The sequence below is a fragment of the Moschus berezovskii genome, chromosome 20 (genome assembly GCF_049115385.1).
Source record: "Moschus berezovskii isolate FMDL1 chromosome 20, NW_MosBer_1.0, whole genome shotgun sequence".
Lineage (NCBI taxonomy): Eukaryota > Metazoa > Chordata > Mammalia > Artiodactyla > Moschidae > Moschus > Moschus berezovskii.
This window is the reverse complement of record NC_142479.1, coordinates 59,480,063-59,583,390: the sequence shown is the minus strand read 5'-3', so window position 1 is coordinate 59,583,390 and position 103,328 is coordinate 59,480,063. Positions and strand designations below refer to the sequence as shown.

Genomic DNA, 103,328 nt, shown 5'->3' with positions numbered 1-103,328 from the left:
ACTCTCCAAATTCTCCATTTGGGCTCAGATGCCCTTCTCTGTGTGTTCACATAATCTTTCATATATGACTGTACCTTAACATTTACTTTTTAGGTTTTTCTTTTTTGAATTTTTTATTTTGTATTGAGGTATAGCCAATTAATAATGTAATAGTTGCAGATGTACAGCGAAGGGACTGAGTCATACATATACATGTATCCATTCTCCCCCAAATCCTTCTCCCATCCAGGCTGATACCTAACATTGGGCAGAGTTCCAGTGTGCTCTATGATAGGTTGGTTATCCATGTTAAATACAGCAGTGTGTACATGACCATCCCAAATTCCCTAACCATCCCTTCCCTCCAGCAACTGCAAATTTTTTTGATGTTCAGATCAATTCAGTTCAGTCGCTCAGTCGTGTCCGACTCTCCGCAACCCCATGAATCACAGCACGCCAGGCCTCCCTGTCCATCACCAACTCCCGGAGTTCACTCAAACTCATGTCCACAGAGTCGGTGATGCCATCCAGCCATCTCATTCTCTGTCGTCCCCTTCTCCTCCCGCCCCCAACCTTTCCCAGCATCAGAGTCTTTTCCAGTGAGTCAACTTGTCGCATGAGGTGTCCAAAGTATTGCAGTTTCAGCTTTTGATGTAGACAGTTTTTAAAGTCTTTTTGAATTTGCTACAATATTGCTTCTGGTTCATGTTTTGGAATTTTTGGCCAAAAGGCATGCGGGATCTTAGCTCCCCGACTAGGGACTGAACCCACGTCCTCTGCATTGGGAGGTGAGGTCTTAACCACTGGACTGAGGGAGAAATCTACCCTCTCTAGATCTGTACATGGATGTTCTCTCTGCCTTAAATGCCTTTCTCTATACCCAGAAAACTCCAACTCAGTCTTCAAAACCCAGTTCAAGCAACTTTGTCTCATGAAGTTTTTCCTCATCCCCTGTGACTCCAACCCAGGCCCAGGTGATCCTCTCCTCTGCAGGGCCACCAGGAAACCTGAACCTGAATCACTGCATGGGACATGGCCAGTATTTGTTTATACGGATGTCTCTTCTGGTCCCCTTCAAGCAACCTGAAGGTCATGGGTCCCTGGTAGGCAGTAGGCACTCTGTGTTTTGTTACAGGTGATAAGTTAGGCCATCAGACAGTGTGATGGGCTGAGGTAGAGTCTAATCCCCTGGCCAGTGTCTCTGGAACATGACCACCACGGCAGAATGGGAAGAACTAAATTTATCACAAGAAGAAATTCAGTCAATCTATACATGTTCAAGTTTTATTACAAAGTATGATGGGCAGAAAATACGGTACTTCTTATACAGGAGGCTGAAACAGAATGAAAGGGTGAAAATTAGGTTTAATATACTTAGGAAGCAAGAAATAAAGTCATAGATATAACACTCCACTTTCAGGTGCCTTTGAAGTAGCCTTCAATGGAGATTTACCATCGTGGTTTCACAGCACAGTGTTAAAAATTTTTTTACAAGCCCTGTGTATAATCAGTCCTGTGAAAATAATGTTTCTTTAAAAAATGGTTACAGTACAGTTCTGTAAGGGGCAACTGGGCAGCTTCCTCTCCACCTGACTGTGGGATGCCACAAAACCTATGATACAAAGTAAAAGTTTAAATACATAGCGAGAAATTAAGTTCAGACACACTAGGCTAAAAGGGACAGAAACTGACTGGCTAGAGCTTAACACTTCAGAGAACAAGAAACCTCCATTTTCTACAGAGAGATTTGTACAATCATGCTACAAATTCACGCTTGGGGAGGAAGGCTGGAAGGTCACTGACAGGGGTCATCACATACACAGGAACCACATCAAATGATCCATCTTCGACTCCAGCAAGTCCAAGCTTTAGCTCCACAAGTTTCATAACACACTGCATTATCAACCCAAGGTGAGAACATTCTTTTAAAGAGCAGTGATCCCGAGTTCTGATCCCCTGGGTTGTCCTAAAGGCCGACGTGGACGTTTTCCAGCTGTTACACAGACTGCTGACATCCCTCCTCTTGAGTTCATACTCTGATTATCTTATCTGTTTCTGGTTGGAGACACCAGTCCAAGCCTCTCGGGAAGGCACCTGCATGTTTCCATTCTTTAAAAAAAATCACATCCACAAAGGAGCCTGAGAGGACCTGGTCCATTCCATGTGGCCATATATTTGACTTTGACCATTAGCAGCAATGACATGGTGGGAAGAGAGGGCAGGGCTCTGCAACACTGAGTAGTTGGCCCAGCCAGTGCAGAGATGACCCTTCCCTCCAGAGCCTGGCCCAGGGGTCACAGTTGACTGCTTGGCTCAGCTCTCCTCCCAGGGAAAACCGAACTGAAGTGACTAGCATGAGCTTCCTTGCTTATCCCGGAGCACAGACAGGAAAGGGCAGAGTCTGCTCTGGGGCTTCTGCTTTAATGGTCTCCCTTCCCCGAAGTCGGGCAGTCAAAGGAGCTGGGGAAGGTGGAGGGAAGATACTAGGCGGGCCTCCCATAGCTGGCAGACTGTGCAGCTCCTATATATGTCACAGGCTGGGAATCCAAGGCCCAGGCTGCAGCAGGAAGAGAGCTCTACAGGGGCAAGGGGTGGGGAGGTAAGAGGAAGAGAAAGAACAGCGGGGTGGGGAGTCGGTATGACTCTGCAACCTCCGCTTCTGCTGTCTACAAACCTACGACCAAGAAGAGCCATGGTCTGGAAGGACCAAGGGGCTCTCAATTCCTGCAGATTTCTGCCACCAAACAACAGCAGGGCTGAAATGCAGCAGGAAGGGGGCCCTCTGTCACCCTGTCCCCAGCATCAGAGACACCGCTGAATGGTCCTGGGAAGTTGACACAGCCCGAGAACAGTCTCACCCCACAGCCACATGACAGTCTGCCCTCTTCCTCACCTCAGACCTGTACCGCCCTCGAATATTTTCTTCATCATCACTGATTTCCTCCCCCATCCTCAATATCCTCCTAAAATTTCAGCCACAGATGTCATCAAAAACTTGCTGGAATTTCAGGTTTTTTTCTGTTTCTTCTCAAATCTTAACTAGTTCTCTGAGAGCCGATCCTGGTTCTGATAAGAGATTCTCCCCTGATCATCAAACATCTTCTCTCTTCAAGTCCTCATCATGCGCCTAGTTCCTTCCTGGAAAGAAAGGCTTCCGACTCTCCTGGGTGTAAACATTCAAGCTTTCGAAGGACTTGGACCGACTGGCCAGCTCTCTCTGACGGGGAGCCTGAAGCCTGACATATTCAGCACCTGCCTGCCCTCAGGGAGTACAAGGAAAACGAAGGTGGCTGTGGCTCAGGGGTCCAAGACCACGTCAAAGGGCGACAGCTGGGAGAGCCAGAGCCCAGAGGCACCAGCGCAGCCTTCCCAGGGCTCCTCACGCTCAAGGAGGACAGAGGCAGCACCTCCCGCCTCTTCTCTCCAGCTGGCAATCTGAGAACCTAAACTAATTAAACCAACACTTGCTTTTGAAACTACAGCAGATCTCTGCTTCCCGGAGTGTGGCTAAGAGGCTTTCTAAATCCTGAGACTACAGAAATCCCCTACTCAGCCCTGAGGCCATCTGGTTCAGGGCATGAAGGGAGGGAGAGGGAGCCTTCAAAATTCTAGCATCCCAGCTACTGTGTGTGTGCGTGCATGCATGCGTGTATGCATGCATGCGTGTGTGTGTGTGTGTGTCTCTCCCCCCAGGTGAGCTACAGAGTCTCACCTGGGTCCAGGTGGGATGTTGGGAGGAAGAGGACCACACCTCAGGGCCTAAGGAGGCTGACAGGGAGTCCACAAGGCAAAGGAAAAAAAAGTCAAAAGTTGTTGGTTTCCACAGTAAATAGCAACTTTGTCCAAAATATCCTCATTCCTAGTAACTAACTTCTCTCTCCAGGGTGCTTTCAAGTTCCAGGTGACAAATCTCCTCACCACTCAGACCACAAAAGTGCAGATCAGGGAAGGGATCTTAACTCAGAACTCAGTGGAGTTAAGCCCTGTCCCCAGAACAACCTCTCCTACTAGACTCCATTTCAAGACCCTTTCCACAGGAAGGAACTGACGGCCTCCCAGAGCCAGCGACATTCGACTTAGCCTTGCTACCCTTGAGGGAAGGACCCTGGAACCATCAAACACAATAACAAGCAGAGGAGGATTCTGCCAAGAACTGGCTTATGTCACATGTCCAAAAATGATGCAGGGCAAAGCTGGTGGTAAACGCAGGAGGGTTGGCCAAGTGGACGGCCAGATGGAGAGCCCCAAAATCAGAAGCAAGAATAAAGGTAAAAGGGGCAATACCCTGACTGAAAAGAAAAAAGAGGCTTTTTCTTTGGGACCAGCCCCATGTATGAAAGCAAAGAGCTATGACTCTGAGGATACCAATCCATCGGCTTCTGAAAAGGGAGACTCAACCAAGAGACTTTAAGGGCCCAGAAACACAAAGCTAGCTGCTTTGTTTCTCAAGAGCAGATGAGAGCCCCAGTGGACAAGCTCATCGGCATCAAGGTCTGCTTCTCTCTACTCCCAGCTGGAGAGGGTCTCAAAAACCTTCAGGCACTTGGCAGAGTGCAGCAAACCAAACTCCCCCCAGACTCTGGGCATGTCCCAAACTCTGCCTGCCCAAGGACTCGCCTACCACCAGAGTCACACGTAAGACCTCTCCCTGGAACTCATTTATCTAATGGAAACGGACACCCGCCACCTCCATGTCCAATACTGTTCAGAACTGAAACTCGGGGCAGGGTGGCTGATGGGTTCATGGGGCTCTGAACTGGCTGGCCCTGGGTCTCTGAAGCTTATCCTGCTCTCTGTTTAACTGATGGCCTGGGATCACCCCAGCCTGAGTCCATCCTCTGCAAGAGCTGACCGTCTCCCACACGCTAGAGGAGATCTTGTTTGGGATGGACACTCTGACTGGGCGCCTGCCAAGGAGGGCTTTCTCTCCTCTCTAGCGGGAGAGTGGCCAACGTACCACCAGTCACAGTGAACTAAACAGACAGAGATATTGAAGTTCAGCTGATACATCATTCCTGCCTATCGTTCAAGATATGAAAGAGAATGGTCGGGGGCTTATATGTGGAGAGAAAAACAGACTCTTAAACTGTGGACCGGAAACATGCTCTAAGCTCAGCTTTCCTGCCACTGTCCCCTGGGAGTCAGGAACCCCCATCAGCCTGGCTAGCTCAGTAGGTCCTGGGGGAGTAAGAGCAGGGGTCACGCGTCTATTCTGGAGCTCAGAATGCCCTTGACAAGAGCCAGGTCAAAGAAAGGCGTGAGCTGGCCGACATCAGAGCACCGAGGAGGTTTGGGACTCCCAGTCAGGTATGTTCTGCCCAGGCAGTGATTCAAGAAGGCAAACTGCTCGGAGGGTCAGGAACCTGGGGCCAGATCCAGGCAGGGAGGGAAGAGAGGAAGGTGTCAACAGGGAGGGCGATAAAACCAAGGAAGAAGCAAGGGAGTAAAATTCTTTTCGTTAAAAAATTAGCCTGATAGATTAAAAAATATACAAAGTCGAAATTTGTTAAGAGACATGGATAACATGAAGAAAGACAGTTTCAAACTGGTGTTTGTTCCCAGGAAGTGCTCACATGGACAAGGGCCCAGACTGCTGTCTTGGGCAGACAGAGACATCTGCGACAGACGAATACAGACATAGCCGCTGCCCATAGAGCTCATTAACATGACGGCTGACAAACAGATATACAGAAATTTTTAATAGCAGGACCAAAGGAGATGAGGAAAGGAGACAGAAATCTAAAAACTCAGCCCTGGGCTGAGGAGGCGCCACGCGGCACTGAGTCCGGCACAGCGAGCGGTGGGGTGACTGGCCAGGGACTTTGGAGCAGTTTCTGCTAACAGTGGTGCAAAGCAATGACAGACATACTGGCCACCGGAAACGCGCGTCTTCTTACTTTGGGGGTGGGGCAGAGGCGGGAGACACACGAGCCCCTGCCTTGTGGGCACAGCGCCACTGACACTACACTCTGAGTATCTCCAGGCAGTTGTTGTAGCAGATGGCAATCCAGTCAGGCTGGGTTGACGCCCACTGCACATTGTTGATCTCCCCCTCGGCTGTGTAGGCCAGGATTGGGTCCTCGATGGCCCGGGGCATCTGCTGGATATCCCAGATGAGGGCCTGATGGTCATCCGCTAGGGACAAAGAGAGCCAGCAGGCAAGGTCACCACTCAGGCAGTGAGGATCATAAGCCCTGCATCAGGGCAGGGGGCACACTTTACAAAGCACTCACTCACCCAAACCCCACGGAGGGAGGTTTTAATGATGAGGAAATGTTAAGGCAGGTGCCCTACACCACAGAGCTCCATACCAGTGAATGGCAGAGCGGGGATGGCAGAGGGATTCAGACTGATACCTCATCTCCTCTGAGGCGGGGAAGAAAGCTGGGATGCGATCCCACACATGGCATCTTCAGCCACTTAAAGTACCTGAGTCATTAAAGATCCCTCTCTGATGATTCAATTATGTAATGGGATTTTCCCCCATCCTATGGACATGCATACATCAACGAGGGCCACAGTGAAGAACGTAGGCCATAACCTGAGGCTCAGAGGAAGTGGGTGGGCCTGGGTCTCTGGCTGTTCCTCAGCAACATGGACAGGCATGAGCAGAGGCCCCCAACAGGAAAAGCGTCATGCTTTCAGATTCACGCTAAATTGGCCCCAAACCACCAAACTACATTGCTAAGGTGGAAACGGGAAAGGAAGGAGGGAAGATGACTCTCACCCTCCTGTTTCATACACCTCTGCATTGTCTCAGTGCTGTTTAATTTTTAATACCAGACATTATTTCTACGATAAAAGAACTCTGACGGCCAGCACATTTTTAAGGGGTACTCTTTGGGGTCTGGCAAATGGTGAAATGGGCACTACACATCACATGCTGCAGATCCAGCCAGGTTCTGCAGGGCCCTTCAGTGCACCCAGAGCTCAGTGCAGGGGCAGGGGGCGGTTACAGCCAAGGAGACTGCCCCTCTTCCCATATGCCTGGATGCACCTCCTGTGCAAGCCAGGACTCTGGGGCACAGAATGGGCAACACAAGCCTGTAACTGTACACGATGCAGACAGTATACAGATTCTCTGATATCACTGAGGGCACAAGATCATCTGGGAGTTCAGACTGTTCCGGCTGCGCTACTGTAGGGAGGTTCTCAGTGGCATCACTCCGTGTAAATTTCTCAAACCTTCCTTGGGACAGAGTGAGGATTACGATGCTAAGGACCAGAGGAAAACCTCCCCTCCCCTCCCTTCCCATCACGCGCCTCCAGTAATCTGTCCCATCACCCCCCTCCAGTAATTACCTGCAGTACAGATGTGGCAGGATGAGTGTGGGGCCCACGCAATGCCATTGACGCATGCTCGGTGGTTGTTTAACCTGGCGACAGGCGTGCAGGGAACTCGGACGTCCAGAATCACTACCTGCAGAAAAAACAAGAAACCCCGGTGGGTGACAGGAAAAAAAACAAAACAAGATACTACACAAGGGGAACAAAAAAGTGTACATATAAGTTGTTCGTCTGTAGACTTAAAAGACTCTTAAGAGACAGAGGGGTCCCCAAAATAACTATAAGATGGGGCTTCTAGGCTGCAGGGGAGGAGGAGGGGCGGGTAACACAAAAGTGAATAATCCACCACGCGCCATCAGGTGCATGTCCTCAGAGTTCTGTGCCGGCTCAGCTGGGCAGATGAGAGCCCTCTCCCGTGAACCCCAAAGCGAAATCTGAAAGCTACTGGCTTCCTCAAAACACAGTTCATCACGGCATCATGAGCACCCACAACTGACTGCTTCCATGAAACAACAGGCTACACGGCTGCCATTTCCCCGTCTACTCACTAAGGCTGGAAGACTCTGCCCAGACGACAGAGGGAAAACCGCCTGTTTGTTTACTGGGCACCAGAAGCATGAATGATTTGGGCGACTTTTTAGATACTGCTTTTCTTGGCTCTGAGTCCAGCTCTCTGTGTAACAAGTTCTTAACACACAGTGCTTATTCTACATCAGGTTTTCTCGGTTTCCGCACTGCTGACGTTGGGGTGGGATAACGCTGTGTTGTGTGTTGTGGGGAGTGGTCCTGGGCACCAGAGCACGTGCAGCAAGCAGCATCTCTGGCCCCCAACTCCCAGACACTAGGAGCACCACCCCTTCCTGCACCCCCAACCCCCTCCGAAGTTGGGACAATCCAAAATGTCTCCAGGTGGATCCAAAAATCCTCTGGGGAGAAAACTGCCATCAGCTGAGAACCACCCTCCTGGATCCACTAAGCAGGGCCGGAGTGGAGTGGCAGGGCCTAGGTTAGCCTGAAGTGGGGTCCTCACCTCCATTCCATCCATGGCCATGGTGGCCAGGTAGTTGGGGTCCTGCTTGTTCCAGCAGAGGCGCAGCAGTGGGTGGTGCTGTGGGTCTTCGTAAATGATGGTGCTGTGTTCCAGGTGACGGAGGTCAAACATCCGCACCGAGCCATCGGCACCCACGGAGGCGAACATGTCCCTGCCGCCCCCCGCCCGGCTAAATGCAATGTCGTAGACCTGTTGGTGAGTAAGAAGCAACAGTCAGATTCAGGTCAGTTACCTCCTTTCCACGTCACAGGGAAACCTACTGTCCCCTGGTTCATCTAAACCCCTGCTCATGACCTGGAAGGAGATAAACAAAGCCACACGGTGCCTGTGAGGACTGGAAACCGAGAGTGCTAACACCAATGATTACCCAAAGAGTGACGATCATCCTGCGGTGGAAGCTGCTAGGCTTCCTCTCACTTGCTGCCTTCCAAGTATTCTTCCTCCACCTCCCACGGTTAACACAGCACATACCCTGCTGACCAACAGAGCACAAATAATTCAGCAAGTATTCTATCCGGTCGGCTTGGACAGGCTCAGTGAGGCCAGAACCAGTGGCTATCTCCTAACACCCTGTTACGAGACTGAGGCATTTATTTCCTGGCCCTCGTGGCTTTCATCTATGTATGATCAGAGCAGATCCATGACTACATCAAGGCTGAGGTCATTGATTGGAGAGGCGGAAGTGGCCCTCCTCTGACCACAGTTCTGCTGTGAAACCTGGACCTGAGACCCATGTGCAAGAAAGAGGTAAGAGCCACTCTGAAACATGGGAGGCTCGGGTATTCCTCTATTTACAAAGAGGGTTAATATTGCTCTCCTAGGAAATGCTGTTTCTTCTCCTAGTTGGTTTGTGTTCGTAAGTGTATCAACTTAGGTTTTGAATTATTGTCTTCTGCATTTATTACCTGCTGCAAACGTTGTACTGCACTAATGTCTATGAGAAAACAGGGAGAGAGCAACAGAGGGCTTCAGAGAAAGAAAGGGACAGAGAGAGACTGACAAACCAGAGCCAGACAAGCGGAGAGAAAAAGAAAAACAAAATGCAAACAAAGAAAAACAAAAATGCCAAACAAAACTCATCTCCTGGGGTCAAGGACCGTAAGAGCTGACTTCTGGGGGGACATGAGTGGAACCTCTCCCTCACACTGTGACTCCAGCCTTCCTGAGGTTCTACCTTCCGGAGGACACTGACAAACAATCAACATCACAAATTGCCCTTCCTCTGGCTGACAATGAAGAAACTGCACTTCTCTCTCTATGGTGGGAACGAGGAGTGGTTCAACAGGAAACTAGGCTGGCCATTCCAAGACCTGACAGACCTAGGCACTGGCCAGCACGGGCCAGCTGCATCAGGGCTAGGGCATGTTTATCCACACGTGCACCCACAGCTGGCGCTCCGACCGTGGACAGGGACACCACGGCAGCATCACTAAGCAATAAGGTGCCCAAAGGCAGTACAGCCAAGCGCGTAAAGCCACTCTGACTGCTCCTTCCTCCGTGTTCCACCCACGTATTTCATGAGAAGCCAAGAGAGGGTGACAACTCCCAGACACACGCTACCCTCCTCTGCACCAACCCACCAACAGCAACGAGAACCTCCGAGCAAGTCTTAACTCCAACAGAGATGCGGAAGGAGAAAAATCAAAGGTGCTGGGAGGTATCATATTTCTCTCCAGACAACCACCCTGAGTTTCATTTCTTTGAGGCCAGGGTGCTGGTTCAGGGCCTGCTGGCTGTTAAACTCGCTGTTTCTCTTGTCCAGACAACCTCACTGCAGCCAGAGTGGCTCCTCAGCTTTACCATCATCTGTGTGAGCCATCCCCTCATTAAATCCCCTCAGGTTAAACATGCGGAGTAGTTCTAGTTTTCTGGGTTAGACCCTGACAGAGAACGACAGGCTAAGTGTCACAGAACCAAAATGCAGCAACTTGTTCCACTGGGTGCCAGAACACCCTTAGTGGTGTTCTCGGCAGGTCAAGCTCTTCCTCTGCCCCTTGGTTTATGGTGACCGAGTCAAGCAGATTTTAACAGATCTCGGCGTTGGGAGCACAGAAAGCTGAAGAACGACCTCTCACTAAGAATGATAACCTGGTCACCAACTTCTGTGGACAACCTCACAGTTCTCACCTGATGCCTAGGCATCCTTTTAATCTATACAGACATTAAGACTCCTCGTTGTGCAGGAGTTGGATAGAAAAGGAAACACTACCCACAGGAGACATCCTGTGATTTCCCTGGGAGAGGACCAGCACGTGGTGGCTCTGGGAATTAAAAGATTTATGACCATTTTACAAAATCACTCAGAAGAAGGCTCTGTAAATACAATTAGAGGTCGCTCCCTTTGGCTCTTCCAATACACATAGGAGAAACATCACCATCAAAGTTAACCTTATTCAATTCCAAATAGTATTACACATATAAGTATTAAGTGAACATGCTGCTGCTGCTGCTAAGTCACTTCAGTCGTGTCCAACTCTGTGACCCCATAGACGGAAGCCCACCAGGCTCCCCCGTCCCTGGGATTCTCCAGGCAAGAACACTGGAGTGGGTTGCCATTTCCTTCTCCAATGTGTGAAAGTGAAAAGTGAAAGTGAAGTCGCTCAGTCGTGTCCGACCCCTAGCGACCCCATGGACTGCAGCCCACCAGGCTCCTCCATCCATGGGATTTTCCAGGCAAGAGTACTGGAGTGGCTTGCCATTGCCTTCTCCGAGTGAACATACTAGAAATTCATAAAACAAGTTCACAAAAGAGTTAATCAATTAGTTTTGTCTGCCAGGAAATTTCCCCTCTTTTTGCCTTCCTGCTCCCAAAAAAGTAAATATATTTCAAGGTAAGTGTTACTCTAAAATTATAAGATTATTTTTTAATCACATCAGGTCCAAGGCTGCCTCGAAGAGATTCTGTTATTAAAAACCAGCAATCTTTGGCACAAAAAGAAAAACAACAGGCTACAGAATAAGTTGTTTATATGAGTCAAAGAAAATGCACTCACGTCATACTGTTTTCCACTGTTTTGACATATTACTGTTTTCAATTTAGATGAGAAGACATCAGCATTATATAATGATCTTCCACATCACTTGCAAAAAAAGAAGACAACGGCCTGACCTCACACTAAGGCAGAGAAAGCACCTGCAGAGCAGCATCAGTACCTCTTTGTCATGGGCGATGAGCTGGGTCTTCACGTGGCCAGACACGAGATTCACTCGCCCCAACACCTGCCCGGTCTCCAGCCCCCAGATGGTACACGTTGTGTCAATGCTAGAGGTACCTGCAAACAACCAGTCAGTCAGCGGCTGACAGGGCTGAGGTCCCACACCAGCCTCTCTCCTTGTGCCTGTTCATCTGTTGAGCCCAGGGGACATGCTGCAAGCACTTCCTGAATACAGGGAGGGAACCAGGAGAACCCAAGCGTCATGTACTCAATCCTCACCCCAGGGCCTTAGCCTCTGCCTGGAGAGATGAGACTTGCACATGTGGGAAGCTCGACTCCATGGGAGGAATTAATAACCACATTCCTTATTTAGCCTCTTTCCCACTCAGCCCCGTTTTAGGAAGCTGCGCGTACCTCAAGGCCCAGTGTGACAGCTGAGAACACGTATCTCTGCTTCTTCACACCAGGATACCCCCTCCCTGGCTCCTTACCTAAAAGATAAGGATCCACCTCATTCCAGTCAAAGGAAGTCAGAGGAGCACAGAAATCCGAGTTCTTGTTATTGTTCAGCAAACATTCCAACCTGGTCTCTGTTTCACCAACCTGAAGAAACAATAGTTTTTACAAACTCAGCCAGTCTCAGCGTCACAAAAAATCTTCCAAGCGTCTTTTAGATGATATCTTAGTAAAGACATGTGAAGACAGTTTTATCATGAAGAATAATACAACCCAGAGGAATGACTTGAATGCTACTTCTTTGCAAGCTTTCTCCTCCACCCAGCTGTTTTCCAAATTTTCACCCCCAAATCCTTCTAAGACAAGAGGTCTTCTCATCCTGCCCAAATCAGTGTCTGTACCCGCCTGGCCGGGTGCTACACCTCCAGCTACAGGAGAGGCTGCGGTGACAGCTCAGCTGACAGGAGGCGAGGCCCACCGTCCACTCCCACACTGCAACAGAACCAGTGGCCTGGGATTTGGTTCAATGTACTCAAAAATATCCTGGCTGTGAGCAGAGTAAGAGGCCGCTGGTGTACCCACCCCAACAGAAGGCTCTCGTCCTTCTATCCTGTTCACTGAGCCCTGAGTTTCCAGGGCTGACTGAGCCAGACTTCAAGGAATCTGGGCCAGACTGACCAGGACATCTGCTGAGTCCAACAAGCTCAGTCCACACCCGCTACCACTTGCTTCTCCTGGCTGCAGTGACCCGGCCTCCAGCCCTGGCCTGCTCTCGGTGAGTCCACAGCTGCCACCCGAGGCCAGTCAAGCACCCACTCACCCTCCACACGCGGAGATAGTCGCCGCTCGTCGCCAGCAGATCTGGATACACGCCTTTCGTGTCAGGGATCCACATGAGCTTGGTGGTGGGGTACGGGTGGTCGAAGGTGTTCCGGCAGATAAACTCGGAACTCTCTTCATCTAAACCCACAAGCTGAACCTGTAACACCAGAAAATGGAGCCATGTAAACTTGGTTTCTCAGTTACCAAGTACCCCAGAGCCCATCAGCAGTCCTAACACTGTACCACCCCCTTCACTGCAGAGTCAAGAACCACTGGGCGGGTGGGCATCTAGTCCAGCCGACCCGCTGCTCAGATGAGGAAACCCAGCCTCAGAGGGGCCGAGGCACACTAAAGACTGCAGGGCTAGTAAGGGGCAGAGACCAAATTTGAAGACAGGCTTCCTGAATCCAACTCTCTGCACTCTTGATTCAACCACAGAGCTGCCATTATCTGCCCAACTGCTTACATTTTTTCTCCTGCAACCCAAGGCCCTTGACAACGTGCAGCCATGGTTTTCATGACTTCATGACTAGAAGTGCGGTGGGTATTTAGTGCCATCCGACAAAGTAACATCTCACCTAAAATAAGGCAATCAAGGGACTTCCCTGGACATTGTCCAGTGGTTAAGAATCCACCTGGCAATGCAGGGATGCAGGTTTGATTCCTGGTCCGGCTAAAAGATCCCACACGACGTGCCACAACTACTGAGCCTCAGGTCTCAACTAGAGAGAACCCCCCATGCCGCAACGAAAAGATCCCGCGTGCCGCAACCAAGACCCAGCATGGACAAAAGTAAGCAAATATTTTTAAAAGGGCAATCATACACGAACTGCCTCCTCCTCTAACCACCCCTGCCTTTGCCCCCATTGGCTAGCAACATGTTTACACAGAACAGTGTGCCAAATGAGCATCTGAGAACCCAAACCATTGTAATGGGCAAAAAAGGGGGTGCTGTTGATGAGAAAGTCCCACCTGGTTCTGACTACCTTTTCTTTGAGTCAGTTCTGGACCAATATTAACTTCCAAACTTTGCTGTCAAACTTGATCTGGCCCAGTTGGAAATGCCACTTGCTATCCATTTGTTCATGAACTTCCACCTGGTGGAAGATGGAACGGACTGGTAGGGAAGGTAAACAAGAGGGATAAGCGCTAACCATACAGAAGAAAAACAGAATTCCTTCCACTCTTGTCTTTCTGACTTTTGTCTCAAGATACCAGTATCTTCCTTTTTGTTTTTAAATGATATCATTTAGGTTCAATTGCATACAATAAAATTTACTCACTTTAAGTGTACACTTCCATGAGCTGGTATGTATACATTTGCAAATGTATAGAGCTGTATAACCTCCCATAACAATTAAGATATAAAATATTTTGGGAATTTCCTGGCAGTTTAGTGGTTGGAACTCTGAGCTTTCACTGCTGAGGGCCTGGGTTCGATCCTTGACTAGAAAACTAGGATCTCACAAGCCATGCAGCAGGGCCAAAAAAAAAAAAAAACAGAAAAACACAGAATATTTCCATCCTCCCCAAAAGTTTTCCTGGGGTCCTCTGCAGTCAGTCTGCACCCTGTGAGCCACACTGGCTATGGTTCTGCCTATTCTGTAACATCACATAGATGGATTCGTGGTGCTGAGTCTTTTGGGTCTGGCTACCTTCTGCAGGATGCTCTTGAGATTCAGCCATGTTTTTATCACTGAATAATACTGCAGTATATGGATTTTGTTTATCCACATTTATCCATTTACCAGATGATGAACTCTTGGGTTACTTGCAGTTTAAGGCCATTAGAAATACTGCTGCTTTGAACATTTATGTGTAAAAAAAAAATTTTTAATGCTCTTTTGGCCCCACTATGTGGCATGCGGGAATTCTGTTTCCCAACCAGGGATTGAACCTGTGCGCCCTGCACTGAGGCACACAGTCTTAACCCCTGGACTGCCAGCCATTGCCCTGTTTTTGTTTTATTGACAAGCCTTCCTTTTTCTTGGTTAAACAACTAAGAGTGAAATTCTGGGGTCATATTGTAAGCATATGTTTAACTCTATTTTGAAAAAATAATAAATAGCCAGTGTCTAAATTGGCAGTGTCATTTTGTATTCTCACTAACAATGTATGACTTTCACATAAATTTGTCAGCCTTGGTATTGCCAGCTTTTTAAAAGTCATTCTAATAGGCATGAAGTAATATTTTAATTTGCATTGATCTAATAACTAGCCAAGAGGAGCTACCCCACGCCTGAGGTCAGGGGCGGCGGCCAAGAGGAGCTACCCCACATCCGAGATAAGGAGAAGTGGCTACGCTTTACTGGAGCAGCCGTGAAGAGAGACCCCACGTCCAAGGTAAGTGAAACCCGGTCCAAGGTAAGAGAAACCCAGGTAAGACGGTAGGCACTGAGAGAGGGGATCAGAGGGCAGACAGACTGAAACTACAATCACAGACAACGAGCCAATCTGATCACATGGACCACAGCCTTGTCTGACTCAATGAAACTAAGCCATGCCGTGTGGGGCCACCCAAGACAGATGGGTCATGGTGGAGAGGTCTGACAGAATGTGGAACACTGGAGAAGGGAATGGCAAACCACTTCAGTATTCTTGCCTTGAGAACCCCATGAACAGTATGAAAAGGCAAAAAGATAGGACACTGAAAAATGAACTCCCCAGGTCGGTCGGTGTCCAATATGCTACTGGAGATCAGTGGAGAAATTACTCCAGAAAGAATGAAGGGATGGAGCCAAAGCAAAAACAACACCCAGTTGTGAATGGGACTGGTGATAGAAGCAAGGTCTGATGCTGTAAAGAGAAATATTGCATAGGAACCTGGAATGTCAGGTCCATGAATCAAGGCAAATTGGAAGTGGTCAAACAGGAGATGACAAAAGTGAACATCGACATTCTAGCAATCAGTGAACTAAGATGGACTGGAATGAGTGAATTTAACTCAGATGACCATTTTATCTACTACTGTGGGCAGGAATCCCTTAGAAGAAATGGAGTAGCCATCCTGGTCAACAAAAAAGTCCGAAATGCAGTACTTGGATACAATCTCAAAAACAACAGAATGATCTCTGTTCGTTTCCAAGGCAAACCATTTAAATATCACGGTAATCCAAGTCTATGCCCCAACCAGTAATGCTGAAGAAGCTGAAGTTGAACAGTTCTATGAAGACTTACAAGACCTTCTAGAACTAACACCCAAAAAAGATGTCCTTTTCCTTATAGGGGACTAGAATGCAAAAGTAGGAAGTCAAGAAACACCTGTAGTAACAGGCAAATTTGGCCTTGGAGTACAGATTGAAGCAGAGCAAAAGCTAATAGAGTTCTGCCAAGAGAATGCACTGCTCATAGCAAATACCCTCTTCCAACAACACAAGCGAAGACTCTACACATGAACATCACCAGATGGTCGACACCAAAATTATATTCCTTGCAGCCAAAGATGGAGAAGCTCTAAACAGTCAGCAAAAACAAGACCGGGAGCTGACTGTGGCTCAGATCATGAACTCCTCATTGCCAAATTCAGACTTAAATTGAAGAAAGTGGAGAAAACCACTAGACCATTCGGGTATGACCTTAATCAAATCCCTTATGATTATACAGTGGAAGTGAGAAACAGATTTAAGGGACTAGATCTGATAGATATACTGCCTGATGAACTCTGGACGGAGGTTCGTGACACTGTACAGGAGACAGTAATCAAGACCATCCCCAAGAAAAAGAAATGCAAAAAAGCAAAATGGCTGTTCGAGGAGGCCTTACAAATAGCTATGAAAAGAAGGGAAGTGAAAAGCAAAGGAGAAAAGGAAAGATATACCCATTTGAATGCAGAGTTCCAAAGAATAGCAAGGAGAGATAAGAAAGCCTTCCTCAGCGATCAATGCAAAGAAATGGAGGAAAACAACAGAATGAGAAAGACTAGAGATCTCTTCATGAAAATTAGAGATTCCAAGGGAACATTTCATGCAAAGATGGGCTCAATAAAGGACAGAAATGGTAGGGACCTAATAGAAGCAGAAGATATTAAGAAGAGGTGGCAAGAATACACAGAAGAACTGTACAAAAGATCTTCACAACCCAGATAATCACGATGGTGTGATCACTCACCTAGAGCCAGACATCCTGGAATGTGAAGTCAAGTGGGCCTTAGGAAGCATCACTACGAACAAAGCTGGTGGAGGTGATGGAATTTCAGTTGAACTATTTCAAATCCTGAAAGATGATGCTGTGAAAGTGCTGCACTCAATATGCCAGCAAATTTGGAAAACTCAGCAGTGGCCACAGAACTGGAAAAGGTCAGTTTTCATTCCAATCCCAAAGAAAGGCAATGCCAAAGAATGCTCAAACTACTGCACAATTGCACTCATCTCACACGCTAGTAAAGTCATGCTCAAAATTCTCCAAGCCAGGCTTCAGAATATGTGAACCATGAACTTCCAGATGTTCAAGATGGTTTTAGAAAAGGCAGAGGAACCAGAGATCAAATTGCCAACATCTGCTGGATCATCAAAAAAGCAAAAGAGTTCCAGAAAAACATCTATTTCTGCTTTATTGACTATGCCAAAGCCTTTGAATATGTGGATCACAACAAACTGTGGCAAATTCTGAAACAGATGGGAATACTAGACCACCTGACCTGCCTCTTGAGAAACCTGTATGCAGGTCAGGAAACAACAGTTAGAACTGGACATGGAACGACAGACTGGTTCCAAATAGGAAAAGGAGTACGTCAAGGCTATATATTGTCACCCTGCTTATTTAACTTATATGCAGAGTACATCATGAGAAACAGTGGGCTGGAGGAAACACAAGCTGGAATCAAGACTGCCGGGAGAAATATCAATAACCTCAGATATGCAGATAACACCACCCTTATGGCAGAAAGGGAAGAACTAAAGAGCCTCTTGATGAAAGTGAAAGAGGAGAGTGAAAAAGTTGGCTTAAAGTTCAACATTCAGAAAACAAAGATCATGGCAACTGGTCCCATCACTTCATGGCAAATAGATGGGCAAACAGTGGACACAGTGTCTGATTATATTTTAGGGGGGCTTCAAAATCACTGTGGATGGTGACAGCAGCCATGAAATTAAAAGACGCTTGCTCCTTGGAAGGAAAGTTATGACCAACCTAGACAGAATATTAAAAAGCAGAGACGTTACTTTGCCAACTGAGGTCCGTCTAATCAAGGCTATGGTTTTTCCAGTAGTCATGTATGGATGTGAGAGTTGCACTATAAAGAAAGCTGAGCGCCGAAGAATTGATGCTTCTGAACTGTGGTGTTGGAGAAGACTCTTGAGGGTGCCTTGGACTGCAAGGAGATCCAACCAGTCCATCCTAAAGGAGATAAGTCCTGGGTGTTCATTGGAAGGACTGATGCTGAAGCTGAAACTCCAATACTGTGGCCACCTGATGTGAAGAGCTGACTCATTTGAAAAGACCCTGATGCTGGGAAAGATTGAGGGCAGGAGGAGAAGGGGACAACAGAGGATGAGATGGTTGGATGGCATCACTGACTCGATGGACATGGGTTTGGGTGGACTCTGGGAGTTGGTGATGGACAGGGAGGCCTGGCGTGCTGCGGTTCATGGGGTCGCAAAGAGTCAGACACGACTGAGCAACTGAACTGAACAACTAATGATACTGAGATCTTTTCATGTACTTGTTTGCCATGCACATTTATTCTCTCTTTTCAAATTTTCTGTCCTTTCAAAAAAACATTTTTTTTTTTTGGCCCTGCCACATGCAGGATCTTATTACCCTGGCCAGGGATCAAACTTGTGCCATCTGTACTGGAAACTCAGGGTCTTAACCACTGGACCACCAGGAAGTCCCCTCCAAAACTTTGTAATTTTAGATTCACAGAAAAACTGGGCAGAAAGTAGAGTTCTCATATACATTCAAGTTCACTCTTTGTGTTGTACAACTTCTAGTTTTGACAAATGTAAAATGACATGTAGCCACACTGTACAGTATCATATAGAATAGTTTCTTTCACTTCATTTTTTACTAGGTTGTTTTGTTTACTGAGCTTGGGGAGTTCTTCGTATGGTCTGGATACAAGTCCCTGGTTTTATATTTTGCAATTATCTTCTCATAGTCTATGGCTGTTCCATCATTTTCTTTCAGTGTTTATTGAAGAATAGAAATGTTAAATTTTGACATTAGTTTATCATTTCTCTTCTTTTACAGGTCATGCTAGTGTCTAAGAAATTTTTGCCCAACTCCTGCTCATAAAAATTATTCCTGTGTTTTCTTCTTCCTTTATCCTGTGAATTACCTTGGTCTCCTTGTTGAGAATCCACTGCCCTTATATTTAAGTATCTATCTCTGGACTCAATTCAGTCCCACTGATGTATATGCCTGCCCACTGACCAGGACCACAGCATCTTGGCCACACACCAGCTTCCTAGTGAAGCCCTGAAATCAGACAGTGTCAGTTCTCCAATTTTGCAGTTCTTTTTCAAAACAGCCGTTCTACATGTCTGCTTTTCTGTGTAAATTTTAGAAGTAGCTTGTAAAATACTATGCATATATATATATAAAAAGTCGAGATTCTGATTGGGATTGTGTTGAATCTATAATCAGTTTTGAAAAACTACTGTCTTAACAGTATTGGGTCTTCTAACTCACAAACAGAATCTATTCTCCACTTGTTTAGGTTTTCTTTAATTTCTCTTACCAAAGTTTTGAAGTATTCAATATACAAGTCTTCCATTTCTTTTATTAACTTTATTCCTAAGCATTTTTATATTCTTATAAATGGAATGGCTTTTAAAATTAAATTTCCAATTGCTTATTGCTACTCCATGAAAATACTACTGATATTTGCCTATTAATCTTGGGTCCTGTAACTCTGCCAAATTAGTTATCAGTTTTAGTAGTTTTGTAGATTCCTAAGCATATTTCTATGTATATTGATAGATCAAGCCATCCATGTCTGACTTTTAAAAATCTATATGACAACTAACACTAAATATTCATTTTTATAGAGTACCTACAGACTTCCAAAAGTCATATAATGTGCCAGGGAAGATAATGTATGAAGACGTAAAAGGAGAAGAAAACCCACTGCCGGAAAACACAACCCTGCCAAGGTTGTCTTAGGACAATACACGTGATGTCACAGGTAATATACGATTAGCTGCTTATTCACAGCACAGATATAAACAGACGCTTAGAGGAAATAGTAATAATTCAGAGCAGGCAAGTGAGGAGAAGCTGGGATCTGAGCAGTCTACAAAGCTCTGTGGAACAGTTCTGAGGAGGCAGAGAAACGGAAGACAACACTGGCAGATGGGGCAAAGGAACTAACTGAGTGACCCACTGGGGCCGGGGGGCAGCAAGAGGAACCACCTGACACAGCCGTGCTGAGGACGCTAGGAGACACGCCCTGAGCGGGCTGGGGAGCCCTGAGGGCCAACTGAGGGCAGGGGTGGGCTCTCCCTAGTGCAAGTGCCTGAAAGGCCAGACTATCAGGCCATGGAGGTATGAGTATGGGGCCTGGCAATGCCGGGCAGGACTGACCAGATCCAGGAAGAGGCTGGAGGTGGGGAGCTCAGCCCAGAGACCCACAGGGGAACAGGTGGGCAAGTTAAAGGCCTATGGTGACTGGCAGTGAGAATGGCAAGGGATAACCAGAGATGGAAGCAAGAGTGAATTTAGCAGAATGAACAGTTCTTAAAGGAATTAAAAAGCTGACATTGTAACCTTTGCAGAGAACAAAACATAAAGGATGATGGGACAGGGAAAACTGGCATCAGCCTTGGTGGGGGAGGGAGCTCTAAAATTTAGCTTTAGAGGAGAAGCTAAATTTTGCGGCTCATTGGGCAGAATAAAGAACAAGCCTCTCATGCAGATTCTGAGCCAGATACTGCATTCAAGTATTTATTCAAATATTTACCAAGTGACTGTCAGGTGCCAGGCCCTGTTCTAACTGTGGCACAAAAGGGAAAAAACCTCTCTCTTAAGCATGCAGGTAATACTGTAAGGCTAAATTAGAAGAGAAAAATGCTACTTCTAAAAGGTGCTTTTCAAGCCACTGGAGATTTCTCTGCAAACCTCAAAATATCAGGTCCTGGGAACATGTACCACTTAGGATCCACTTACCCAGCTGTTCAAGGCTTTGACCAGCCTACCTGATCTTCACTCTCACGGATCCAGTCAGTGCTTCCCATTCCTCCCTCTCCTTACACTGCCCTCATGCTCTAAGACCCTCATACGTCCTCCTCTCGATCCAAGTCTGCCCAGTATTAATAAAGTGCAGGGGCGTCAGGCTTTCAGGGCTCCCTATTCACCACTTGCTGGCCATGGAACCTTGGACATGTTACTTAACTTTGCCAAACCTATTTCCATGTAAAGTGAGGATATTCCCATTACCCATACCTCACAGAGTTGTATGTAACACCTTTCGTATGTAAGCTGCTCAGCATGGTGCCTTCTTCAGTGTATGAGCTTTTAATATAATTACATCTCACCGCCTTCATAAATCATCTGCAGTCTTCCTAACACAGTGGTCTCTCAGGCGTGCTCACTCAGTCCTGTCTGACTCTCTTGCAACCCCATGGACTGTAGTCTGCCAGGCTCCTCTGTCCATAGGGTTTCCCAGGCAAGAATGCTAGAGTGGGTTGCCATTTCCTCCTCCAGGGGATCTTCCTGACCCAGGGATCGAACCCACATATCCTGCATCTCCTGCCTGGCAGCCAGATTCTTTACCACTGAGCCACCTGCGAAGCCCTTGGTACTCATCTATTCCATCCGTTTGATGACTCATCCCACACTGCCTCATGAAAGCCCTTACATGACTGTCTTATACTATTTCACTTAGTAAATGACTGTCTTACACTATTTCACTTAGTAAATGCCATAAAAACAGGGCCTATGTCTGACTCCTGCTTGTACTGCCAATAGCAATGCTTTCCAAATCTGGTGATCAGATTTACTTAAGAGTGCTTTACAAGGCCGGGCTCCCCACCGCTAGCCAAGATTCTGATTCAATAAGTGTCAACTGGGGCCTGTGAGTCTAGATTCTTAAGAACCTCCCCAGTGATCTGACTCACCTAGGTTTGACAACCTCTGCACAACTGTCCCTAAGCCAGGGAAGAAGTCAGGAAATGGTTGGGATTTAATGTTTCCTGATCTTCCCAGAGACTTCATGTGTTTGCACAGACTCGTGTTTCATCCACAGCCTAACTTGTTTCAGCTCCTCTGCTCCGCGTTGCCAACTACGCACTGACAGGAATAATAATTTGCTTTCACTGTTATTCAGTCAGCTCCTACCAATGGTCATGTTTTGCAAATATTTTTCCTTGGCCTATCATTAAAAACTTAATGGAAGAGACTGTTCAGTTCATATAATACAGAGTGACACAGTGAAGTCTCCATTAACTTCACCCTCAATTCTACTTACTCTCAACCCAGTCTGACATGAACTACTTTCCAAATGATTCTCTCTGCATCTGTATATGTGTGTATATGGTGGGTTAAAACAACCACGCACAGATAGGCCTGGACCATAAAATACACTCCGCGAGTTGCTCTTAACACCATATTGGGAGATCTCCTGTCAGTACAAATAGTTCTGCCTCATTCTTCCACAGCCAGCTGTGGTGAGCACACCATCATTTAACTATTCATAGCTCCTGTGGTTATAGCCCACTGTTTTGCTATTATAAACAATACTTTGTACACTATGTGCAAATGCTGCCATTGGAACAGACTGCTAGAAGTGTAACTGTTGCATCTCATTTCAGATATTAATACCACAGAAACTACAAGATAACAAATGTGTTTACACTTTCATTTAGCAGTGTACGAGTGCCAATTTCCCCATATCTTTGAAAACACTGAAAATAATCTTTAACGCTTTGCTACTCTGATAGATGAAAAATGGCATTTTACTACTGAAACTGAGCATACTTGTTTATTACTTTTACTTCTGAGGAACATTTTTAATATTCGAGTGCTTATAATGGTCCAAGTATAGGCAATATGCTTAAGGCGTCACATTCCTCATTTAATCCTCTCAACAAATCCGTAAATCCGTAAGGTAGGTGCTATTATCCTCTCTACTTTCATTAAGACACTGAGTAAAAGAGATGTTGAGCATCTTGCCCAGGATCACGAAGGTGATCACTTCCCTATACTTCAGCAATACTAGAAGAAGAAACTTAATTTTTATAGATGTGAAAAGGAGAAAAAACATCACAGGGTCATTTCCCTTAACTACCTGAGGTTGAGTATCTTTTCCTATTTAATGATCACTTGCATTTTCTCTACTATGTACTGGCTATTTATATGCTTTGTTCATTTTGCTATCACAGTAAGCAAATTAGCTCCTACCAGCTGTCAGGTTTTGAAAGTATCTTTCCTTGGCCTACCATCTGTCTTTTGATTTTTTTCCACATCTTTTCACAAAAAATGTTTTATCTGTATGTACAACTGACTCATGAACAACACAAGGCGGGGGGTGGTTAATCTGTGTATATTTTAGTATCTAAGTCCTATGCATCCTTGGATTCAACCAACCATGGGCCTTGTATAGTTCTTATCATTGAAATATGTCCATTTATGTGGACCTGTGCAGCTCAAACCTGCACTGTTCAAGGGTCAACTGTACTATAACCTGTCCATCTTTGCCTTAGTTGACCCTGGATTTAATGACGGGCTTAAAGTCTGCCTTCTCCTCTTCTCCCCACTGCCCCAGAACAAGTTTCCTACTCAGTTTTTTTCTACTATGTTTGTGGGACTTTTCTTTACATTTAAATACTTGATCTAGAATTGATTTTCATGTATGACATGTGGTGTTGAACTGTGGTGTTGGACAAGACTCTTGAGAGTCCCTTGAGCAAGGAGACCAAACCAGTCAATCCTAAAGGAAATCAACCCTGAATATTCATTGGAAGAACTGATGCTGAAATTGAAGCTCCAATACTTTGGCCACCTGATGTGAAGAGCCAACTCATTAGAAAAGACCCTAATGCTGGGAAAGACTGAAGGCAGGAGGAGAAGGGGACGACAGAGGACAAGATGACTGAATGGCATCACTGACCCAATGGACATGAGTTTGAGCAAGCTCCAGGAGATGGTGAAGGACAGAGAAGCCCGGCGTGCTGCAGTCCACAGGGTTGCAAAGTTCACAACTGAACAATGACAACAAATATGACATGTAATAGAGGACTCTAAATTGTTCTGCCAGGTAGACAGCTAATTATGCCATGTGTGCTAACTTGCTTCTGTCATTTCCCACTCTGTGCGACCCCATGGACCGTAGCCCGCCAGGCCCCTCCGACCACGGGATTCTCCAGGAAAGAATAGAGTGGGTTGCCATGCCCTCCTCCAGGGGATCTTCCCAACTCAGGGATCAAACCAGAGTCTCTTACATCTCCTGCATTGGCAGCCAGGATCTTTACCACCAGTGCCACCTGGGAAGCCAATTACGCCACAGAATGTATTAATTTTTTCCTCAGTGAATTTTATCACTAACTACTTTTCTATAGATACTTAAATTTGCTTTGGAACATTCGGTGTGACTGCATCAACTGTATGTGGTATTTATTGGCTATATCAGTTGCAACATGTTTACTCTGATCTGCTAAGGCAAGTGTTCCTCTGTTTCCAAAACATTCTTTTTTGTTCCCCCCAATCTTTTTTTTTTTTTTTTGACATCAGTACCTAGTCAAGACTCTGGAGACAGACTACTCCAGCTCTGGCCCTGCTATTACCTTCCATGTTGCTTTGGGGAGTTACTTAGCATATCTGGGCCTGAAATTCTTCAACATCCCATAAGTTTGAGGTTTTTTAAAAAAAATATTTATTATTTGACTGTGCTGGGTCTTAGTTGTGGCATGTGGGATCTGGTTCCCTGATCAGGAATCAAACTGGGCCCCCTGCATTAGGAGGGCGGAGTCTTAACCACTGGACCACCAGGGAAATCCCATCCCATACGTTTTGGTATGTATTATCTTTTACCAATCAGCTGATTTCTCTTAACTTAAAAAATGTTTTCTTAATACATGGTCAATTTTTATAAATTATCTATTTAAAAAGTATATTCCTTTCCCCATATAATCATATACTCGTAAGTAATGACAGTGACAGATTTGTACAAACTGCTCCAGGCCTTCTGTCGTCAACTGTGGCTAGCCTAATTTCTCCTTCTCCCCTCACAAATGAAGAGATCAGTTTGCCTGGATGTCTAAAAGATTCTTTCTTCACCCTTAAAATGTAGATATTTTCCTAAGAAAGTTTTCAGTGCCAAGTGTTCTGTGTCCATTTTTCTTGAGATATACAGTTGGAAGGCATTACTTCATACCTTTATTCTATAGTCTAACTACATATTTGAGATTTTGTGCTTCATTTCTTTGGTCTTCTTCAGAAACACCAATTATACCGAAGTTAGGTATTCTTTATTTTCTGCATCTATTATAGTCTTCCTAATTGTTCATTTCCACTTCATTTTCTCAACCTGTCTTCCCTAATCTTCACTGTTTTCAGTAGTTTGTATTCGTTTTTATTCTCTTTCCAGTGTGGCTTTTAGTTCTGTGGTAATTTTTGTTTTCTCTGCCACTGTTTTCCTGGACTCTATCTGCTGGTGGTTCCACTCTCTCCTGTCACCATGTCTCATTTCACCTGATCTCCTGTACCTCTGCTTGGAGTTCTCTAAGTTCTCTGAATTCATGGCGGGAGGACTGGCCATCAATGTTCAATTAAGGTGAAAACAGTTTCTAGTGTGGATACTTTACCTTACTTGTGTTTCCCATTTTTTCCTCTTTCTTATAGTATCTCGCTGTTTCCTTTTGAATGAGGCAAGTTCCTTCTAGATGATCTCAAGGAAGTTCTTATGGGAAAGAGGCCAGGACTCTGTTCCAAGTTAGCATAAACACATGAACTTTCTGCATCTTCCCAGGCAACAGAGATGAGCAACTGCCATGCTGCTCACAATTCAGTCTCTTCCAACCTGCCTGAGCCAGTGCTCTTAGAGACGACGGCATGTCTCTGTCTCCTTGTGCAGCTAAGCTCTCCTCTTACCCAAGGCTGTCAAGGGGGGAGCTGGAGAAGCTCCTGCTGCCAGCCACGCACCCTCTTCCACTGCCCCAAACCAAGGAGCATTGATGTTGCCCATCAAAATCCTATTCTGGAGAACTGTGCTCTTCTGAGTTTGAATCCTGTCTTGGCCTCTTCCTGTACCATACCCATCTGATCTTCACTACACTCCCTTATTGTGGGAGCATAACCAAAAAGCACAATCATCCTGTCAACATTTCGGTTATTACCCCTCTGCCCTTTCTTTCCTCCAGTCTTCTCTGTCCTCCTGCTAAACTTCTCCTAGCTTCCACACCCACTACCCTTCTGCAACTATTTGCTTCACAACACTTTACCCCAGCATGTGAAACAAATGCCCTTAAAAATAAACCCTGTGAAACAAGATCATTTTTACTTGTTTTTAAACTGTGGAGATTACTATGTCAGATATCTCCTAAGAACCAGGTATAAAACATTATGTATTTATTCCTCGGAGGCATGACCATGTCTTCACTTTCAATTACTTTCATGAATAACAACATAAATTACTACTTACATTACTCATACCTTATATTTTTAAAAAATTTAAAAAGTTGCTGTGTCTATCTTGATGGAGGAAACTGTGTATTCCTCTTTAATTACATACAGAGTTAGTACTAGAACACAAAGGTGAATGCGTGTGTGTGTGTGTGTGTGTTTAGTTTAAAAAAAAAGTGATCTAAATCAATAATACCACCTCTCATCAGTGGCACATTTCCCCACAATTGTTAGTACAACCAAAATCAGCTAAAGGCAAAATTCTGACAATAAACCAGCTTTTCTTGCTCTTTTCCGTTTGTCCTCCCTTCAAGCCTGTACCTGACTGATTATTGTTGATCAATGTCTGCAGAGAGGTTCTGCCTTGGCACAGCACCTCTTCTGCTCCTGACTCTGAGTCTAACCAGTGAGCTCTGGCCCCACAGCCTCAGGCGGGACAGACTACCTACAGAACACAGATTCACTCCTTGTTCACATCACAGCATCTGTAGGAAGTCTGTGTGAGGCAGGTCAGGGCAGAAAGCAATAAAGCAGCAGCAGTTTTATCTAGTGGTCTCATGGAGGAATCAGTGCTCTCACTGTCTAGAAAAAAGAAAGGAGGAAATTAAAACCAGAGAGTTTGATATTTTAAATTCTCCTGCTGGCTTGTGTGTTTTAGCATCACAAGCATCAGTCTTGCCAGAGAAGGATGGAGCACTGCAAAATTCTAAGTAGCTATCAAAAACACTTATGTGTACCAAAACACTTTCTCTTTATTGCTGCCAATTTCACATCTGCTAAAAAGGATACAGAAGGTTACCAAGTATCATCACTGTGCCTGAAACACAATACATACTTATGGAATTAATGAACAAATGAATGGGAATCCTGAAAGGCTGCCAGAAATACTGAGAAATGAAAACTTGTATGCCAGGGTCAAAATCATTATGTGTCAAGTAAAGTAACTCAGCATTAAAGATATCATAGGGATCAACACAGGCTGACAAGGCAAGCACTCATCCCATGTGAATTTGAAGCACACGGTAGTCTTACTCAGATTCACTTACTGATAGTCTTCAAAAAGCAGGAGGAATACCTACGGGGTTCTCCTCAGAATCTCAAAAATGATTTCTAGATGCTATATATTAAAGCACAAATGGTCAGCTAGTTACTATTAGTGCAAAATAAATCCCAATCACACTGCCAGTTCTAGTCAAAATCAACCCTGAAATATATAACTAAGTGGAATAGAAGCCCAGGAACTGTTAGTCATCTTTCTCCATAAAACAAGGGAAATACCACTTGTCTAAAGACCACAGATACTGTCAAGACTCAGGAGAAATGCCAGAGTTCTTCCAGCAGTCACTTGTCTAAGCCAGGTAGAAGAGAAAATGGGCTTCAGCTAGCACATTATGGTACTCTGTGTCCAACAAGAAGCTTCCAGACCACAAAATAGGTTTGGTTCAAAGGAACCAAGGGATCTGTTTCCCCCAGGTCTTTAAAAGTCAAAGAATGAACACAATGACCTTTCGTTGTACCTTTCTGACCTAAGGTCCTGATTTCTCTCTGGAAAATACAGAAGTCAAATTTACCGAACACTCATATAATTCTCCTAGATGATATTTCAGTTAGAGGTACAGTAGTGATGTGATCGCTATGTGCCAGGCAGAGTTCCTAAACCCATCACATTTAAAACTCTTTTCATCTTCCTCACTACCTTCATTTTACAGATGAGAAAACTGAGGCACAGGCTTTCACTTGGCGAAGGTCATGCAAAACTGGGAAGCGGCAAGACTGAGATCTCAACCCAAGCCCCTTCAAAGAGGCTATCTGGTGATTGAACTTTTCATGGGATGGAAGAGCAGAATCAATATTTAGGCACATGCAGATACAAAAAATGATTCCCGCCTCTGGTCAGGAAATGGAAAGATAACTCCAGGGAAATGGTCTTGCAGCGCCACCTGGACCACCTGTGTCTGAATCACCTGGGTGTCTTTTAAGTTCAGGAGTGAAGCCCAGGAAGGTACAAGTCCCTCAGAGGAGTCACACATACTCTGAACTTTAGAAAACCATTCTCCAACACCAGTGCTGCTCTGTCCCCCAGCAGAGACCACACACACACACACACAAAGAACATAAAACATAATCATCAATAATGGGACTCTTTAATCCAGATGTAGATGACAGAATTTAGTTACCCTGCAGCCAATTCCCAAATTTATTCAGGTGATGGAACACCTAAAAGTCAAGTTGTCCTTGAAACACCAACAGATTTAATTCTATCAAACAACAAATAATTTTACTACAGGAAAGTATGATGACATTAACACAAAAATTTTTTTAAATTATGATCATGTTTTCTTAGTGTCTCAGAGTAGAAAAAAAAAAGACCCTTTCTCGGCTTTTTTATCGATGTTAATTTGCTGAGTCAATTTATTTTGTCCTCTACTGGCAATCACTATTGACAGCAAACAGGAATCAACAGTCTGAGAATTTCAACCAATAATTTTTAAGCTCCTCTAAAATATCAAGTCTGGCACCTCCATGGCCAGGTTTTTCCAAAACTGAGCCTGATAATCACTGTGTGGTAGCTAGATTTACTGCCCACCAGCCCCGAGGAACAGGGTTTCTTACCCTGAGGTCCATGAACTTGAGCTGAAGAATCACACTCACATTTTCACAAACTTTGAGCTGAAATTTACCATTTCGTTCCATTATAAATGGAGGCAGCTACTCAACATGGCATTAATATCTGTGATTATTGCTTTGTTTTCATATCACACCACAGCGAACATCCTGAAATGCTGTTAATTCAAAATTAATGGATGATGTCATCTAATGAGTTAATTTTAAAGTACATAGAAGGGAAAGGCTCCCACTCCAGTATTCTGGCCTGGAGAATGCCATGGACTGTATAGTCCATGGGGTCGCAAAGAGTCAGACACAACTGAGTGACTTTCACTTTCACCACTTTTTAAAAAGTATTTTTAATAATTATAGCTCAATATAATGGTTTCCTTTGTAACCCTATGTATTTCATGCATTTGAAAACATAATTATGAACAGACGTCTGTGGGCTTCAAAGTGCCAAAGGTGTCCATCACACATACACACACACACACGTTAAGAACGTTAACCTAGATAAGTGGGGACACAAACACAGAAGGCAAGATGCTGCATTGCCTACACTGTGCAAGTGAGTTAAGACGGAGGTAACTGCTTACCTGTTACTCCTTGGATTAGCAGTTCGCATCTCCCTAAGACTGCACTGCCTGTGTGCCTGGCACAAAGAAGGAGCTCCATACAGTTACTAAATGGAAGGATAAACTTTGGGGTGCAGTTCCTGCAACCTAGGTTTGACATCAATTACTCCACTGATTCCACAGCAGCCTAACAGTGTAGCTCAGTTTCTCCCCTCTTGGAAATGGGGCTACTAGATTGCGAGGCCACTCTCACCTTCTGAGATGGCCCACACTCTGTCTGTGGAGTGTGTTTCTCTCTAAATAAATCCACTTCTTACCTTTCACTTTGTCTCTCATGAATTCTTTGTCTCTCACTGAACTCTTCCTGAGATAAGACATCCAGAACCTGGGGCTCAATACTGAAACCCCACCAGGTGGATGAAGCTGCCTGTATGCCCTCACAAGCATGCAGAGCCCAGAGCAGCTGGAACCAGAAGGCTGATGATGCCGACTCCCACTTACCTCACCACCCACCAATCACGACACATCGGAAGAATGCCCACGAGCTGATCACCCTTTCTTTGAACCAGGTCTATAAAACTTCTCATTGCTCCCTCCAGGTTAGAACACAGTTATGAGGGCATTAGCCCACTGTGGCCCCCTTTGCCTTGACAAAGCAATAAAGATATTCTTTTCTAGTTCGCTCCCCTCCCCGCCCCTCAAAATATGACCCTGCAAGAACTTGCAAGGCAAAAAAATCTGTGTGAAAGACTCAAGCCCTTTGAAAGATACGTTTTACTTTTTTTTTCTTCCCAATATATATTGTTAAAACAACAGTTCTATTCCACTTCACACATCAGTACCTCGAATTCTATTCCCCACTCTGCTATGCACTACCCCGCCATTAGGAAGAAAGAGGCACCCGAGAAAAGAAAAGAAAGCTATGTCTTTTAAAGCTAAGTCTTGTCAGGACTCTCTGTTTTCTGTGGGCAATGGATGGGCCCCAAGATCAGTGCATATTCCCTGGGATTTGTTTGTAAATTATGTATATATGATGTCTGGGAAATGAGAGTCCATTGCTTTCATCAATTTCTTAAAGGGGATTCCAGAAAGGTTAAGACTTAACTCCAGAGAAACAGATGCGCTCCTGAAAATCTGTAAACAAAGTTACAATGTTCAAATGTTTTTTACAGGACCTTTATAAAGTCTAAAAAATAACTTGCCTGCAACAAACTGTGGGTGAGAAATAAAACTGACCTGTGCAGTGCCCCACTGCCAGTCAGTGGACTAGACAGGGCATCCAACACTAGAGTACCTGCCTTTCTTCCCTGCACCATGCCTGTAACCATCCACATAGGCTATTCTTCCTAAGTCACAGTGTTCATGGTGTCAAGCAGGTGTACAGGCTTTAAACACCGCTAAGCACGGCTCTCAGTCGCTCTGATTACAATCAATCACCACGTTTACTCTAATACAAAATTGAAGAGATCTAAAGAGCAAAGGAAAGAAAATTCTTCTCACTAACTTATTCAACAACTTTCAAAAACAAATTTATACTGCACTACCAGCTTAAAGTTTCCTCCTAGTACCTTCTATGAAGTATTCTCAAATTCCGGATGTCCAGAAAGACTTACTACTCAAGGCTACATATTTGTATTAGCAAGAAAGATGCCAAGAAAAGATACAGCAAGTTAACATCCTTCTCTATTTGGAAAACAAGGGCGGGATCACTGGTCAAGATTTCCAAAAGGAGATCGCGGTGAAAAGGAGGGACACGAGGCCGCACAGCGATGGTAATCCCGACAAATCCATCAATAATAGTACCTGCGGGTGAGTGTAGGGGGCGGGAAAGCCTGCGCAATAACCAGGCCTAACAGAAATCTAGTGTGGCCAGGAGTGAATGACCATCGTAAGCGCATTTTCTTCACAGCCATCATTCCCTCATCCTTCTTCTGCCCCCTAATTGAAGCAGTGCAGCAGGAGGGGAGCGGATACTAGTGATAAATGGCATAGCTCTGGGGTGTAAACTTGGGTTTGAGACCTGTTTCCGTCACGAAATAACTGACCCGGGGAAGCTGCAACACGGTGCCTCAGTTTACCCATCAGTAAAATGGGGTAACTACACTCCTGACTACCCAGGAATGTTTCAAGGATTAAATGCGATAAAGAGAGCGAAACTCTCTGCACAGGACCCGACACAGAGGAACCGCTCCGTGGCGCTAAGGCAAGTCCGCAGGAGGGTGCTGGGGCCGGCCCAGAAAGGGCGCTCCCGGGGCCCGCTCCCCGCCAGCCGGGTTCCGAGCCCCTGCCCGGCCCACCTTGTTGTTGTACTCCTCCACGAAGCTGCCCAGCGCCAGGCGAAAGCGCTTGTCGGGCCGCACGCTCCAGTTCATGGCGTAGACGGTCCAGGGCGCTTCATACTTGTAGATCTCCTTCCGTTTGCCGTGCAGTGACATGGTGGAGGCGAAGGGGCCGCGGTGAGGACCGGGACAGGAGCGGGCTGTTGCGAGCCGGGCGCAAATCGGGCAGGGAGCCTGGCCTGGGACCCAGGGGTCCGAGGGGAGGCGGGGCGGGGGCGGGCAGGGACGGCCTAGCCCGGAAGCGGGGCGGTGGCAACAGACAACGACTGCCGGGCCCGACCCCCAGTTTCAAACCAGCTTTGGCTCGGACAACCACCTTCCGTTTGAGACACTGCCCCGCCCACTCGGAACGGAAGCCACGCGACCCCCGCAGCGCCGCTGGCCGTTGGCTGTCTGACACGTCCTTTCGAACGGCTCCTTCCCCTCATTGGCTATTGTGCCCTTAGCTTTTGAAATCCCCTTGCTATTGGCCTAAGTGTTTGTCATTCCAGCTACTTGCCCTGCCCAACTCCGGAGGCGGGGCAGGCGCTTACACAATCCCAAAGATCATTGGCTGACAAAGATGTCAGTCAGAGAGATAACGGCGCAGTGCGGGTGCATGGGGGCGTGGATGGCCAAGTGGCTGGCGAGCCCGGCAGCAGGGCTCCGAGTTCTAGGCCAAGTGTCTGAGAGTGAGACCTCTTGTGTGACCTGCTCTCATTTCCCCACTGCAGCTGCTATTTGCAGCGGCTACTCCACGCTGTCGAGTGAAAATGAAAATTCTACCTTACCGGAGGACCTGCTGTTATTTCAGGGCTCTGAGCTCGGTGGCCTGGCTGCCTGGCCTGTGCCTGAACGGGAACCTCTTTAATTTCCCCGCTCGTGCCAACGTCGCAGTTAAGCCATAATGTTGTTCCCCAGCCCCCCCAAGGGCAGGCCGCGAACACACCGTTTTCACATGGACACACCGATGTGTACTCGGGTCCAGGCCCAGCTACAGTCCGGCTTTCGTGCGCTCTCCTTGTCATCGTAAAAATGCTCGGAATTCTAGGGTCGGTCCTCAGCAGGCGGCAGCCACACCAGCGTGGCTCTCCGTGTTTATTCCTCCCCATTTCATCCTTCCCGCTAGGGTACCAAGGCAATTGCTAATCCAGCCCTAAATGCTGTATCTGTGTCTTCAGTTTAAAATGGAGAAAGGTCCGATTCTAGGTAACATCTGTTTATAATTTAAATGGTTTCCAATGGTTTGCTTTCAACACAACTAAAGAATTGTCATGAATTGTTAGGTGATAACATTAAGTATGGGCTTCCCAAGTGACGCTAGTGGTACAAAGAACCCGCCTGTTAATGCAGGAGACGCAGGTTCGATCCCTGGGTGGGGAAGATCTGGAGGCGGAAATGGCAACCCAGCCCAGTATTCTTGCCTAGAAAACCCCATCGACAGCAGAGCCTAGCGGGCTACAGTCCAATGGGGTTGCAAAGAGTCAGACACGACTGAAGTGACTTAACACATCATTAAGTATAGCTTTTAATGATGTGATTGTTAACACAACTCAGAATTCAAAGAACTGAGTGCCACTGTTATATATATAACAACCCCCTTAAAGTACCATCTGCTTCCTTATGTGAACAAGTTTCTCTGGGCTTATGTTTTACTATAACAAAAAAATATTTATCCACTCACATGAACTAACTGAGAAAAAAATTCCCTCTTTTAAGAGGTGTATGTCAATAAAATTTTAGTTTCTATAAAAATTCAAATAGAAGTATTTATGTTGTTTTGAAAAACCCAGTACTAAATAAGTGTAACCCTTAAAGCCTTAGTAAGATTAGAAACAATTACTTTTAAAAATTATATGTGTGTGTGTGTCACAAACATATGATAAGGTTATCAATAATATACTTTCAAGCATGGTAATAAATTACATGTTGGGTAAACTCTGAATGGAATAGAGTGAAATTATGAGCAGAGAAAGCGCTTCCCTGGTTGCTTAGACTATAGAGTCTTCCTGCAATGTGGGAGACTTGGGTTCGATCCCTGGGTTGGGAAGATCCCCTGGGGGAAGGCATGGCAACCAACTCCAGTATTCTTGCCTGGAGAATCCCCACGGACAGAGGAGACTGGAGAGTACAATCCATGGGGTCGCAAAGAGTCAGACACGACTAAGCAGCAAAGCACAGCACACACATGAGCAGAGGAAAAGACACAGTATTAAAGAAGAGCTTGTTCTCCTGTTTTTAAAATGAATGATACAGACTTCTTTTATGGGGGGCAGAGCAGAGCATGTGGGAATCTTAATTCCCCAACCAGGGATTGAACCCTCACCCCCTCCTTGGAAGTGCAGAGTCTTAACTACTGGACTGCCAGGGAAGTCCCAATATTGGCTTCTGAATCACTGCTATTTGGATCTAAATGGACCAATATAAATGCAACAGCTTATAAAGTGTCAGTATTTACAACACATTGGAAATTATGTCCTTTGCAACTATTTAGTTATCATGGAATACTTCAGATGTCAACTAAAAATATACATTTTCAAAATTCTTTTAGGGAAAAAGGACAGGACCTGTGACTTTTTGAACAACAGCCCATTGCAGTGGAGTAGTTGCCTGCACATGTTCTCAAACCAGACCATCTGGGTTGAAATTATGTCCTCCTTTTGATATATTTTTGGGAAATACTATTTTTCTTAAAATCAAAGTATAATTTGCACATAGAAGTACACATATTCTTACAATCTGAAACACACTCATACAATCAGCACTTAGATCAGGAAACAGAAGAGAACCAGCACCCCAAAAGTTCCCCTCTTGCTTGGGTAAATTTCTTAGTGATTCTCTACTTCTGATCCCTCTGTCTCAAATGAGGATAATAATACTGACCCCGTAGGCTTGTTGCAAAGAGTCGACAATATCTGCAGGCAGCCAGCACGATATCCCCTTACACAGAAGAGTGCTTTGGAAGTGTTAGCTCTTGTCAAGATTCCCTGTGGCCACCATGCCAGTGTCTCTCTGCTTCCCTTCACCCCAGCCTGGCTAAGAGCCCCTTACTCTGGGGGCTCCAAGACCCGGTGGAGTCACCTTCAGGTCCCTAACACACAGCTCCTTGGAAGAAGATCACAACTGTCAGGATTACAGCCCCATCGAGGATCTGATGACCCTCAGACAAACTACACACCCAGCCCAACATGAAGTGTGCAGACTTTATTAGCTCTGAGACCCTGCACTGCCCACTAGGTCCCAAAGGTCATCACAGAACCATCAAGGGCAGGGTGGCTGAGGGCTGGAGTTCTGGGCCCTGGTGTATCCACTGCAGAGGACACTCCCGCCTCCAGCTGGTTCACAGGCTCTCAGCAGGAGGTCTTGACCAACCCTGGGGGCTTGGCTGCACGGCTGGGGAGAGTTCTGAGCTGGGAGGTGACTGGACTCTGCAGAAAGCCAGGCTCTCACACAGAAAAGATCAGAAACGTCTCCTTTCTTCCCTGAGCCCTCTGTCCTGGCAGCTTCCTTCACCCCTGAGGATCATCCACCCTCCACCAGCCCTGCTGTCTAAAGAGAGCCCCGGAGGAGGCTGGGGGAAGTCATGAGCCTCTTCACCTGCACCGTCTGGGGCCACCTGGATTGGCAGTTTGTAGCTATTCTAGTTGAAGGGCTAGTTCCCCCACATCCTTAACTATCACCTTACCCACTTTCAGTTCCTTCATAGTGCTTTTTTTTTTTTTTAATCTTGGGGCACAGTGGCTCTAGCTCCTTGCAAACCCAGGATCTGAGCCATGTCTCTGGAACTCCAACTGCTTGGGCACAGAGCTGAGGTGTTCAGGGAGGGAGGGGAAGCGGGGACCAAAGACAAGTCCCTGTACCTCCAAGGGACACAGAGGGGAGGCCAGGGGTGACAGAAGCCCCTCGGGCTGCTTCTGTTCCGAGGACAGTGTCAGAGTTCTGTCCATTTCCATGGCAGAGGGGGGCATCCTAGAGGAAGAGTTCCTGAGCTCCGGCCTCCAATCATCCGTGTCACCGTAGCTGGGCATCTGGAGGGGGGGCAAGAAAAAGAGGGGCAAGCAGGGTGGGGAGCCTCCCCAGGCCACCCTGAGTTCAGGGTTGGGAACCGGCAGGAGTGTATCCTGCTGCCCCTGCCCCCCGATGTGGAGTCCGTGGTCACAGTCTGGGCTCTGCTACCACCTGTCCAGGCTGCCTGTTGTGACTCAGACCAAAAGGAAGGACAGCAGAAGTCACAGCTGCTCTCAGGCCACGAAGGTCCTGGGCCGGACGACCACTGAGACCAAGGTAAGGGTCAGGGAAGACATGCAGCCGCCGTCAGGCAAGCCCCTGGGGGTCCCCTTCACTGCTCACCTGTGCCGGGGGTGGGTCACCCTGGGGCAGCTGAGTTCCTGGACTCTGAGTTGCTGAGTTTGCAGGGAACAAGGCCAGGTCATTGGAGGCGGAGGCTCCCAACATGTAGCCAGTGTGGTCCTGGGGAAGGGGCTGTCGAAGGAGCTTCAGGATGCGGCTGAGGTCTGAAGACATGCGGGACTCCAGCCTGCCAGGAAGAACCCCACAGTCAGGGTCAGGGTCAGGGTTGGCAAGAGCAGTTTAGGTCCTGAGGGCAGCCCTCAGTTTTGTAGGCTGCAGGCTGTCCCTGCTGGATGAAGCTATTTCCCCGCTATAATCTACATGAGTGTTATGTCGCTTCAGTCACATCCAACTCTTTGCGACCCCATGGACTGTAGCCTGCCAGGCTCCTCCATCCCTGGGATTTCCAGGCAAGAATACTGGAGTGGGTTGCCATTTCCTTCTCCAGGGGAATCTTCCCTACCCAGGGATTGAACCCGGGTCTCCTGCATTGCAGGCAGACCAAACTCTTTAATGTCTGAGCCACCAGGGAATCCCCTACAATCTACAGCCTCCGCCCGAATTCCCCTTACTACATCCCTGACTCTGATAATCACAGTGATCAGGCAGCTGCACACATCATTTAGTCCTCACAGTGAAGTTTTTTTAGGGGGGAGGGTGGGTACCAAATTACTTAATTTGAAAGAATGGTACTAAGGAAAGAACTTAAGTAGATGTTTCAGTACAACTTACAGAATAGGTGAAAGTAACCCAAACACACCTGTACTGCCTTGGTGACCAGAGAAGTCACCCACACACACACCCCCCCCCCCAGCTACAAGAAACCAGCCTAATGCTTAGCTCTCCTTATCACTGTTTCCCAGAGGGTGCTTGAGAAAGAGACATTCTGCCCTCATCATGAAGCTTCAACACAGATATTCTGGTTACCCCCATTTCACAAAAGGGTAAACCAAGGCTCAGAGTGGTTGTTACTCATACAGAGTATTGCTGGTAAGTTACCAAGCCAGAATTTGAACCTAGGACTGTGCTGCCCCTAAGCCCTCACTCTGCCACACAGCTCTGACATCCACAGGTCACACCCTCCTTCCAAGGGCTCATGGTATTTTTTTTTAATATTTAAATATTTATTTATTTGGCTGCACCGAGTCTTGGTTGTGGCATGCAGGATCTTTAGATGCAGCATGAGAACTCTTAGTTGCAGCACGTGGGATCTAGTTTCCTGACCAGGGATTGAACCGAGGGCCCCCACATTGAGAGCATGGAGTCTTAGCCCCGGACCACCAGGGAAGTCCTGGACCACAGAATTTGTTTCAGCATGAAGTTACACACCTCTCCCCCCTTGGCATGTTCCAGGTTTGCTGGGACAAGCCATCCAAGGAACTGTCCTCAGTGAGAGGGCTGGGGAGGTCCACAGCTAAAAGGGGCTGGCCATTCTCAAATCACTGGGCTTCCCTTGTGGCTCAGCTGGTAAAGAATCCACCTGCAATGCGGGAGACCTGGGTTCAATCCCTGGGTTGGAAAGATCCCCTGGAAAAGGGAAAGAACACCCACTCCAGTATTCTTGCAGGGTCGCGAAGAGTCGGACACAACAGAGTGACTCACTTTCAGGTTTTCGCTTTCATTCCCAAACCCACGGGACACCCAGCGATGTCCCCGAGGCACCAGGAGGGGGCGCCCGTGCCTAGCCTGCCACAGGCCTGCCCTCCATGGCTGCCCCATCCCTGCCCACAGGTCACCCACCTGTTCATCTGGGCCTGGAGCTGCTCTAGCCTAGAGCCTAGCTCCCGAGGCCAGCAGTCTGAGTCTCCCTGAGGGTTTTGGGGGCTCTGACTTGGCCTGGGGGGCACTTGCTGCAGCAACTCAGGCCAGAGGCCAGATGCGTCTGAGATGCTCAGGGAAGGGGCTGCACCTGCAGGATGGGGAGAGGGAAGCTTGAGCCAAGGTCCAGCTGGTTCTGCAGGTTGGGCCTTCTCGAGCAGAGCCCGGGCCCCGTTCCCTACCTGCTGTGGGAACATGGGTTGGGAGGAGCGGATCTCCTTTCCTGGGTGTCCTGCCCCCATAGAGGCCTGGCTTCTGGGACCCAGAAGGCTGTAGCCCTGGGAGCAGGGGTGGGGCCCCAGCCTGGGGGAACTGGCCGGGTGGGGATGTCCAGCCTAGGCCTCACTGTACCAGGCCTGTGGTACCCTGATGTGCAGCCCCAGGGGGTGGGCCGGTATCCACCCCTGGGGGCAGCCCTCACTCAGGCTCCGAGGACAGAGTGGGAGGAGGGGTACAGGGGCCTCCGATGCTGAGCCTGAGGAGGCCTCTCCTAGGAGAGGCAGGATGGGGAGGACCTGCCAAGGGCCAGGAGGCTGGGCAGGGCCTTCAGGCCCAGGAGGGGCAGACTCTGGTGGGGGCTGATTTTGCTCACCTGACTGGTTGTCACTGAGGAAGAAGCCCTGGTGGTCTTGACTGCCTGGAGCCTGTTGGGGTGATGACTGGAGACCACCGCCTGCCTTGTGGGGAACAAGAGCGTAAAGTAACGGGGCCCACAGCCGGGACCGGGCCTCTCTCCCCTCCCCCACCCCCGTGGCAACTAGGTGAGGGTGGTTGCAGGCGGCTGGGCACCCCCAGCGTGCTCCCGGCAGCTCCTCTCCTGCGTGGACTGGCAGGGGATGCCCAGGAGCTTGGAGCCGGGCAGACCCCAGGGAGTCCTGCGAGAGGCTGCCTTGAGCAGCAACGTGGGGGTGGGGGAGCTGTTCTCCTTCCTTTTCCTCAGGGCTCTGGGACCCCCGCCCTCAGCCTGGGCCGATGTGACAATTCCCCCCGAGGGGTGGAAGTCTGGAGTCCCAATCCATTCGAGGGTGCCCTCATCCATGCCCTTGGCAGCCCACCCCCCTGGTAATAGGACTTGGGGGCCCCCGGGGGCTGCAGATGTCCCAGGCCAGGGACACCACAGCCCTCTTGCTTGAATGTCCAGTCACTGGGCACTTGGGCCACCTGATGCCTTCTGGCAGCTGGGCACTCCCTGCCCCCCGCCCCCCACCAAGGCAGAGGCCTCACAAGAGGCCTCCTAGACAGGCCAGGCGGGAAGGGGAGAGCCTGGGGAGGGGAGGACAGCAGAGGGCAGGGTGGGGAGGGCCGTCCGGAGCAGGTAAACCTGCCTCAGCTCCACCTCCAGATGCGGAACCCTCCGCCTGAGGCCGGGGGTGGGGGCTCAGTGCCCAAGCCTCGGCCACTGTGGCCCCTGCCAGACGCGCCTGCCCCCTCCTCCCCGCTAGCTGGTTCCTGACCCTGCCCTGCACACAGACCCTTCTGGGCACTTCTATTCTGTACTGGCTGTCCCACGCCTTGGCCACCCTGAGCTCCACAGATATTTCGTCTCACTGCACACCCTTGAGACTCTTCACTATGGAGCTCTGGGGAGTTCCCTGGTGGCCTAATGGTTAGGATTCTGGGCTGCTACAGCCCAGGTTCAATCCCTGATTGGGGAACCGAAATCCCACAAGCTTCTTGGTGAGGTCAAAAAAAAAAAAGAAAATTATTTAGCTTTCTATTTTTTTTCTTTCTTCCTCTTGAGTTATTATAATCTTCTCCACTGGGTGATACATTTGAGAGGAGAGATTGCTCTATCCCTGCTTACACCTCTGGGACCTGGACCATGAGCTTGTGGATGGCAGACACTGCTGCCCACCCCCACCGCCCCCCTTGCAGCTTGGAAGGACGTGGGGGGAAAAGCCTGGGCTATGGAGATGCACAAACTGGAGTCCCATTTTGGCTGCACCACTGACTATATGATTTACTGTGTGACTGTGTGGCTTTAGTCATTTGTCTGCTAGGACCCTCAGTTTCCCATCTGGAAAATGGGGATAATAACACCACCTGCAGGAAGACTAAATGAGATCATGTAGAAGGAGCCCAGCGCTTACCACATAGTTGGCGCTCCGTAACTGGCAGCTATCCTCATACTTAGCATTATGTTGGCCATGGGAGGCATAGAAGTGATTATGACAAAGGATGAAGAACGGGGGTTGAAAAGAAGGGAAGCGGTCAGACGGGTCGTCTCCAGCCAAGCAGGCCAAGCGCTCGCAGGCTGACTGGCCATGGCCCATTACAGGCTGGCCGAGGGCCACCCCCGACCCAGCCCACCCATCCCAGACTCACGTCCCGCAGGTTGAAGGTGACTTCCAGCTTACTCCAGAAGCTGTCTGCGAAGGCAGGGTACATGTCCAGCACCTCCAGTAGGTCTGCCCGCTGGATCTTGTGCAGGTCACAGTAGGTCAGGGCCCGTACATCTGCGCTGGACTTGCCCGGCCGGGCATGGAGGCTAACGGGCTCTCCAAAGATGTCATTCTTTCCTGCCAGCCAGAGGGGCGGGGGAATTTCCAGGGCCTGGCTCCCTGCTCTCTTCTGAGGCGCCTCCCTGAGGACCTCTTAAATTTGACCTCGCCCAGCTTCAGGGATCCTGCCAGGCGGGGGCCTGGAACAAGGCTGGATGTGCTGGCTGAGGGCAGGGAGTATGCAGAGATCCCTGCCACCCCAGCCTGTGGGTCCCCTCACTATCTCCAGGATCCTCGGGACCACCTTCTACCAGAATCTCCTTCCTGTTTCCCATTTGCTTGGGAACTGCCCCTACCACCCCTACCCAGGGAACAGCAGGCAAAAGAGACACCAAAGGCTCCTTGCCCAACGGGCTCTTCCTCTCTGGCTGGCCACGGAGCTGCAGAGTGGCAGGGACCAGGGGTCAGGACCACCCAGCTCCCTGGGACAGCACCTCAGGCTTCTCTCTCTTCGGTTCCCACTCCCACTGTGGGGCCAAGTGACCGGCATGGCCCTCTCTGCACCCTGGTGTCCCCATCTCTAAAATGGCTATAACCACATCTGCCCTGGCCACCCCCCTGGGTGGTCCAGAGGAGCAAAGGTGATGCTGGAGGAAGTGCCTTGAAGAGCAAGAGGCACCAGACAGGTAGATGCAAGGTGTTAGGATGGACGATGTCACAGGGTGACAGGGCTGGATACAGGGACAGGTGGTGAGGGTGCTGGGCCGTTCCGGTGCCAGGCACTGTGCTAGCTACAGGATAAAAACATGACTAGGGTTCTGTCCCACCCACAAGGAGCCCCCCAAATCCCCAACAGACAGATTACAGAATGATCTCTAGAGCCTCAGAACAAGTAGGAGCCAAGAGCAATAGGACTTCAGAAGAGGGAGGAGTTCGTTCCACCAGGAGGGGCTGGAGGTGGGGAGGGGTCTTACAGAGCTACCGGAGTGGAGCCTGGGCTGCGAGAATCTAGGAGGGCTGGTCCTCCAGGAGAAAGGCAATCGGGTGGAGGAAGCAGGCTGTGGTCTGTGCAGCACAGTCAGGGTTCAGGGCAGAGAACCCAGGGCCAGACCATGATTATGATGGCCACTTCCCACAGCAAAGTCCAGCCCCCCAGCCTGGCCATTCTGCACAAAGGGTGCTAAGTGTTTGCTCAATGATGGATGGAGGCCAGGACATGCGCCCCCAGGAGAACAGGATAAAAGGTCTCTTACAGAGGAGGGGACTGAGGAGGCTCAGAGAAGGGAGGGACTCTCCAGGGTCACATATGAAACCCAGAAGCTAGAAATCTGGGCAACATTATAAAGTGATGGTTTTCCAGTAGATGAAGGATTATGACCTAATGTCCATTTCTACTCAGGACAAAATGAGAGTTCATGTCTCTAACTGAAACTTAAATTGGACTGGCTTCTTAATTATTAATAATAATTATATCTCTCCCACCTGGATGGCACTTCTAAACTTGGCTGGGAATGAGGGACGGGCTCATAGAGGAGCTGAGCTTGAGCTCAGCACTGAAGGATGCCTGGGGTCCACCAGGCACAGGTGTGAGGCAGGTACTCTGAATTGAGTGGCAGCATGTGCAGAGGCACAGGGGTGGGACAGATGGGCAGGTGTAGAGAACTGAGCAGTCTGATGGCTGGAGCATGAGCCACCAGAGGGAGGGTGGCCAGAATGTGGAGGGATGTACACAGGGGTTGACATTTTTCCCATGGGTCATGGGGAACCATGAAAGGATTCTGAGCAGAAGACTATGCACAGATGTGAATTTCAGGTCACTGGCAGGTGGAAGATGGAGTCTGGGGTACACCAGATTCAGGGCTGCAGGAAAGGAGCTCCTGACACCTGCCCAGGAAGGAAATAGTGAGGACTGGGCCTAGGCAGGGACAAGGAAACAGGTATGGGACAGAGAGATCTCAATGCAGGGAACAGAGAGGGTTCTGTGGCTGCCTGGGTGGTGAGGGTGGCCCAGGAAAGGAGGAGGGTACTTCCCTGGCTGACTCCCAGGTCTCTGACCCGGGCAGTGAGAGGTTCACAGTGACAGGGATGCCCATGGAGCTGTCTTTGAGGGAAGATGATGATTTCAGATTAAGATAAGCTGTTTGGTCTGCCTGTGGAATATAAGGATGACCATGTCTGGAGATGAAAGAGAGACTGGGGCCAGGACAGAGCTCTGAGGGTCCATGTGGCACAGGTGAGGCTGAGGTCATGAGAGCAAGGAGCTGGCCAAGGTGAGGATGTAGCGAGGGCAGGCCGGAGGGAGAGGACAGGGCGGAGGGGTGGAGGAAAGCCTGGCCAGGGGGATCAGGGGATGGGGAGGCTGACGGCCTGGTCAGGGATTGGGGTGGGCTGAAGGCAGGGGGAAAGTGTGGAAGATGAGAACCACCTCAGACACGGAAAGTGACCTGCCCAAGGTGAGTGACCTGCCCCAGGTGAGCCTCCAATCTCTCCCCTGTCCAGAGTTCTTTATCCTTCCTCCAAAGTCCAGCTGTCCCTGCAGCTGCAGTGACCACCGCCCCCACCACCCCATCCAAGCCCTTGCCTTCTCACCTCGAGCTTCCTAAGAGCAGGAGAAAGTCGCAGCCTGCCTGGACTTCCCCAGCCCTGGAATCCCTGTCTGTCCACCTACCGGACCCCTCTGAGCCTCAACTTCCCTATCAGGAAAATGGGGCCTGTGGCCGGGGTTGGTGTGAAGGATTCCGTGAGCTGGGTGTCAAGCTCCCCCGTGGCACATGCTCAGCACGTGGCAGGTGCCATCGGTGACCCTGGGAACGACCTGGTCCAGGCAGGACACCTCTCCCACCCCACCTACCCCCAGCCCGGCCCTCCCCGCCCGACCCACCGAGGATGGCCACCACCACGTCGTCACGCAGGATCTCGATGGAGCCGCGGGAGATGAAGTAGAGCGTGGAGAGCACGTCGCCGAGGTGCACCAGCGTGTCCCCGGGCGGCGCATGCGTCGTCTTGAACTTGACGGCGAGTGCGCGCAGGCAGCCCTTGCTGGCACCGTGGAAGGCGGGGCAGTGCTGCAGCAGCGCTCGGTGCAGGTGCAGGCAGATGTCGGCCTGCAGGCACTCGGGGAAGCCCTTCAGCACCTGCGGGGCGGCGGGGGCGTCCAGCGGGGTGCCGCCGGGGCGGGGGCTGGGGGAGCGGGAGGTAAGGAGGGTTCCGGGGACGCCCAGTACCGGCGGGACCTTGGCCTCCCCCCACCGCCCTGCCCCGGGGGCTTTCGCGGGAGCTGGGACTTGAGCGAGGTGGCCCGCCCCACCGGGGCCGAGCGGCAGGGGCTCACCGCGTTCATGTCGATGCCGTTGGTGTAGGACCAGGCGTGCTGGAAGTACTCCTCCAGGCGCTGCCGCAGCGGGTTGGGAATTTGGTGGAAGCGGATGAACTCCTTGACCCGCAGCATCTGCGTGTGGTAGCGAGCCGTGCCCGAGTACAGGCGCTGGATGATGGCCGACACGTTGCCGAAGATGCTGGCGTACATGAGGGCTGGGGCAGGGCGGTGGGATGCGGGGGGCTGAGCTCCAGAGCATCTCCACCAGGCCTGCTCCAGCCTCCCCCACCCTGGGATCCCCCAGCCAGGGACCCCTCTGTCCAGGGCGAGGTCAGAAGTGTCCAGGACGGTGCCAAGGTGTCTGGGGGAGACAAAGACCCCCGGGCTTTCTGCCCTCCTCCTTCCACCCTGTGCCTCTTGGCAGCTTCTGGGGCCCCATAGGCCAAAATCCCGAGAAGAAAGAACTAGGGCAATGGGGTTTTTTAGTTCAGATCTGTTTTCTCTTTCAAGTTGTAAAAATATCATAAAGGGAAAACTCTTGGTCTCTTGTTTTCACCCCTTTTTCCCCCCTTGTTTTTGTTTTTCTGGGCTTTCACATCTCTAAATACTCTGAACATGACAACTTAATCTACGTGTAACATTCCACACTGCCTCTCCTGTTCCTAGGCCACCTGTCTTGAAAGGCAGGAAGCACAGTGTGGGGCCTGAGAGTACACAGCCCTGGGAGCTGGTTCTCTGGGAGTTGGCCCCCTGGGCTGGAATCGGGTCTCTCTGTAACCCCTGGCAAGTGAGGATGTTCAGTTTCTTGGTCTGTAAACAGCTCATACTATGGCTGTCATGGAGTAGTGATGGGAACAAAACATGGACCTCTGATAAGGACTTAGAAAAGTGCCTGGTAGGGACTTCCCTGGTGGTCCAGTGGCTAAGACTCCATGCTCCTAAAGCAGGGGTCCCTGGTTCAATCCCTGGTCAGGGAACTAGATCCCACATACTGCAACTAAGAGTTCACATGCCTCAACTAAAGACCCTGCATGCTTCAACTAAGACCCGGCACAGCCAAATAAACACATATTGAAAAGAAAAGTGCCTGGCAAGCACATTTCATAGATGTGGGCCTGTGCTAAGAAGGGCCCTCCCTGGGTTTTGGTTTAGTGCTCTGCTCTCACTGTCTTGAACTAGTTAATAATATTTTAAACAAAGGGCTCCACATTTTCATTTTGCAAGAGGCCCTGAAAATGAAGCAGTTGGCCCTGATCCCTGGTATATATCGAGGGCTATAGATTCTGTATATAGTTAGTGTGAAAGTGTTAGTCACTCAGTCATATCCAACTCTCTGTAACCCCATAGACTGTAGCTCCCCTGGCTCCTCTGTCCATAGGATTCTCCAGGCAAGAATACTGGAGTGGGTTGCCATTTCCTTCTCCATTTTCTTCTGCCCGATCCAGGGATCGAACCTGGGTCTCCTGCGTTGTGGGCAGATTCCGTCTGAGCCACCAGGGAAGCCCACAGTTAGTGTACACACATGCAAATATTCATTGTGCTACAAACTTAGGACCTGCCAGTCACAAAAACTGTTGCTGTGTTATATCTCATTACAAAACTAAACCTGGAATTCGTGGGTAAGGCCCCAGACACTCACAGCCAATGAGCATTACGCAGATGGAGAAGACCTTTTCGGAGTTGGTGTTGGGGGAGACGTTGCCAAAGCCCACGCTGGTGAGGCTGCTGAAGGTGAAGTACAGGGCGGTGACGTACTTGTCCTGCACTGAGGGGCCCGAGGCTGGGTCGCTGCCGTTGTAGCGTTTGCCGAGCTGCGCGCCCAGGCTGTCCAACCAGCCAATCTTGGGCTCCAGGTAGGGCCGCTCCACGTTGCCGATGGCGTACCAGATGCAGGCCAGCCAGTGCGCTATGAGCGCAAAGGTGCACATGAGCAGGAAGAGCACGGCCGCCCCGTACTCAGAGTAGCGGTCTAGCTTCCGAGCCACACGCACGAGCCGCAGCAGCCGCGCTGTCTTCAGCAGTCCAATCAAGGTTGTGGTCTGGAGAGGTAGGGAGGGGGCCCCAGGGCTGGGGTCAGCCCTTGAGAGTCTGTGACCTTGAGGTCCCTTAGGGCTGGTATGGTCACATAGTCATTCAATAAACACTTACGGAAAGCCTGCTTTAGGCCAGGCTCTCGGCAGCGGGACACCATGTAGGACCTTAAGGAGCTCTGAGCCTAAAGCTCAAGATAGCTTTATGGTTGTCAGGACAGAAGTCTAAGGGGAGCACAGAGGAGGGGGAGGAAAAGTCTGCAGTGACAGGGCAGGGAAGGCTTCCTAGAGGAGGTGACACATGAGCTGAGTCTTGAAAGATGAAGCTGGGTCTCCAGACAGGAGGGAGAGGGAAAGGGCATTCCAGGCACAGGGAGCAAGCAATATGAGCAAAGGCATGGATGTGTGAAATGACACGGTCCACCTGGGGAACCAAAGGTGGTGCTGCAGCTGGGAGCACAGAGCAGAAGACGGTAGAGTGGTGAGCAATGAGCCTGGGAGATGGGCAGGGGCGGCTGCTGTGGCTACAGGCTCCTCAAAGAGCTTGGCTTTTATTCCAAGCCACCGGGGAGCCATTGAAAGTTCTGAAGCCTGGATTGAATGAGGGTCAGGGTCAGATAAGTGATCTGAAACTTGCTCTGGCTCCTGTGTGCAGGGGGTAAGGCTGGCAGGTGTGAGGCTGGGACAAAGGCGGTAAGAAGCCCACTCCGTGTCCAGGCAGGGGCAGTGCAGGTGGAAAGGGTGGGGAGAGGACTTGGGGATAGATTTGCTGGAAGTGGGTGAGTGGACATGGGAGCACGCAGTCACAATGGACACTCCGTGCTGGACAGGCTAGGTGATTGGGGTGTGACTGGAACACAGGAGGCAAGCTACTTGAGTGGAAAGCTGATTCCAAGGGACTTCCCTGGCAGTCCTGTGGTTAAGAATCCACCGTGCAATTCAGGGAACATGGGTTCCATCCCTGGTCAGAGAACTCAGGTCCCACATGTTGCGGAAAAACTAAGCCTTCAAGCCACAACTCTTATGCCCAAGAGCCACAACGAGAGAGTCGGTGAGAGTCCACGCCCCACAGCGAAAGATCTCGCATGATGCAATGATGATCCCGCAGGCAGCAATTAAGACCCGACAGCCAAATAAATAAATGAATGAGTGAATGAATAAATAAATAAATATTAAAGCAGCAACAACAAAAAAGCTGATCCCAAGGAGATGGAGCAAAAGGACAGAGTGGGACTAGAAGCTACGAGAACAGCATGAAAATGCCCTCACGTCAGCTGTGAGAGGCGGAGTGGGCAGAGTGGAGGGGCTGGGGCTGAAGAGGCAGCCAGGCTGCCCTGAGAGGCAGTCTGTGTATTTCCAGGGTAACTGTGGTTTAGAAGGCAGCAGGATGGGCAAGCCGCATAGGAGTGCCCATCCCGGAAGGGGCAGGGTTCGGGAGCACAGAGAGGGCACCCAGGCCTAGGGGAAGCCCCAGCTACTCCTTCTCCAGGGCTGGGAGGTGACAGATGTCTGAGGTCCCTCCTTCCCACCACCACTTGCTTTGGCAAAGGTGTCCCATGCCAGGTACTCCCTGTACCCAGGGTGCAGGGGACGGCCGCGGGGGGCCAGCCTGAACGGGGCTCGCTCACCTCATCAGAGCCGGTGCGGAAGATGAGCAGGTCAAAGGGGATGGCGGCCACCATGTCGATGAGGAACCAGCCCTTGAAGTAATGGACGGCGATGCGGCGGGGGTGGCTGACCACCTCGTCGTTGGTGTTGACGTAGGTGGTGCGGAAGTTGATGACGATGTCCACCACGAACATGATGTCCACGATGAGGTCCACCACGGTGAGCGGGCTGCAGGTGTAGCCACAGTCCCCGCGCTGAGACTCGTCCTGGTCGCTGAGCAGGAAGGCGGCCGAGTAGGGCGTGAAGACGGCCGTGTAGATGACCAGCAGCAGGATGAGCCAGTCCCACACGGCCTTGAAGGGGCTGTAGTGCAGGAGGGTCCCCCGGTGGATGCGAGGGGCCTGCAGCTTGTACTCCGGCAGCACGTCCGCTCCCAGGGACAGGACCTGGGGGTGGGGATCAGGCGGAGGTCAGCCGGGTGGCCCTTGCTGGGGAGATGGCTCTGAAAGGGGTGGAGATGCAGGGGTGAGGCCGAGGAGGGGAAACGTGGGAGAGGGTGGGTGGCAGGGCAGTGCAGGGGAGAGGGGATGAGGCAAGATGGGGGTGTGGCCCATAGGACAGGGACAGTTCCTAAGGGGACAGGAGTGCTACGAGGATGTGCCGAGAGGAGGTGGGGTCCGGAGGAGTGGGGCAGCTCTGTCTCATGGTGACCCCAGGTTTGAACTCCCTCATAAACAGGCCAGCCTGGAGTGGGTGAAGTCAGGACTCGGGGAGGGGAGAGGGGAGGGCCAGGTTCAGGCAGACAGAGGGGGTGATGGGGGTGACTAGTCTGTCTGGTGGGTTTGGGAAGTTTCATGTGGTCAGGTTCCCCATGGGAACAAGTCACCCCCAAAGTAGCCTCTTCATTCCCGAGGGCCCTCTGGAGCATGGACCAGTGAGGGCCCACCCTGGGGCCAACTCTCAGAGCCTTCCGCAGAAGGAATCAAATTTGGGGGGTGCAGAGTTAACCTGGACCCTTGATGGGTCTGGCTACTGGCGGCCTTGACTACTTCGCACATGTCCAAGGTGGGGTTGATTGTTGCATTCTGAACCCCCTCTGCTCTGCCCCTCCAACCCCCACCTCTGAGACTTCGGCCAACATACGATCACCAGGGCCCAGCCTAACATGCCCAGGCTCTGCCCAGCTGCCCAACACAAGAAACAGTTGGGAGCAGAAGGCGTGCCTTTTGTAGCCAGACCTCCCAGGCTGACCTGGGGTCTGACATTGCTGTCTGTTTGTCTTGGGGCAGGTTTTGTAACTTCTATGAGTCAGTTCCCTCACTGGCAGAAGGGAACAACAAAGGACAACAAACTCCACAGGGCTGTTGGCTGTACTAAGTAAATGAGCTGGTGCATCTTTTTTTTTTTTTTGGTAGTGCCATGCGGCATGTGGGATCTCAGTTCCCTGACCAGGGATGGAACCCGTGTCCCCTGCCTTGGAAGCTTGGAGTCTTAACCACTGGACTGCCAAGGAAGTCCCAAGTTAGTACATCTTATGACACAGGCCATTACACTCGATAATCACTCCTCTCTGCTCATCCGATGTCAGACACTGCCCTGACAAGGATGGGGCCTGAGAGGTGTCCCATGGATCATCACCACACACACACCCCCACACAGGATAGGGCCCTGCAGATGGTTCTGTTTAAGAAAATCTGCAACATAAAGTTCTGGCCCTGCAAGCCAGATCCATTAGCAGATGGGATCACAGTGAGGAAGATCCACCCAAAGCCTGGTTTCAACCACATGGTCCCCTGTCTGCCATCCAAACCCCTTGGAGGGGCCACAGTGTCCTCACCCTGCAGGGACCTCCTGCTCAGCCTTGGCCTCAGCTCCTGTTTGACCTCCGTGGGAGGTTTCCTCTGAGCCTGCACAGACCTGACCCATGTTTTTTGATTTTCTCCCAGCTCCTTGTAAACCTCCTGACAGCACAGTTATCTCCACTGACTTACAGCGGCAGCTCCCTCGTCCCACATGCCCCTCTCTTAGTCCACATGGGGGCTCAACTAAAGGGAACTGAATGAGCACGGAGAGCTTGGGTCATCATGGCCATGTCCACCCCTGGCTGCTCAAGACCAACCAGGAAGAAACAGCAGAGCACACGGAGAGGGAGGGCGGGGTCAGAAGCAGTGTCCCCATCCTAGGGGCTTCTAGTTGGGGTGCCACCTCCTCCACCACAGATCTCCGGAGTCTCCCACCGCCTCCAGGGCCAGCACGAGGGGCCTCCCCAGTGACCCCGGCGCTGCAGGGCTGTCAGCATATAGGCGCCCAGGTGTGGGCTCATAGCCCTCTAGGCCCTTTGGGTTCTGGTTCCGGTGTGACTTCCCTGCTCTGGGCCATGCCAGCCCCTCCCCTGAGCTCTGGCAGGCTCCTCCCCTCCTTAGGGGCAACTTGGGGTGGGTTAGTAAAGCCAAGAGGGGCTGGGGCTGGGGGCAGGACTAGTTGGTGGGGGCAGGAACCATGCACAACTCTCCAGCCCGACAGCCCCCATCACCCCGTCACCAGCCTGAGAGTCCCAGGTGCGCAGCTACATGGGCTTCCCAGGTCACTGGCCCCCCCGCGCCCCGCCCGATGTCCAAGGGCCTGGCCCTACAGCCTGGGGTCTTTTCTGCCCCAGGGCTCCTGCACTTGGTGAGTGGCTAGGTCACAAGGAGCTTCCAGCCCACCTGCTCCAGCACAGAGGGTACTTCAGGTGAAAGGGGGCGGGAGGCAAAGAGCTGCTTCATCCACTCAGGGAGCAAAGTCCAGGGGAGCTGGAGGAGGCCCCTGACCTTGCCCTGCACCCCGTTGCTCAGCCCTGGCCTAGGCACCTCCCCGTGCCTCCTAGGCCAGCACCCTCAATGTCAAATGAGTCCTCAGAGACCATGTGGTCCAAGTCATTCCTCCAGATGGGACCCTGGGGCCCAGACAAGGCAGAAGTCTCTCGCCCAAGGTCACACAGTAGGCAGTGGCAGGGCCCCTGAACCTTGGGCAGTGATCTCTGCACTTCCCTCTGGAGAGGTCAGCTGGGGACTGGGGCATCAGGCCCCAGGAGCAGGGACAGTGTGGTCAGCTGGAACAGAGGACGCAGGGCAGTTTGCCCTGGGCTGGCCAAGGAGGGGCTGATGCCTTCCTGACTGTTCCCCAGGGACCCGTGCCAAGGGAACTGAAGATGCCAGGTTGCCTCCCCGCTGCCTGGACTGTGGACGCATCTTGTCCTAGGGGCTGGCTCTCACCTCAAAGGCCAGGGGCAGGAGCAGGGCTGGGGTTCCCCACCCTCTTCTCAGTATGGCCTTGACACCTACTCTCTCTGCTTCTCCTTCTCTGGGACTGGCAGAGCCTTGGGCAGGCCCCAAGGTGTCCTGCCAGGTCCCCCTCCCAGCTTCTCCAGGCCTAGGATGTGGCACTGCTGACCCACCCTCCCCTGGCTCCAGGAGCTAGGAGTCAGGGTGGGAGTCTCAAGGTGGGCCTTTACGTCTAAAGTATCAGACTCTAGCAGGACAAGAGGCCTGGAGCTCAGACCAGACACCAGGGAGCTGGGCAGGCCGGCTCCCTCTGTTCACCCAGCCCCGGAGGAGTCCAGAGCCCCGGCCTGAGAAGGGACTGTAGGGCCCAGCATAGCCACACCCACCCTGGCCCGCAGGCCGCACCTGGGTGACCTTCTCGGTGACGTTCTGGGTCCGCTCCACCACCTTGTGGGGTGCAATGATCTCAATCTCTGTGGTGGAGCCTGAGCGGTGCTTCTCCAGGTTGAACTCCACAAAGTTGAGTGTGAACTGAGGGATCTGGCTGATGGTCCTGTACTTGACCCTGCCCGCGCCAGGTCCCTGTGACCCCGGCCTGCCATGAGAGCCATCTGAAACCAAGGCCCGTGTCAGAGCAGTCAGGGCTGGGAACCTGATGTGGCACCCGATGCTGCCCCCCAAACGCCACCTGCCCCCGTCCCCCGCCCCGCCCCTGCCCCTCCCCCTCCCATGACCCCTCTTCCCGCCCCCTCCATCTGCCCCGCCCCCCTCCTCACCCGAGCCCAGGAAGCTCTGGCGCAGCAGGCGCTGGGACAGGCTGCGGCTCCCCCTCTTGGCCAGGAGCTGCGCCAGGTCCTCGAAGTTGAGGATGAACATGATGACCGCCCCATCCTCATTCTTCACGGGCACCACATCCACCAGGCAGCGGAAGCAGGAGGCTGCAAACATCGTGGGAAGGGAGGGTGTGTCACCGGAGGGGTCCTCTCCTGCAGGAACCTGGCCTGGGGAAGCTAGGCAGGGGTCTGGGTTAAGGTCAAGTTGAGAGCAGCCGTGGGTGGGGGAGGAGGCCCGCAGAGTGACCAGAGCTGTTGGTGACACTGCCCAGCAGGGCACACCCACAGAGCAGAGGTGGAGAAAGCTGCTAAGCTCCTCATTAGGAGATAATGCAGCCTCGGGCCCAAGTCCACACTCGGCCCTCAGCTCGGGGCTTAACCTTGAGGTTTGCTTCTGCAGTAATTAAAGCTGAGCAGATGGGGGTGGATTAAATGGGGAGGTGAGGTTGGGTCTCCTACCCCCATGTAGCTCTGGCTGGCCCTGGGTTCAGCTCCTGTACTCCGTTCCCCAAAGATGTCCTGCTCTCCTGATGCTGGAGGGAACTCACTGAGAACACACCAAGTGCTGGGCACCGAGCCCGCTGGCACTTTAGGTCTCAAGCTCCATGGTAGCGCACGGTGGAGCCCTGGAGGGCATACTCAGACCCCTATTCTGCAGAGCCTGGGCTTCTGAGAAACTGACCTGCCAGGACTGGCTGGGCCATGCATCAGGGAGGGCTGGGGCCATGGAGCAGGGAGCCCTGCGCTCTCACACACAAAAGTTTGGAGAGGGATGGGGACTTGTCTGGGCTGAGGACATTGGAGTGAGGGCCAGGCTGTGGCTCCAGACCAGGAAGGGGCCCGTCATCTCAAGGGCAGAGGTGCTGGGACTAGGGGTGAGGCAGGTGGGGCAGTGGCCTGGCGGCTGCAGAGGGAGAAGGAGATAGATGGCAGGGTGGGGGCAGAACAGGCTCTCCTGCCACTTGCGCAGCCATCACAGGCAGCCCAGACCCAGCCATTGCATTGGTTCTTTTGTTCCTCTTTCTCTGCGCCAGGGTCTTGCTCCCTCTCCCATAGGTGAGTGGAACAAAACAAGCTGAAACTGCCATGTTCCCTAGAGCCCAGGCTGCAGGCTGGGGGGATGCCCTGTGAGCCCCACTCCACGGGACCCGGTCATCCCATGTCCCTCAGTTCAATGTTGATGGGTGTCAGGTCCAAGGACGCTAAGGGCAGGGGACTTGGGTAAACCTGACTAGCAGAAGGCAGATTTGTCTGCCTTGTTTGCTGGAGGCCAGGACCTGTCCCAGGTGTTGTTAGCTGAGTGAATGAAAGAATGAGTGTAAATGTGAGTGGCTGGGAGGCTATTACCACTTTGGGGTCCATTAGAATCCCTCTTCCCCAGATCACCCTCTGGTGCTCCCTTCCCTTGGTGCCTTCACCCCCTCAGTGCTGGGGTACAGCCGAGCTGTCTAACTCCTCCCTCCCACCTTCCTCCCTGGAGCAAGAATCTCCCGGATCAGATTCCCGGACTCCCAAGCACCAGGCAGCCATCTGCCAGCTGCCGCGCTGGCCCCGGGGGAGACATCCACACCAAGGAGAGGCCGCCCGCTCGCCTCTGAGACCCACTCCTGGGCTCGCAGGGCTGTAGTCCTGCTTCCCAGACCAGAGCCTGGCACTCTCGTCAGCCCAGGGCATGGCACGGCCTGGGTGCTGGGACCCACCCAGGAAGCCTCCTTGGCCAGAGGCCTGAAACACCACCCGCAAGGCCATTCTCTCTCCTCACTCTCTCTGGCACTGCGGAAATCTGGCCTGGCGGGGAGCTGGCAGAGCTGGGCAGGGCTTCCAGGCTCTATGCTTCTAGGGGCTGCCAAGCCCCAGCCCTGATGAGCTAGCCCTCAGAGCAGTGAGGGCTGGAGGGCAGCTTCACGTAACACCCCCTGCCGGACCTTCACACTCGCTGCCTGTGGGCTGATGGAGACAGAAGGATTTAGACAAGATCAGAGCATTCTTTTCCTGATCCCTAAGCTGTCTTGGGCTTCCCTGGTGGCTCAGATGGTAAAGAATCTGCCTGTGATGTGGGAGACCTAGGTGTGATCCTGGGCTGGGAAGATCCCCTGGAGGAGTGCATGGCAACCTACTCCAGTAATCTTGCCTGGAGAATCCTCATGGACAGAGGAGCCTGGCAGGCTACAGTCCATGGGGTCTCAAACAGTTGAACATGACTGAGCGACTAAGCACAGCACAAGCCGTCCTTGCTCAAGAGTGAGTGTGGGTGACCAGAAGTGGGTGAGTGTGTCACCCTAAGGGGTGCCCGGGAGTGGTAGTGTTCCTGTGCCCTCGCCCTCCCTGATCCTGGAGGGTGGTTGACAGGCTCTGCTCACCCTCTCTTGCAGGGTTTCCTCTCGGGGCCCACCTCTCTGACCCTGGACAGTGGGCTCGTCTCTCCCCTCGGACAGCACGCTGCTCTCGGCTCTTCTCTGCCTTTAGATGCACCCCTTCCTTTGGTTTCTTATAGTCCCTGCCCTCCCCTTGGAGGCTCTCTTGTTGTCTATTGTCCCCATCTCTTTATACCCTGCATCCGGCATGTGATGAGCCCTCAGGGAGGAGTTGGTGCCACAAAGGCCGCCACTAAGAGCGCGGCTTCTCCACCCTGCCCCCACCCCCCGCTGGGTGACTCTGGCATTAGTCACCCATGAATGCCAGAGTACACAAGACACTGGGACCCCAGACCTCTGCCCTTGTCCCTGACCTGGAGCTGAAGCCTGGAGGAGCCCAAGGCTTCCTCAAGTTTGGCTTGGTGATTAGGGGACTCCCTGGTTTGGAGTCATTAGAGAAGATGATCCAGCCAAGGCAGGCAGGTGGGGCTGGGCCCCTCTGGTAGGTCCCCAGTGGGGGCAGTGGTAGGACTGTTCTCCAGGCCTCCCTCCAGACTCTCATTGGCTCAAGTCTTGTGGCCATCCCCATGCTTCCTAGCTGTCAAGTTCTTAACTTTTCCTAGTGAAGGTGGATGGCAGCAGAGCCAGTTTCTCAGGGGTCTCTGAGCCCTGTCTCATGGGGTAATTTTTGTCAAATGCCCTGGCCTCTTTGAGCACAGCTTTACACAGATGCACAATGTGGAGGTATATGGCCACAGACTCTCTACTTGAACTGGAAGAACTATCAGTGGTTTACCCCTTTAAAGGAAAAGAAGATTATAAATCAGCTAGAATTCTGTAGGGGATGGAGGGGTGACTCCTCCTCTAATCAATGGAAGATGGGGGAGAGGAGGTATTGACCTGAGGAAGGAAAAAATCACCATTAGGATGCCCTTCAGCAGGACTATAAGAGCCATGTGAATATGATAAAAACAAAACAAAAAAATCACGTGGTCAGAGTGGACCAGAAGTTGTACATAAGTTATCTGAGTGTCACATCCTTCTCTTAGGGGAATGCTGGCCAGAAGATTCCCTTTTCTGGGTTTCACACCAAGTCCAAGCAGGTCCAAGGTGCTCAAGGTCTTGGACTATAATAGGTCAAGATGGGCTTCCCTGGTGGCTCAGATGGTAAAGAATCTGCCTGCAATGTGGGAGACAGAGAAGCCTGGCAGGCTATAGTCTATGGGGTTGCAAAGAGTTGGACACGACTGAGTGACTAAGCACAACGCACAGGTATGTGGGTAACTTTTCATTTTCATCCATAGAAAACCTCTAAGACTAGGTCTCTAGGGCTCCTTCCGACTGCTAGAAGATGCCAGCAGGGTTCTGAAGACCTGAGGCTCTCAGAGGGTCAAGGCTTGACCTTGACCTTGGCCCCTGGCCCAGGCACAGCTAGGGTGCTAAGGAGACCCTAAGAGCCCTGAGCTGACGTCACTAGGAGTCTCTGATCAGCTCTTACCCCACTCAGGCCCAGGTAGGGCTCTGAGGTCAAGGAGAGGGACAGAGGGACCTGTTGTCCTCCATCATTTCCTGCTGTCCCATCCTGTTCCCCTGGGACCCTTCTCACTCCTTTGACTGTCACCTCCTCTCTGCAATGATGTGAGGAGGTGAGGTCACAGCTTTTAAAAATATTCTGACTTCATTAACCCTGTGAGTGCTCCCAAACTAAGCCAGGTTCTTCCTAGTCCCCTAATCACTACCTAATCATTCACATGGGTGGAGGCAGTGGGGGACAGGCAGAGGAACAGCCAGGATCTGCCCAAGAAGCACCTCAAACACCTTAAACAGACACACACATGCTCAGGTTTACACTTACATTCATGCTCCACACACACACCAGGCCCCTGCAACCGGGACTGTCAGCACCTTTCAGCCCCAGTCCAAAGGTGCCTGCCTTTTACCTGCACTCCAGTGGCCCTCATGCTTTCTTCCCCAGGGAGGGCCCTCTTCTTGGGCTTCCTTCCCCAAAAGTTCCTCCTCGGAACACAGAGGCTGTTGGGTTCCTTTCACCCCTCTTGGGATTATTCGGACCAGCTATATCTGAGGGAAGAATCCAGAGACTTGGGGTCCAGTCCCAGCTGGGACCCACGTAGTAGAATCCTGGCCAAGTTCTTTCTTTTTCTTGGGACTCGGTTTTTTCATCCATAAAATGAGGGATTAATCTAAGCCAGTGGTTCCTAAACCTGACAGAAGATCTAAACTGCCAGAGAGATTTTTCCAAATACACCTGTTTGGGCCTCATTTCACACCTCTGAGTCAGCCCCTCTCTAGGGAAGGTGTATTTTGGAAAACAAGTTCCAGGTAATTCTGATGTAGAAGCAGGCTAAGGGGGCCACTGATCCAGGTGATTTCAAAGGGACTTTTGGGACCCTAATTCCCACCCATCTCCTTCCTCTCCCCACAGACCCAGTGGAGACACTGAAGTACTGATGGGAGGGCCTTGAAGAGCTCCAGAATTTCTTATCCTCGGCCCCCGCCCTATGCTTCTGTTCTGTCTGCAGTAGCTTGGGCTGGCAGTAATATCATAAACTGGACAAGCCTCCAGGGCCAGCACAAACTCCAGACCCTGTCTTCCCAAGGAGCTGGGGTCCATGAGCCACACCCAGCCCTCTTTTCAAGCCAACCGCCCCCATGCCTTGCCTGGCCCCAGAGGCCTTGAGGGGGTGACTCCTCCCCTAATCCCCAGAGCAGACGGAGATGAGGAAAGGTTAATTTCCGTCCCAGCTGCCTGACAGCTGGGGCTGACAGTGACAGAGTGGACAGCCAGGAGACCGGGGACATGGGGGAGGGACGATGGTGTGGGAGGCCCTGCATGGGGCCAGGACCAGTTGGTGGCTCAGCCTCGTCCCTGGCCCCTGAAAAAGACCTCGGAAGGCATTGCACCCAGGGTCCAGCACTTTCTCCATACAGCTGAGGAAACAGAGGCCCAGAGAGGAGACAAGATTCTTTCAGGCCCTTTGGTCCCCGGGGTCGGTGCCCTTCCCATGACCACTCTGCCTGGACGAGAGAGGGGCCGAGCCTGCCTTGCAGAATCTGTGGCCTGAGGGAGCCTCACCATCCTTGCGGTAGTAGAGGATGTCCACCTTGCACTCCTCGGCCCCCAGCAGGGCCTGTGCCAGGCGGGACATGGCACTGCGCGGGGTGTTGGGGCCTGTGAGGAAGTCACAGGTGCACGGTCTCTGCATCACTTCCACTCGGGAGTAGCCGAAGAGTTCGCAGAAGCCGTCGTTGCAGTAAATGATGGCACAGTTTTCCATCTGAGCGTTAGCGATCAGGAACTTACGACCTGGGGCGGGAGGTGGGAGCCCATGGCAACCAGGACCAGGCAGTAGGGAGGGATCATAGGGACTTGTGGGAGCAGTTGGTGTGTGTGTGTGTGCTTGGTGGGGGATTGGATCTAGATGCAGAGCAGAGCCGTGATCAAAATGAAGGAAGGGGGAGGTCAGGTCTGGGGAGGGTGGGAAGACCAAGATGGCCAGAGTCATGGGGGAAGGCCATGGGGCTCCTGGGAGTAATGAGGAGATGGTCAGGAGGGGGATGCAGGATGATGACCAGAGAAGTGGGGGAAGGGGAGTCAGGCCTGGGAATTGTGGGAAGACCAGGGCAGTAATGGGGTCAGTGAAGTGGGAGAGAGGCCCAAGGCTTCCTGGAGCAGGGAAAGGGATAGGCAAGAGGGAGCAGGGGTGTGACCAGATGTGGGCCCGGCTTGGGTGAGCTCCTAGAAAGACCAGAGTGGCTTGGTCAGGAGGTGAAAAGGAGGGCGAAAAGGAAACCTCCGGAGGAAGTTGGGGGCAGGGTGGGGGAGTCAGGAGGGAAGCATGGCAGGGATACAAGGTGAGGTCAGGGCTTAGAACGGGCAAGAAAACAACTCAGGGGTGAAGCGGGGAGGTCCACTCTGCCCAACGTGTAGCGGAAGGGAGGGTGGCGTTGGAGGTAAAAGTAGGGGTTCGCTGGAGGAAAAGGTGTTTCCCGGACATTGAAGGGAAGGATATGCCTTTGGCATCAGACACCCCCCACCCTACTCCATTCGAAGTTAGTAAAGGGTCCGGCCACTCCTGCCACCGAGCCAGGGCTCCAGATCATGCCCCAACCCACCGCACACACTCACTCTGGCCCTCGAACTTGCGGATGATGGTGTCCAGGTAAGTGTTTTGGGGCGCGACGTGGCCCCTGCGAACCGGCATCTTTCGGCCGCGGCCTCTGCCCCGAGTCAGCAGCGCCCCGGCTCCCTGCTTCTCCGCCTGTCCTCTGGCTCAGCGGCGTCCTGCTCCGGTGGGCGCCGCCCCCGGGGAGGGCCGCAGGGCTTCGAGCCCCGCCCGCCCGCCTGCGTCTACCCCTCTGCTGCCCTCCCCGGCCGGCCGCTCGCCGCGCGTCCTTCCCTCCTTGGCCGCCCGGGAGCTGTCCGCGCCGCGGTGCTGAAAGGAGCCGCGCGGCAGCGGTGGCGGGGCGGGGTTCGCGGGGCGGGGGCAACTTTTCCGGGACTTAACGGGGCAGGGGCGGGGCCCTGACTATTCGGGGGCGGAGCTGGGCGGGAGTCGGGCGCCAGGAATCAATCGGGTAGGGCCTCTTTGAGGAGCTTCTGCTCTGTCCCAGTGGACTGTGCCCTCGGCCCTCTCAGACCCGCTTCAGGTACCAGGGGGCCAGTCTGGACATTGCCAGGCCGTCTCTCTCAAGCAGGGGAGGAGAGGAGGAGCCGAAGGGGTTGTTAGAGGCCTCAAATGGTCTTCTGCTGAAGGTTTCTTTCCCGAACTGACCATTGGACTGGACTCAGGCAATGGTATGGATAGATCTTTTGCCCATCCTTACCAAGTGCCCTCCAACTGAATGCCAGTGCCCATGCAGAACTCCTAGTGGCAAGCTCATCCAGGACCTGGTACTGGCAGTGTAATGCACAAGGAATATGCAATGAGGTGCTTTCTTTAGAGGCCTGAGAGCTCTTGGCATATAGATACTGCTTGGGAGAAGAACAGATTTAAAAACCACATATTAGCAAGTGACCACTGATAAAAGTATCTGAGTACTGGTTGAAAATGAATACAATAGAATAAGCTGATGGGGATGGGGTGAGGTTTACTGAAAGAGCCTTCTTGGAGAGGAGTGGGAGAAGGAGACCACTGTTCACTGAGCATCTTGGTGAGCTTGAAGCTTTGCAGAGGGTCCAACAGCCAGTTTAGAGCCATCCTTGGAGGGCAAGCATTCAATAGGGCGTGCACTTTAGGCAAAGGCCGATGATGGAATCAGTGCAAGGGGCTGAGCTGGGAGGTGGGAGAAAAAGGGAATGATAAAGACCCTCAGATGCCATTTTGAACATCTAGATTTAACTGATGGACAACCAAGTTGTTAAACAGTTAGACATGAAGGAAATATTCCAGTGAAAGAAACTTTACAGTGGAGGTCCAAAGAAAGAAACTTTACAATGAGGGGGGAGGGAGGACGGACAAGGAGGTTCAGTGAGAGTTTTGCTGGAGTCCAGGTGAGAGGCTTGGAGTCCTGGGCTGGGTGTGCCTTTGCCATGCAGAGCCACAATGCCTGATGGGGATCTTGTTGGCCACTGTGGCTGGGGGATGGGAGGGCTGCAAGTCTGGCCTCCTTGGGGGGCAGAGTTGTCCTGGCTGGCCCCATGTCGGGGGGGATAGGCTGGCTGTGGAGGAAAGGTGGGGCTGTTTCTCATGGGCTCAGGGCATGAGGTGCTGAGCTCTGAGGAGGAATTTGGGCAGTGGGACACTCATTCACTTACTTACTCACTCACTCAAACATTTTCCAAATCCCCACTGTGTGCCATGGCCTGTGCTGGCTACAGATGTTTCACTATGTCCTGACCTTACAGAGCTGACAGCTAGTAATGGGGACAAATAAGGACATTACAACAAGGCAAAGTAACAACAGTGACGGAGACATCAAATGAGGGTGCTCTGGAGCCTGCAGTCAGAACAGAAAGTGCTCGGACTCTGCCAGAACTCAAGAAGACCTCTTGAAACCTGGACAGAGGTAGGCTCCATGGACATCTCAGCCCAGTCCTTCTGTACCCTGAGCCCTGACTTCTGGGCTCAGATCCTTAATCTAGAGAGAGCCAGTCCCATCTCTTGGCCATCTTCCCGCTTGCTCAACTGCAGCCCTGATGCCTCCTCTGTGGTTTCTGGCTGTGATGTTACTTCCTCTCAAGGTTCCCCTAATTTCCGACAGACATTGATTTTCAGTCTCCCTGGGGGCTCCTGGGGCCTCAGTCCAAACTCAGTAAGTTCCCATACACCGGGTGTGGCACCCTGTGTTATACCCAGGCTGGAAAGAAAGGGCGAAGAGGGTCAGGAGCAGAGGCCTTCCCTTTCTCTTCCTAGGCTTGTCCCTAGAGCACTCATTCCCCAATGTCCTCCTTAAAACTCTCCCTCCCCATTCTCCCCTCCTCCACTGAGCCTGGAAAGGTGCTGTTTGCCCTGTGCTCAATCCCCAGGGCAACAGGCCAGGCAGCAGGTGTGTGTGTGTGTTGAACAAGGCCATCTCTGGAGTGGAGTGGCTGGAGATGAGCTTTGTTTAAATATTAAAGAAGTCAATCATTAATCAAGCCTGGCTGGGTGCCCAGCTACCCACTGTCTGCATTCGGGAGGGCCTGGTTTGGGGCAGGGATGGGCCACGGGGCAGTTTATAAGGTTACTTGCATCTCAGACACCTGACAGGCAGCTTCTGGGGGCTGGTTTATGCAGCCCAACACAGTGCCAGCCAGTATACAGAGTTCAGTACTCATGAACTGAGCACTGATGTACAGGAGTGTCTGGTTCTACTTGTGTGCATTTTATAAAGGCACTGAAGCAGTGTCCTGTTTCTAACCATGGCAGATACTCCTTGGGTATTGCAGCCCCTGTCCAGCCCCACAGTAGAATCTCTGAAGAAAACATCATGTGAAGAACCAGTTTTGGTGTGAGGGGCTGATTTGGAGGGACACAGCCCTTGGGTCACTAAAACTATGGATCCTGAACCCCAGGAGAAGGAAGCTGGTCTGGAACCCAGGGCAGACATGGAATCACACAGTCACCCATGCACATGGCCTCACATACATGAGTTCACAAATGCACAACTGCCCATGTACCCAGATCCGCCATGGTTGCACCCAATAGCAGTTGGGTGCTGTGCATGCAAGCAGTCCCCTCCCCACCCCCTCTCCATTTGGCCACCCTCCTCCTGCCCCCAAACCTCACCAGTTGCACTGGTGTCTAGTCCCAGCTCCCCCATTCATCTCGCATCCACGGAGGCTTCCTGTTGTGCTGTATGAAAATCCGAATGATGAGGCCAATGGAGCACAGCATCAGGAGAAGGCAGAGGCCCAGCAGCATCCACTGTCTCTTAACAACTTGGTGGGGCTCCATGGCTATGCCCAGGAAGTAGGTTTTGGATGCTGGCTTGATGGCACTGGCGTCCTGTGACCTGCGGCTCTGTGACTGGGTGCCCTGTGACCGGGTGCCTTGTGTACTGGTGTCCTGGGTCAGTGAGCTTTTTTCCAGGGTGTACAGCCTGCGGCCCAGCAGCAGGACTGCCAGAAACATGACAAAGCTCAGGGCCAGCAACGTCCACTGCCCGGATTTGATCTGGTCAGGGTTCAGCTCCATCCCCAGGAATGCTGCCCTGTCTGTTTCTCTTTCTGTGGAAGACACGGGAAACACATAGAGCAGGTGAAGCTGGGGAGGGTGCATCGTGGTGACCAGAGGGGATCTGATGGCTGTGGGCCTTCTCCCCCAGCCTCTGGCACTTGCCTTCCAAAGGGGAGGGCCTTGCCCTGGAAGGAGGGTAAAAAAGAGGAGCAGGAGGAGGAGGAGCAGATGGCACAGGTAGGGCCATATACCCCATGGAGCCCAGCAGTGGCTCTATGCAGGGTCAAGAGGTAAGATGCCTACCCTGTGCTCAGATCCACCCTGCGGTCTAGCCAGACAGTGGGCAAGGAAGCCTCCGAGCCAGTGGCTGGGGCATGGGCTGTGGTCTTGGCCAAGGCTGCATCAGGTGCAGACAGGGTCACACTGCAAGGTCCTTGATGGACGAGGGGGGAAGGCTGGGCTGTGTTAGGGGCTGGCCCAGAGCAGGCTAGGGTCAGGCCTGGAGCTGGAACAGAGGTGGGATAAGAGTCAGATCATCAAACCTTCAAAGGAACAGCTGAAGTCTGGCCAGCCCAGTATCTCCCCCTGCCGCACGTTCTCAGTGACCAGCCAGTTCAGCAGGGGTTTGAAGTAGGTCATGAGAGCCTTTGTAGACACCTTGGTCTCCCCAGTCATCTTCTCCAGGACCTCTGGCCAGGGCTTGCTCGAGCCCAGCTTCAGGACATCCCTGGGAGGGTAAATATGGCTGTGAGGCTGTGTGGGGGCATTGGCTGATGCTGCTGGGACCCCTTTTTATACCCAACCCCACCTTTAGAGCCTGACTTTGCTAGCCAGACTCTCCCAACAGATGTTCAGCATAATGGATAAAATCACAAGCTCTGTATGGAAGAGGCCAACACAATACTGTAAAACAATTATCCTCCAGTTAAAAAAAAAGAAAAAGAAATCTCAAACTTTGAAATAATACTAACCTGTGTTTGAATCCTGACTCTGTGACTCAGCTGTGGGACCTTGGGCAAGTACTTAACCTTTCTGAATCTCAATTTCCATATCCATAAAATGGAGAAAATAACAGTACCTACCTCTTAGGGTGGTTGTGTTGACCAAATAGATACAATTCTGGGAGCATAATTAGGTAGGCAATAAATGTCTGATTACTTTACTAGTACTACCACCGTGAGGATTATTATTATCCTGGACTCAAATAAGCCTAAAGTCATGAAACATTCTTTCCCATGAGGTGCTCAGTGTCAGTAGAGAGACTGCTTTTCAGTCCCTTCTGGTCTCTCAGGGAGTGTTTGGGAGGGTTAGCGAGATTGCAAGCGTGGGATGTGTTCTGCGCACTGCCTGCAGCACCACAGAAATATCAGCTGCTTTGAGGCTCACCCGGTGCTCGGTGGCAGGGGTTCTAGCCTTAGGCTTGGCCCATGCACTCAGGTCAGGGGACAGCGTGCGCTGCAGCCAGGGCTCCAGGCTCCTTCACCCCAGTGTCCCCCACAGAGGCAGCAGGTGGTGGATGTTGATACTTCTCAACCTGCTTCCCCGATCTGACCCGGAGAGAGGTGGGGCTGAGAGGCCCAGAGGCCTAGAGCATGAAATCTAGGCCATCAAGACTCAGGTTCAAGACCCAGAAGTACTAGTTATGGGCTGCGCGGCCACAGACGATCAACTTAACCTCTCTCAGCCTCAGCTTCTTCATCAGTAAAACCGGCCCCCATTAATACCTGCATTTCACTGCTGCATTATGAAGACGCATAATGGCAGCAAAGAGGGTTTTGTAGTTTGCAAAGTCTTATATACAATGCTTAATAAACAACTGGGAAAGAATAAGGTGGGGAAACCAAAGGTCAGCGGATCCATGGCAGAGACCACTGGATCCTAGAGAAATGGAGGAGAAAAGTCATCAAGATAGAAAGGAAAAAACCAAACGAAACCCCATAACTACTTTTAGGTAAGGGGATTTTATCATTTGGCCAGTACTGTGAAAATGGAAGGATCTGGTGGGGGACAGTCTCAACCATTGAGAGTCTGCCCGCTCAGGAATAGTTCTTCAGGCTGGGTGGGACAAGAGGTTTGACGCGGGCAGCATGTGAGGGTTGCGAAGGTGACATCTGGGCACTGCCTGGAGTCCTCAGCTCCAGGGCGGCAGAAACGGGCCCGTGGACAGGATCAGGTCCTCATGGCAGGCTGGGTGAGGCAAGGGAACTTGGGAACTTGGACCAAGTCCTCTTCTATCTTCCATTCCCAGTGGCACCAAACTAGAGGCTGCCCCAGGGCGACCACACTTAGGAAGATGAGTCAAAAGTAGCAAAATCAAGTTTTAAACTCTATTAGGGAAAAGAGCAGCCAAGAATCTTGCCCTTCCCCTTCTCACCCGCAAGCCCTTGCCTGCCCCCATCCTTCCACAAAAGGCCTAGAGATGACTGGCAAGTCCTTGGCGTGCTTTGGTACCAAGTCAGACTCTGGGAGCCTTATATGTCCTAGGTGGAGAGGGGTAGGATATTAATGATATTATGATATTAAAGACTGAGGTCAAATGTCTCACTGACATTTGGGATAAAGGCTCAGTCAAAAGTGAGTTGATGCTGGACTGCCCTCATGGCTCAGTGGTAAAGAATCTGCCTGCCAGTACAAGAGACACGGGTTTGATCCCTGATCCGGGAAGATCCCTCACGCTATGGAGCAACGAAGCCTGTGGGTCACAACTACTGAGCCTGTGCTCTAGGACACAAGAGCCACAACTGAGTCCACGTCACTTCTACTGAAGCCTGAGCACCTGGAGCCCAGGCTCTGCTACAAGAGAAACCATGGCGACGAGAAGCCCAGTCTCCACAACTGGAGAAATAGCCTGAGCAGCAACGAAGACTCAGCACGGCCAAAAACATAAAATTATTAAAACCAACAAACAAGAGTACTCTTGAAAATATCCAATGAATATGAAAGTGTATTTTTAAAAAAGAGTTGATGTATAGAAAACGGAAGTCTGCTATTTCTTGTACTCCTGCATTGAGGGGCAGAGTTCCCTCCTTGGTCCCCTGGCAAGACCTCCTTACCCTCTTTGCGTGTTCACCAAATCCCTTTCCTGAGGCACCAGCTCCTTTCTTGGCCTAAGGTTATTGATTTTTCCTGTGGCCCGTTGCCCCCTGCTGGACGCAGGGCAGGCTGTTTGGCACCCACACAGGTAAATGTTTGCTGAGTGAAGAAATGACGGGCAGCCAGAGACATGGACGCAGGGAGCCGAGAGGCCCCTTCTGTTCCACACGTTCTGAGAAGCTCAAACCTGGGCAGTCGGCTAGAATAAGTCCCAGGAGTATGAACAGATGAAATAACAAATAGACCAGGGAGACAAGAAGGCATGTCAAGTGCCGCAAAGGGAGCAGAGGCAAGGATCAGTCTTGCAACTCTGGGTACTGACAAGCTGCATGGTGGAATCACGAACGTGCTCATTACATTTGCAAAGGATGCTAAATTATTGGGGATAATTATTAGGATACTAAATAGTGGCTTTGTTCATCCCCTGGGAAACCAGGAATAAAACTCAACATGACCTTGACCGATTATGGTAATGGACCTACTGAAATTGGTTGAAATGCAATGAGAAAAAGATTACGTCAGTGGGGCGGGCTCCATATCCCAGAGACTGGAGTGCTGATCTTGGGACCAGAGGACCCAGGTCTAGCTTCACCAGAACAGCATCCTTTATAACTGATGGCAGCAACAGGGTGGAAGATAATGTGTTCTGGAATCACTCTGGGGCTCAAAGCATGATTCTGCCGCTTCCTAGATCAGCAGCATGCAATTATACCTCTCTGAGCTTCAGTTTCATCATTTATGAAATGTGGATAATAAAATCCACTTTGCAAGTTATGAACTGCTAACGTGAAACACTGTAAGAGCGCTTGATAGAGAGCCAGCCTGTGGCAGTAAAGGCTTCCAGCCCAGGTCAGCCTCTCACCCGACTCCAGGTTTCCTGCGCTACAGAGGCAGGGATGGAAAGCATGGGCTAGACACCAAGTGCGGGGAAAAAAGACTGTGGGTAGGGGGTCAAAGCAGACCACAAGCTGATCAGAGTGGGCCAAGAGGCTGGTGCAAAAGCAACCCGCATCAGCCTGGGAACTGGGTTCAGGCACCTCCGAGAAAAGACAGGCAAAGCAGACTGCACCCCAGGATGCATCAAGTGCTGCTGAGAAGCTAGGCAGGCACCTTGTGAGGGAAGAATAAGGGGATTCAGATGGAAGATAGAGGCAGAGGCGAGACCCCAACACTGGCTTCCCATCTCGGACAGTTCAATTTATTGACAACGAGAGCAAGTGCATGCATGCATACATGTGTGTGCGCATGTTAGCAGGAGGGGTTAAACCGTCTCTCTGACCACAGGGGCTACATAAGAGGAAATGGGCTTTGATTAACATAGCAAAGACTGTAGTCTCTCTAGTCTGACAGAGGGAAGAACTTCCACTAGAACATAAGCTCTGTGCAGGGGACCTAGGGTGGAGCCAGGTGAGGAGAGAGGCCCGGGGCAAGCTTCCAGCGAGGTGGGGGAAGGACAAGGGAAGGGGGAGGGCACTCACTCCAGGAGCTTCCCAGCCTCCTTGGAGTTATAGATGTCGCAGTGGTGCAGTGGCCCCATGTGGCCCGAGGCCTTGCAGAGTGCTTCATGGAACTGGAATTGGAGCAAGAGGCTGAGAAAGTACCTGGGGAGAGAAGGCGAGGCCGGCTGAGGGCGTGGCAGGGGTGGACTCGGGTCAGTGGTCACCGTCAGGTAGGCTGGCCCAGGGATGCTGCAGGGTCTCTCCTTCCTCCCTCCTGCGCGCCCTCCCCACTCCTGCCCACCTCTCAGGACAGCAGACACGCTTTCCCATCACTGCCCTCTGCAGGGGAGCTGATGTGAAAGCTTAGTGTGCTTAGGACAAGGCCCTCAGGAGCTTGTGCCGTCTGATGGGAGGAGGTGGGGAGGTGTGCAGGGGGAGGACATTTGGGTCTGGGGCCTTCCTGAAAATCCCCCTCCTGGGTCCTGTGTCCCCCAACCCCCATCCCCCAGGCCGGTTCTGCTTGAGTGGCCCAGACCTTACCGTATGTAGGGCAAGCTGGCAGAGATGTGGAACTTGGCACCTGGATCAAAGTCCTCCTCTGTCCGAGGGATGGGAGGGCACAGGCCCTGGTACTTCAACCTGGGGGAGTGTTAATCGGGGGCTTGAAAGTGCCACCTGGTAAGATTTCCAGAGCCCTTTTCCTTCTGAAGCTTTTGCACAGCTATCAAAGTGACTTGGCATGAGGAGGACACTTAATGCATTTTATTGATTAAATAAATGAGTTGAAAACACATGGGATTGGGAATCAGAGAATTAAACAATTACAGGAGTTAACATTGAGCACGTCCTCTCTGCAGGAACCATGCCGAGTTCTCCACACCAGCTCCCTCAACACTATCCTGACACTGGGGACATGGGAGGGAACGGGCTAGGCAGGGTCCCTGCTTTCATCCTAATGATGAGGGACGGCCACGGACCAACCAACCAAGTGGTTTCATCTGGTGAGAAGTGCTTAGAAGAAAACAGCACCATCCCTGTGGTATGGAGGAAAACCGAGGCTTAGAAATCAGGGAGTTGGGTAGCAAGACATGGCAGAGTCGCGGGCATGGTAACTGCTCTCTTTGCCCCTCAGTGCTGTGTGACTGTGGGAAAGTTGCTTGTTACCGAGCCTGGTTGTAAAGTGTTGTCTGTGAGATGGGCATAACGTGAGCCATCTTTGGGGTGGACGAAGTCTATGAAAAGGCTCATCGTTTCACGTCGGCCCCCTGGAGCCCTGAGCAGTCCTCACCGGGAAGCTCCTCTCTCATCCACGAGGTTCTGTTCAAGGACCAGGGAGTCGCCCCCTCCCTCAGCCTCTGGTTTCCATCACTCAGGGGTGGTGGGCGTGGCTGAGAGAGGGGGCAACCTCCCTCAGTCCAGATGGCTGGTGGGGGTGCCCTTGGAGGGGGCACAAGGTCAAGACTCTGCCAGTCCCCCCAGTGAGGTCCGGTCCTGAATTTGGGGTGGGAGTTGGACGGTGAGAGGACAAAGGGAGGGGCAGCCCGCTCTGCCATCCCTGGGCGGCTGTGTGACCGCAGGCTGGGCACCTGTTCTTCCTCTGGGAGTGCCCGTGGGTCGTTGTAAAGGTTCATGTCAGCCTAGGGCCTGATGCAGAACTGGTGGGCCCTTCAGGAGCGCCTGTGGCCGGCAGACCTGAGCTGGAGTGTCTGAGGCCTGCTGGAGGAGGGAAAGCCTTGCCCGTGGGCAATTATTATCCAATCTAACAGCCAGGGGTCGGTGAAGGGATGGACACGGGTGCCCCTCACTCAAGACTGGTGCTGCCTGACTGCTGGGAGTGCCTTCACTGCCAGTCCTGCCCACAGACAGGCCTGGGGATACACAGTCAGAGACAGGTGTGCGTGTGTGTGTGTCAGGATAATAGGAAGGGGGCAGTGGGCTTGCCCTTGTCATATAAGGACTCTCCACCAGAAGGAAAGAGCTCATACCCCAAGTACCCCCTCTGCTGGCCCCACTGGGAGGCAGAGAAGGAGGGGGAGGAGCAGGAAGGCCTGCCTGGTGGTCAGCATTCCATTCTTGGAGGGCCCAAGTGCAACCACCGTGCGAGCTTGCCGGCCTCCAGGGATCCCCCGATGGGCTATGAGCCTGCTGAGTGCTGGTGCCAGATTCGACACAATCCCCCAAGACTCACGCTCCGGCCCTACCCACTTTAGCAGGAACGCTTTTGTCTGGTGACAACAGACAGCCAATGCCATCCCAGGGCTTCCCCGTGGCTGCAGATTAGCAGCTTCACACGGAGGCAAGACGGTGGTGCCCTTTGGTAGCAGGCGGTCCCCTTGAGGCTGCCCCAAAAGCCCACCCTAGTCCAGGTGTGGCTAGAGGGGCCCGAATGGCGGTCCTCCCCACCTGAGATTCCACCACTCCTGGTTGTACACGTCCTTCTCGATGGTGCCGTCAAAAACTTTCCAGCGAAACAGGTCCATCAAGTAGGCAAAGGGGATGAAGGCGATCTTCTCCAGGGCAACGCTCATCAGGAAATTGACCTCCTCCTCTGGGGAAAGCAGGGGTCAGTCAGGAGGCGGCTCTGGTCCCGCCTCCCTTAGGCCTTGCCTGGGGCACCAGGCCTGGGGTCCTCCTGGTCCCCATCACCTTTGTCCTGGTGCTGTTGGCTGAGCAGGCCTCTGTTGAGCAGGTGCTTGTGGGAGGAGGCTGAGAGGGTGACCACCGACCCCACAGCCTCCTCGAAGGCTGGGTTGGCGCCTGCGCGGAAGATCACTGAGAGGTTCTTGTATTGCAGGAAGTACTGGATGTGGCCCATCTGGTGGAAGATGGACAGCAGGTCTTCTATGGTCACTTCGGTGCACTTCTTTATCCTAGGGTTAAAGGGCAGGGGTCAAGGAGCATGGGGATGCCCTGGGAGAAGAAGACATTTCCCTCTTCAGGTTCTGTAAAGGGATTGGGTGGTTGGGCTGGAGACCAGCAGGGCCTTGGGCTCTTGGTACTCCAGGTGCCACATCCGAGCAGCGGCCAGGCCCTTGGCTTTCACACTCATCTCCCCCAGGTGGCCGGCTCAACCCCCCACCCCCGACCGCCACCCAGCTGAGACAGGCAGACAGGTGGAGAGCAGAAGGAGCAGAGGGAGGGGCTGATACCGGCCGCAGGGAGAGCACCTGAAGTCCTGCCCATTGTAGAAGTCCCAGGCGGACGCGTGGCACTCCACCTCCCGCCCATCAGTTGGCCTTTCCATCATGGAGTTTTTCCAGAACTCAGGAGGGGTGGAAAGCAGCCCCATGGAGGTGAAGAATTTTTCAGCCTCTTGAAACATTTTCTCAGGCTTCCAGTGCTATGGGGAAGAGGAAGTGTGTGGGGCCCCGCCCAGGGACTGTGGGGTGGGCAGGGCAAACTGGGGCCCGAGCGCTGACCTGGCCTTGCATGATCTTCGTGATGTCCTCGGGGGGCTTCTTTGGGAAGGGCAGGGCCAGGTCTAAGATGTTGACCCAGGACTGAGCCCACATGTTCCCTGGAAGAGGAGGGGAAGAGTTAAGAGGAGGCAGGAGACCGTCTCTCCCCACCAACTGAGCGCCTGCTCGGGAGGCCTACTCCACCTGCCCGCCTCTGCCGCCAGCTGGGGCTTTACCCAGGACATGGGCAGGGATGGGCCCCCTCAGGTCGATGAGCTCAGGCCCGTAGAAGCGGTAGAGGGACCGGCGCACGTAGGCATGCAAGTTCAGGTAGAGAGGCTGCAGCTCCTGGAACAGCTGCTCCAGGTCTTCCTGCAGTGAGTCGGACTCGTACTTGGACCGCCACAAGGCCCCCATGTCTTGGTAACCTAGGACAGGGGAGGGGCTCAGGGGTGACCCCCACCCACCCTTCAGCCTGGCCTGGCTGGCAGGAGACCCAGGCACCTGCTAGGGAAGGCAACTGACCTCCTAGATCCTTGAGGTCTTTATCTGCCAAACAGGAAAGACACCCCCTCAAGGTCACCATCCGTTTAGGATGAGAGTGGGACGGAAAGGCACTTAGCAAAGCACACACTGAGCATCCTCCAGGCCTGGGCGGACAGGGTCTGCTCCTCTCTCACCACCTGGAGCCCCACCCACCCGGCTGCCTTTCTTCAGATCCTCCCGAGGACTTCTTGTTGCCCGGCTTGCTCCATCTTTCAGGCCTTGGATGAAATGTCAGCGAGGCCCTCCCCGCCCATCTGACCGAAACGGGGTCCCTTCTTCTCCCTCTGCAGCCCCATCCTTCTCAGCACTTATCCTGGGTGGTGACTGGAAATGAGCCTCTGTCTCCCAGAGGCCTGGAAGCCCAGGGAGGGTGGGCACCTTCCCCGTCTTTCCCCCTGTGCATCCTCAGACCCTCCCCAGCAACGGCACACCCCAGTGGCAGTGCTCAGTTACTGTTTGTGGATCCACACGACGAATGAGCCAGCTCTGGGCTCCCCAGCGGCAGGACTCAGGGTTCCTGTCTCCGGGTCCTACCCAGACTCGGCTTCACCCTTCCCAGCACTGCCCTGAGCCCCATGCAGGACGCAGTCTGCCCAGCTGGATGGGCTGGCAGGTGCGGGGTGAGGGGCCTCACCATTGAGTTTCGCAGCCTTGTTGCTGAGCTGCACGTAGCGCTCAAAGGTCATGCGGAGCTGGCGACCCACGGCATCCCGCCAGCCCTGCCAGGCCCACAGCAACTCCTTCTGGTCTCGGGAGGTGGCCATGACTTCTTCAAGGTCTGTACCCAGAAAAGGAGCCGAGATGGGACCTCACTCCAGCCGGCCTTCTGCCCTCTCCCGCCGTGGGCTGCCCCTCCCCAAGTGCAGCTGGGGCTGGGAAGAAGGTGGGAATCCGGAGGCTCCTGGAACGGGCTGTGCTGAGACTCTGGGGTGGGTGGGGGTGGGCTTGGGTGCTCACCAGGCTCCAGGGGCAGGCAGGGCCCCTCATTCAGGCAGACCTGGGCCATGCTGTATGTGGTCTCCATGTAGGCCAGAATCTGGTTGTACTGGGGGGACAGGTGTCACCCAGGGCAGGCCCACAGCCATGGGCCCACCCCCAGCACTAGTCCCACCAAGTGAGAGAGGCAGGCCTGGCCAAGGCATCGTCCCATCTTCCCACTAGCCTCTGCTCATCTCCCCCACCCACCCAGAGGAAGTTCTGGCCCTGCCTCCCCCCACCTCCTTCTAGACCTAGGCAGCTACCCACCCAACAGCCTGCCCACCCCTGGGGTGGGGAGCATGTGCCTGGAGACCTGGGGGCTCGTCCATCACCTCCCGGAGCTCCTCCTTGGGCAGGGCCGCCTTGTCTACATCCAGCAGCTTACTCAGCATGCGCTTCACGTCTGAGTCCTGGAAGTTGGCGATCTTAAACAGGCGGGCCCGCGTGCCAAAGTACAGCGTGTGCTGGGACTTCTCCACGTCCTTGTGCAGCTGGAAGGACGGTCACCATGTTTGTCGTGTGAGGGTGAAGGGGAGGGTGAGGGTGTCACATTGAACTTCACGGCCCAGCCCCGCAGCCTGCTTCCAAAGCCCCTTTAAAGGGTCTGGAGTCACTGAAACTTTGCTAAGAGTGAGAAGGGAGGAAACCTGCCCCCTAAAAGCAAGCAGGTGATATTTACAAGAGGAAAGAAGCTAGAGGTTCTAGCCCAGACAGCTTTCAGGGCTCCAGGAGGCCTGGAGCCTGACATCTGTTCCGACATGTGCTTTGGGGCTTCCCTCTCTCATCTAGCTCTGGAAGAGTGGCAAAATGTGTGATTCCTTGCCCCCCAGCATCCCTGCACCGGGACCCCTGAGAAGAACAAGGGGAGAAGGGGCAGGGGTGGAATTGGTACCACACCATCTCCTCTTGATTTTTCTTGGTGATGTTGGTGACATAGTTCCAGGCGGCCTCCATGAACTGGTTCCACACAACCTGGGCTGTTCGCTCATAAAACTGCAGGAAGGCCTTTGCCATGGTCTCATTGTAGAGCTGATCTGCAGAGAGGGAGATGGGCATCAACTGTCCTGGGAAGAGCCTGCTCCTGCCTGGTCCCCGGGTCTGATCCCATGCTCCTTCGGGTCCCAACCCCACCTGAGTTCTGGTCACCCTGAGCCACGGCACAACAGAAGAGCACAAGTAGGGAAGGTCCAGGGCAAGTCCATCTTGTTCCCATGACCAAAAGAACAGCAGAGCTGGAGGAGGCTGTGGCCCAATCACGGTCCAGCTCCATATTGTGACATCAGGGGCTAAAGGGTCAGCCGTGGAATGTCAGAAAGGGAAAGGCCCCACCTAACTTCTGGCCTAACTGTTCCCATTTTACAGGTGAGGAGACTGAGGTCTAGAATGGTCTAGCTGTACTACCTGGTTCACACCAGGTCAATGGCAGAGTCAAAAGGACAACCCGGGCTCTTAATGTCTAGACCAGAGCTTGTTCCACTCTACTTGGTCACTTCTCCCTGGCACTGGAGCCACCCTTGATCTTGACCAGGGATTGATGAACCCCTCCCTCCACAGGCTGGCATTACTTCTGAGCAGGTGAGTGGGAGGATGGATGGATGGATAGACGGAAGAAAAAGACCTCTTGGGGTCACTGGATTCTGGAAGCACAGTTGTCTTTCCATGTTCTTCTGACTTGACCGCCTATGTTCACATTTTTTGGTCTTTTTCTCTCTTGAGGCAAGTATGATTGACCCAGGGCTCCTCCTCTCTTTCAGTGTCCTTGTGCCTGTTTCCCAAGGGAGAGCCCTATACCATGAGTTTGCTGTCAGGAGGCACAGAAGATAAGGGCCACCTACCAGGATAAAAAAAAAAAATACTTTTTGGTTGCTTGGTTATTATTTGGTTACTATTATCTTCATGCTATACATTTCACCCACTGGACTTATTTATCTTGCAGCAAGAAGTTTATACTGTTTGACTGCTTTCACCCATTTCACCCACCCACCCTTGCCTCTGGCATTCACCATCTCTATATCTAGGAGTTCAATTTTGTTTTGTTTGGGGGTGTTTTTAGGTTTTTTACTGTTGTTATTGCTGTGCGTGCTCAGTTGCTTTGTCATGTCTGACTCTGAGAGCCTATGGACTGTAGCCTCTCAGGCTCCTCTGTCTATGGGATTTCCCCGGTACGAATACTGAGTGGGTTGCCATTTCCTCCTCCAGGGTATCTTCCTTACTCAGGGATTGAACCCACATCTCCTGTGTCTCCTTCCTTGCAGGCAGATTCTTTACTGCTGAGCCACTGGGCAGGCTTTTGTATTTTAGATTCTGCGTATAAATAAGATCATACAGCATTTGCCCTTCTCTGTCTGATCTATTTCACTTAGCATAATGCTCTGAAGTTCCATCCATGTTGTTGCAAATGGCAAGCTTGCCTTCTTTTACATGGCTGAATAGTATTCCTGTGCATGTACATGCATGTGTGTGTGTGTGTGTTACATTTTTAATTTCCATCGGTGGACACTTAGCCTGTTTCCATATCTCAGCTATTGTAAATAATGCTGCAATGAACACGGGGGTACAGACATCTAGACTATAATTTCATTTTCTTTGGATACATACCCAGGAGTGGAATTGCTGTATTATATGGTAGTTCTTCAGGCACTCTCTCAGATCTAATCCCTTGAATCTATTTGTCACTGCCACTGTGTACTCGTAAGGTATTTCATTTAGGTCATACCTGAATGGTCTAGTGGTTTTCCCTACTTCCTTTAAATCTGAATTTGGTAATAAGGAGTTCATGATCTGAGCCACAGTCAGCTCCTAGTCTTGTTTTTGCTAACTGTATAGAGCTTCTCCATCTTTGGCTGCAGAGAATATAATCAATCTGACTTCAGTATTGACCATCTGGTGATGTCCATGTGTAGAGTCTTCTCTTGTGTTGTTGGAAGAGGGTGTTTGCTGTGACCAGTGTGTTCTCTTGACAAAACTCTATTAGCCTTTGCCCTGCTTCATTCTGTACTCCAAGGCCAAATTTGCCTGTTACTCTGGGTATTTCTTGACTCCCTACTTTTGCATTCCAGTCCCCTATAGAAAAGGACATCTTTTTTGGGTGTTAGTTCTAGAAGGTCTTGTAAGTCTTCACAGAACCATTCAACATCAGCTTCTTCAGCATTACTGGTCGTGATATTGAATGGTTTGCCTTGGAAACGAACAGCGATCATTCTGTTGTTTTTGAGATTGCATCCAAGTACTGCATTTCAGACTCTTGTCGACTATGAAGGCTACTCCATTTCTTCTAAGGGATTCTTGCCCACAGTAGTAGAACTGTGAACTTCCAGATGTTCAAGCTAGATTTAGAAAAGGCAGAGGAACCAGAGATCAAATTGCCAACATCTGTTGGATCATCGAAAAAGCAAGAGAGTTCTAGAAAAATATCTACTTATGCTTCATTAACTATTCCAAAGCTTTTGACTGTGTGGACCACAACAAACTCTGGAAAATTCTTAAAGAGATGAAAATACCAGACCATCCGACCTGCCTCTTGAGAAATCTGTATGCAGGTCAGGAAGCAACAGTTAGAACTGGTCATGGAAAAACAGACTGGTTCCAAATAGGGAAAGGAGTACATCAAGGCCGTATATTGTCACCCTGCTTATTTAACTTAAATGCAGAGTGCATCATGAGACACGCTGGATTGGATAAAGCACAAGCTGGAATCAAGATTGCCAGGAGAAATATCAATAACCTCAGATATGCAGATGACACCACCCTTATGGCAGAAAGAGAAGAAGAACTAAAAGAGCCTCTTGATGAAAGTGAAAGAGGAGAGTGAAAAAGTTGGCTTAAAGTTCAACATTCAGAAAACTAAGATCATGGCATCCGGTCCCATCACTTCATGGCAAATAGATGGAGAAACAGTGGACACAGTGACAGATTTTATTTTTTTGGGCTCCAAAATCACTACAGCCATGAAATTAAAAGACACTTGCTACTTGGAAGAAAAGCTATGACCAACCTAGACAGCATGCGAAAAAGCAGAGACTTCAGTTTGCCAACAAAGGTCTGTCTAGTCAAAGCTATTGTTTTTCCAGTAGTCATGTATGGATGTGAGAGTCGGACTATAAAGCTGAGCACTGAAGAATTGATGCTTTTGAACTGTGGTGTTGGAGAAGACTCTTGAGAGTCCCTTGGACTGCAAGGAGATCCAACCAGTCCATCCTAAAGGAAATCAGACCTGAATATTCATTGCAAGGACTGATGCTGAAGCTGAAACTCCAATACTTTGGCCACCTGATGGGAAGAACTGACTCATTGGAAAAGATCCTGATGCCGGGAAAGACTGAAAGTGGGAGGAAAAGGGGACAACAAAGGATAAGATGGCTGGATGGCTCACCGACTCAATGGACATGAGTTTGAGTAAACTCTGGGAGTTGGTGACAGACAGGGAGGCCTGGTGTGCTGCAGTCCATGGGGCTTCAAAGAGTCGGACACGACTGAACTGAACTGAGCAACTGAACTGAACTGAACTGATGGTAGTCTATTTTTAATTCTTTTTTGAGAAACCTCCATACTGTTTTCCAAGTAGCTGTAAAAATTTGCATTCCCACCAACAGTGCACAAGGGTTCCCTTTTCTTCGTATCCCTCCTCTCACTTAATAGCTCTTGTCTTTTTGATAATAGCCATTCTAAGAGGTGGAGGTGATGTCTCATTGTGGTTTTGATTTGCATTTCCCTGATGATTAATGATGTGTAAATTTTCATATACTTCTTGGCCATCAGTAAATTTCTTTGGAAAAAAGTCTATTCAGATCCTTGCCCATTTTTAAATCAATGTTTTTCTCTAGTTGTTTGGACTTCTGTGAATTCTTCATGGATGTTTAATATTTAACCCTTTATCAGATAGTATATGATTTGCAAATATTTTTTCTGAGTCTGGGAGTTGCCTTTTCATTTTGTTGATGGCTTCTTTTGCTGTGCACAGGCTTTGTAGTTTGATGTAGAATCATTTGTTGATCTTCGCTTTTGTTGGCTTTTAGTGTCAAATTAAAAAAAAATCTTGGCTAAGACTGATGTCTAGGAGCTTACTCCCTGTATTTTCGTCTAGGATTTTTACAGTTCCAGGCCTTACTTTGAAGCCTTTAATCCACTTTGAGTTGATTTTTGTCTGTAGTATGAGACAGGGGTCCAGTTTCATTCTTTTGCATGTGGCCATCCAGTTTTCTCAACACCATTTATTGAAGACACTATCCTTCCCTCACTGTATATTGTTGACTTTTCTGTCATAAATATATTGACCATATATGTGTGGGATTATTTCTGGGCTTTCTATTCTGTTCCATTGATCTATGTGTCTGTTTTTATGTCAGTACCAAACTGTTGTGTTTACTGTAGCTTTGTAATAAAGTTTGAAATCAGGAAGTGCGATGTCTCCAGCTTAGTCCTTCTTTCTCAAGATTGCTTTGGCTATTTGGGGTCAAATATAGTATTTTTAAAAATGCAAAATACAGAGCTGAGATGGAAAGCAAGAAAAGGGACTATTCAGATGCCCTGGGAGACAAGGACGGCTCATGCAGCAGTGAGTGGGAGCCCATGTGAGCAGTCAAAGTGCATCCATGCCCAAAGGGCTGCAGCATCAGTGCCTACCTGAGAATAGTCCTCCACAGTGGAAGTAATAATGCCTCCATCAAGGGAGCCAGCAGATGGCGTCTTTTCTAAAAGGACCCTGCAAGAAACAACCATGAAACCAACCCTGAAGACACCTTCACAACCTGGTGTGTGCCTGGGAAGGGTTCCCCCATGGAAGGCTATTCCAGTGAAGATGGCTCATCGGTCAAGAACACCACGTACAAGAGGAGATCCAACACAGTTAGGTTAGTAATGACCTCCACCACTAAGCCCTGTACAGGAGCTAGGGACCTTCTGAAGGCTTTTGGGATATGAATCCTCACAACAAACTACGAGGCAGGTACTGTGATCAATACATCCAGTTTATAGATGAGGAAAAGGAGGGACAGAGAGGTTGGGAAACTTGCTCATAGTCACACAGCTAGCCAACAGTGGAGGTGGGACTCAAATCCACATAGCTTGGCTCCAGAGTCTGTGCTGAACTCCAGATGCAGGCATGGATTAGACCACACCCACGGAAGGACAGGCATTAAGGAAATCTGAAAGGGACTTAAAATACTAGGCTTCACACCATCTGCAAAAATAAACTCAAAATGGATTACAGACCTAAACATAAGAACTCAGACTGTAAAACTCTGAAGAAATCATAGAGGAAAAGTTTCATGACATTGGATTTGGCAATGATTTCTTGGATATGATACCAAAAGCATAGGCAACAAAAGAAAAAACAAACAAGTTGGACCTCACTAAAATTAAGAGCTTTTTCACATCAAAGGACACTAACAACAGAGTGAAAAGGCTAGCAACAGAATTGGAGAAAATATTTGCAAATCCTTGATCTGATAAGCGACTAATAGCAAGAATATATAAAGAGCTCCCCAAACTCAACAGTGAAGAAACAAACAAGCCAATTCAAGGATGGGCAAAGGACTTCACTAGATATCTTTCTAAAGATGATCCCTAAATGGATCATAGGTACTTGAGAAGATGTCCAATATCACTAATTATTAGGGAAATACAAATCAAAATCTGAGATACCACTAGGATGGCTGTTAAAAAAAAAAAATCCAAAAAACAAAACAGAAAATGTTGAGGGATGGTCAACACATGCAGAAATTGGAACACCTGTGCACGGCTGATGGAACTAAAATGGTGCAGCCACTGTGGAAAAAAGTATAGAATTACTTTGTCATCCAGGAATTTCAATTTGGGATGTGTACGCAAGAGAAGGAGACCCGAATAGATGTGGTGATGGCTGCACAACCATTGAATATACTCAATGCCACTGAACTATAGACTTCAAAACAGTTAAAATGGGGACTTCCCTGGCAGTCCAGTGGTTAAGACTCTGTGCTTCCAATGCAGGGGGTATGGGTTCGATCCCTGGGCAGGGAACTGAGATCCCACATGCTGTGTCATGGCCAAAAAAAAAGGTCAAATGGTAAATGCTGTGTACATATTACAACAATTAAAAAAAAAAAAAGCAGGTCTTTAAAAGTATGAGAGAAGGAACAGGATCTGTGAAGTAAGAATAGACTTTTGTGAAGACATTGGAGGTCTAAAACTAAGAGAAGTGCGAAAATAAAAAGTATGGTTATTAAATTGGAAAAGGAGTCATCTCAATGCACAGGCTAAGATAGAGCCAGGGAAATCGCTTGGCGCGCAGGACAGAGAGAGATGAGAAATACGAGTGGGGATGAGAAGTCGCAGTGAACAAAGCAGGAAGCTCCCAGCAGGGTCTGGCAGGGCCCCGGAGCGGAGACCGAAGAGGACGAGCAGATGACAGCTGAACTTCTCCAGAATGGAACGGAGCCCAGGCCCAAAGGAGAACGAGCCCACTGCACGCCCAGCGGGAGGACATCTGATGGCACAGGCAGGAATCGTGAAGAATGTCTGTCCAGCTCGCAGTGAGCTGCTCTGCGCAGTTTTCTCCATCTCTCCAGGGAGGGACTGGTCTAACCTTGCCTTTCCAGCTCTCTTGTTCTGCGACTTGAGGGGATGCTTGAAGTGGGAGGCACATATGAAGCAATCTTTATCAGGAGATGATGATCAGGAAACTAGGCACCAGGAATTTCTACATTATCTCATCTGACAAATTGCAGCGATTGTGAGAGGATTCATAAGAACCGTCATAGGGACCATCTCACAGGCGTGAAATTGGAGGCTCCAAAAATGGAAGCAAGTTGCTCAAGGTCAAGTTCAGAGGTAGGATTTGACTTAGGCCTAATCCAAAGTCGGTGGATTCCCTGTAGAGACAGAGTGGGCAGCATGAGGCAGGGTGCGGAGATTGGCCTGCGTGGATCAGAGCTGGTCCCTGACAGGCAGCCTCAGGCAGGGCTCAGCTCTCAGGTCACTAGGAGAAAATGCCAAAATGGTCCCTCTTCCTGTTGTCACCACCTCCTCAGTTATCCCCCAGGTAGGCACGGCCTCGCCTCCTCATCCGAGGCGGCAGAAACAGGAGTCTAAACGTTTTTAATATTTCAAAAGCCCTCGTGGATAAGGCTGTTAAGTCTTCTTTGCAGCTCAGACCTTTGAATGCTGCCCACAGGCTCTGACAGGCAGCAGGAACCCCTGCAGCTTGTAAAGATAGGAAGGGGGTCATGCGACAATGACCTCTGCCTGCCAGACAGATTTTGAAACATCAGGCTGGGGAGGGGGGTCATTAAAGAAGTCTTGGGTGGTAGAAGGCTTGGAACTATTTAGAGGCTATGTTTATAAATTCCACTGTCTGAAGTAATCATAAACTTCCACCCTCTTGCAAATCCGGAATACCTCAACTGCACATCCGGACCCATGGAACAGGCCTGCATGATTGCGTCTATGTGCCACAAACACACACAAATATACACAATCACAAACACACAATCACAAGCACATAAACACAGACACACACACAGAGACACAGAAACACAGATACACACAATCACAGACACAGGTACACACATGGTCACACAAACACCAACACAGACACACACACTAACAGACACACACACACACACTGACACAACAGCAGCTGAAGACTGGCAGGGGGCAAAAGCTGTGGAACTAAAGGATACTAGGGGGACAGATACTAGGGTTGGGCCAAGTCTTGCAAAGCCAAGAAGAGGCACAGGGCCAAGGGTCCTCCCAGGGGGGCCAGGTTCTGGCCAGGTTCTAGTTTTGGTATTTAAATCTTAAGAAAAAGACAGTCTAGTCATGCTACCTGGAAAAAGGTTATACAGCTGTAAATACAGTGTGATCAGATTGAAAATACAGTGTTGAGAAAAAAAGGCTGGAAATACGTACACCAAATGTCAACAGTGCTTATCTCTCGGTGTTGATATAAACGGCTTTTCTTTACACATTTCTGTATTTTCTAGATTTTCTACAATAAACATCTAGATAAAAGATTTTTAAATGTCCCTCAAAATGATACTCCCTCAAAACCAGGCTGGCCTCTGAGGAAGGCTCAGGGTGAGGGCGTGTGCTGGGGGCATGGGCAGGGGTGGTCCCCACAGTCAATCCCTGCGTGGGCACCCGCTTCTGCCCAGCTGGGGCAAAGGGTCCTGACCCTAGGCCCTGTGGGCAGTACTCCGGTGGCTCTGAGCACGTGTGCAAGTGGACATGGAGCTGGGGCAGGCACGAGCCAGTTCTGTACCCTCAGCCAGCAAGGCGCTCCCCCCGGGGAACTAGAGGACAGCCAGGAGCCTTCCGTCTGGGGGACTGGACCATTTATGGGAATAGCTGGGGCAGGGCTCCAGCAGCCCAGAATGTCTGCTCCTGCTTCGGGTACAGAGCTCTCCTGGGCCAGTACCCAGGCCTGCCTGCCACAGCAGGATGGGTGCCAGCTGCCCAGGCTGGAGGGAGGACTGGCCTGGGCGCTGGGTGGTGCTGGGGCCAGAGCTCGAGGGCGTTTTCCAGCCTCTTCTTGGAAAGAGAGGAAGACCTCCGAGAAGTGACCCCCTTGATTGGCAGGAAGCAAGGGAGCTTCCCCGTGAGGGACACAGACGCGGATGGGAAGGCAGGACTTTTAATTGTATCCACAGGGAGACGGGGAGAGGGTGCCATGTGAGGGGGACTCTGGGGACCACGGGGCAGGGACATGGTGGCCCGTGGGCCGGAGGACTGGTGGGGGGAGGGGGCAGGAGGAGGAGTGGGGGGCTGGGGGGTGAGCGGTGGGAGCAGGGCAGGGCCCCTCCCCGGTGCCCTCTCAGGAGTGTCTCAGCTCCACCTCGGAGCCGAACTGGGGCCCGCGGTGGGGCCGGCGGAGGCTGTGGTGGCGGATGCTGAAGAGCCGCTGGGTGAGGCCCAGCGTGGCCACCAGCAGGGCGACGCCCAGGAAGAGCAGCACCCACTGGCCCACGCGGGCCTGCTGCTCCTCCAGGTTCAGGCCCAGGAAGTTGACGCGGCGGGAGCCCTCGAAGGGGCCTTCCAGGCGAGCTGGGCGGGGAGGAAGGAGAGCGGGGGCTGGGCTGGGCCGGCGCCGCTGGCTCCCCAGCCCTGAGCGAGGAGGCCGGACTCCAGCCTGCCTTAACTTGGGAGGGCCCCAGCCCTGAGCGAGCCCCGGGGCCCAGGGGGGTGGGTGGCGGTACCCGAGTTTGGCGTCCAGTTGTACTGAGGCCAGCCCAGCTTCTCCCCGTGCCGCTCGTTCTCCGTCACGAGCCAGTCCAGCAGTGGCTTGAAGTAGGTCATCATGGCGGCAGCCGACATGTTGGACTGGCCCGTGATCAGCCGCATGGCTTCGGGCCACGGCTGACTGAAGCCCAGCTTCATGGCATCCCTGGGGGAGCCCCAGGAGGGGAACCGAGTCAGAGGGACAGGCTGGGAGGCTCCCTGCCCGCCCCGCCCCCGTCCCAGTCTCACCCCAGCTCTCTCTGCCCCACCTCTCAGCCTCCGCTTCCCCCCGGGACTGAGAGGCCTGGGCAGGTCTGGGGCTTTGGGGAAGGGGTGACCCTGGCTGAGGGCATGGTAGATGTTCCCGGAAGAGTTCCCCTGGGAAGTAGGTCATCATGGGGAGGACAGAGGTCAGAGCAAGACCAGAGGAGACTCACGCCAGGAGCTTCCCGGCCTCCTTGGACTGGTAGATGTCACACTTGTGCAGGGGGCCCTGGTGGCCCGCCGCCTGACACAGCGCCTGGTGGAACTGGAACTGGATGACGAAGCTGACGAAGTACCTGCAGGAGGGCAGGCGAGGCCTGGGGCGGAGGCTGGGGGCAGCGCCTCCGAGCCCCAGCCACCCTGCCTCCCGCTGCCTGCCATGACGTCAGGGTGAGCCTGTCCTGGCCTGCAGAGTCATCCAGGCCTCCTTCCCCACCTCCCACCACAGAGCTGCCTCCTCATGGAGCATCTTGGGAGAGCCTCTCAGAGCTTGGGATGCTCATGGGCAAGGGAGGGTGGGGCAGAGCCCGTCAGAGATGTGGCGGGCTGCTCTGAACACAGAAATGACATCTCTGTCCCTGAGGTGTTGCCTACAGGGTCATGCCTCTGACCGGGTAGGGAAGCCAGCCCAAATGACCTCCTTTATCCCAAAGCAGTGGGAATTCCCTGCAGAAGTCTGCTGGTCAAGGAGGGGCAGCCTCTCTGAATGTGGGGAGGTTTGGAGTATTCTGAACTAGCAGCGCAGACGGGAAGGCTGGGCACAAGTCATGTGCACTGTCTTTCCTGTATGTGTTTTGCCAAGGCTGCTGGTCAGAATCTGGAGGGCGATCCCTTTGCCCGCTCCCTCCTGGAGAATTATCTGTGCTAAGCCGGGAAGCTAGCCGTCACGTGGGCCGGCTTCTGTGTGAAAGTGAGTGCCAGCTCTGGAGCTCAGAAGCCCATTGGGAAGGCAGGCGGAGGGTCTCTCTGAAGGTCACCCTGGCACACTGGCTGGTCAGGCCTGCGTGGAAGTGCCCTTGACTCTCCTTGGCTCCCTGTTCCCCCCGCTGCTCCCTGGAGCATCTGAGCAGGCTTTCTCTTCCTTCCTGGACTCAGGCACAGAGCTCACCCGCCTCATGCTTATTTATTAGGTCCTGACTGTGCTGACATTGCGCCAGGTGCTGGGGTGGAAGGCTCGGCACGGTGGACATAAGCCCTCCTTCACTGGCCTTCCGGGGAGCACAGGGGCCCTCTGCCCCAGATCCCTGCCTCGAGGGAGGGCTCTGGCTCCTCTAATCACACTTCCCAGCCCCCAGCCAGTGATCCCCTGCAGCACGCAGGGGGAGAGGGGCTGATTGGGCGCACGCACGTGGTGGCTGCCCAACTGACGCCCTGCTGTGTTTCCACATTCCATTTAGGACAGTGATTTAACGATCGTGGGTTATGGCCACCAGTTCCCGAGCGTGTTCTGTATTGAGACTATGTGCTAAGATGTGAACTCTTGCAACGATCCTGTGAAATGGGATTCCATGGGTAAGGAAGCTGGTGCTCGCAGAGATGGAGGGGTTTACTCAAGGGAACAGTCATGGAGATGAGATTTGAACCTGTACTGTCCAGCCCCAAGGCTGTGACCCCCTACCTACCCCTAACAATACAGGCTTCCACCCCGCTGGGCCTCTAGTCCTAGCTCCAGTGGGTAGAAGGTTTCCCAGGTGCAACTCAAATTATGTCACAGGAAATATGTTCAATACATATAAGGGAACAGAATGCTGTAAAAATGAGAAAATAGTGCTCAGGGCATGGTCTGGCCGTGGATCATGGTTCATGTTAACTAACTGAGGTCTTGTAACCATTAGCCGGTTATAGTGAAGTTTCTGTTTTCAACTGTCTGGAGGACGGGGGCTCTCATGGTATCACAAGAGTGAAACATCAGCCTTGGTTATAGGTGAGAGGACCAGAAGCAGTGCGCCACACACAGGTCCCCAGGTTGCCCTGATGGTAGCTCCTGGAGCAGGTAGCTCTTGGAAGGGGTAGCAAAGGTGTCTGAACACCACGTGGAGGCGATGCCCCTCCAGACACTCTCCTCCCTTTCGTGTTACCTGACATAAGGCACACTTGCAGGAATGTGGAATTTGGCCCCTGGGTCAAAGTCATCTTGAGATCTGTCCAGTGGGGGACAGACACCCTGGTATTTCAGCCTGTGGAGGAGGAAGACACATTAGAGGGACGGTTTGGGGACAATCAGCAATTCCTGGTGGCTCAAACGGTAAAGAATCCATCAAAAATGCAGGCGACCTGGGTTTGACCCCTGGATTGGGAAGATATCCTAGAGAAGGGAATGGCAACCCACTCCAGTATTTCTGCCTAGAAAATCCCATGGACAGGGGAGCCTGGCGGGCTACAGTCCATGGGGTCACAGTGAGTCAGACATGATTGAGTGACTAACACTTTCACTTTTTGGGGAGAATCAAGCTGGGAGAGTTAGTGTTCTTGATTTGCAATATGGTGCCTGCCCTGGGCCTGGACAGGGTGCTGACAACTCCTGCAAGCTGTGCCTTTGTGAGTCACTGCCCCCAGGTACCCCATCACTCATACACACACACACACACCATTATATACCATACATACAGACACACCAGGTATACACAGGCAGGCAAACACACATACACACACCCCTAGACACTATACAGGCAGACATACCAGGTATACACAGATGCAAGCACACACACACCCCTAGACACCATACACACAGACAGACCAGGTACACACAGATGTAGGCACACACACAGACACACACTTACATGCCACACAGACACACCAGGTACATACAAACACAAGCACACACATACACACACACACCCCTAGACACCATACATGCAGACACGCCAGGTACACACAGACACAGGCGCTGGCATACACCGCATGGAGACCGCTGGCCCACACCCCACAGCAGGGCTCTAGAACCTGAGGCTCCACCACTCCTGGTTGTAGTTCTGCCTGGTGACGCTTCCGTCGAACACCCTCCAGCGCCACTGGTCGACAAGGAAGCTGAAGGGGATGAAGGCGATCTTGTCAAGTGCCATCTTCATCAGAAAGTTGATGTCCTCCTCTGCCAGGAGAAGGGAGCCTGACGTTGGATCCAGGCCTGCCTCCCACCATATCCTAGCAGTGGGCTGAGCAGGTGTGTGGTGGCTGGAGTGGGCGGGGTGACCTGCTTCTGCTTGGGTCCTGCGACGCACCTCTTGGGGTGGGTTTTCCCTCCCGCTCTCCCTGCTGGCTGTCCCCTGGCTCCCCATGTTCTGTACCAGCACTGCCTGTAGCCCACGGAGCCTCCTCTCTGCCTCCCAAGCTCGCTGCCCCTTCTCGGCCCCTTGGCCCGCTTGGATCTCCCCATTCTTCGCTCACCGTAGCCGCCGTCCCCGCTGCTCAGCAGGTTGATCTTGTGCAGGTGTGTGGGGGTGGACACTGAGAGGGCCAGCACGTCCCCAATGGCCTCATGAAAGCCAGGGTTGGCACCTTCCCGGAAGGTCACAGGCAAGTCCTTGTACTGCATGAAGTACTGTATGTGGCCCATTTCGTGGTGGGCAACCACCAGGTCCTCCATGTTCACCGAGGTGCACTGCTTGATCCTGGAACACACGGGTGGGAGAGAGATAATAAGGAGCCCTGCGGCAAAGGCACCTGCCAACCCTGCTTGCAGAGCAGACCCCCAGGACCGCCACATGCAAGGAACACAGCATCATGGGGAGGAAAACCAAAAGGAGAAATGGAGGCAATCTGAGGATTGGAAATGCCTACAGCGTGGTCCTCCAGGCCACTCCTCTGCCTCCAGTTCCCCTGAACACCTCGAGACTGCACTGCTGTGAGTGTGGCTTTCTAACTGTGCGAGGTAGGTGCTCTGGAGGCATGGGGACCCTCAGTCACGGTCAGTGACCTTCTAGGGCATGGGTCCTGTGGTTCCTCTTCTCACATTCTGTCCCTCCCTAGTCTCAGGCTCCCTGAAGGAAACAACAGTGTCTGGGCTCTTCTGCATCCCACGTGCCCAATGCCAGCAGGGAGATCACCCCAGGATTTCTCAGGGCCAGAACTGATGGGACATCTGCCGAGCTGTCCGAGCAGGGGCTCCACTTCCCTTTCCATCTTTTGTGAGCCAAGGAAATTCACCCTTGGATATAACCAGAGCTTTTCAGCTCAGTGGACCCCTTTTTCTCTGTCATTCTATGGCGAGGGGAAAGAGCTGCCCCAGTGACAATGAAGTTGGGGTCTGCCCACCTTCTGTTTGGACTCCCTGTACAAGCGAGGTTCCCCAAGGAGCCCTCACCTTTGAGAGTCTGTCTGCGCCCCACCCAGAGCTCTGGTCTCCGTGCCTCTGAAGGAAGAGCCCAAGGCCAGGGGAGCCAGTGAACCTGTCTGCTTTGTTCCAGGACCTCTGAGTCCACTCTTCTCATCAGAGATACTTCACCATTTCTGCCATTTCTCCCAAGAGGCGGAAACTTCTTAATCTTCTTTTGAACCTAGGTTGTGACTGGTTGAACCTTGTGACTTGCTTTAGCCAATAAAATGTGGCAGGAGTGACCTGTCCTAGTTCTGGACTAACTTAGTCTTTAAGAGATCTGGCTGCTTTTGCTTTTGCTCTGTGGATGCCGGCCACTGGATAAGAAATCTGACCGCCTGAGGCTGCCACCCCATGAGGTCATCCAAGCTCTCCTAGAGAGAGATGTCTGGCCAGACCCCAGCTGCTCCACCCACACCAGTCCGGGCACCCAGCATGTGAATGCAGGAAACCACATGAGCATCCCTGCCCCAGCATGTGCTACACAGAGAAAAACCGAGGAAGCCAGCTAACAGCCAGGAGCATAGCCCTGGACTGAAACCCCGCTGAGCCATGCCAGCCTTCTGCAGCCATCAGAGCTGCCCCAGCAAAGGTCTCCGCCACTGCCAGGCAGGACGAGCCACTTCACTGTGCAGTGCCTGAATCCCTGGCCCATAAAATCATGAGCAGACTTCCCTGGTGGTCCAGTGGTTAGGAACCAGCCTGCAAATGCAGGGGACACAGGTCTGACCCCTGGTCTGGGAAGATTTCACATGTCCCGGGGCAACTAAACCCATGATCCATAACCACTGAGTCCACACTCGAGAGTCTGTGAGCTGCGACAAGTGAAGCCACCACAGTAAGAGGCCCACGCGCTGCAACTGGAGAGGAGCCCCTGCCTGCCTCAACGAGAGAATGCCCTCGCACAGCCACAAAGACCCAGCATAGCCATAAATAAATAAATACATTCAAAGTAATAATTAAAAAATCACGAGCATAGTCCAATAGTTATTTTACACAGCCCTATGTTTTGGGCTGGCGTGATACACAGCAGTAACTGAAATACTGTCCACCAATGAAGACAGCTCCTGAGCCCTGCCAGAGGTGAGAGGAGGTCTGTGTGAAGCCCCCACACCCCCGTGTGCTTCCCTGTTTCAAGCACAGGCAGCAGGGGGAGGGCCTGCTATGTGCAGGGCCCGCCTGAGAGGGAGGCTGGCTGGCGGCTCACAGAAGCCTCACCCCCAGGACTGTGACCTGGAACCCTGAGCTGACGCAGCTGGTCAGCGCTCAAGGAGACCCTTGCATGGTGCCTGGGGTTCCCCTGCCACAAGCTGGTGGCCACGCTGAGGCCCGGCCCACCTCTCCGGACCCTCCGCCCCCAGCTTGAACTCAGACTTGTCTCCTTGGTCTCTGGGCTCAGGACCTGCAGCCCAGACGCACCTAAAGTCCTTGCCGTTGAAGAAGTCCCAGGCAGAGGCATGGCACACCACTTCCCGCCCATCGGTCGGCTTCTCCAGCATCGACTTGTTCCAGAACTCAGGGGGCATGGGCAGCAGCCCCAGGGAGGTGAAGAAATTGTCTGCTTCCTTAAACATCCTTAGGGGTGTCCAGCCCTGCAAACAGATGGAGCTCTGCAGAAGCTGGGGACAGTGGGGACGGACTGTGTGCCACCGTGGGAGGGCCCTGGGGGAGGGCCAACCTGGAAGCAGCTCCTGAATTAGGGGGCCCTCTCCCCCTGGGGCGGGGCTCCCCGCCCCACGCCCTGGGGCCGCCCTGGAGGAGCAGGGGTGTGAGGAGAGGGCCAGTGCGGACCTGCTTTATCATGGCCTCCGTGGCATCCATCTTGGGGGCTGAAGGGAAGGGTGCCACCAAGTCATAGATGTTGGACCAGCTCTGTGCCCACATGTTCCCTGGAGGCAGGTAGAGGACGAGATGCAGAGACAGGGGAGACAGTGCTGCATTCTAGGCTCGGCACCGTCACACAGCCTGAGGTACCAGATCCCAGTCTTGCTGATCATAACCTGACCAGCCACTGCTGCGTCTCGTCCACGTCATCTGAGGTCAGTTCATGCAGTCAGCTGGCAAGAACCACCCTCCTGGGACTTCCCTCGTGGTCCAGTGGTTGAGAATCTGCCTTCCAGTGTAGGGGATGTGGGTTCGATCCCTGGTCAAGGAACTAAGATCCCACGTGCCCCAAGGCAACTAAGCCTGCACGCCACAACTACTGAGCCTGGACTTTCTAGGGCCCGCAAGCCCCGACTAGAGAAGCCCGCGTCACATCAAAGACCCAGCACAAACCCAAAACTAAAAAAAAGGAACCACCCAACCGCCCTCCTTCAGGAGAGGTTGATGCCTCGGCATTTAGGGCAAGACGAGAGTAAAGAAGCTTTCCCAAGTGACTCAGATGGTAAAGAATCTGTCTGCAATGCAGGAGACCTGGGTTCCATCCCTGGGTCAGGAAGATCCCCTGGAAAAAGGAATGGCAACCCACTCCAGTATTCTTGCCTGGGAAATCCCATGGACAGAGCAGCCTGGTGGGCTACAGTCCATGGGGTCGCAAAAGAGTCAGACACGACTGAGCAGCTACCAACTTCATGGCCAAAGGAGACTAAGCTTGAGCTGACATCAAGTGGACCCTATGCGTGCAGGCCAGTGAGGCTCGGAGTGAGTGAGAAGCCAGGACGGGGTGGGGCGCAAGCTCCCAGGCCAGTGGGCACCTGCTTTCCTTCTTGGGGGTCTGTGTTTCTCGGCCAATGAGCTGGCATTCTCTGGTCTCAACACAGAGGGACCGACGGTGGCTAGTCTCTTGAGCTGCAAAGAACTAGACCCAAAGCTGGAAGGGGGTCTCCCTCATGATCTGTAAATGGTGTGTGGCCCCATATGGTCTCTCTGTTCACAGTGAGGAGCCCCCCAGGAACAGGGCCAGATGGTCCAACAGACACAGGAACCCAGTGGCCTCTACTTGCCCAGTCCCTGCCACCCCTTGTTGTCTCCAACTGCCCACTTCATGCACTCAGGCCATCTGAGTTTACAACCCCTGGAGAATGATGGTCCCCAAGTTGAGGGGACATTTCACATGCTAGCAAGGTAACTGTCAAAATCCTTCAAACTAAACTTCAACAGTATGTGAACGGAGAACTTCCAGATGTACAAGTTGGATTTAGAAAAGGCAGAGGAACTGGAGATCAAATTGCCAACATTCGTTGGATCATAGAAAAAGCAAGAGAATTCCAGAAAAGCATCTACTTCTGCTTCACTGACTACTCTAAAGCCTTTGACTATGTGGATCACAACAAACTGTGGAAAATTCGTAAACAGATGTGAACACCAGACCACCTTACCTGCCTCTTGAGAAAGCTGTGTGCAGGTCAAGAAACAATAGTTAGAATTGGACATGGAAAAACAGATTGGTTCCAAATTGGGAAAGGAGTACATCAACGCTGTATATTGCCACCCTGATTATTTAACCTCTATCCAGAATACATCATGCAAAATGCTGGGCTGGATGAAGCACAAGCTGGAATCAAGACTGCCAGGAGGAATATCAATAACATCAGATACGCAGATGACACCACCCTTATGGCAGAAAGTGAAAAGGAACTAAAGAGCCTCTTGATGACGGTGAAAGAGGAGAGTGAAAAAACTGGCTTAAAACTCAATATCCAACAAACTAAGATCATGGCATCTGGTCCCATCACTTCATGACAAATAGATAAACAATGGAAACAGTGACAGACTTCATTTTCTTGGGCTCCAAAATCACTGTAGACAGTGACTGCAGCTGTGAAATTAAAAGCCACTTGCTCCTTGGAAGAAAAACTATGACAAACCTAGTTTTAAAAAGGACAAACCATATTAAAAAGCAGAGATATCACTTTGCTGACAAAGGTCCATACAGTCAAAGCTACGGTTTTTCCAGTAGTCATGTATGGATGTGAGAGTTGGACCATAAAAAGTAGGCTGAGAGCCGAAGAAGTGATGCTTTCAAATTGTGGTGCTGGAGAAGAATCTTGAGAGTCCCTTGGATTGCAAGGAGATCAAACCAGTCAATCCTAAAAGAAATCAACCCCGAATATTCATTGGAAGGACTGATGCTGAAGCTTAAGCTCCAATACTTTGGCCACCTGATGAGAGGAGCCAACTCATTGGAAAAGACCCTGACGCTGGGAAGAATTGAAGGAGGGTGGAGAAGGGGAAGACATAGGATGGGATGGTTGGATTGCATCATCAACTCAATAGACACGAGTTTGAGCAAACTCTGGGAGATAGTAAAGGGCAGAGAAGCCTGGTGTGCTGCAGCCCATGGGGTCTCAAAGGGTCCGACACAACCGAGTGAACAAAAGCAACACTCTCCCAGCTCCTTTGCCTGAACATCGTGTCTGCCCTTCTCTCTCCCGACGTGACTACTTTCTCCAGCTGTCAGACCTCTCCCCCTTCAAGGCTTTGTTCACGGCCCCCTCCTGGGGAGGCCTTCTCAGCTCCCACTTCCAGCCCCTCCTCACCCTCATGCTGCCTGGTGCTGTGACCCGAGAGGTGGTCTCCCTACGACAGGCTTGTGAACTCTGCGCACTGCCCCACCCCTGGTGACTGGTGCCACGTGGATCTACAGCAAACGTGGCACCAAGTGCAAGTAGGGGGCTCTTTTTCCCACCCCCAACCCCCACCCCACTCTGGCCCTGGCAACATTCCTCTGCCCCGGGCTCCAGTGTCCCTTGCAGACCCTTCCCAGTCTGCCCTCGGACCGTGGCCCATCTCGCTGGCGCTTACCGAGCAGGTGGGCTGGGATGGGGCCCTCCAAGTTGATGAGCTCGGGCCCGTAGTGGCGGTGCAGGGCCCGGCGCACATAGGCGTGCAGGTTTAGGTAGAGCGGCTGCAGCTCCTGGAACAGTTGCTCCAGCTCCTCCTCTAGGAAGGGCATCTCGTACATGGACCTCCAGGAGTCCCCGCCATCCTGGTAGCCTGTGGGGGTGGGGGGTTTGTGGCCAGGTTCTCTGAACACAAGACTGTCCCCGGAGCACTCCCTGTCTCCTTCCAGGGCTGCCCCCCTCACCTCTCAAGTCTCAGAGGACCCCTCTGAGGGCCCCGGTGACCTGCAGGGAGCACTCACCGTTGAGCCTGGCGGCCTTGTTGGTGAGCTCCACATATTTGGGGAAGTAGGGGAGGATGGATCGCCCCACCTTGTCACGCCAGCTCTTCCATGCCCAGGCCAGGTCCTGATAACTCCGGGATGTGGCCATCAACTTGGTCAGATCTGGGCGGGAGGGGTAGGATGGCTTGAGCCCCCAGCTCCTGGCTCACCTCCCACCTCCTCCAGAGCTGGGAGAAGACAGGAAGGGGCTGCACAGGTCGGGGGAAACGAGACAGGATGGTGCCCTTTCTATGGGGCTTACAGGTGCCAGGCCCGGGCTCGGCGCTCCATAGACGCGACCTCAGGCAACTACAGGGCTGCAACAGCCCCGTGAGGGGTGCCCTTGACCCTCTTTCCACACAAGCCGTTGGTGACATGGCTGCGGCCGCCAGTCTGGAAGTGGCCAAGCTGGGGCACAAACCCAGGGCCCAGGCCCCAGAGCTGTTGTTCCTCATTTGTCCCCTGCCAACCCCTCCCTGAGAGAAATAGCCTGGAGGTCAAAAGCTGGGGGTTCCTGGTCAGTTTCCTCCTGACCTCAAAACCACCCTGGGTGAGTCAGGGGACCCCTCTCTCTCCGTCTGTGAGAGGGGGGATCATGCCGGCCTGAAGGCAGGAGAACCCTGAGCAGGGACCGGACCTCCTTCATCTCTGCATCCCCATGGGGCCCAGGGTGCCTTGCACACACTGTAACTGAACTAACTGCCTGAATAACCGCTGTGCAGGCCAAGGACACAGATCCACTCAAGCACCACCTTGGCTCCATGTCCTGTCAAAGCCATGCCTGTATGAGTGGCCTCCTGGGTTGTGGGTTACATGGAGCTGACATGGCCTTCGCAGAGCTGGGATGAGGAGGCCATGACCACGTGGGGCAGGTGTGAAGGGGGTCCCGCCTCCCGCCCGACCCGGCCTGAGATGGAGGCCTACGGGATCCACCCCTCGCTGACCCACGCTGAGATGTGCTATGCGCTATCCACTTTTCAGAGAGGAAGTATATTCAAGGTAACTTTGATGGGGGAAAACACACTTTGAGAATTTTTCATCTGTCCTCTGCTGATGTGAGTGTTCTGTTTTGGGGGATGCTCTTACTGTTAATACTGGCAGCGATCCGACAGCCCAGCCCCAGATCAAGGGGCTGCCTGATGAGGGGTGGAGGCCACATTCCCTCTAACACTCTTGTCCATAAACAAACACACGCACATGTATATCCACCCCTGCTTGCGTGCCTACCCACATACACAACCCCCAGGCCAAACCCTGTGCTAGGAAAACTGCTTCTCCTGTTTATTTTCCATTTCCCTTTCTATTTGTGCTTGTTCTAAAGTGGGAGTTGGGCGGAGGGCCAGGAAGAGACTGTTTCTGGGTGGAGATTCCTCAGTCAAAATGTTTATGTCTCTGGCTCCCTGACCCTGAGAATTGGGTAGGGGGGCGGCTGTCAGAAGGGGTGGGGGGTGTCTCTGTGTGCAGGTACTGGGGTGTCGGGGCTGAGCTCCTTCAGAAGGGGGAAGGTTAAGAAGGACTGGTCAGTCTCCTGTGAGAGGAAGAGTCTCGCCAGAGCTGGTCCGTTCCTGCCGGCCTTGGAGGGAGTGAGGTGGGAATGGCTTCTGGAGGCTGAGGCTTCAGTTTCTGGGTGGGGTGGGGGCCAGAGAGGAGCGCGAGGGGAGGTAGGTGCCTAGAGGGGAGTCCAGGCCCCTGAGAGAAACATCTGAGATACACCTGCTCTGAAGGGCGGAGTGCAGGGTGGAGCAGGGGCAGGCCCTGGGCCGGCTGGGGGACCACGCAGAGATGAAGCCGGGCTGGTTCTAGGTGGTGAGAAGTCCCAAGGGTGAAAAAGGGGGAAGCGAGTTTCCTGGGCGTGCTGACCTCCCGAGTCAGAACTGAACGCCGCCCTTTCGCCCTTTCGTGGCCAGCACCCCAGCCTCCCTGGGCCTCCCGCTCACTGTCCAGTGCGCTCACCAGGCTCAAGCCGCAGGCAGGTGCCATTTTTGTGGCACACAGAGGCCACGCTGTAAACCGTCTCCATGTCCAGCAGGATCTGGTTGTACTGCGGGGGAAGAAGAGAGGCAGCGAGCTACAGACCCGGCCCCCTGTTCATCGTGCGGGGTGGGAGGTGGGGGTGGGGGGTTGCCGGGCTATGGGTTGGGGAGGGGGCTCCCAAAGCCCTCCCTTCTCAGCGAGTCTGGGTGTGTGTGTAGACGAGTCTGGAGGTGTGCACAGACGTGGCAGAAGTCATGACTTGACAACTTCAGGATGAGGAAGCAGCATGAAGGCCACAAGCCGTTCCTCGAGCTAGGACCCTCTCCTGACCTGGAATCCTCCACCCCCTTTACCCCACCCTACCCCCCAAGTTCCCCACCTCTTCGAGCTCCTTGACGGGCAGTGCTGCCCGCTCTAGATCCTGAATCTTCTTTATCATCCGCTTCATGGTGGCGTTCTGGAAGTTGGTCACGTCGAACTTCCTGGCCCAGGTGCCGTACTTGATGGTGTGGTTTGCCATCTGTAAGTTCTTCTCCATCTGCAGGCACAGGGGGAGCCGTATGAGGCCCAGGAGGAGCTCTGGAAAGGGCTCCTAGGTGGAGGCATCGTGCAGGAGCCGAAGAGGCTGGGTGTCGGGGGGCGGCTTTATCAAGTCCCTGCCTTTGCTTATAAAGACCTTCCTCAGCCCGGACTGTCTGTGATGTCCTGTGTGCGGTATACAGGCCCTCATCCAGCAAGACATCGCGTGGCAGAGGCAGAGAAGGAAACCCCACCCTGTATCTTGAGTGCTGTTGGGACAGAGGCAGCTTGGCATTCTCTCTGTGGCCTCTGAGCCTCAGGGTCCCAGCTGTAAAATGGGAACAAGGTCACTGGCTTTGCAAGACTGTGGAATACACGAGGCAATAGATGTCGTGTGCCAAGGAACAGTGGCCAGCGCATATGGGTCTTCATGAAATGGTATTTCTCTGTGGCTCACCTTGGTTATGATCTTTGCTCGGCCACGCAGATGCGGAGGAGGTCGAGGTTGGGGGGCAGATGTAGCCCTCGCTATGGTGGCACACAGGAGCCTTCAGTCTTTTTAAAAACTGACTTTGGCATCACTTACTTCTGCACAGATTACTCCGTTACCAACAACAGATTGTTAATGAAAGGCCACCTGTGTTAGGTACTGGGTGTGTGCCCACCTGAACCTGAAATTGGACACTTTTCAATATGCCATAGGGATTTTTCACAAACTCTGAGAATGTGTCCCCCTGGGGTGATGCTGGGGACAGGAGTGTGGCCTGTAGCACCTTGGGTTTGAGAGGACGGGCCCTGTGGGAGGAGGAGCGCCCATGTGCCCGGCTGGAGGGGCCCCTACCAGCAACTTGCTATTGTCCGTGCTGATGTTGGTGCTGTACGTCCAGCTGGCCTCGGCATACTCGTTCCACACCACCTGGGATCTCCGGTCATATTCCTCCACAAACTTGCGGGCCTCGGCCTCGTCGGATACCAGGTCTGCGGGACAGAGCAGAGGGACACAGACAGGCCTCCCCTCACCCTCCTGCCACTGCCCAGGCCTCCCCGCCCCGCCCCCCAGCCAATCCCACTTGGGCTCTGGGTTTTCTTCAGGCTGCTGGTTGTTGAGGGATGGGTGGTTGAGTGGCGGATGGTTGTCTGACTGCTGGTTGTTGCCTGGCTGGTTGTTTCCTGGTTGACTGTCACCTGGCTGGTGGTCCCCTGGCTGGTGGTCCCCTGGCCGGTGGTCCCCTCACCGGGGACCAGCAGGGGGCACCCACAGCAGAGCAGGAGGAGGAGGAGGAGGCGAGGCAGTCCTGGAGCAGCCCAACCATGGCCCATGGCCGCAGGAGAGCAGAGCCCTGCAGCTCCCACCCCCGGCCAATAAGAGCAGAGCCTGCAGTATGACCTCATAGAGCAGTGTGCCTGCCAGCCAGCCCCCAGCCGGGGCCTCAGATCTGGGCACACCCTCCCCAGGAGGCTGGAAAGATGTGCCCACTCTACCCCAGGGCCTTGCTGAGAACTTAGGGTGCTGCCTGGCCCTCCAGGCAGGACGCCAGGGCCTGAATGGACAAGCTGATCAGGAACTGTGAACTGGGGACCTGGGTCCCGAACCTAGAACTGAGAACCCACGGCACCCTGCCCCGGGCTTTACCAATGCCCTCTGGGTAATTGTCGGGTATCGGCGGGCGCCACTGATACTCTGGCCAGCCCAGGACCTCGCCATTCAGCTGGTTCTGCTCCTCGAGCCACTGTGTGACCGGCTGGAAGTAGCTGAGCAGCGGCCTAGCGTCCAGGTTGTCTGAGCCGACCATGTCCTTCAGCACCTCCTGCCAGGGCCGTGAGGAGCCTGCCTGCAGCAGCGCCCTGTCGGGCAGAGCGGGTACTGTGGGCACAGGGCTCTCAGGCCAGGATCTGTGGCTGCTGCCCTGGCCCACCTGCTCCACCTCTGGCCACTTCTCTCCCCACTGGGTGGCAAGAATTGCAGTGCTGTCTCAGGGCCTAGGACCTCTGTGAAAGGGGGACATTTGTCTTGCCCCACGCCAGCCAGAAGGGCTTCCCAGGTGGTGCTAGTGGTAAAGAACCTGTCCAATGCAGGAGATGTAAGAGATGTAGATTCAATCCCTGGGGGGGAAGACCCCTGGAGGAGGGCATGGCAACCTACTCCGGTATTCTTGCCTGGAGAATCCCTTAGGCAGAGGAGCCTGACGGGCTACAGTCCATAGGGATGCAAAGAGGCAGACAGGACTGAAGCGATTTATCATGCATGCCAGCCAGAAAGCCCACTCCACAAGCAGTTGATGAGAGAAAGAAAAGGAGGGCGAGTGGAGAAGGGCTCCCTCCACTGGTGTGGTGGTGGTGCCCCCACCCGATACACCTTTCACTGAGCTCTCCCCTCATCCCCCACAGCCCCCACACACCGGAGCTTGGCCCCCGCCTGGGTGGACTGGTAGATGTCACACTGGTGCAGGGGGCCTTGGTGGCCTGCCTCCTTGCACAGCGCTTCGTGGAACTGGAACTGCAGGACAAAGCTCACGAAGTACCTGCAGGCACAGGGTGGGAGTGAGGGGGGTGGTGGAGGCCCCCTGCCTGGGGCCCAGCTAGCTTCCACAGGGCAGAGGCTGGACCACAGGCTGCCTTGGGGGAGAACTGAGAACCGAGCTTGGCTCAGGAGAGAGGCCCACTCGAATTCCAGGTTGTTGGGGGTCCAGGGGAGTATGGGGACAAGCCTGGGATATGGGGGCCCAGTGAAGGGGGAAGGAACTAAGGTGTGCCAGAACTGGGGGCAATACCTGATATATGGGGTCACATTTGGGACGTGAAACTTGGCTCCAGCATCAAAGTGGGTTTCGTTTCGGACAACTGGAGGACAGATCCCCTGATACTTGGTTCTGGAAGAGGATGTGATTAAGTTGTCTTAGGACCTGAGGGTTGTACACTGGCTGATTTTCCCTTTGCAGAAAAGGCTGCCAAGCAGGCATTCCCACCAGCCGTCCCTCCCCATCCTGGAGAACTGGGGATGACCACCTGTCCGATGGAGTTTTAGGCAGGAAAGAAGAATGCCGTGAGGAGGAGGGGGGAGGTGTTCCTGGAGAGGAGGGAGGAGGCAGGGTACCCGGGAAGGTGGCGAGGGCCCTTGGGATGAGGCCCCTCTCCATCCCTCTCTGCTCACCGAAGATACCACCAGTCATAGTTGTAGAGGGAAGGGGGGGTTCGCCCACTAAAGACCCCCCAACGCCACTGGTCCACCAAGTAGCCAAAGGGCAGGAAGGCAATTTTTTCCAGTGCCATCTTTAACAAGTAGTTGATGTCGCTCTCTGTTGGGAGATGAGATGAGCAGAGAGAGGTCAGAGGGAGAGGGGAGTCCAGCTGGGACAGGGGGCCCTGGGGGAGAGGCTGGCAGGAGGTGAGGCTGGGCAGATGCAGAGAAAGGAGCGCCAGCCTTTGGGACCATGGAGTCCTGCTTGGAAGAGGATGCTAGGGCAGTGGAGCTGGGACGCAGGGTAGCCCTCGAGGCCTGGATGGATCCCCAGATCTGCCTGATGTGGGACAGGGAGGCAGAAATGAGATGGGCAGATGGGAGCAGTGACCAGTGGGGTCCTGCTGGGGGACCCAGTGGGGACTGGGTGGGCTGGGCTGGGTCCTCTCCACCCCTGCATACCTGTGTCGTTGGTGACCTGGTCCAGCAGGCCGATCTTGTGCAGGTGTGCAGGAGTGGAGACGGACAGGGCCAGCACATCCCCGATGGCCTCGTGGAAGCCTGGGTTGGCGCCTCGGCGCAGGGAGACGTGCTGGTCCTTGTACTGCAGGTAGTACTGCACGTGGCCCATCTCGTGGTGAACCGTGGACAGCTGGTCCATAGTGACCCGCGTGCACTGCTTGATCCTGCGGCAGGGAGAGGGCGTGGGTGAGGGCGAAGGACGGGCAGGACAGGGACCAGAGAACACACAGGGAGGCTGGTGCCAGAGGGAAAGAAGCCAGGCGGGCGCTGTCCCGGGATTCCAAGGAACTGGTGGAAACAGGCAAACCTTCACCCTGCCCCAGCCCCACCCAGCCTTTCCCCTCCGTTCCAAGGTACAAGGCTGGCTGCCTGTCAGAGCTGCCTAGAGAAAGCAGCCTACTGGCAGCCTTGGAAGAGACCCAGCCTCCTGGCCGGTCTTGGAGCTGGCGTAGGGGTGGGCCTGGGAGCTGGCTTCCCTGTGGCCCGGCTGCCCGGCCTTCGGGAGCCTTGCAAGCCGCCTCCAGCATTGAGACCTGAAGTCTTTCCTGTTGTAGAAGTCCCAGGCGGACGCGTGGCACACCACCTCCCGCCCGTCGCTTGGCTTCTCCAGCATGGATTCTGCCCAGAACTCGGGTGGCATGGGCAAGAGCCCCAGGGAGGTGAAGAACTCCTCTGCCACCCGGAACATGTGTGTGGCGTTCCAGCCCTGGGGGTGGAGGGGTGGGGGGGCACACTCGGGTCAGGGGCCAGCTGCTGGAGCCCACCCCAGCTGCCCCGGGGGCATGTCTGGGGTCCCCCACTCAGGTCAGTTCCGTGCTCACAAAGAGCGCCTCTGCTTTGTGGCCTCCAGTCCCAGAGGCCAGGCCCCTACTGGCTACAGAGGATAAACAAAAGTGGCCTGCTGCTCACTGCCCCCCTCCCCTCCCAGCGGGGTCCTGCGGGAAGAACTGGCACCTCAGCGAGGACACAGGCCCCAGCTCACAGTGGGGACACACACTCCAGGCTGCGGCTCCTCAGCTCCTCATGTCTGACTCCCTCTCATGGCCCCCGCCAGCGCCTGACTCCGAGCTCACCTTCTGCACCATAGTACTGGTAACATCAAGATTGGGCTTGTCGGGGAAGGGCACCACCATGTCGTAGATGTTCTCCCAGCTCTGGGCCCACATGTTCCCTAGACAGAGGAGGGGAACCGGCAGCTTGGCGCCCAGCCCAGCCAGCGCCTGGTTCCCCAGGCATGTCACTGAACAGCACCCCTGGTGTCTGGACCTGGGGTGCTGCAGGGCCACAGCCCGCTTGACTGGCTCACACAGCAGTCCCACTCACACTCCCGAGTGCTGTGTTCCCTGGGGCTGGCAGAGGCCAAGGTGCCCAGGTGATGTGGCTGGGGTCCTTTCTGACAGTGCCAGGTCCTGCCCTCCCCCAACCCTGACACCGGCCCACAGGGCTGGCTTTCTGGGGCATAAAGTAGGGTTCTTTCTCCTCTTCCACTGGAGCTAAAGCCTTCAGGGTGGCTCCTGGCTCTGCATTTTACTAGCTCTCTGCCCTGTGCCACATCCCTCACGCATCCTAAGCCCCCATCTGAACAGCAGTGATCATGAGGATCACTGACTTTATGGGTTTGTGTGGGCGAGTGAGCAATGCGATGCTCTGGAAGGTGAAACATGATGAGGCTGACCCTGGCCATGCATGGAGGTGAGGCCAGGCCCTTACCCAGCAGGTGAGCGGGGATGGGTCCCCTGAGGTTGATGTATCTGTCCCCATATTGGTGGTGCAGTGCACGCCGGACGTAGGCATGGAGGTTCAGGTAGAGGGGCTCCAGCTGCTGGTAGAGGCGCTCCAGATCCTCCGTGAAGGTGGGAGAGTCGTACCAGGAACGCCAGTAGGCCCCTGTGTCCGAGAAGCCTGGGCGGGGGGAGGCACTGGGGATGCAGTTCAGGCCCAGGCTCTGGCACCTCCACCGCAGCTATCACCTGGCCATTCTCCTGGCTCAGAGCCAGTGTATCCGCCTGCTCACTGCAAGGGATAGCTGGGGGATTACCGCTCTCAGTTTTCTAACTATGGTTGCTCCAACTCCAGCTAAACAGATCCTGACACTTATGAGCCCTACAGCTGGGAGGAGTGCCAGGAAGGGCAGTGTGAGGCTGATGGGGCTAAAGCCCAATTTGGCCATCCACCATCTGACCTTGGACCAGTGTAGGGAGTCATCGTAAGGGCCGCTCTGTGTGTTTCGGGGCTCAGTGGGGACAGAAGATGGGAGGGTAGTGCCCACACTGAGGTCGGGTGGGTGTGCTCACCATCCTGCTTGTAGGCCTCGTTGCTGAGGGCAGTGAAGTCCTGGTATAGGGGCTTCAGTGGGATGCCTGCGGCATTGTGCCAGCCCTCCCAGGCATACAGCAGCAGAGCGTAGCTTCGCGAGGAAGCCAGGACGTTGGTGAGCTCTGAGAGACAGGTGGGCAGGATCAGTTCAGAGACTGCTGCCTCGAAGTCAGCAACAGAGGAGGAGGTTTGTAAGGAAAGCCACGGTGGGGGGTCTAAGGCCTGTGGAGGGCTCTTGGGGGGATGAGAGGGCCCATTAAGGGAAAACCAGCTGGCGACGATGAAGGCCAGTTGTGATGGGAGAGGAAAAGCACACATGAGGGTGGGGTCGGGGCTGGAGGTTGGAGATTCCAGAAAGCAGTCGGCCTGGAGGAACACAGTGTGGGGCATCAGGCACTCTGGTCCTAATCAGAGGTTCAGGCCTTTGAGTTTACCCCCTCTCTCTGCAGAAATGTGCCATCCTCCTGGGAGCCGCGGGGTGGCGGGGAAGGGCAGGAAGCCCCGGAAGACAAGAGACAGGAGACTCAGGCCTGTTACCTGGGTCCAGGGACCAGCAGGGGGCAGTCTTGTTGGGGAAGCAGACCTTGGCAGTGGAGTAAATCCTGCTCATGTTGCTTAGCAGAGAGTTGTACTGGGAAGTCAGAGTTTAATAAATGTTAGTGATGAACAGCCCTCTGAGGTAATCTGGCCACCCTCTCCTCTTTTTGCTGGGAGGAACACGGGAGATGCCCCGTGAGAGAGATGTGGCTTGGACAAGGCCACCTTGTGGCACTCGGAGCATATCTGAACGTGGATGGGTGGGTTTCGCTTCCACTGGAGCCCACCTGTGGAGATGGGAAACTGGCGTCCTGAGAACTGGGGAGCAGGGTTCAGTTCTGAGCTCGGCCACCACCTGACTGAGACCCTCTCCTTCCCTGACTTTGATCCCCTCTCCACCTTTTGGAGGAAGCCCTTAAACCAAACCACCTATGGAGAAACTCTGAAAACCCGTTTCATCTTTCACTGTTAACTCGAATTTTGCTTTCTACTCCATGCTGCTGCTGCTGCTGCTGCTAAGTCGCATCAGTCGTGTCCGACTCTGTGCGACCCCATAGACGGCAGCCCACCAGGCTCCTCTGTCCCTGGGATTCTCCAGGCAAGAACACTGGAGTGGGTTGCCATTTCCTTCTCCAATGCATGAAAATGAAAAGTGAAAGTGAAGCTGCTCAGTCCTGTCACTACCCATGGACTGTAGCCTACCAGGCTCCTCTGTCCATGGGATTTCCCAGGCAAGAGTACTGGAGTGGGGTGCCGTTGCCTTCTCCTTCTACTCCATGACACTTGCTTTAATATAAAGTAACTTCTCTCACCCCATCTCCAGGGAAATCAATACTTCAGGAATCCACTCTGCTCACAGGGGCTTCCCCTGCAGTCAGGGCCAGTAGAGATCCTGGGGTCCCTCTTGGCCAGACACCCCCACCTCTCACCACCACCGTGGGCACTGGGAGGGTACCCGGGCGAATTCTGCCTCCACCCCTCGGGCCCACCTTCTGCCGCTTCTCTAGGTCCAGGTTGGCGGGGCCCAGGGTGCGCACCGCCCCGATGATGCGCAGCAGCGTGGGGTCGGTAAAGTTCTGCCAGACCGGGTCGAACAGATCCTTGGCCTTGTGGCCCCAGGCCTCTGAAAACTCCTGGCTGAGCAAGGCTGCTTCCTCCTGTGGGCACCAGGAGGGCACGAGAGGGTCAACGGGAGGCCATGGCGCTGGGGGAGGGGAGGAAGGTCAAGGGCTTCTGGAGACCGGGGCTGATGGGGGCACTGCTCCCTTCAACTGGGCCCTGGGGGTGAAGAGCTGGGGCGGGGGGGTCTGCCTCAGGTAGGCGGTGGAGCAGAAACGCGCCAGAAGAGAGGCCGGGAGAGGAGAGGGTGATCAGACAGCGACGAGAGGTGACAGGCACAGGGAGCCAGGGGAAGGTGGTGCGGCCAGAGAGGGGGAGAACCCAGGGCAGAGCGGGCGCCCTAAGCGAAGGCTGCCGCGGATCCGGCCCGGCGTCGCCCCCGCCGCCGCCGCCTGGGAGGACTCGGGGTCAGAGTGGCCGGCCTCATCCATTCGGCTCCTTATTGGGCAGGACCACGGGCCCAGCACCGGGCCAGGGAACCGACTGCCTGTCCACGGGGATCGCTTTGGGAATGGGGGCGGCGGCTGGAGAGGAGGCGGGCGGGCCCGCCCCGACCCCACGGCTCCGGGGCCGGGGGCGCGCGCGCGGGGCGGGGACTCTCCGCCCCCCCAGCGCCGCCGCCGGGCTGCGATTGGCCGCCCGGGCCCCGCCCCCGCCCCGGGCCCGCGCGCCCACCTGGCGCCGCGCGTTCTCCTCGGTGATGTTGGTGTCGTGCGCCCAGCTGGCTGCCGTGCTCTGGAACAGCACCTGCTCGGCGCTCGAGTTGAAGCTGTCTGCGAAGATCTGCGCCCCGGCCTCGTCGGCGGGAAAGTTCCCCGGCTGCAACGCGGGGTCCAGCGCCAGGACCACGGGCGGCGGCGGCGGCGGCAGCAGCAGCAGCCACGGCAGCAGCAGCGGCGGCCACCGGCGACCCGACGCGGCCCCCATGGTGCGGTGCGCAGCGTAGCCCCTTCTCCCGCGCAGCGCCCGCCCTGCGGGTTATAAAACCCGGCCGCCGCCGCCGCCTTCCGACACACCCCCACCTCCCCGCCCCGCCGCGCTTCCTCCTCTGCTCCAAAGTCCCCCGGCCGCCGCGCGGGCCTAACGGAGCGGGGCGGGGACCGAGGCTTCCTGGCCCGCCCCGGGCAGGGGCGCCGGACCGAGGAGGGGCCGAGGCGGCCCCCGGCGAGATGCAGCCGGGCTGGGGGTGGGAGGGAGTGGCGGACGGGCCTTAGGTCTGGCTCTCGCAGGGGAGGCTAGAAAGGAGAACCCCCCTCCTCCAACTCACACACATACACCCCACACCTATGAAGCTGAGAGACCCAACAGTTTGCTGGAATACCCCAGCCTGCCGGCGTGCCCTCCCCTTCCATCACTCAGCCTCGGTGCAGGGACCCGGAGCCCAGCGGCCTCTGATGCTCAGTCTTCCGGCCTTACCGCCCGGGGCTCTCTGGGCTCGGAGTGACAAGGTGGGGGAGCTGTCCGCAGAGTCGCTAGTGCCGCGAGACAGGGTTAAATGACCGTCACCCGGTCCCGCTTCTTCACGAGGCCTTGGGTGTGGCCTGCGTGGGTTGGGGAGCGCCTAGGCTTCTGCAGGCCTCTGGGCGGATGCTCAGGGACCCCGGTTCACCTGGGGACTGGGGGGGGTGCGGTCAGATGGGGGAAAGAATGGGGGGTTGTTCTGGAAGGGGAGGCATAGAGCCACAGGCACACCTGCTTCCTTCACACAAGCTGTCAGTTGCTCAGGCAGGAACAATCATACAGACTTGCCAACTTGGAGAGCTACAAAGATGACCACAGAGACGACAGAGGAAGACGCTAAGACCCAGGTTGAACGGCTTGCTCCCAGGCAGCCCGGGTTTCCACACCCCCCATCCGTCTTTCCTTGCCCCATCCAGGGTCCCTGTGTGACAGGCACGGGGGAGGAAGGACAGTGGCATCCTCCTGAGGTGGCTGTGGAGGCTGAGGGTCCGCCCCTAAGTCCTCAGCCTCACGGTGTCATCCCCAGAGGTGGGAGGACCGACCAGACACTGACACGGGAGTGGGGAGGGAGACAGAGGGAGCGGAGGCTGCGCAGAGGGAGCAGTGAAGAAGCCGGCCACAGCTGCTCAGGAGACCCCCACCTGTTCTGCAGCCTGGGGCTCTGAGGACATGTGGGCCCGCTGCACCTAGGGAGTGGGTGCAGGAGGCCGAGGGGCCCGAGACCATGCTGGGTTGTCAGGTGGCATGGTGCCAGGGAGATGTGTGGAGGAGGATGGAGGTGGGAGAAGAGGAGGGTGGCTGCCCCAGCCCGAGGAGGAGGGGGTGGCAGGACGTTGTCAGTGTGGTCGTGAGACATGGTGGAGGTGGGCAGGAGGGAGGGGAGGGGAGGGGAGGAAGGGGAGAGGAGGGCTTTATACCAGTGGACACCT

The 103,328-nt window shown here is 52.8% G+C and overlaps 4 protein-coding genes across 10 annotated transcripts; all 4 read right to left on the bottom strand.

Moving 5' to 3' along the window:
• Positions 1 to 1,222: 1,222 nt before the first annotated feature.
• Positions 1,223 to 32,148, bottom strand: DCAF7 (DDB1 and CUL4 associated factor 7). Of its 2 annotated transcripts, XR_008683472.2 has the most exons (8): positions 31,787 to 32,148; positions 12,749 to 12,907; positions 11,964 to 12,075; positions 11,471 to 11,589; positions 8,297 to 8,506; positions 7,282 to 7,399; positions 5,877 to 6,114; positions 1,223 to 1,313 (listed from the first exon to the last, which is right to left on the bottom strand). XR_008683472.2 is itself a non-coding variant. In XM_055408178.2 (7 exons), the coding sequence occupies exons 1-7, from the start codon at positions 31,922 to 31,924 to the stop codon at positions 5,942 to 5,944; spliced, it is 1,029 nt and encodes a 342-aa protein (XP_055264153.1). In that variant the 5' UTR covers positions 31,925 to 32,148; the 3' UTR covers positions 2,960 to 5,941. The 2 variants fall into 2 exon arrangements, 1 of the variants encoding a protein (XP_055264153.1); XM_055408178.2 differs by lacking the exon at positions 1,223 to 1,313 and having other exon boundaries at positions 2,960 to 6,114.
• A 2,878-nt stretch (positions 32,149 to 35,026) lies between these two features.
• On the bottom strand, positions 35,027 to 58,043 carry KCNH6 (potassium voltage-gated channel subfamily H member 6). 3 transcript variants are annotated; one of them, XM_055397732.2, is made up of 14 exons: positions 57,968 to 58,043; positions 56,915 to 57,145; positions 51,410 to 51,571; positions 51,039 to 51,244; positions 47,391 to 47,816; positions 45,372 to 45,771; positions 43,748 to 43,947; positions 43,298 to 43,550; positions 40,301 to 40,494; positions 40,066 to 40,104; positions 38,568 to 38,652; positions 37,898 to 38,066; positions 36,158 to 36,344; positions 35,027 to 35,835 (listed from the first exon to the last, which is right to left on the bottom strand). In XM_055397732.2, exons 1-14 carry the CDS (start codon positions 58,041 to 58,043, stop codon positions 35,551 to 35,553), a joined length of 2,913 nt encoding a protein of 970 aa, XP_055253707.2. In that variant the 3' UTR covers positions 35,027 to 35,550. The 3 variants fall into 3 exon arrangements, with proteins under 3 accessions (XP_055253707.2, XP_088684694.1, XP_088684693.1); XM_088828568.1 differs by lacking the exon at positions 40,066 to 40,104 and having other exon boundaries at positions 45,372 to 45,457; positions 45,617 to 45,771; XM_088828567.1 differs by lacking the exon at positions 40,066 to 40,104.
• A 698-nt stretch (positions 58,044 to 58,741) lies between these two features.
• Positions 58,742 to 80,384, bottom strand: LOC129544532 (angiotensin-converting enzyme-like protein Ace3). 2 transcript variants are annotated; one of them, XM_088829207.1, is made up of 16 exons: positions 76,516 to 80,384; positions 72,025 to 72,724; positions 71,791 to 71,927; positions 71,226 to 71,384; positions 70,873 to 70,960; positions 70,550 to 70,693; positions 69,606 to 69,797; positions 69,391 to 69,488; positions 69,139 to 69,311; positions 68,618 to 68,841; positions 68,375 to 68,519; positions 66,512 to 66,610; positions 66,011 to 66,133; positions 61,982 to 62,166; positions 61,050 to 61,489; positions 58,742 to 59,500 (listed from the first exon to the last, which is right to left on the bottom strand). In XM_088829207.1, the coding sequence occupies exons 2-15, from the start codon at positions 72,161 to 72,163 to the stop codon at positions 61,065 to 61,067; spliced, it is 2,331 nt and encodes a 776-aa protein (XP_088685333.1). In that variant the 5' UTR covers positions 72,164 to 72,724; positions 76,516 to 80,384; the 3' UTR covers positions 58,742 to 59,500; positions 61,050 to 61,064. The 2 variants fall into 2 exon arrangements, with proteins under 2 accessions (XP_088685333.1, XP_055264144.2); XM_055408169.2 differs by having other exon boundaries at positions 72,512 to 72,724.
• Positions 80,385 to 80,490: 106 nt separating this feature from the next.
• Positions 80,491 to 101,922, bottom strand: ACE (angiotensin I converting enzyme). Of its 3 annotated transcripts, XM_055408167.2 has the most exons (25): positions 101,614 to 101,922; positions 100,809 to 100,976; positions 99,820 to 99,913; positions 99,261 to 99,404; positions 98,677 to 98,868; positions 98,040 to 98,137; positions 97,500 to 97,672; positions 96,907 to 97,130; positions 96,418 to 96,562; positions 96,038 to 96,136; positions 95,666 to 95,788; positions 94,900 to 95,111; positions 94,108 to 94,244; positions 93,127 to 93,285; positions 92,727 to 92,814; positions 90,753 to 90,896; positions 90,413 to 90,604; positions 87,458 to 87,555; positions 87,086 to 87,258; positions 84,739 to 84,962; positions 84,298 to 84,442; positions 83,433 to 83,531; positions 81,528 to 81,650; positions 81,069 to 81,256; positions 80,491 to 80,916 (listed from the first exon to the last, which is right to left on the bottom strand). In XM_055408167.2, the coding sequence occupies exons 1-25, from the start codon at positions 101,863 to 101,865 to the stop codon at positions 80,687 to 80,689; spliced, it is 3,924 nt and encodes a 1,307-aa protein (XP_055264142.2). In that variant the 5' UTR covers positions 101,866 to 101,922; the 3' UTR covers positions 80,491 to 80,686. The 3 variants fall into 3 exon arrangements, with proteins under 3 accessions (XP_055264142.2, XP_055264143.2, XP_088685332.1); XM_055408168.2 differs by lacking the exons at positions 99,820 to 99,913; positions 100,809 to 100,976; positions 101,614 to 101,922 and having other exon boundaries at positions 98,040 to 98,186; positions 99,261 to 99,400; XM_088829206.1 differs by lacking the exons at positions 94,900 to 95,111; positions 95,666 to 95,788; positions 96,038 to 96,136; ... (7 more) ...; positions 100,809 to 100,976; positions 101,614 to 101,922 and adding an exon at positions 94,337 to 94,890.
• Positions 101,923 to 103,328: the final 1,406 nt, after the last annotated feature.

Excerpts from the sequence above, each read along its gene's own strand:
- ACE (XM_055408167.2), bottom strand. The coding sequence starts at position 101,865 with ATGGGGGCCGCGTCGGGTCGCCGGTGGCCGCCGCTGCTGCTGCCGTGG. Across the intron at positions 93,286-94,107 it reads CGGACAATAGCAAGTTGCTG|ATGGAGAAGAACTTACAGAT; the intron begins GTAGGGGCCCCT and ends CTGTGCCTGCAG. Across the intron at positions 92,815-93,126 it reads CCGTCAAGGAGCTCGAAGAG|TACAACCAGATCCTGCTGGA; the intron begins GTGGGGAACTTG and ends CTTCCCCCGCAG.
- LOC129544532 (XM_088829207.1), bottom strand. The coding sequence starts at position 72,163 with ATGGAGCTGGACCGTGATTGGGCCACAGCCTCCTCCAGCTCTGCTGTT. Across the intron at positions 71,385-71,790 it reads AGAAAAATCAAGAGGAGATG|CTGCACAAGGACGTGGAGAA; the intron begins GTGTGGTACCAA and ends CCGTCCTTCCAG. Across the intron at positions 69,489-69,605 it reads CATCCCTGCCCATGTCCTGG|GGAACATGTGGGCTCAGTCC; the intron begins GTAAAGCCCCAG and ends CTCCTCTTCCAG.
- DCAF7 (XM_055408178.2), bottom strand. The coding sequence starts at position 31,924 with ATGTCACTGCACGGCAAACGGAAGGAGATCTACAAGTATGAAGCGCCC. Across the intron at positions 12,076-12,748 it reads ACTATCTCCGCGTGTGGAGG|GTTGGTGAAACAGAGACCAG; the intron begins GTGAGTGGGTGC and ends TTGTTTCTTCAG. Across the intron at positions 11,590-11,963 it reads GGTGGATCCTTATCTTTTAG|GTACCTCTAGCATTGACACA; the intron begins GTAAGGAGCCAG and ends GGTTGTTTGCAG.
- KCNH6 (XM_055397732.2), bottom strand. The coding sequence starts at position 58,043 with ATGCCGGTTCGCAGGGGCCACGTCGCGCCCCAAAACACTTACCTGGAC. Across the intron at positions 38,067-38,567 it reads CCTCAGTGACAACCAGTCAG|GTGCAGCCCCTTCCCTGAGC; the intron begins GTGAGCAAAATC and ends CCCATCCTGCAG. Across the intron at positions 36,345-37,897 it reads CTCCAGGCCCAGATGAACAG|GCTGGAGTCCCGCATGTCTT; the intron begins GTGGGTGACCTG and ends TCTTCCTGGCAG.